This window comes from Ammospiza caudacuta, chromosome 6 (genome assembly GCF_027887145.1).
Source record: "Ammospiza caudacuta isolate bAmmCau1 chromosome 6, bAmmCau1.pri, whole genome shotgun sequence".
In the NCBI taxonomy this organism is placed as follows: domain Eukaryota; kingdom Metazoa; phylum Chordata; class Aves; order Passeriformes; family Passerellidae; genus Ammospiza; species Ammospiza caudacuta.
The window spans coordinates 15,521,325-15,665,503 of record NC_080598.1 but is presented as its reverse complement, the minus strand read 5'-3'; the positions used below and the strand labels follow the sequence as shown (position 1 = coordinate 15,665,503).

At 41.4% G+C, this 144,179-nt stretch overlaps 2 protein-coding genes across 10 annotated transcripts; one reads left to right on the top strand and one right to left on the bottom strand.

The window, feature by feature from the left end:
* The first annotated feature begins 36,701 nt into the window (after positions 1-36,701).
* On the top strand, positions 36,702-111,966 carry TUB (TUB bipartite transcription factor). Of its 7 annotated transcripts, XM_058806897.1 has the most exons (14): positions 36,702-36,931; positions 64,141-64,192; positions 65,521-65,683; positions 76,648-76,785; positions 85,138-85,305; positions 89,566-89,637; positions 90,554-90,675; positions 92,140-92,331; positions 92,907-93,019; positions 94,013-94,127; positions 98,870-98,968; positions 99,370-99,541; positions 99,956-100,081; positions 109,474-111,966. In XM_058806897.1, coding segments are annotated over exons 1-14 (1,572 nt in total). In that variant the 5' UTR covers positions 36,702-36,893; the 3' UTR covers positions 109,476-111,966. The 7 variants fall into 7 exon arrangements, with proteins under 7 accessions (XP_058662880.1, XP_058662879.1, XP_058662878.1 ...); XM_058806896.1 differs by lacking the exon at positions 109,474-111,966 and having other exon boundaries at positions 76,651-76,785; positions 99,956-106,221; XM_058806895.1 differs by lacking the exon at positions 109,474-111,966 and having other exon boundaries at positions 99,956-106,221.
* A 5,215-nt stretch (positions 111,967-117,181) lies between these two features.
* Positions 117,182-131,855, bottom strand: RIC3 (RIC3 acetylcholine receptor chaperone). 3 transcript variants are annotated; one of them, XM_058807131.1, is made up of 6 exons: positions 131,726-131,855; positions 125,872-126,095; positions 125,188-125,266; positions 123,637-123,730; positions 118,803-118,951; positions 117,182-117,689 (listed from the first exon to the last, which is right to left on the bottom strand). In XM_058807131.1, exons 1-6 carry the CDS (start codon positions 131,853-131,855, stop codon positions 117,202-117,204), a joined length of 1,164 nt encoding a protein of 387 aa, XP_058663114.1. In that variant the 3' UTR covers positions 117,182-117,201. The 3 variants fall into 3 exon arrangements, with proteins under 3 accessions (XP_058663114.1, XP_058663115.1, XP_058663116.1); XM_058807132.1 differs by having other exon boundaries at positions 118,803-118,948; XM_058807133.1 differs by lacking the exons at positions 123,637-123,730; positions 131,726-131,855 and having other exon boundaries at positions 118,803-118,948; positions 125,872-126,093.
* Between the last annotated feature and the right edge of the window lie 12,324 nt (positions 131,856-144,179).

Sequence of the window (144,179 nt, the reverse complement as noted above, 5' to 3'; positions counted from 1 at the left end):
GGCTTAGAGGGGTTCACAAGAACAGTCTAATAATAATATTTTTTTCCTCCCAGTATCCAATAATTTTTGCAATTTCTGTCTTGTAGAAATGCAGAACTCCCATAAAAACTGCTTTCCTACAGAACCAGGGGAAAAAAGCTTTCTTAATACAATGTACTGTGTTACATTTTAGAGCACTCATGATTTTTATTTCCTTTTCTGCCATTTATTGAAAATTCAGGAATGGGACAGTATTAGTTTGACAGGTATATTTCTCTGTATGGTGTCCTCCTAAGGCATGTAAAAGGCAAAGAATTTTCCAGAATGCTGGAGTAAAGTAATTACTTTTCATTGAAAATTCACTTTTATTTCTAATTATTGAGACCCTTCTGGTGTTTGTTTTCAGCTCATAATCTGAAGTCCAGAAGCCAGTCTATGTTTTTGCAGCTCCATCCCTAGGCCTTTGTTTATCACTAAGATGCAAGACTGGATAATGGCAGTTAAGAACCTTTATCAGAGGGGGGTGTACAGAAATTTCTGGGAGGCAGCTACACCCTAATGTGCTCAAAGACAAATTTCCCTTTGCTGTAAGAATGAAGGAAGATGCTTCAATAATCCCTGCTGTCAGCCCAGGCTCTAAAAGGGGACAAATATCGCCATCTTGAGGTTACTGCTCTGTATGGAATGGTCTGGAAAGGGTAGAAATACTCAGCTACAGCTAATTTAAAATAAAACACCTTATATTCTGCTTAAAAGGCTCTGATGGAACACAAAAATAAAGTTGCTGCAATAGAGAAAACCTGATTTCTCTGTTGCTCTTCCCTCTTTATATAAAGAAAAAAACATTGGTGAATAGCATTTGTCAGGCTGTCAGAATCCTATTGAAATAGTAAGTGTTCTTTTGTTAAATAAAAGGAAAAAAGCCCAAGTGATATATAAGACATATTTCTTAATTTTAGACAGCCTAACTACCACTTGTACCTTCATCTAAAAATGCTGCATTCATTTTTACAGGCAAAGAACCACAATAGGTTCAGGTTCTTAGCAATTGCTATCATGTAATTTTGTGTGTTTTGACTGTACAAGATGATTCTCTTTTGAGAATTGTAACTGTGTGTAAATCTACTATTCCTAGAGCCAAACACACACAAAAAATGATGATTCTACTTTTTATCACCCTGACACTGATCTATTACACACACATAGGGGTGGTTTGCTGAAGGCCTGAGCTGCCAGGACAGAGCAATGTAGTCTGAAATATATTCCCAATTCTTTCAGTTATTGATTTAAATGATCCAAGATCTAGGTGAGCAAATGGAAAACAAATGTTACACTCCAGCACTTAAATTGCTTGTAATTTCAGCACAATGTGTGTAGGGTTGAAGTCCAACAGGATTTCACAATACTTCAAAGGCAAGCTTGCAGTGCTTGCTTCCTGATGAAAGTAAAAGATCACCTGGGAGTGATTTTACAGCTCTTTCTTACGTTCTTGACCTGGTTGCTGGCTTTCTGATTAACTCTGAACCTGTTGCTGAGTGCCTGTGTTCGACCTTCTTTGCCCATAACAAAGATGATTTGCTGCCTGAAATGCATAAATGAGAGGAGATAGGCAGTATGTGCTGAATACAGAAACTGGTCAATTTTACAGTGGAATAGCTTCTCTCCTTCCCTGTGCTCTGCATTCCTCACAACTGATAACTACTGTGATTTTTAATTTTTTTTTTATATGGGGAATGGTTTCTTCAATATCCTATTTAGTGCAATCATTTCTGCTTGAAAAAGAAAGGAGGGGGTGGAGGAGGGAAGATACTACTCCAAATAGAAGCCCTGATTTCTGAAGGTTTAGGGCTGTTTCAGGTCACAGTAGAGGTCTGACTAGTCCACTAATTTTTTCTGACAGCCTCTAGGAGAAGATGCAAAGAGAACAGTGTGAGAAGCAGCCAAGAATATTTCACCACCCATTTTTTCCACTCAGGCTATCAAGTCTGCTGATGAAAGAGCAAAGCAGACGTATTCATGTATTTATATTCTCACACACAAGACTCTGGTTATAGAAATAGCTCAGCCATGCCAAGAATCAATGTCATGGCATGGAATTTAAAGAAAAACACTGGTGCTCTCTGGCAGGTGACTGTAAGTGTGAATGTCATCTTCAAACAAGCAGTGCTGGCTGGGCTGTGGCACCAGCTGGGTCTGGGATGCACTGGGAGCTCCCTGTGTGTTCTGGGTTAACCCAGCAGGCAGCTAAATGAAACAGCCACTCACAGTGCATAGGGGAGACAATCTGGGGAAAACAGGTACAACTTATGAGTTGAGATACAGTTTGATAGGACAGAAAAGGAAGGGAAAATAATAATAATAATAAATGAATGCATAAAGAAGTGATGCACGATGCAATTGCACATTGCCCACTGACCAATGCCCAGCCAGACCCTGAGCATCAGGCTGACAGCCCCTGTTCAACTGCCCTCAGATTTATTGTTCAGCCATATGCTGTGGAATATCCCTTTGGCCAGTTTGGGCCAGCTGTCCCAGCTGTGCCCCTTCCCATCTCCTTGTGTCCCCAGCTTCCTTGCTGGCAGAAGCTGAAAAGTCCTTGGCTTGGTGTAAGCTCTGTTTGGCAATGACTGAAACATCAGTGGTTATCAACATTATTCTCATCCTATACCCAAAAGGCAGCCTGTACCAGCTACTGGGAAGAAAATTAACCCACACAAAATCAGGACAGCATGGTTCATTCTGGAACTCTCTTTATCTCAAATTGTGTGAAGGGGAGCCCTGGAAGAGTTCAAAAGCTGCATGGATGTGGCACTTGGGGATATGGCTCAGTGCTGAGCACAGTGATGCTGGGTTAAGAGCTAGACTCAGTTTATCTTGGAGGCCTTTTCCATCCTCAGTGACTCTTTGATTTTTTTGTGAGTGCCTGGAAAGAGAATGGAGCAGCTTCTGAGTGAAGGCTCTTTCTTTTGAGCTTGCCATCCCAGATATGACCGAGTTTCTGTGGCTGTCTCAGGAGATGCACAGCCAAGATTAGAGCTGTGCCTGTGAAGGTGTGACTCAGTTCTCTCCTATAGCCCCTGCTTTTTTGCTCCTAGAAATCAGAGTGAAGCAGAACTGGCTCATGGTAATGAAATAACACAAATCTGTTGTAATGTGTACGAAACTAAACTAAAAGGATCAGCCCCATTGATTTCTGTGTTCCTGCTTTCTGTCCTGTCAGGGCAAACTCTGATCCCTCTACTGTTCTTGGATGTTGCTCTCTAGATGGCAAATAAACTGCTGGGTCTGAGAATTTATGTATCAACAGTAAGGATTCTTTGTTTAAACAAAGAAACAACCCTGAGTTTAAAAATTAATTTTAATGCTTTATTTTGTTCCTAGTTTTTTTAACACTTTAGAGGTCTTGGTTTTCAAGCTTTCCTCCATAAGCCTGGTGGCAGAATGCTTTATAGGAAAGTGGATCTTCTTAACCAGAAGCCCTTCTTTAAGGAAAAAGGTTAAACATCCTATGAATCTGGATGAATATGTTGTTGCCCAAGCTTGTAGTTTTTAAGAGCTTCCTCTTTTCCCTTTAAAGGAAATGACACATACTCCTCAGAACAACTCTGCTCTACTTAGAGCTGACTGTGCTCTTAGATGTGTTTGTCCATGTTCTTGGCTGTCCTGCTTGGAGACTGCAGGAGCTTAAGGGGCTGTGCTGAGGGTCAGAGGGATTGGCCCAAGGCTGTGCTCTGTTCCAGCCCTGCCTGCTGCCTGGGTCATGTCCTGTGCATGCTTGCTCCAGGCTCAGGGAGGAGCACTGAGGATGCACTAATGGTGCCCTGAGCAAAGCTGTGCTGCTCCTTGTTCTGAGACTCCTGCTCCAGCTTCCTGGCAAACCAGGTGGTGCAGAGCTCTGCCTTTGTGGTGAGATTTCCAGCCCAGAGGTGTTTTCCTCCTGAAGAAAGGTAGCTGGAATTCCAGCTCCTCCTGGCCCCCTGAGAGCATCAGCTGTGCACAGAGGGGGAGGGAGGGAGCTGAGTGTGCAGGGCTGTTGGAACTCGTTCCAAGCCACTCACTTTGCATTTTCTCCTTTTCTTGCCAAATTATAGATCAAAGTACAGGCCTGAATATGCATGTTAGGAGAGAGCACTCAGATAACTTTTCCTTAATTATGTTACAGCCCGTTACTGCATTAAGACATAATTGTCAATTTCATTAGAGTTAATTGTTGCAATTTTAATGTCACTATCAAAGTGAAGTATCCTGGCTGTAAGAAGCAGCACATCATCTTCTTTTGTGTAATGGCCTACGTGTTACTACAAGCCTGAGATCAAGACTTGGCCATATTTCTAAAAGACAGATTTGAATTTAACAACAAACTGTCTGGGGATGCTCTGAGTCTCTCCAGGCAGGAGGTCAGAACAGCTCTCCAGGGCCAACCTGTCTGATTGTGGTGAAGCTGAGATACCTGTGGTTCTTTTTGTGCTGCTGTTCTTTTTGTTTGTTTGTTTGTTTTTCCCTTTAAAGGGCAGCCGCTCAGCTGTGCTAATGTGTTATTAAGCAGTTAGACAAGCAGCTCCCAGATCTTTCCATGGATATTGAATTGCCAACTGGATATTGATACTGGATTTTGTGTTCCCAGAAGATGCCTTGGGGCTGCTTTGTTTTTGGATAGTACCTCATGGGAGCAGGAGATGCACTCCCTGAAGTGGCTTCCACCAAAAGCTGCCTCTGGCTCATTGTATGAAATATACAATAATTTGATACTTTGGATCAGTGCAAGATCAAAACCAAGCCATGGTAGAAATGAAAGCACATGTTATTTAGACAGGTCAGCTTATTATATTGTATAACCTTATAATTATTTGTAGCATTGTTGACCCTCTACAAAAGACAGAATAATTAGATGATATCTTTGTTAAGGAATAGTGTACTACTACTACTTCAGCTCCTGAACAGCAGGCAAAAGATGATAAATATGATTTAGAAGGTACTTAAAATTGTATAGCAAAGCTGCTCCTAGGGGTACCTATGATAAAATGGTCACTTAAGGCTAAAATTATTTTATCTCAATAAAGACCAGGATTTACTCTTTTAATGGCTTTTAGTGCCCATTTCCTTCTCAACTAGGCAAAGAGGCAGTATAGTGGGATGGAAAATCCATCCAACTGAAAGAATGAGCCCAGATGTTCCTGGGAAGGCGTAGGGAAGCTTGTGACTTATTTTCCTTTATTTTTTTCCTTGTTGACTACTTTGGGCATGCACTACTGAGGTGTTCCCCCTCTGGTGAGGTCCTGGGAAGGATGCCTGTGTGAGAGGGAAGGAGCAGGTGGCCCATCTGCATCCACAGAGCAGCATCTCCTGGGCTTTAGCGGGCACAGAGCCGGCAAGATTTCCTGCACCAATGTTTGCATCTCTGTCAATTTTGGATTTATTCAGGCACAGATTTTCCTTGAAATAACTAGTCTAAAGACAACAGCTAAACATAGAGAAAAACACAGAATATTGCCAAGGAAATGCAGTTCCTGTGGGTGGGATACCACTGGCTAACTGGCAAGCCTTCCTTCCTGCAGGCCTGGGTGCTTGCTGCATTGCTTCCTTCAAATCAAACCAAGTGCCAAACTAAGGTTGGGGATTTTTAATGTTGTTTCTTTCTCAAAAGGCTGAATTCAGAAAGCACAGCTTGGCAGAGGGAGGAGGTGGCCTTTCAGAAGGAGCCCTGGCTTGTAGCTAGCCAAACTCCTGATGTCTGGGCAGCCCCAGCAGTCAGTGAAGTGCAGCAGAGCGAGGCAGTGTCTTGAGCCCTGGCAGGGTGTCTCAAAAGCTCAGTGCAGTTATGGGAGGCCAAGTTGCCTCCTCTTGGGAAGTGAGGAACTCTGTGGGTGCCTTCTAGGTTAGGAATCAGCACTGCAGTAACAAATCACTTCTGTAATTGGCAGCAATCGCCCCAGACAGCCCTGCCCTAAGCACCCCCTGCAGCACCTATTTGCCTTCTGCAGTTCCCTCCCATCAGGGTGTCACTCAGCCCGAGTCTGCTCTGCCAGCAGCTACACCGTGCCTGGGGATGCCAGCACAAGGAACAAAGTGGCATTTTGAGAGAGATGTCATTTCTTTTTCAACACTGTAAAACATCCACACATCTGTCACAAACATGTCTTCCTTCCCAGCACTCTGGCATCTCTGCATCAGTCACACACAGAGTACAGCTCAGCACTTTATCAGCAATTAATCAAGTTAATTTTATTGTTCATATGCCAGTTTTACTTGGGAACTCCAGAACCACCTTCCTTTCACCCCTTTCCATCAGGCTGGGGCTTTTATTTTAAGCTTATCCTAGAGAAAAGAGCTGGAGAAAACACAAGTGGGGAAATAGTGCTGAAGCATCTCTGAAAGATCAAGCTGGCTTGCAGACAAACTGAATGTCCATGTCCTGAAGGCAATCTGCTGTCAGATCACAGAGTTGGAGGTAGAACTCTTGAAGCTCTGTGGAGCTGGTTGCTCTCCACATCCTTCCACAGGTCTTTTTTTTTTTTTTTGAAACTCAGCCTGGCGTGTTTGGTTTGTATTAGGAGATGCTGATCCCTCACAGGAGAAAAGTGACTTGTCTGGTGAGCTGTCACACCAGTAGCAAACCAAGCAATCTTCATCCTGTTCATTCTGGAAATCTTGTTGACCCTAGTTAAACACTAGTTACCCAGAGCAATTCCATTGTTATGGTACTTATGAATAACTTCACTTAAAAAGAGATAAAAAATACATGGTGCACACAGACACTGTCAAGATCATCAACTTACTGGTTTGCCCAGATGTTGCTGCCAATGTTTTCCATCCAACCCTTATGGCACCTTTAGAAATATTGAGAAAAATTTTATTTCCTTTGTTGGATATTTATATGTGTGCTTTGGCTACCTGTGTATGACTGCTGAGATAGAAATCAGCCATATCAATTCTGGAGAAAATTCATTCTCCTTCTGTCACAGTCACCTAGAATGCTGGTTTCTAGAAGTTGGATTGCACTTGTCATTCTGAGAGTGCTGCTATTTTGTCAACAAGATAAAGTGAAAACGGGGATTAGTGAAGCTCACACGTGGCTTATCAGATAATTCAGTGTATTCATGTTAGCTTCAGAGAACTATGGAGGATGAGACCAGGGACGTTTATGCCTTAAGCCTTTGCAAACTTGAGTTTCTTTGGAGCACTCATCCTGATTGGAGAGGAGAACTCATCTATGTACTGGTGGCTGTCTGTCATGGGCAATGTGTCTTTATTAAGCTTGCTAAGCAGACCAATAGGGCAGCTCCAAAGGCCTCAGGAAGTTACTTCTCCACTCTATCAGCTTTTGGACTCCATCTCATATGGAGGGACCCAATTCCTGCTCTTACAATTCCTGCCCTGAGACTGAGGTGTCAAACCTGATGGCAAACAGTGAGGTGGTTCTGTCACTCCTAAATCATGAAAACTTTTGGCTCTTGATGTTGGAAGAGAGATAACAAAGAGATTCAGCCCTATTTCTCTGATAAGAAGCGGGCATGTTCCATGCCCCAGAGATAGGAAGGAGATGCACCAACAGAAGGCAGATTTTTCTTGCTTTTTGTAGAGTCTGCTGCCTGAAAAAAAAACAAACAAACAGAATTGTTTGTATCTCTGAAAATCTTTTCCTGCCAGAGCAGCAGAGGACATGGAAACTGGCCAGAGAGTTCAGACCAGATTGCACTGAGTTTATTACTGGGACAATGGTCCATCTGGACTAAAGAGATGGGCAGGCTGTCTTCTTGGAGAAAAAAAAACACCTCAAAGGACCACTCCAAAACCCCTCGATCATTTTATCTCCACTATTTTAATTGGCATATCTAAGTGATGGCCAGAATGTGAAAATAGCATACTCAGAATTTGCTACTTTTGTAGTAAGAGATCTGTTGCCAAGCTGCCAGTCAAATCCTGTTAGCTCCAAAGAAAAGTGTGGAGACAGCTTTTCTGCAATTGAGGCTCCATTATATCCATCACCTGAATATGCTACCCAAACAATGCAGCATCCTTCAGATGTCCTGAATCCTTTTGCAGGTATATTTTGCTTTTGACTAAATCATCATAAAAAAATTCTAGTCGTCACTGCTAGGAAAACATAATTCTTTTTAACTTAGAGAAGAGGATGCAGCACTCTCACCATCTCAGAATATCTTTAGAGATATAGAAAATGGTTTATGCCAGGTTATTTACTGCACCATTTAATGAACTGTCTGAGGGAGAAATAGAAATATTGATTGTGGGGCTTGATGTTATGTAAGGGAGTACAGGTGGAAAGCTGATGGTTTGGGAGGGAGTAGTTATTTGTCAGGGGTCTGGAGTGCAAATATGTAGAAATTTCTGAATTAGGTCTCGCATCACATTGTTCTCATTGTACAGTGGTCAAGTGGACTGAGCCATTCTGGTGTTCTGAAATGTGATATAGGAGGAAATGACCTTCTACTCAGGACCCAAACACAGTTAATGCATGGCTGTGGTTAAATTCTTGTTGCAAATAAACCTGATGCTTGATCCCATTTGATTAAATACCATTCCCAGATTTAAATTCTTCTGAAGGATGATCACTCAGACTTCCTTCAATTTCCCCTTCCAGTTGGTCTGGAAGTAAAATGCTGCTTTTGAAAAATCTGTGTGATTTAGTTCCCTCATGTTAATTTAAAAACACTTAAAGAATGTTTTTTAATTTCGATTTTGGAGGGTGGACAGACTTAATTTGAGAACTTTAATTTACTCCTGCCTAAGCAGCTTGCTGGCTAATTCAAATGCTGAATGTACAATTTAATTCAGTAATGACTTCCCTCAGATGAGTGCTAAAGCATGTTATGTTTTAAAAGTCTTAATCTTTTAAAACATAACATGCCTTAAGCTTTTCTAATTTAACAATGAACAATCTATGTTTGAGGGTTACAATAACTTCATCTGGACTTCAGATGGGGATATGTGAGACAGGAAGGTTGTCACAAAGATATCTCTATCAATAGAAGAGAAGTGGGATTCCACCAAGCTAGGAGAAAAGAAGGTGTATTGTGGGAATAAAGAACTTTACACATTAGTTCAGAAAGCAGCACATGAGAAAGAAGACAGAATCTCCTCAGACAGTCTGGAACTGGAAGCACTGTGCTGGAGAAACAAGTTCAGGGATCAAGTGTGGTTATTAAGAAGTAAAGAAGATGATTTTGCTAATGTCAGTTCAAATTTGGTGACCAAAGCTAATGAGAATTCTAAAATTACTCGAAAAAAACAAAGAGAGAAAATGAGATAAAGTTTATAGTGCCCTGTTTCTGTTCTGTTACCCACTTTGCATAAACTGGAAAACAGCAGAAGTTTATTATTCTCTTGCATATTCTATTTATAAAGTCAGAAAATGTGGATAAAAGTCTTGGCTGAATTCAAAAGATCTATTTTCATTCCATTTCTGTGCATCTTTTCAAAGTTGTCTCTCTCTTTTCAAGTGCACTAAAAATTGTTTTCTATAAATATTTTTCATTGTTTCTGGTGGCAGCTGTTAGCATTTTCTCACACACAACCTTAACAAAGGAATCCCAAAGCAATCCTAAATAAGACAAGTTATTGCATGTGTGAGTAGAAAGTAGCTGTTAACACTAGTCTAGGTGAAGATGCTATAGTGATGGAGAGGTGATTAAAATCCAAACATCTTCTTTAGCTTGTGTCAAAAATTGTGTGGCCAGCAGGAGCAGGGCAGGGATTGTCCCCTGTGCTGGGCATGGTGAGGCTCAAGTGCTGTGTCCAGTCCTGGGCCCATCAGTTCAGAAGGACATTGAGGTGCTGGAGAAAGTCCAGAGAAGGGAAAATGGGAGCTGGTGAAGTGTCTGGAGCACAAGTCCTGTGAGAGCAGCTGAGGGAGCTGGGGGTGTTCAGCCTGGAGAGAAGGAGGCTCAGGGGTGACCTCCTCGCTCTCCACAGCTCCCCCCAGGTAGGGGGTGGTCAAGAATGAATGGCCTCAAGATGCACCAGGGGAGATTGTGGTTGGACACCAGGAGGAGTTTCTTCATGGAAAGAGTTGTTAAGCACTGGAATGGGCTGCTCAGGGCAGTGGTGAAGTCACCCTCCCTGGAGATGTTTAATAAACTACTGAAAGTGGCATTTGGTGCTGTGGTTTTGTTGACAGCTGGTGATTGTTCAGAGGTTGGACTTTATCACCTTGGAGGTGTTTTCCAACCCAAATGTTTCTGTGATTCTGTTTTTGAACACTGTGACTTGGCTTTAAACGCTGTGGTCAGTTTGAGTAGGCCCATGTTAAGAATTCTTTCAGTTTATTCTAACAATTAAGAAAACTTGGAGAGGTCTGGTTGGGCTGATTTAGATTGCAATGTAGTTAAAGCAGTCAGTGAAATAGCTGAATTCTTGTATGCCAGACCACAAACTCTGTAGACTGTCAGCACTGAAATACTAGGTTGGGAAATCCTTTTCTGGGACATTCTGATACAGTCCACTTGGAAAAAACCAAGCTATTTTTTTAATAATTTTCTTCATCTAAGACTATAACATGAAATGGTGCTGCATGGCAGGTCAGGAAAAAACCCTATCCCCATCTTTTTTACTTCATTTATAAAGCTCGAAGCAACATCTGAAAATGTAGACTGTAGATATTTGGAGAGTCAGACAAAAATAGGAACTTAGATTGGAAGTTATTATTTCTGATTCAACTTCTTTTTCTATAGATTATTGAAAAGGAAATGTGAAATGCATACTAATTTGCTATTCTTAGCTTTTATTTTTGAGTTTTGTTCTTGCATGCAATTGTTTTGAACAGACAAACTATAATCCTCCTCCTGAAAATTGTAACTGCAGAGAATTATAACACTTAGTTTTATCTCAAAGAATATCCAAAATTACAGATCAGTATCAGCTGAATTATAACCAAAGGTTGTAGACACTTATTTTCAGTATTGTAAATTGAGAAAATTAGCATCCTGAAAAAAAAGTTTAATTACCTTATCTATGGAGAAACATTTAAAAGAAGGTACGTGAGGAAAATCCCAGAAGGTTTCTGCTGAGAAACAAATCAGAACTAGTTATCATTAGAAACCAGTAATAGGCAGTAGCACTGTGTAGGAATAAAAGCAAAATTCACTTACAAAAGCCTGTGTCTGGCTTTTCAAGATGCCTGATGCTGTTTTCTTTCCTTTAGTATGCTATTTCCAAAATCTTCTAAGTCTTTGGAATTAAAGGCCATACTTTGGCTGATAGCCAGATTTTTCAAAATACTGCATGTTTCTGAAAGTATCAATATTATGTGGCCAGTGGCACTTTACCATAGGATTATCTAGATGAGGCTCTTGCCACTTTAAACTGAAAAAGCATGAGAACAGCTTGGTAAAGTGATTCCTGATTTATGTATGCATGTCAGCACTTCACAAGTACTAAAATACAGCATTTGCTGATCTGCATGCTGATGCCTGAGCTGGAAGATATCAATTTAACTGCCACTGCTTTATTGGCTGCTGGGTCAAGCTTCTCAATACGTTTTATAAAAGTGAAACTGTTTTATCAGTCTGCTCCTTTTTTTTATTCACCATATGGAAACTAATATGATTGTTCTCTTCAGCACAGTGTCACTGTGTGCATGAGCATTGCCTGAAACACCCCACACCTGAATTTTGCAGCTGACTTGGCTCATCTTTGTGTCTAAATTTGTGCCCTTAACCAGCAGTCCTGCTGTTCAGAGTCATGACTGGGCAGGTCACTACTCCAGCTGTGTGGGTATCTTGTCACAGGTTACTCAGAGCACAGAGTGAGGTTTTCTTGCTCTGTTGCTCCCTTTAGAACTCTGAATACTCCCCAAGGAGGTGCTTTGCAGCAGTTGTGCTGCACAAGGTTGGGTGTGTAATGCAAGGGAGCTCCTGTTTGCTGCTTTTCCAGAAGAAGCCTCCAGATTTAAGTACTCTGCTGATTTCATTCAAGCACTAGAAATGCTTTCATCTCTTTGGCATCCAGCCTGTTTTTCTCTGCTGTGCCACCTGATGGTGCTTCATCAGGCGAAGGGCTGAGCTGAAAGGATGTGAAGGAGGTGCAATTAAACTGTGCCACAAAAGAGTATGTTCACTGGGCTGAAACCAAGACAGAGATTTCAAAATAAAATATCACCTGGGAGCTGGGGTGTTGCAAGAGCTGGTATACCTTTATTTCTGAGGGAATGCACGGCATCGTGGTTGCCAAAATAGTTTGAGTTTCAAACTCCAGAGTTCAGCTGAGCAACTCACGTGGTTAGAGGCTTTAAAAATGTATGATAGAACAAACTCTACTGGGTGTTCCTTATTTAGAGCTAATTAGGCTACCTTGACCTGCAAAGAAATTAGACTAAGAGTTGCTGGGAACAGAGAAAGTATTTTTGTTTCAGTTTTTGTCCTGGAGGGACAGTTTTTGCATGACACCCTTCCATAACATTGATCTTGTTGAATATATTCTTTTTATCATGCATTTATCATTCTGATTTACTAATTAGATTACTGTAGCTCTAGAAGGTAATCAAGCTGCCTGATTATTCACTTTTTATAGCCACAGTAGAGTTTGAGAGGAAGAAACAAAACCCTCAAGCAATCTGTAAAATCTTCTGTGCAGTCCACTTTTTCTCCTGCTCCTATTCCTCTTTGCAATGCTGGCAGTGATAAATGGGGAGCAGAGAAATTAATGAAACTGGGTATTTTTGAGAGCTTGTTACTCTCTGTTACACCCATCTGGATTGCTTAGTGTGGCAAAAAATAAAAAATACTGGGCTTAAACTAGACAAGTTTCAAAAGTGGAATCATTTTACAGTCAATGAAAAAAATCGGAGTGCAATGCAAAGGAGAAATATTTGCTGACACATTTATAAAATGCAAAAAACCAACCCACTAGTAACAATGTTGGAGACTATACATACATTTGTAGTGATCTGTTCTCGTGGCTAGTTGACCCATCTTTAAAATATGAATAACTTTTTGGCTTGGCAGAAGATGTGAAAATATTTGGGTTTGTGTGTTTTGGGTTCATTGCTTTGGTTTTTTGTTTTGTTTGGGTTTTTTTCCCATTTGTCCTTGCTTGGCTTTGTTTTCCAAATTACACTGACAGAGGACAAATTCTCTACTTTGCTTCATTGTGTCTTTTCTAAGAAATCCTAATCCATTGTGGCACGGATTTGCCACAAATTTATATTTTTTTAGCTGTCTTTCACTATTTTTGGAGCGCATAACATCATAATGATAAACATTAAATTATTTTTTCTTAATCAAATTTTTAGAGACAGAGATCAGAAACAGGTTCTAGTGTTTTTAAAATCAAACATTTTTATTTTGCCATGAGGGCTTCCCTTCCAATATCTTTTCCAGTTTGCTGTGTGCTTTTGGAAACAGGAGAGCTAAGACTGAGCATGGTATTTGCAATATGGGTGCAACATATATGGGGTTATTGAGGTAATGGTGTTTGTACTTTCTAATCTATTTATTTTCTTTTAAATTCAAACCATCTACTGACTCCTTCTTTCACAAAGTTTCTTGGAGACTTCACTAATTTATAATCATAAATTGTTGGTGTAAGCAATGGATTATTTTTCCAAGTTGAATTCCTATTCTAGGGCTCTCATTCCTGGCTTTTGTGGGCTGTTCTGAAACCCAAGAGACTGCTACATCTTATCTTGTGCTCACCTGAGATTTATTCTGTGTCTAATGGATTTAAAAGCATGGCTATGAATTTATTTATTCCTGAAAGTGTTAGTTAATCCATAAAATTAGCATTACTTTACTTGAGTAACATAAAGTGACTGTTTTTAAGCAAAAAAAAATTAAGTATTTTTGTAACGCTAATGCAAGCAGCAGAAACTCCTAATGAGTTTTTCACAGGAAGGTAACTGACCAGGAATGAAATTCTTGGCTTGGTGAAGGAAACAGTGATGTTTCCATTGGTCTCTGGGATGTGTTCCCTGTGAGCTGCTGAGTAATTTCAAAATACTAAAAGGGTTTCTGAACTTTGTGGTTGTCAAATGTACCTTTTGAACAAGGAAAAGACAAAATGCCCAAATTTGTCTGTCTCCCCCATGGGCCCGTGGTGAGGGCACTGACAAAGCCCAAGTGAAGTGGTCACAGTGCTCCCCCCTCTCTGTAAACTCAGTTCCCAAAAACCCAATAGCTGAGCATTGTCAGACTGAGCCAAACTGCAGTGATGGGGTGATATTTATTTAGGGCAGCTCTTGGCACCCTGTCAATTTATATGTTCTCCTACTTAAGGATATGCTCTTCAGTAGAAAGCAGCTCATTAGAACACTATGGGGAAGATTTTGTGTTCTTCTTTGAAACATGTTGAACATTTTGAATAAAAGAGTAATTATAGTTGTTAGAGTCGGCAGAACAATGTGAAGTCATTTTACTCAGAATGATATGCAAGCACTTGTCAGCTTGCCATTCAGAGGAACCTCTTAAAATGCCACAGTAGTTACTTTCTAATTGCATAAATATTAAGTCACTGGAACACAATTAAAACAATCATATTCAGGGAAGGATTCTTGTATTTGGGTTTTGACCACAAAATCTGTGGCAGAAAATCTACATGTTTCTAGAAAAGCACTAAAATAACATTCTATTTAAGACAGATTTCTTTCTTAAATGGCTGTTAAAAAAAAAAAATCTCATGCCAATCACCCTCTCCAGTTCTGCTATAATATTGTACTGTCCATACTAGTGCTTGACAGTAACCTATTTTAAAAAGTGGGTAAAATAGAAAAGAAAATCCTTATGTCAATGCATCCATTGTAGGAATGTCCACAATGTGTAGGAAAAGCTGTAGTTTGTTCCAGTGGTTTGAGGGTTCTCTGTTTGCAGTTTGCCACCTGTGATGGATCCCTGCACCACACTGAGCCAGCATTGGGAAGCCCCAGGGTACTGAGCCATGTTGAATGCATTGTGCTATTAGATTCTAAAATGCTTAAGTACCAAAATCACTGCTGGCCCTCATTTTCACAAGTCAGGTATTTCTGTGTGGTATTATCCCACTGATTGCTGCTGAGGGCACATAATACAGGAGGATGGATTTTTAATCCCCATTATGTCTGTGTAAATCCAGCCAAAGTTTATTGAATTCAGTGGACTTCCTGGTGAGATTTTCTCTTGTACAACAGGGCAGAATTTGGGTTATGTTCTCATTTCCTGCAGGCTTCTGTGCTGCTCCATGCTGGCTGTAAAAAAGGCACTGCACCGCTCAGGTAGTGCATCCCAAAGGCAGAAGTGCTCCTTGACATTTGAGCTCCAGCTCATGGAGGTTTTGCTGCCTTTCTGCTCTCCAGTTTCTGCAGGCTGACTGCATTCATCAGGATGCTGTATTATAAAAATAGACTGGTTACTAACACATCCATAAGTCACTTCATTTAGGAACAATACATGGACTTTTTTGGTGGGGATTTTGGGTGATTGGATAGAATTGCATGAGAAAACCCCAGGGCTGTTTTGGTAGAGTATCAGCTTGGCTTTCAGCCAGACACTCCTGAGACTGGAGATGTAAGTAAAGCTGCTGAGCTCATTTTTCTGTGAAATATACTTGAGCTTGTTGGCTCTTAGAGGATGTTTGCCAAAGCCCACTACCTTTGGATGAACCCTTGCCAAACCCACCCTGTTCTCAGCTACACGACATCACGTGCAGTCTTTTCCCCAGTGAAAAAGGAAAATGTGCAGTTCAGACATCCAGAAACCTTTCAGCACACTGTCAAGGCACTGCTGTCATCAAAAGTTAAACCAGCTCCATATCCAGAGGGAATGTACCCTGAGAATGAGGTAGTTATTATGTTTAGTACAGTATTGTTTTTATCTTGAATGGTAGCACTGAGTTACTGGTCTGTATTTATGCCCAGGTGTGAGAGTACTTTTTGGGGGACAGGGTAATCTGTGGGTAGCACGGATAGGTTTGCATGCAGGTGTTAAATATTATTTCTTACAGCACACACACACCCCAATAAACGTTGACTGCAGGAATGAGGAGGTTCTTTGTGAAAACACGTTGAAAAACTGAAGAATGTCTTCCCATTAGAGAGCCTACAGCAAATTACCTGACACCCAGGCTGTTAATTAGGAGTCTGAAGCAAGGCACTATGTTTAAAATACTAGTCATGATATTACTAACCTATTTTTTCACACAAAAAGCTCGAGGATTTTTCCTATTCACTGAATAGATGAATGAAAAATCATGCAGTTTGAGGTTTACACTCATGCTTTTTTTTGCTGTTAATTAGAAAGCCACATCACACTTCAGGATAATTTTCATAAAATTCCCTGAAATTCAGCTTTAATGATTTAAAGTTCAACTAGGGCTTAGTTTAAATTTGTGCTTTTTGGGTCTCTGCAGGAATGTTGGGACTGATGGGAAGGGATATGAGAGCTCAATCACCAAAAGAAATAGAAAAAGTGGCTGTGGAAGCAAGAAAATTATTCACTAAAGAACAAAGCAGGGTCAACTTAGCAGGAAGGTCAGAAAAGTGCCCTTTGAGGGATTTGTTTGACAATGGCATGAAGACAAGTCCTTGTGAGGAATACTGAAACCTAAGTGTGGAATGTTTGTACAACACAGCAATTTCTTACATCAAAAGTGAAAATGGTGCTTTTATCTTGGGTGAATGTGTTTCGATTAATCAAATTTTTTCTTTACTTCACTGGCACAGTATCTTTCCACATGGTAAAACTTGACTGTGTTACACAAAACAGCAGGTGTGGCAGGGCATTGGGAATATTCAACTCTATAAAAGCAAGGAAGATCTATAGTTTTAAGCTTTATAAGAGTTCTATGGGGAAAACAGTGTGGCAAGTGTTTCTGGTTCTGGAAAGTATGTGAGACTCCACCATTTTATTTATTTTTTAAATGGAGAATGAAATAGGCAATCTCACAGGTGTAGTTTGTGATTGTATGTAGGGACAAAAAGTGTATCCTGCCACCAACAGTTCACCAACAGTGGTAGATTTATGTATTTAATGCATTGCTTTATCTGCCTCAGGGGAAAGAATATAATAAACCTCAAGAATATAATAAACCTCATGTCTTTAAAAAGAACATGCCTTTGTATTTAGCCCACAGACAATCCCCTGAGGTCTAACTTCATCAGAGGCTTTCAGCTGCTGGAACATTAATCAGGGCAGGAATGAACCCAGAGCAGAACATAAGCAAATGGGGAGAGTCTGAAATATTCAGGGTGTAGTTGGGAAAACAAGATCAATGCTGATGTCTGTGGCACTGTTAGCTTCCCTCAGTCTGTCTCTCTCTTTTTCATGTTTTTTGTTCTTATGGCTTCACTTTAGGTCAGAGAATTCTTTTAAAAAAAGAATCAAAACCTTGGCCAAGTTTATAAAGGCTTTATTTGAATTATTCCTTTAAACAAAATATTGTGCTTTAGATTATTAAGGTTCATGGCCATTCTTTCTTCTCTAGCCTGTGGAAAATTGTGCTGCCTACACTTATTGACCTGTCTGAAAGTGGCATCAGCTCTTTTGGGATCATGACAAGTAAATTCAGAAAGCCCTGAATAAAGATGAAATAGTCTGGTATTGAACATGATATTCCACATTGTATCTTTGCCACCAAGCTCCTTTTCCACTTGGTCTGAAGTGATAAAACTGTAATTTTGACAGAACACAGCTGGTGAATTGATTCCCAGTCCTAGCTGTGGATCCAAGGCACAGCATCACAGTGGGCCCTTGAGTCCCTGAACTGCAGCAGCAGCTGCTGCTAAAGGAGGCACAAATTCTTCTCCCTGAGCTTGTATGGACATTCCTTTCTGTAGTGCATTCAGTATTGCTGCTCCTCCTGCATATTTACAGCTTCCCTTAAATCCAGGTTACATAAAGCAGTGCGCACCTCATTAAATGCAGGAGAAACCAACCTGGTCCTGAGTGTGCAAAATGGGCACACAAGGAGTAAAAACTTGTTCAAGGTCAGTGTCAGCCTGTGGCAGAGCCAAGATGAGAATTCAGGTGTCCTGATGCACAGTGCAGTGCTTTTCCACTAGGATGCAACATCATTGCTGTGCAGATAATGCAGTGAGAAAATTAAAGAGAAAAGATGAATCACCTCTTTTTCAGCATTAGATGAATAGCAAGGTACTGCAACAAGGCAGTGAGGCAGTTGCCCATGCTTTAGGTGTGTGTGTTACTGCTGGTGCTTTTAAAATACAGAAGAGAAAGGGCCATGCAGACTTTTCTTGAAGCTTACATGAATATTTTATTTTAATGTCAAGTGCACGTTTTGATCTGTTACAATTCAGCATCCACTTGCTGATCTTGTCCTTCATACCTTCTCAAAGACTGATGGGAATACCTTTTACCACAGTATTGCAGTGGGATCACACTACCACAGTATTCCTGGATGATATTATGGGATCTCAATAAGAACATGGTCTTCCTTTCACTTTTTTTAAATAGAACAAAATTCAACAAGAGCAACTTTATAGCAGTGATGACATTTAGCCAACATTTTCTAGGCCTGTGTCCTCATCAACTTGACATGCCTCAATTTGAGCAGAAATTGCTCTTCATTAATGGGATTGTTTGAGGTTAACTAAGACAGACCAAAGTATTTGAAAATGACACTGTGGCAGCTGAGTCACCTGAGGATGTCTCTGTCTTTGACCATGTGTTTGTCACAAAGAGACACGTGAGGCCATGTTGTAGGTGCCCCTTATAGTTTTGAGTTTCAAAAGCTTGTGTCCTGAAATGGTCTATGACTCACCTGTATCTGCAATGCTTGCCCTTGTGACCAGAAGATTTTATTATTTTAATGTCCTTCTAAGAGAGCTGCCAGCAATTCTTCTTCAGAGTTTCTCATTTGTCCGAAATGCAGCTGTCTGCTTCCTTGCTGAAATCAGCAACTGTGCCTGTTGTGCTGTTACACGGACAGATTGCCTTTAAGCTGCCCCTTTGTTTTTTGAAGACCTTAATGGATATGCCACTTGGTTTTGTTTATTTTTCTTTGAGCCTTTTGCTTTGAGATTTGCCTTCTAGCGATGTCAGAAGAGTTAAGAACCTAAAGCTGTATTTTGTCTTCTGTAGCTTCTAGGAAATTCATTTCCCTTCAACACAAATGTTGCTGTATTCTCTCTGCTCTCTGCCTTACACTCTCCTGCATCTTTCCACACTGATGATTGCTGAATGTGCATCAAGTTTAAATGTAAAACTTGTGCTTTATTCACACTTCTCTTCGACAGGGAGGTGTTTTAAAAACAGTCATTACACTTCCTAATGGTAGAGTAGGCCAGAATAGTCCTTCAGGCCAAGAGTATGAAGTAACCAGAACTGTTAGTTTAGAAAATGGGCCATGAGAGTCAATTTTGACCCAAGTTTACAAGAGGCAGAGTGCAAATGTGTTACTAGATGTGGATGTTAGCCTCAGAACCTGGAACTTCTGGAATCATTCTAATCTTAGAACAATTTACTGTAATTTTAGAACGTGTAGCTCTTTAGGAGAAGCAAAGTTCTTCTGTAGTATTTTGGTTGACTGATTTGGTAACAATCTCAGGGCCTGGTTTAAAGGGGACTCCGAAATTCCTTATCCTAGAGCAGGCAAGAATTCGGATTCAATTGTCCTTGATTGTTCAGCAGCTGAGCAGGTGACAGGCGCAGTCATTACCACCTTTCAAGTTTTCTCACCATGTAACCATCTCAAGTGAGTACCAGAAGTGCCCACTGCCTTTCAGGCTGCCTTTGTCTCCTGCAGTTCCGCTCAGCTCCTGCAGGCTTCTCCTAGAGCTTGGAAGTGCCTCGGGCTTCCAGTACTGAGACTGTGCTATCGAGATAAGGAATGAGAGTAGAACAGCATTTGAACAGCCAAATGACTTCCAAGTTTAAAACAGGAGTGTTGAATGTCAAGATTGGCAACCCTTGGGAATTTGGAGGTGAACCTCTGACCTGCATTGCCTTTGGGGAGGCTGGCACCATCGCATTGGTTTTAACTAAAGCCTACCAGTCCAACGCCTGCCAGTGCCTGTGTTCTACAGAGCAGGAGCCCAGCTCACTTCTAATTAAAAATCAGGATTTAATCAGAGTGCAGATGAGCCAGAACAGTCTTCTTACTTCCTTTCTACCTTTAGTGCATTTCTCTTTCATTTACTCTCATGGGATCTGTTCAAAGGTGAAGCAGGTGGGTGGCAATCGTGGGATCCCAGATGTGCATTTTATTTGTAAATATTTCCCAGAGTTTTGTTTATTGCTTCATAGTTCTACTGCAGGAGTGCCTCCACTCGGTTTTCTCTTTAGGAAGGGGACAATCAAACTGCTTGGTGAACAGCTGAAGGATGCTTTCTTTGTCAGTGCAACTGTACCCACTGAGAGAACCAGAGCAGATTGAGAAGTGACCATATTTTGAACATGTTACCTATTTCTTTGAGCTGTGAGTAACCTCCTGAGGGGTGACACACTTACAAAAGTAGCTCTCCATCTTTTTTGCCACAAGCACTGTCTTGCTGAAAATAGAATCCTTAGGAAAAGCAGAAGACAGTGACTGCAACTGCTCGGAGCCGCCTCACGCCATCCACAGAAAATACAAAACCCACAATGTATGCTCAGCTGCTGGTACCAGCTGTCACATTCATTATAGTAATTGCTGCCATTAGTGTGCTATTAATATTTCTCTTACAAAATTGTTCAAGAAATCGAGTGAAAATGCAAAGTCTGCTCTGTCTGCAACCATTTGTGTTCTTTGTGGGTCAAATCTCACCAGCCACAACTCCTAGCAGTGCTGTCCTCCAAGGAAACAGTTCTTAGGAGGAACTTCATTTCCCTGAGTTGCTGGTGCAACTTTCATTTTGTGCTGCAGAAGAGAGGCAGCACAAAATGTACATTTGGGAGGGCACAGGGATAGCTGCTGCAGGATCTGCTTGTCTGTTGCAGCAAGGCTGTCACCTTGCAACAAGCAGCAGGGAGATTTCTGGGCCTGTTCTGCCTTTGGTGTAGCTTTTTACAACTTGAAGACCCTGGAGCTGGCAGCAAATGCAGCCTTTTACCAAAAGGGCCATAGGCAGGTCTGAATAGGTGGCTTAGCCTCCAGGCTGGAGAGCATGCCAAACCATCCTCAGATGTGGATCTGAGGTAATGTCAATCTGATCATTGTGAAGTACTCCTATTTAGCTCCTCAATATCAACATATTCCTAGTAGGGCTTTGTTGTGGATCAGGATTTGGCCCTTTTTTGGTGGGATTTTATCTTCCCTATCTCTGATCATTCTCATTTCTTTGGGGAAATTCTCATCTATGAAAGTGCCATTGAGTCAGCGCCTTTCAGCTCATGAGTGCTAGCACTTGACAAAAAGTAGCGGAAAAAAAAGTGTTCATTTCAATTTTCTTTTTTGATATGAAATATTACAATGGAGAAAATTGCTGACCTAAATGACATGTTCATCTGAACGATGAATGTAGCTGAGAAAAGACTAGTTAATTTTTCTAGTTCACTTCGCAAGAAAATGCAAAGTACTGGAGAAAGTTGCTATATTGGTGGTTTGTGGTCTGCGCCACTTTCCACTGCTGTGGAAAAAAAGATTTGATCAGAAGTATATTGGAGGTGAATATTAATTACTTTGAGATCAGTTAATGACTCAATTAGGTAATCAATAACTCAATCAGTAGTTAATGAATTGTCTGCTGTGGAATGCATGTGCTAATGCTGCATCCATGTGGCTATAACATGGCCAGTTCAGGGTGACTCTGCATTTGGGTGCACTTGTGCTCTCTTAAGCCTGTCCATTTACAGGGAAAATACTTCCAGCACTCCATGTTGTTCATAAAATGTGAAATGCTGAATTCTAAAAATAAAATCCAAGAGGCAGATCAAAACAGCCTCAGTTTATTGGGGAACAATAAAGTTTCCAAAGCCAGTGCTGCAGCATAGGAGAAGCATGGCACAGCTTAGGGATGCACGGGCTGCTTGGTGCAGCTGCCATTTTCACAGTGCTGCTTCCAAGCACTAAGAAGCAGTAAGTGTGATTTTATTTCTTTTAACTTCTAAGGATGATTGGAGCCTGCTTAAACAGTGTGGTTACTCCTGCACATATAGGTGTCCATCCTTTATTTGGCAGGGATACTGTGTCTCCAAGGCGTGTGAAAGTGCCATTCCCATGCTCTTTTCATTCTCTTCTCCTCTCTGCCTGGAGGGCAGAGGAAAGGAAAGGAGAGGAAAACTGGTTCTGGGAGTTACCTTCTTCATTATTCTGGATTTCCCCTCCATCCTCGCCCAGTCAGCTTGTTCACCCTCTGGGCTCAGTGAGAGGGAACTTGTTTGCCCATCAGATAACCCAACTCTCACAGGAATTTCATGCACCCTCAGAAGTGGAGGAAGGCTGTACTCAAAGAGACCTCTAATCTAGGACTAGACCTGAGTACATAATTTGTCCCAGCCAAAAAGCAATCACCTCAAGGAGAAGCAAAATATAAAATTTGATGGATTCGAAATGAAAGCAGTTTATTCCAGAAGTGTCATACATAGACCTGATTGAAGCAACAAGGTTTGAGGGAGACCCTGGTTGAGTTTTAGCAGCTCATCATTAGTACTGCATCTGTCATGTTTTATGATGACTCAGTATTACAGAAATAAGGGACCAAGCTCTCAGCTGATGTAAATCTTCACTGCTCACTCCAACTCAGTGAAGTTCTGCTGGTCCCTTTGGAAATCTGGAGTTTTATTTGCAGTTTTATTGTTATACACAGTATTTTCCCTGCTTGCAGAGGCTTTGCAGTATGTATTTCAACTAATATAGACAATGTTGATAAATTCATCTGAATGCAGAATCTTCTCTGCACATTAATAACATTAATTTAATCTCACCAAAGGAGTAGTACCTCACCTTGCATTGCTAATGCAATTAAAAATACTGAAGAGATCTTGGTACAGTATTAGCTGTTAGCACTGCAGTTCTTCCATCAAAAATGTAGCATGATGTTTATGCTGCTGCAGAAAATTCAGTTCTATTAATTCCCAAGTTACATCCTTTCCATGTGAGAATGCCCATCAATTTGTCTTTGATCATCAATTTGATGATTTCTGCTTCCTACTAATATTTATGTGCAGTGTCTTAGATCCGAGAAGTTGAACTGATCTGTTCATTTGCAAAATGACATTTGATGTGACCTCTGCTTCACTTCTGTCATTATATTTTCATCCCACTTCTTCCTACAGTTCGTTGATCTGAGCCAGGATTGTAGAGCTTGATTTTCAGGGCACTCTGCTTCTGAGATGAGAGGGGACAGGGACATTGTCAGTCACCCCTAGCTGGGAGTAAAAGGAGGAAAAACTCAGCAACATTCACAAATTTGGCCTAAAGGAGAAACCTGAACATGCAATGGTGTGCCCTGGCAGCCTGTCTTCAAATAGATCACGCTGTCTTAAATCCAAATCCTGTGTGCCAGCATCTTAGACAAAGAAATTGAAAAGCTTTAGGCTTTAAATCTGATTTAAATTTAAACCATAATTGATTTTTTTTCTCATTTTGATTTTTATGAACAGATGGACTATAGCTAGCAGTTGCCCTTGAGGAGTCTTTAAAAATGTAGTTCTGTGAACTGTTTCCCTGAAGATTGATACAGCTGCTATTTCTTCAGCTATCTCTGAATCATCCTCAATTACTATATGTCTTTATAAAATAATTATAGGTTTTATCCAGGAACTGAGCTTGGCTCTGTACTTTTCATAAAACACTTATGCAGAGTTGGTTAGCAAAAGAGATGATTTAACCCAAGTTTTCAATTGCTTAGCTTTGAATTTTATTCTCTTATTCAATGTTTTGCTATTATGTAGAAGCTATATTTTCTTGAAGCTGAAATGAAAAGGGTTTTGGCTCCTCTATCCATCTCTTTACACTTACTAATTTGTCTGTCAGAGTAAATCACATACAGAATGAACTTTGGAGAGTTATTAGTTCAGATGAAGTTATTCAGACTCAAACGAATAAATAAATTATGATCTTACCCTGCAATGTCTCTGCTCGTGCAAACGTCAGTCCACTCTTCCCCTTTCCCTCTTCATGTATAATAGGGAAATGCTTTGTAGAAAAAGATCAGCTGTAGGAAAATGCAAGCTGAGAATGAACACAATGAAAGTGCTTGGCATTAGCTGTGGATGACAAGGTGATGGAAGCTGGGGGGCAGCCATGTGAAAATGTTGTACAAAGGTGCAAACTCAGTTCACAATTTCATCTGGTCCTTGCCCCTCTGTACTTCCAGATACATCTTTGACAGTGTCCTGGGCAGTGACAGAGGGGAGGGCAGCAGGTGAAGCCTCTGACACAGTCAGATGTCCAGGCAAGACAGCTGCTCGCACATTAAGGCTGGCAGGCCTCTCTCCCTGCAGGCACCCTAGGACATTTGGGCTGGAAAGCATTTTGCTAAGAAAATGTTTTGTTCCCTCTGCACCTTCCAGTTTTTTGCTGCCCTTAAGGACATCTTTTACTCTTGGCAGAGATTGGGCTAAAGCACCAATCTTTCTTCTGGAGGAATTTGGGAGCCATATAGCTTCCATGAGCCTTTACAGAACGGCACAGTGGGGATTGTTCTTATTTCAAGGTGAGTTACAGATTATCAGAAGTGTTGTCAGTAAAGGAGATTTTCAGCTTAATAGAAGTTGTATCTCCATCTTTGTTTTCTGTATTATTTTGATGCACATAACCTGTAATTTACAGGCACTGTTAAGGAGGATTGCATGTGCTAATCTTTTGCCTGGAGGAATTTTCAGTGTGTATCTCACTGAAATGAAGAATGGAAGGAGTCTAATCCCTAGCTTGCTTTCAGTCCATTGTGCCCAGTGGCTGCTGCTGGAATTTTGCAGGGCTTCTTAATGGAAGTTGCCACTTCCATCTGTGTACAGATGTGTACAGAATAACCTCTGGATTCTGGTTTCCAGTATCTGCAGTCCATCAAGAGTGAGTGCTCAAAAGGGACATTAGTGATTTAGGCCTTCCTAAAAACCTCACAGAATTTACTTAAGTACAATGGCTTACAAGTTCATCTTAGCATAAGTGATCCAGTATATTTTCCATGTTTGCTTTTTGTTTGTTTATTTGTTTTGCACAGCTCCTCCTCCAGATAACGGCACTGCAAGGGTAGACAAACACATTTGGGGGCTGTCCTGCATCACACTTTGGCTGCCTTGTGTGTTTATGCTGTAAACATTGCACAAGGAAAGAGAGACCTAAGGGTGAGGTGCCTTGTTCAAAGTCACATAATCAGGTCCTGGATTCATTCAGCTGAAATTCAATCTCATATGCTCCTGCAATTAAATTGCAGTTTGCTGCCTCCTTTGATGCTTTACTTTGATGCCTGGAGTTCTCCTACTCTTCAGGGACTATAGGTGTTCATAACACTACCTTTGTTCATTAGTATTTTCTTTTAAATAAAAGGGAGATAGATTGCTTCAGAGATGCAGCTGATCACAAGATATGAAATGTAACTCGAGCACCTTTAGAAAGAAATATGTGATGTTGAAAACTTGGCATTTTTCAAGACAAATATATTGAATCAACTCTGCTCTTGAGATTGCAATTGAGACAGAGGCACATCTCCCTCTGTACCTGCTTAGAATTCATTTCATGTCAGTGGGGAATGAAAATAAGTTATGTTCAGGGCCTCAAACCATTGATTGGTAGGTGTTAAAAGAGCCCAGGCTTTCCATTTTAAGTTTGGTCAGAATGTGCCTGTGTCATGTAAGCAGGCAGGAGTACTCAATACCACTCAATATTTTTTACAGCTGCTGCTCTGCAGGAGTAAAGTACACTGATCTCAGGGTAGGAGATATATGCACAGAGGCACCCTCTGTTTTACTGACACCCTAAAATCTCACTGGTGGACAGAGAAGTTTTGTTAAACAGGATGCCAATATGAAAACCTAAAAAATTTCCAGTATTCTTTTTCTTATTTTCATAAGCCAAAGGTTTCATTTAGAGGAAAATCACATTTGCTGAATCTTCCAAATATTTGAATTCATTAACAATTTTCTCTAAATGTTCAGTGTTAATTGCAAAAAATTAAAAATTGTATAAGGGAAAGATGGCACTTACTGATATTAGGAGAACATGGGGTAATATATTTTGAGTTGGGGTTTTCCTCCTCTCAGAACCCCTACCCTGATCATGTCAGGCCAACCACAGGCTATATTTGCAAAAATAATTCCACCAATTCCAGTGGAAATTCTGGAAATGTCTATTTATTGGCAATTATTTCCTTACAAAACATAATTGTCATCTGAGTCTGCCCTACAGTGTCTTCTTTCAATGTTATAATGCATTTAGGTCAGTTGAAATGCCTGCACACGATGTGAGTAGCAAAGGGAAAGCCAGGAACTCTTCAAGTGTTTTTTGACAGCTGGGGCAAACAGCAGGGAAACACGTGGTACTCTGTGGGGCTGGGAACTTTCAGCAGAAGTTAGCACCAAAATATATTTTTTTACAAACTGTTTTGTTTTTAGATGACAATCTGAAGTGAAATCTGCTGTTCAGAAAAATATGCAGTATGTTTCCTTTCAAGGGCTGCTCATTTACTGTATGACTGGCACGTGCTGTGCAACAAAATTCATTGCCATAAAGCAGTAAGAAATCAGAAAATAAGAAAAGAAAATATCAATACCCATCAGCTGCTTCTGTCTAATTCAGGTGCCACATCCCTTTGCAAAAGTAATCTGTGACACTTTTCTAATTGAATTACTTACTCCAAGATCCTGTATGTGGTATTCTTGGAGACTTTTCATTGTTGTAGGGTTGTTGTGCATTTTTTTCCCCCCAGCCTGCTGATATATGGACCTTTTGTGTGTAGTTTCTGTATTTAGTCCATTAAATCCCACCCTGTCTTTTAGATCTGGGTCTCCTGTTTTCTGTGTTATTTTTATACAATTTCCCTCTCTGTCTTATTCTCTCCTTTTCCACAACAATTTGCCTATTACACCTTCATGAACTTTTTCAATGTTTTCTGGATTTGCTGAGTTTCTTTCTGTTTCTCCTTGATTTAACTTCCTCCACTGAGTCTTGCTTTTGCTTTAACATTTCTGTATACAGGAATGCTCTTCTTGTTGAGCTGGGTCTGGTAGAGAGTTAAATAGGAAAACAAGCCAAGAGGCACAGAAGAGAATTTCTCCAGGTCTGTGTGTCTCAATACATCTCTCTCACACTTGAGTACAATGCAGCACTGGCTGCAAACAGGCTGTTCCATTACCACTCTCCTCATGTAAAGGAAGACAGCATGGACAAGGATCAATAAATAGCAAATGTCAGAATGAGGAAACTGCTCAGCATTTCCTGAGGAAGAGGCTGTGCTTTGGGCACAGTGGGTTCTCAAGGACACTGTTAAATTTGCACTCCATGAGAGGGAGGAGAATCACACAGCAGGTATAGCAGATTACATGTGTGTGTATCTATCTATCTATCTATCTATCTATCTATCTATCTATCTATCTATCTATATATATATATATGAATGAATATATCAGGTATAGCCAGTGCCATCCACTACGTACAACTGCTTCATTATGGCTGCTAGAGGTACAACATGTACATACATTGTATGTATATAGAACACAGCTAAATATACTACTGCTTTCTGGGAAAGGGTCCATCAGTGGTTTTTGAACAGTTTCTTAGTAAATGCAGAAAATCTGGTGGCTTCTGTAATGCCTTCTTCCCCCCAGCTCTTTGCTATTCCTTCTTGTTCCTCTTCCAGTCCAAGCCTGCTGACATTCAGAGGTTAACTGTGCTGTGCAGAGACCAAGAAATCCCTTCCTAAAGACCTGAACCTCTGTCTTTCCTGAAGAATCTTAATTCTTTAGATCCAAGAAAACGGGAGAGAGCTGTGAAAGGAAGAAATGCAAACTGAGACACTCCTACACCAGTCATACAGGAATGGGAATGATGGGTGGTACCAGCAGGAAGGCAGTCAAGGGTTCTGATGTCCTGAGCTCTCATGCCCTTTACCTTTGTCCTCCTCTCCTCAGCTCTCTCACTAAATCCAGCCTTGTGGCTAAGCTTACATAATTATTATGTTTTTTTTTAAGTGAATACATCAGATCTTTTCCCAGTTCAGATCATCTCCCTGGTTTCTTATTCTCCATAGCATGTATCTGTGCATTCACTGAAGGAGAGTTGCATTGTTCTGAGAGTCTCCTTTTGATCTAGTCATAAATAATACATTTTGTGTGAAGCTGGAATCATCCCTGCTTTCAGGCAGGGATAATTTGTAACTTGTTGCACCTGAAGGGGGATTGAAGGGCATGGCTGCCATCGTTTTACCAATGTTATGACCCAGGCTGGAATAACAGTGTTTGGTGCAAGAGTGAATTAGGTACATGAGCACAGTAGGAAGGATGGAAGGAAAAATGCAGAATCCATGCAAGGAAAGTGTAGCAGGATTTGGCTTGGAAGAAGAACAGAGAACTGTTAAAGGAGGTGCAAAGAAATCCCAAAGAGTCAAAGTAGCAATTCCTGAGTCGGATATTAAATAAAATATCCATAAATATCTGTCCACAATAATTTTGGATAAAGTGGATGTTGTCTGAAAAGGTTCTGAGAGGCCAAAAAAAAGATTGGTTTATGGAAAGCAAAATTAAGAAATATATGTCACACATTCACCTCCTTGTATAATAATCTGCACGGGCTCAGATAATTTTGTATCCATGTAATCTTTTTCGGGTTTACTAGAAAGATATAAACTGTTTGCTTGACCTTTGGTTTTAATTCTAATCCCAAAATTACATGAGAAATGTTGCTTTAGGCTACCTTCTGCTATGGAGGAGAAGTCTCTTTGAAGAATATAATTTTTTAAAGTGGAAGTCTTATTTTAATGCATCTCTGGCCAAATGCTCTGGCATTCTCCAGTGGAAATGGGGGCTGCCCAGCAAAGAGCAGTTAAACTTTGACAGCCACACAGTTTATTTCAGTAAACACTGAAATAAAGCATTTTATAAAAACATGCTGAAACACAGAAAGAAAAGGGCTTTTTAGGCTGGACCACATTATTGAACACAGTGTCTCACATTTAGTTTCTGCTGAGCTATTTGGCTACTGCTTCAGTCATTTATCGAGGTAAAGTGAAAAACTGTGTGCTGAAATCAATAACATTAATAGCGTTTGCAAACAGAAATTCTCAGCCAGCAGTTTAAGTTAATTTAGTGTATCTGTGCATTTGAAATTATTACCAGTTCCATTAGATTTGTAATTTAGGGAAACACTGAGTAAGCAACGAGCTCTCATCCTGTCCTTGTTCTGGTGACCATGGAGGGCTCGGGAGGCGCCTGGCACGCGCTCCCCAAAAACTGATTTGCATGCACTGGGGATGGGCATTCTGGGGAATCAACTGATCATCCCCAGCCCATCCACAGGCTTTCTGTACAGCTGCAGCCAAACCAAATCATCCAGCTCTTGCCTCAGTGTGTCACCTCTAACGTGAATGTGGCATTTTATGGCGTTGCAAAGATGATGTAAAGCACTCATATTACAAATAGTGTCACTGATTGGCCAGAAGTGCAGATGATTGCAGTAAGCCAACTTAATAAGTTGCATAAATTCTGAAGGAAAATCAGGTTTTTCCATGGCAAGATCAAATATATTTAGCCCATTCTACTAGAAAGACTGCAGAAGGACAATAATTTAAATACTTATTTCTGGTCCTTTTGAGAAGTTTTACCAGCCAGATAATTTTAAAGACAGAAAATAAAAATAATAACTTGATAGTATTTAATCTTAAATATAATCTGAAGACTTTGAAGACTGTAGAATGTTTTCTCACTATAAAAACACTCAGCTATTCTAGAGCTGGTTTCCAATTTTCCACCTGCTTTGATTCCAAACAAAACCATTCAAATCTTTTTTCTTTGTACAGTGAATTCAACCTCATTTTAATTTGATTGCAGCTCTGTGCTAAAATGTAACGGAAGGTTAATTCTCTTAAAATCTGAGGCTTTTTTTTAAAAAAGAAACTGACTTCTTTGAGTAATCATGTTTGATGGAAGAAATCTAGAGGGTATAAAATGAGAAGGTCATTATCATGATGTTCCATCCAAACACCTATGGCAAAGCACTTCTGGTTCTGCTTACAAGTTCTGCTGGGAGCATTTCAATTTTCTGGCTCATTGTCAGGTGAAGTTAACAGCTTTTAAGGGCAGATAAGTCATATCTGAATTTGAACTATCTGTGAAATGGAAACATCCCAGAAATTAGGCAGGATTTTGTCTGCTTTTTTGTTTCACTCTCCCACAGCTAAATATGAACATTTAGAACTAAACTTTCAGCTGGGTAGACAGTTTTAGATGTATAATTTCAATGTTTGGGTGGGGGTTTTTTTTGGGTTTTTTTTTTTTTTTTTTAATAATAACTGGAAGTAATTCCTATGTATAATTTCACAGAATAGTTATGAAGGATGTGCTTAGCTTTAGGTTAATCTTGGGGTTTTGCAGTACTAAGTACAGATGCTTCCTCACCATGCTGCAAAGGGAGGAGTGTTTAATATGAAGAAACAGTCTGAGATGTATCCCTTTAGCAGGATAAATCATGCTACCATTTGCTAACAGCTTGCAAGAATTTCAGCATGGCTCTGCCAGTCTGAGTTGGAAGATCCTACTTTTGTCCTGGACAAGGACACCTCAGGGTCCTCTACACTTGGGACAAAGGGAGATGCAATATTTTCCCTCTTGCTGGCTGAGTGTAAAATAACCTCCAGAAATGAGATTCTTCCATTGCCATATATCCTGTGATTCCATGAAAACAAAACAAAAATTAATATGATTCTTGACTTTTGGAAGGCAGAAACCTACCCCAAATGACACAATTTTCATGGACAGTAAACCTGCATTTGGTTTCCTATGAATTTAGACCTGTCTTATAGGGAAGAGACATGTACTTTGGGCAGGAGGATTTTGTTAAAATACGTCTTTTTTGTTTGGTATTATAAGTGCCTTGATTGATATGTAAATAGTCTAAATGGTTCAGAAAAGTCCAAAGAGCATAAGTGCTAGAAATGAGAGCAAAATTACAGTGCAAAATTTGGTGTAATCATAAATAAAGGAAAAATAAACCTTTTAAAGCAAAACTTTAAAAATAGTATGCTGAAATGGCATAGAATTATCCAATTTTGTATTTAAGCACTGTCATAGAAAATTCATCCTTCATGAACAATCACTTTAGGTATCAGGATGTAAGAATTGTGTTAGAGGGCAGTCAAGCAGGGAGTCTGAAGGGAATATGAAACAGAATCCACTTCTAGTGGCCCCACTGGATTTAGGTAATTGTTCAATGGGACAACAATTCCAAAGATGACAGGAGCTTTGACGATGATGATACCAGATTCTCACTCAATGACTGCATGTACAGCACTGACATAGTTTGGTTCCCTCTCAGTAACAGGATTTTTTACTTACACTGGAAAACAAGAACACTGGATGTACCCAGTGCGAGGCTTTGAGAGAGATGTTGAGTGTGTTACAGGATGTGGTATCAGACTGAATTAAAACTTCTTTAGAAGGTGTTGAAAACAGGCCACCATTGTTGAAATCAGACCACCCACACAAGGACAGTGACATATGAGGTTTGATTTCTAGTGCTGGCAAAGGGAGCTTAACAGCTTTCCCTCCTCAAAAGTTAGCATTTTCTCATACTTTCCTATTCTATAGGAATGTGTAGATGTAGGTGTCAGCTTGATGTTTACAGTTAAAGAAACTGGTATTAGACAGGATCTCCTGGAGCTAGGCAAGCTCAAACTGAAGTGACTAAAGTGAAGAATTACCCTAGGTGGCAAGGGAACTCTGTTCTGTTATTGCAGAATAGATTTTATTTCAGGGTGTTACTGATAAGTATTTATACTTCACAGCCTCACAACAAAGAAGCAGGAATGAACTTATTGGAATGAGAATAGATGAAATACAATAAGAAAAGGTGAGCTTTTATGGAGAGATGGAGAAGATCAACCATGTAAACACTGGAATTAGTCTTTCATGTACCAATCTGCTTCCTCCCCAGAGTTTCATCTCCAAATTGTTCACCTTTACAAAAAAAATTTATTCTTACTATTATTATTATATTTGACATTAGGATATCAAAAATAATGTCTTTTTATTTTTTTCTTACTAGGGGAACAAGATCTAACCCGGGCTTCTTTTTGTTTAAGGCACAAATGACAGTGAACTTGGTGTAAGCCTCATCCAAAGACCACAACAACAGGCAGAATTACCTCTGTCATGTCTTTGGTATTACTGAAGTGTTTAAGGCCAAAATTACTACTTAGGGCTATGCTTTTTTTCATTTTTTGAGAGGATTTTCTTAGTTTTTGATTTGGGAAAATGTTAACACCCTTACTATCATCCCAAGGGTTTATTCTGTATTTGATTCAATGCATTTCAGGACTCATTGGTTGGGAAAAATTACACTGACCCTGATGAATATCAGCTTCACAAAACCTTCAGCTTTTGCATCTGGTCCTGGTTAGTTCCACAGTTTGATTTTCAAACAAGCAAACAAAATATCCTACATATTCTCACAACTAATCTGAGCTTTATACAGAAAAATCCATGAACATTTTTAGGAACTCTCAGTTTGTAAGGAGTACAGATAAATTTTATCTGGTGTGGTTTAACTTCAAATATGATCACTTGATACATTGGAATGGAAAAATCTAAACACAAGCACTTCTGTAGGCATGCCAGCACAAACACATCCTTCATTATTCCTTGTCAGTTGGAGCTTAAAATTAGAAAATTTCAAGCCAATAAATGAAAGCTCAGAATCTTTACACATTTATGCTAAATCTGTTCTGTTTGTGCTACTACAAGATTAAAAAGGCTGGATAGAAGTGTTTCTGCAGTGTGCTTGAGCTGACCCAGAGGCAGCAAACTGGCACCTCATGCCCTTTTAAGAGACCTCAAAAGTAAAGATTGTTTTAGTCTCTTATGTGTCTCTTGAAAGGGTTGGGAACTGTGAGTTAGGATGTGTGTTACACCCCAGCTCAAACTGAGGGCAGGTTACTGAGTTCATTAATAACACTTTCCCTTTGCTAAAATCAGCCTTTGTCCAGGTCAGCTGAAAAGGCAAACAAGGCAGGAATTTAATTCAATACATAACCTGAGTCTATTGTAGCAGCTCTGAGGGGTAGCGAACCTAAGGCACAGGACGTGCAGACCTTTCTCTCTGCAGCACACGAGCTCTGAACAGTGCCGTGCTCAGCAGTGCAGATGTAACAGTGGGCCTAGAAAGAAATACAAAAGACTATAGCTAGATAAAAACCACTCTATAAAAGATACTCTATGCTCTTTTTCAAATCAGTATATACATTTGCTACTTTTTTTAATGGGCTAAACAATAAAAAAAAAAATTATTTCCCCATCATGGGAAAAATAGACTTAAAAGAAATGAGTCTGTGCATTTAGGAAAGAGCTTACATCAGTTTCTTATTTTACTGCTTTTTTAGGTTCTCCAGGCTTCCTTTCAACAGTGTTTCTGCTTTGATGTCTTACTCCCTACCCAGATTGCCAGAAGGCTTTCTGTTGCAAATGCAGGTGTTTTCAACTGTTAGATACAGTTGTGTTGTATTAATCTTCACCTGGATATAAAAATGTATTAGTGGGACACTTATTTTACACAGAGGACAAAACAGGGATAATTGGAAAGATGGCAGGCTGTATATAGAGGAAGATGTTGCTTAGTGAGACATGTTTGGCAGTGGAGGAGACAGGTTTGCATCTGCCTTGCTGCTGTTTCATGTATCAGTCCTTGAACCTTTAAAGCACAGCTTTTCTAACAGGCTGCCTTGCCCATCAGGCTGGCATCTCAAACTAATTAAATATGGCTTTTGAGAAGTACAGCTCTATTCACAGAGAGCACCTAGAAATCATGGTATGTCAGGGTTATTTGTTACATGCTGGTGCTTTTTCCTGGTTTTAGTGCTTGGTGAAGACCTGTGTGTGTGAGGCCAGGACTTCCTTGAGCTGCTGGGAATTACCAGAGATGCCAGTGATTGGATCTGCATGTCAAGGGCAATCTTGAGGCTTGTTACACAGTAAAATGAACACCTCAGTCCTGCTCCTGACAAGGATTTCTCTGTAACACTTGCCCTGCCATTCAGAGATAGCTCTGTGTGCCACACAGACAAAGCAGAGGGACATCCAGAGAAGGCTGGCGAGTCGTGACCCTGCTCAGAGTTGGAGAAGTGCAATAACCTGCTCATAACATCGTCAGCTGCAGAGGATTGGTATTCACCTTTCACTCCTCTCAGCTTCTTCAGAAATGGAGGCAGAATTTTTCACTCATTGCTGGTGAGAAAGAACCAAACCTGGACAGTGAAACCATATAAAATATATTTACCAGAGATGGTAAAGGGATGAAGGAGAATAAGGTGGGGAAGGATGAGGAAAAGGGCTGGGGGCATAAGTAAACCATTCAAAAGCAGATAAAATGCCAGAAAACTGTTTTCCCTTTCTTCCCATAAAATATTTCTTATCTTTTTTCTCCTCTGCCAGCTTTCCCTGGATGGACATTATGCTTGGTGCATGTCCATCTTTCAGGGCACCCTGGCAGTCTCATTTTGAGCACCTGGTAGCTCTTTATGCTTTGTATCTGTGAATCCAAACATGATCTTGGGCTGTTCAATGGGCAGTAAGGCACTTTCATGTTTTGTATCACTCCAAAGTTCAGAGGCATCTTTTTGATGTGCGTGCATTTGCTCATCTACCAACCTTTACACTTGCGGCTTTTTGAAAATAGATATTCTAATCATCAGTCCTGAGAACTTTTGTCTCTGAACACAGGGAGCTCTTCTTTTGTCTTTCATCTCTTCCGAAGAAGCCTCAGTGCTTAAAAAGCAGGCAGCTTAGCACCAGGAGCTGGGAGTCTCTCCTCAGCCGCCTCCTCATGCTAATAGCACTGCCAGGTGGTGATGAAGCTGTTGTTTCACAGCTCCAGGTTGTGCCTGACTGCAATGGAGAGAGGGAGGTCTGTCAAATCCAAAGCAGCACATTTTATTTGTATGGATAGGAGAGAATTCTTCCTTAAAAGCAGATCTTGTTTGGACTTCTGGAACAGGTTGAAATTCTGGTTTCTGGATTTAAAATAGCCTCTGACAGCTCATGAGAGTGAGGAACATGGTAACGTTTGTGTTGCCAGCTAAGCATGCCATCTTCTGTTGACTCTGCTGGCTTCCTGGCCCTGGCCATTATCTTTGGTAGTGCATCCAACCCTAGAGTTGAGTGAAAAAGTATCTCCTTCAATCTGTTTCTAATTTTCCAAGCTATAATAGTCTCCTTGCTTTTTATGCTATAAACCCAAAATGAGGGTTCTTTTTCTGGTCAACTCTACCATTTCACGTACCTCTAAACTCCCCATCTCTATTTTCTTAGATGAAGCTTTTCTTTTTTCTTTTTTTTTTTTTTTTTTTTTACTCTCTGCTCAGATGAGCATCTTTCCAGAGCCTTAATCATTCATCTTTCCTTTTAATTCTACAGTCCTTGTGATGGGATAACCTGTACTGTAACCTTCTTCCAGATGAGTTCACACATCAGGCAGAAGAGCAGTGTTGCAATTTGGGTATGGCTTAGCAGGTCAGAGCTTCACATGTTTGTCACTAAGGTGCCCCTTATTATCTAAGCCTTTCCAAGGTACAGTGAGTGCCACATTTAACTCTTTGGTTGTTTATTTCCCAACACCTGTTTTGGGAGAAAAGATGACTTCAGTTAACTTGTAAGTTGTCTTTAAATATCTCCCCCATATGCAGTACAAACGTTACCTACAATAGAAATTGTGAGATACTAGGGTCCAGACTGGCATTATTCAAAACAAATAGAGTTAGTATTTTTCATTAATCCTTATTTTTCACTAATTTTTTTGCTCAGGTCATGTTTCTTCCATGCAATCAGTAACTGTTTCTATAAGCTTATAATCTGACACGGGATTTACATGGTTTAAAAGGGTTTACTTCTGCTGTGGCTGTAGTGCTGGAGCAGAGCTGGTCTTGCTGTGCAGAAAGGATGGGGTGGCCTGTACTACACCCATCCGTGTAGCAAAAGGTGGGTTCCTCAGGGCGCTGGGACTGTGCTCTGCTCCCGCCAGCCTCAGCTTCCCACCATGGTTTTCCTAGGAGAGCTGCCGGCACTCTCAGCCGTGCCAGGGCCAGCAGGGGCGGCTGCGACCACCAGATCCCAAAAGCTCTCATCACCGCAAGGCATCCGCCCGCTGTTGGCAAACCGAAACCACGGATTCTGCCTTAAGGGCCGCGGTAAGCTCTTACTGACAGCCCCCAGGCCGTGCTTCCCCGACCATTTTGGGCTGAGTTGCTGCAGTTCATGCATTTTGGCGGTGGGCCGGGCTGAGAGGAGCCTGCGCGCCGGCTGCGCTCTCCTCGCACCTCTCCACGCCCGGGTCAGCCGAGAGCCGCCCGGCCAGCGCCCGACTCATGGCTCGGTCTCTGCCGCTGCCAGGGCTCGCCGTGCCGAGCCGAGCGCAGCCCGTGCCCGTTCCCCGCGGCGGCGCGGCTGACGGGGCAGGGGCGGGCCCGGCGCGGAGGGCGGCTCGGCTCGGCTCGGGGCGGCAGCGGGTCCCGCCTCGCCCGGGCGATGCCTGAGCGCGGCGGCGGCGGCGGCAGCGGGGGGGCGGGCGGGTAGCGGCAGCGGGGACGCGGCGCTGCTGCCCTGCCTTTCCCTGCCCGCCGCTGGCCCTTCCCCCGCCCCTCCCCGCTCCGGTGCGCGACTCAGCCGCCGCTCCGGGCAGGGAGGAAGGGCTGGGAGCCGCCTCCCGCTGCCCCCGGCCGCCCCCTCCCCATGCAGCCCGGCCCGCCGCTGGGAGCCCTCCCCGGGGGGATGTTTCTGCGGCCGCTGCCGGGATAACCGGCGCGCCGCCCGCCCCCGCCCCGGACGGAGGATGCTGCCCGCGCCGTGGCGGGTTCCGACTCGGGCAGCAGCGGCCGCGTCCGCCTCCTCGGCTCCGGGCAGCGTCGCCGGGGAGAGATGAGTTCGCGGCACCAGGCGGACTGGATCCCTTACAGGTAGGGGGAGACCCCGGCGGGTGGGACGGAGGTACCGGGGCTGCCCCTGGGCAGGAGCCGCTGCCCCTCGGGGGTCCCCGCCGGAGCCGCGGCTCGGTGCTCGGTCGCGGGGCCGGGGCGGCCGGACCCTCCCGGGGCGCGGCGGGGCGGCGGTGGGTCCCGCCGGGGGGAGCGGATCGCGGGCCGGCCCGGGCGGGCGCTCCCCGGAGGGGCACCCGGTCCCGCCTCCCAACTTCGGGCCGGTGCCGCTGCGCGAAGTTCGGGGGCTGCTCTCGAGGCGAGCTGTCAGCCCCGCGGGGAGCGGGCGGAGCGCGGAGCTGTCCTGCCCTGCGGCCCCGGCGGGCGGGCGGAGCGCTGCGCCCTCGGTGGCGGCTGCCGCCCTCGGGCTCGGCCGCGCTGCCCCCGGCGGCGGCGGCGGCTCCGGGAGCGCGGCTGCGGGCGGGCGATGCGCGGGGCGGCCGCGGCCGGCGGTGCCGCCATGGCGGGGAGCGGGATCGCCATGGCAGCGCCCGGCCCGCCGCTGCCATTGGCTCCGCCGTTGCCATAAGCTACGGGAGCCGCGGCACGGGAGCCCCGTGCGTCAGCGGAGCGGCCCCGGTGCGCGGAGCCCCCTGCACCGCCAGCACCCCAGCCAGGGCGTGCAGCGGGAGCACCCGCGGCTGGAACGAGGGAATACTTGGTGTCAGACTTGCCGGACCGAGGGGAAACCGAGCCAAATATTTGTAATAGACCCCTTTCCGAGCCTGCTATCCAGAGTACATTAACATTGTGGGCTAGTTTGTTTGTTTTTATTTATAGTTTTTGTTAAAGTGTCTTTTTCAAGCTGAATTTTTACAGACGGAAATCACGCGGCGTTTGACAAGGCGCTCTGAAAACGACAGAAAGCATGTTTGTTTCATTTGTTTGGTTGTAAGTGAAACAAGGTAGATACAGTAACAAAGGAAACGAGGACAGAGGCTTATGGTGCGGCAGGGGAGGTTTAGGTTGGACACGAGGAAAAAGTTCTTCGCTAAAAGGATGATTGGGTATTGGAATGAGCTGCCCGGGGCGGGGGTGGTGGAATCACGGTCCCTGGAGGTGTTTAAGGAACGACTGGATGTGGCACTCAGTGCCGTGGTCTGGTTAACACGGTAGTATTCAGTCATAGGTTGAACTCGATGATTTCAGCGGTCTTTTCCAACCTAGTTGATTCTGTGATAAACCTTTTATTTTTGTTGTCGGTAGAGAATAATGAAATTAAAAATATGTACAGAGTGCGTTTTTAAAGAAATACAGCTGCTTGAGCAGGTTAGTTTAGTTTGCCACATTCTCAATGACAGTGTTTGTAGCAGAGGTATGCCTGCCACAACAAATGCAACGTGAGCACAAATGCATCACTCCTTAATACAGAGGGGAAAAAAAACCCCAAGACAGCTGCGCAAGTGAAAATCTGCTATTTTGGTATGTGCACATCATAGTTCAAATCAGTAGAAGAATTAGAAAGAAAGAAACATGATTACAATGAATCTGAGAATATTGCCACTCTCTCAGCAATAGCACTTTCAGCCTATGCGTTTTGAAAAGATGTAAGGAATTGGCAATAAGGCTTCAAAAATGACTAGTGGATGCATTCTGATGCAATTTGAAGCCTTGTAATGAGGACAGAAATACCAGAGGAACAGCTGTTCATGGCTCATCCCAGCAGCAGTGGAAGAGTTTTTCTGTTCTCTCACTGTACACAAGGCTCTGCAGAGGCCAATGCCAAAACTTTGCTGAGGGGTTTTATAGCAGTGGCCCCAAAGAAGGAAATAAAACATCTCTACTTCTGCTCAGTGCAGCACAAACAGAGGGAGGCAAAGCAGCAAATCTCAGATAAATACAGATTTAATGATACTCATATCTTTTCTAATATGATGTTATTCTTGAACGTTAATGATGTGTTTATGGTCAGAAACTGCTGAAGACTGCTTAAAACCAAATGGCAACCAAACCACGGTTCTGCTCTGAAGTGTCTTTATTTAGGCTTCTAGCAGTGTTCTCTCAAGAAGCTGACTTATTTTTCAGTCTTCAGAGGTAATTCTTCATGTAGAGGTATATTGTTGCAAATCTTATTGGACTTGAGTGTGTAAAGCATCCTCCAGGATCCCCTAAACATGCTTGCCTGGGAAGCAGTGATTTGTGAATGCATATGTGACTGAATTTACACATGAAAGCACTGTGTGAGTAAATTAGGTCAAAGTACCATTTCGAGGGAGGGAAATATGCAAGGAGGAGGAGAGACCTGATGTGCACCCCTTGGAACAGATCATCTTCTCTCTGGGAGCAAAATGCCCCGTGCTTATCTGCCCTCTTGCTTCACATTCCTGTTACTGTGGTGAGTTCAGTGGTTGCTGACTCTCAGAGCCTCGAGGAAGGTTCAGCACCTTCTTTGTGGTCTGGGTGGCATGTGACAGCCAAGGGTGTCACTGCTGCTCGTGTGGGGGACAGAGCACGCTGAAGTCTGTAAAGATGTGTCCTTCTAGCAGTGGAACATATGTGCAGCTATATACCTGAATTAACTCAAGCAGAGAAGGATTGTATTTCTGCTAGTAAAATGTCATAATTTTCCTTTGAAGTGAAATGAGCCAGAGGGAGTCAGTTCCACGTGTACAATTAAGTAAGCAATCCACCTGCATGTCCACAACTCACAAATTTACACTTCCCCTTTTAAGGTGCTGAGAACATTTTGAGTGAGTTAACAAAAAACAGTAATAGTAGGCAATTTTTTCAGTGTCAGTGCTAGCTCGTGCTGAGATCAATAAAAGGTTTGTGAGTTTGTGATTTCAGTGTTTTGCCCTTATCTATTTTCATCCTCTCTTAAGTATTCTGCTTTTGACATACTGATAGTCATAAGATGAGATTTCAGTTCGCTAACATTATGAAAAATAGTTAGGAAGCTGTTTTTAAAAAGTAAATATATTGCATTTATTTTTATGGAACACATCATAGAAATTTAAGCACATGATTAAGCACTTACTGAAGCTACACATCAGGTACAATGAGCTAGGAATTCTTTAAATTGTACTCATTTTTAACAATGTCTCTGCTCTTTTATTATAAAGAGTCAAAATAGTTTAGACGCAATTAAAAAAATAATCATTTGCAGTCCATGTAGCTGCCCCCAGCCCAAAAGTGGTTTGCAATGGAAGTTAAGAGTAAGATGTAGCTTCTTGAAGAATTATGTTCTCAAGCACAGTAGTGTTTTCCTTTGGTATCCTTCAGCAGTTTCCAGTAGAAAATACAATGCAGAAGTGTCTGGGAATCATTACAAATTCACAGGAGTTCCGGTTTTTTATTCAAAAGTATGTTTTTGTTTCATATCTTTTTCTTGAACTCATTTTTAATTTATAGCATTTCTTAAATATAACATACTCATTTTTATTTTATGCTGGTGTGTCTTGAATAAGTGAAGACATTCCTCATACTATAAAACTGCAGTCAAATAAAACTGCTGCTAGGTAGGATGAAAGTATCAGTAAACTCAGTTACAGTAAGGCCTCTGTCTCTATTATTTATTCTTATGTTTTCAGCTGCTTCTTTAACAATAAATCTTGATCCTGTAACTATAAAAGCAGCATTTACACAACCAGCTAAACTGTTCCATGAGAAATATCTGAACACCACCAGCTGAACAGCCCAATCCACACAGGAATCAATTTAATACAAGTCCCCAGGGTTCTCTGTGAAGTGTCTGTGTGATGCTTGGTTTGTGTGGATCAACCTGCCATGGCCAGAGGGGACCCCATGAACTGTGCCCTGGGGGGGCTGGCACTTGGCACTGAGGGCACTGAAGGCACTGAAGAGAGCAGATCACACAGCCTGCATTTGCAGTGGCATGATATGTCTTGATATGTGCATGATGGTGGTAATAATGCACATTATTTTTGTTTGTGACAGGATTTATTATGCTCAATTTTTGTAGCTTTCATGAATTTGCTCTGAAGTTTTAAGGCTGTGCTTAGATATTGCAGCTATAAACAGTCACAAGTTATTTACTTGCACAGGGGAGGATTACAGTTGGAAGAAAATTGTGGAGCACAGCTGGGTTGTAAATTCATGAATCATCACAATTAGGGCAGATAAGAAGATTTCTGAAAGTGTGATGTGTAAACAAGTCCTGGAACAAGAAGTGCCTTGAACACCAAGGTATCCCACACTTGTTTCTGAGCATGTTGTTGAGGCAGTGGGATGTTAGAAACCCTGAAGTTTTGGCATTGTGAAGGCAGCAGTGCAGTGGAGGCTCACCTTGCTGCAAGGTGCATCTGTGACTGAGAGCATCCCACTGCAGGCAGGCTCTCTCCCAGCCTCCTGCCGTGGGGAATGGCATGGATAATTCACAAGAGCTGCTTTTTTAAGGAAAAGAGTTCAAAGACTGTGTCTGTCCTCTTCTCTGAAACAGGCTGTCTTGTCTCAGGCTATTCAGTGTATAAAATTAGCTTGGTCATGTGCTTTTAAAACATTTGCGTTAGAGCTCTCCTTTAATGGAACTCTGTGCTCTTGCATGGAGTGCTCCTGCAGAGATCAAAGGTGGTTTGCCCAGCATCAGTGTGAGGGAGATGGCAGAGGCAATTGCTACCCCGAAGCTGGTAGCCTAAATCAACCAGGCAGAAAGGAGAGGTGAGGAAAATAAGTATCCCAGACCCTGGATGTTGGGGGGTGTTGGTTTAAATGGAAATGGGACAAGGCTTAAGGGAGATGAGCTGCAGAGCCGGGTGTGAAACCTCGCTGTGTTGTGCTCTGCAGTGTGCCAGAGATGGATTTAGAAAGGGGCTGAAGGGGCCTTGCCACCCCTTGCATGGGCATTATGACAGTGAGTGATGCACCAGTTGTCCCTGAGCTCTGCCACCCCCCACCACCTTTGTGGTCTCAGCAGCCAGATTGAGATGAAAACTGATTTTTTCACAGGCCAGTGGGTTTCTGGTAGCAACAATCATTTGCAGGTTCCTGGCAGTGACAATCATTTACAAGCCATCTGTGCCAGATTTGGATCACAGCCGGGAAGTGGATATGAAATGTAATGTCTCTCCTCTTGCACCTCCCTGAGTTGGACAGTTTTGATTCTCATGCCTGAGGGTGTTTGGACATTCCCCGGAGTGGCATCTATTTAGACATGCAAGCAGCAGTTTTTCTGGAAGGTGGTACTTTTTATTTAGTAACCAAAAATTGCCATTCTAGAGAGCTGGATTCTTTTCACACTTCCTCCTCATTTTTCTTCCACTCACACTAATGACTTATTTTCTAATTCATGCTTTTCTGTTCTTTCAACTGATGAACAGATTTCTTTTTGCCATTTTTCCCTACATCAAGCTCTTCTTGCCTCTTTTTCTGTTCTCTTCTCTTTCCTACTTCAAGATTATTCACAAAAATAGAATTCTGTCTTGCCAGCTGTATGGTGCCTGCAGAAGATACCCTTCTCTGTAAACATTTGCTATTTAATTTTTATTTTATTGTTTGTAGCTTTTAAAGAAATCCATCCCAACTTCTCATTGTGTTACTTAAGTACTTAGTACATCTGTGAATTTTAAAAGCTGAAATTATTTATTTTGCAGATTATTGAGAATTAATTTCAGTGTTTGCAGTGGTGTATTCAAAGATTAATGTCTTAAGCATGGATATTAAAATTGGTGTTTATTTTGTATCTCACTTACTGTTGAACATTTTGTTCCTGTAGTATGTGAAGGCCAGTCACTGGGACTAGGAATGCCCTTCTTGGTGACAGGTCTGTGTCATGCACAGGGGGTGGCAGGGATGGAAGAACTGTTTTCCCACAGTTTTGCAATCTCTTTTATCTTGATGTAATGTCAGGGTGATGATGATACCAGCAAGTTCTGAACATTCTCAGCTGGGAATGTAACACCTCTTTGGGCCCTGCTGTCATTTACATAATGCTAATAATATGCAGGTATACAGCAAGGCAGCATTCAGGCTGGAAAATTTTCTGTTTAGGAGGCAGGCACAAGAGAGGGGCACAGAATGCAAATGGAAAGCTCAGGGGTTTTTGTTGCTTTCATTTTTGAAGCAAGCATATGATCATTATCTTCTTTGGACTATCTGTTCTTAAGAAAATGGGAAGTTAGGGGATATTGACTTAGAGAAGGAAATGTGCTCTCAGGGAAGGGTGTATTGAGTGTACAAAGGCAACAGTGGGAGAAGGTGGAAAGACTGGAATAATTATTTTGGATGAGTACACATCATAGAAGATGAAACTTTTTTTCCTGACATAGTTATTTTATGCCAGGTTGTTTCATCTACCACTTGATGGCAATGTAATTTTTGTAGTTTATGTAGCTTTTGTAGCTTTGTGACACTTTAAAAGCTCAGTTTGCTCCATAATTAAATTACTTTTTAGACGGTTTTGTATTTTATTCTTTTATGTTAATAAGAAGTGAAATGATATCTTTCCCTTCCCTTTCAGTGATTACAGCAGAAGTATGTTTCATACTTTTGTATTGCTAATAACTTGAGGGATTACATATTTATATATTTTTTATCCCTAAAGAGAAATGGTGACCCAGTTGAAAACACTTCCTCCTTCAGGGTAATGCAGTAGGCCCTAGAGAGCAGAGGACAGTAACTGCTTCTGCCAGGACAAGAACTCTGCAGCTTTGGGTGCTGATTTGGTGCACTGAGACCAGCATCCTTCTCCCTGAAAGCAGGGATGCTGTAGAGACTGAGGCTGCCCTCTGCCATCCGTGCAGTTGTGTGGTTGCTTGCAGGGAGCTGTCACAAAGAGGTGGCACCAGAGCCTTTCTAGTGACTTTAAAGGAGGTTGGATTGGTGCCATCCCCTTCTCTGAGCTCAAGTTTTAGCTGAGCAAATAAGGGCAAGCAGTGTGTAATGCATGAATATGCCAGTGTGCTTGTGAGTGACACACTTATCTTTGTTTCTGACAAAGCAAGTGCCCCAGTCATTCTTTCGTGAAGTTGAGTTCTAGCTTGGATTCTCAGATGTTTATGAAAATTAAGTCTTGAATTGCAAATTTCAGTGGAAACCTCGTGATCCCTGTTGTGATGCATGTTAACACAAGCCTGTGAGTATCATAATTCATGATTATTGTAACTCATTTGACACAGGTAATGAAACCACAGCATGAAGTTTTTAATGGTAATTTCAATTCCAATCACAGTTCTAACTACCGGCAGATGAGATATTACAAGATGAAGAAATTCCTTGATTAGCTGCAAATGATGACTAAGATGGAAATTGTATTTGCAAGTGAAATACAAGTACATTGGTATTTGATCTACAGTTAGGAAAGGGATCTGAAGAGTTCTGTCTTTCAAATTTGGTATCAGTTGGAAAGCAAAATGAAGTTAAAGGCTAGGTATTTGCATTAGTTATTCCTGTTCCACAGCAAGAAGCATAAGGAAAACAGGTCTGGTTTTTTTCAGAGCAGGTTGTTGCTAGCCCATATTACTACAGCAGCATTTTCACTTGGCTGCAGTGACAGCAGCAAAATCAAATTACATTGCATCATGTAGCAATGCTCACTTCTGAAAATTTGAGGAAATTATTGAATGCACTGTGGAAATTAAAGAGTAGATAACTTGTCCAGACAATGACTGTTCAGATCAGGTTGAGTGGAAACCGAAAGACTAAGACACATACTGTACCCTGGAATTCATCCCACTATTTTTGGCAGATATAAATCCCAATACTCAAGCCAGGAGTGTGAATTTCCATTAAACAGTGTTTTGCAAACCTAGGGATTGCTTCAAGTTTTCTGTGCTGAAACTTAAGCTCAGTTGTATGGGTGAATAATGCCTCTTTTGGGACACTGCATCTGTAGAGCAATGTTAAATTACTTTAAAGGTGCCTCTACACACCATTGAGTCAGACCTTGATAATTGATTCTTCCAGGTTACTGAATCTTAAATCACTCCACTGGCTATTGCTGCAGATTTAAAAAGTAAAGTGTAAGGTTTTAGAGAAACTTTCAGTGCTTGCCCTAGAATAACATTGACATTGTTTTATTGTCTGTTCTTAAGGCAGAGCTCATGAGCCTCTGTGTGTGGCATGCTGTTACATCTCTGCAATCATAAAATCATTTGGTCAGAAAAGATCTCCAAGATCATCAAGTCCAATCATTTACCCCACATTGCCAAGTCCACCACTAACCCATGTCCCCAAGGGACACACCCACACAGCTTTTAAATACCTCCAGGGATGGTGACACCACCACTTCCCTGGACAGCCTGTTCCAATGCTTGACAGATGTTTCAGTGAAGAAATTTTTCCTCATATCCCATCTAAATCTGACCTGGCACAACTTTGAGGCTGTTTTCTCTCATCCTGTTGCTAATTACTTGGGAGAAGGTGCCAACCCTCACCTGGCTACAGCCTCCGTTCAGGTAATTGTGGAGAGCAGTAAGGTCCCCCCGAGCCTCTTCCAGGCTGAACACCCTCAGCTCCCTCAACTGCTCCTCACAGGACCTGTGCTCCAGACCCCTCCCCACCTTTTCTGCCCCTCTCTGGACTTGCTCCAGCACCTCAATGTCCTTCCCAAACTGAGGGGCCCAGAACAGGACACAGCACTTGAGGTGTGGCCTCACCATGCCCAGCACAGGGGACAATCCCTGCCCTGCTCCTGCTGGGCACACCATTGCTGATCCAGGCCAGGATGCCACTGGCTGCCTTGGCCACTTGGCTCACGTTCAGCCTGTGTTGCAGCACCCCCAGGTCCTTTTGCACTGCGCAGTTTTCCGGCCACTCCTCCCCCACCCGCAGCACTGCCTGGGGTTGTTGTGGCCCAGGGAGAGGATCTGGCACTTGGCCTTGCTGAACCTCCTGCAGCTGCCCTCAGCCCATCGATCCAGCCTGTCCACATCCCTCTGCTGAGCCTTCATCCCTCCCACCCAGCTTGGTGTCACCTGTGAACTGACTGAGGGAGCCCTCAATCCCCTTTGCCAGATCACTGGTAATGGGCCACATCAGAAATGCACGAGTGATTCACTCCTTCCAGCAATGGCGCAGTTCAGTCTGGCAGGAGCTGGGGACTGCCACATTGAAATTGTTTCCAGTACATGTGTTAGATTGTTCACAGCTAGGAGTTGTTTACAGCTGGGAATCTGCCACAGCACAGTTCACAATGGGCATAAACCTTTTAATGTAGAATTCATTATCTGATCTGAAATAAGAATATTAATTTTTGGCTATTAAAAGGGGACCAGCCACCTATGAGCCACCTAATCTAGGCTTTGGCTTTTCAGAACACTAGGATAATTCTTGGATCTACCAGATATATTAATTAAGAAATACTTTATTAATACCCAGAGAAACTTGGCTATGGTATCAGAACAAAAAGATTATGACATTGCTAGAAGTCTGAGGAATCCTGGAAGATGCCTTTGAAATGTTGCTTATTTCAAATAATGATATACTGTAGTATTCTGGCAGTATTGATGCAGCTTGAAAAATTCTTAATTGCCTCCTTGGAGCTTGAATGTCATTCTCAGATTTTGAAGATCAAGAAAAACCAGCACAGGAGAAATTTAATTGAAATTAAAAGTCCTTCCTAACTTCCTTCCTTCCTTTCCTCTGTCCTTCCTTTCCACCCTTTTTCCTTCCTGTTATTGTTCCTGAGCACCTACTGGTTTTTATTAATTTAATGGTTTTTGCCTTAGGATTTGCAAGATGTAGGTTGTTCTGAGTAGTGTTGGAAGGAAAAAAGTTCTCCTATCCTGTGCACCTTGAGTCAGAGTATTCTGTTGGAAAAAATGTGAAGGTATCTTTGCATAAGATGGAAAGTGAGATAAGCAAGTTCAGGTGTTCAAGTCTCTGCTCTTCGTTTCATTCTTTAGAAAGGTATTTCTAATACCTCAGATGAGGGTCTGGATTTTCAGGTCATTTGTTGGTGTGTGCTGGGCCTGTCTCCCCAAAATTTTGGTCTGAAACTGTGGAGGTCATTAACTTTATAAATTAGCATTCTTTTACAAAGACTTCTGGTAAAAGAATCCAGTGGACTCTAGACTTAGAAGAAAATATTTTAAAGCTTAGGAAATTAATTTTCCTTACAATAGCTGTAGTTTCTGAAAGCTGTCCTTTCATTGATATGGTATCAAATAGTGTAAGCTATAACCAAATTGAAGGAGATAGGAAGGCAACTGGGAGCTCACTGGGAATGACTATCATGTTTATTGCTTGTTGTATTCTGTTAAAATAGAAAGGTTATGAAACAGGAGGTTTTAAAGCCACACAGAATAGCTGTATTTTATCTTTAGGCCTTTCAAAGGATGGGATAATGTGAACCTGTCTATTGCTGGATTTTCAGGAATGCTCAGATTCTGTTGAAAATACTTAATGTGGTGGAATGAGAAGGGAGGAGGAGAAGGACTATTGTGCTACCTATTCAAAATGAGAAACAGCATGTAACAGTGTAGTTTTTATGTGTTCTTTGGCAAAAACAACTAATTTTCTTCTGAAAAAGCTTATTCTGAAAAAAAAATAAAATGTAAGATACATTAGAGGCACAGAGATTTTCACTGCATTGTGTGATGGACTGTAAATATGCCCAGTTGACATTGTGAAGCATCCTCCAAGTCAGTGTCTGTGTGTTGGGGTGAAAATTCAGCCCAAAGGGTTTTAGTTTACAGCCAGCTCTGCAATATTGCATTTGCTGTGGTCTTGGATGAACAATGCCAAACATGAGCACATATTGCAATGAAGAGTGAACAGAAGGTTATTGTTCTGTATGGTTTTCTTTTCACTTTGTACTTGATGACATCTGTCTTGTTGCTAATTTTTCATGACATGGCTATGATACTGTTTCTGTTTTTTATTTTCATGCCATTAGAATAGGTCTATAACTAACAGTGATCAAATCATTATTAATAAATCCCTGAGTTATTTACTTTGGGAAGTGAAGGCATCTGTTTTCTTTTTACACCATTGAATGCCTGCCTCTGTTTCCTAGTGATACTCAATACTTAAGAACACTTGTTTTCCTTGTTTCTGTGGTTCTTTCCTTTTTTGTGTGTGTCCTCTGTACCTGGCTGATGTTGATTTTGGGAGAGCAGTTGATGTGCTGCTGGGAGAGTGCCTGGACATAGTGTGGCTTGTGCTAAATTTGTCAGTCAGTGGCAGTATTTTGTATAATCTTCCAGCTCTTCTTAAATTAAATCTTTTAATAATCACAAAGCAGATAAATATTTGAGCAGGATTCCAAGTCCCTGCTGCCATCCAAGAGCTGTCAGCAGCAGTCTTTCTGAAGTAGATTCCAAACTCGGGAGGAGGTCCTTCTGTCACCAGGTGGGAGAGGGGAGAGCAGAAGAGTTTCCTGGACAGCAGCCTGGTTTGCCAGCACACAGAGCTTCAGAAGGGTGGGTGAGCAGTCTCTGGTCACTGCTGTGGGCTGGCAGTCTGGACAGACACCCTGTGCACTCCCCAGTGTGACACCAGTGAAGATAAAAGAGTGTGCACTGGTAGTGTGCAACGCCATCCCACAATGGTAAACACATTTGGAGGCTCTCATACAGGAAGCTGTTCCTGTCTTATAAATTTCTAGCTTGCTTGTGCCAGCCAGCTTTCTTTCTGTAATTCTGCTGAATCTCCTCACCTTGTTCCAGTTTTGGTAGGTCCTGAGTGAGCAAGAAAATGGAGCCCTCTGAGTCTGACAGAATGAAGCTGAGTGACATTCTGTGGATGCTCCTTCAGGCTGAAATGGCTCACCTCGTATCCTGCAATAAACACAAACTCATGGGTTGTGCACTGAAGGATTAGAGCTATGAAAAATGTGCAAATAACAGTGATCACATGCTGCATCAATTAGACCTTCTGTGCAGTGGGCAATTAGTGTTTCATAAAGAAAGCAGAAGCTACACAGTCATATGTATTTATCAGAGAGGAGAAGAAAACATCTGCTGGTGTATGTTTTGATTAGACCCAAAGGGGAATCTCAGCTTCACTCCTTTTTAATGGTCCAATAGCTAAAATCATTCTTTCTGCCTTACTTAAATGCATTTGGAAATAGCTTCCCAGAGTGCCTGAAGTGGTTTAATTACATCTGACATGGTTAGAAGAGGTCTCCAGCTTTGTGTGACTGAGCTTCCTCTAGCTGAGAGGATGCGTGCTCGCTGATTACACCTTTGGTTGTCTCCTTTGCCTGGCTTGCTCCTGGTGATTTACAGCGTGGCTGTGGCTCAAGAGCTCAGTGGGACAGGTCCCTTGGTGTGCTGGATGCCCCTTGGCACTGTGCTGGAGTGCACTGCCAGGCTTGTGTCTCACTGCCTCGTGTCCTGCTTGGTGTGGAACTCCGTGAGAACTTGCAAAGACAGAAATGTATTACCCCTGTGTGACTGATAGGGACCCTGCACATACAGAAATGTGGGTTTTCCAGGATGAAAACTCAGCAGCAAGGTTGGGGAAGGAATTATATTTGCTTTATCTTCCACCCTTCCTTCCCCCAAATATGATTCTCTTTTTTATTTCACTTTTATTGCTCTTTGTCAAATCCAAAGTGGGACGTGAGAGCTATGCATTAAAAAAATGAGCCCAGTCAATTTTCTTCACAATATGTTGATGGTGGAAGGAATCTTCTTATATATATCTGTAAGAAATGGCTCTAGGATCCATATGAAGACTAGGATCCCTGCATTTTAGAAAGCAGAATTCCTATAGGTGTCCTTTATAATGTTCCCTATGTGGATTCTCATTGCTCAAGTCATATTATGGAGCTGAGCCCCAAAACGTTCTCTTACAGAGAGACTGTTTAAAGCCTTTGCCTCTATCCAGCCACCAGCTTCATTATGAAATATGTTGCATTTAGAAATATTAACAGTCTTTCATTTTAGTTGAAATTAATCAGCTGAAGAAATTATTATAGGTATTATGAATGCATAAATCTTTCTTCATTGCAAAACCAGGCAGGACCCCCTCATTATATGAATTGTCAGTGAAGGAATTTGAAGTTTGAGTACTCTGGTCTAGTTTTATTTTACACGACCCACAGAAATGAGAATTCTTCCTGAAACTTCCAGAGGTTCCCTGCCTTCTACAAAATGTGACATTAACATAGGTGTTTCATGAGAGATAGATAACTTTAATCCTTCTCTGAGAAAGACCCAAATATTTTAAATTTAATTTTAGTTGTATGGTATGATCTGCTTCCTGTTCTAGGAAATCAGCAACCAAGCTGATAATCACATATTTCTGTTCACATTTTACCCTTTTAAACTGAAAATATTTCATAGGAGGGAAGTAGCAGGCTTACAGGTGTGTCCAGAGACAAGGCTGCACATCAGTCCCCAGTGGAGATTCCTTTTGCTGTAGTTGTTGCTAACAGGCATTCTACCAGGTGAAGTGGAATAATTAAAATGGCAACTTCAGCCAGGTATTAAAAAGATGAAAAAGGTGGTGGAAGCCCTTTCCTGTAATGGTTTGCTATGGATGCCGCAGCACCTGGACAGCTCTTTGTTCAATGAGAATGTGTTACATCTCATTCTGCCAGCCTTTGCTTTGCAAGTTAAACACAAGACAGCCTCCTGGCAAGTAGGCTTGTATGTTTTTGCTGTGCCTTTCATATCCACAAAAGGTGTTGGTAAACTTTTCAGTGCAGTTTGTCAACACAACCTTTCTTTAGCAGTTAATCTGATCTACTTCAGCTGTGATCTGCTTAGTTACGTTTTTAAATGGCACACGGGAGCAAATTAGATTAGGCTTGTTTTCTTTGTTGAAAAATGGAAAGTACAAAATCCAAGACCTGCAATATCTTGAATTACCTCAGGACCTGTTTCTGTCACGCTTAAACAAATCTGCTACAAGAGCATGGCTGCATCAGTGGTAGCTCTCTAAAGCTGTGCTGGTTTAGAAATCAGAAATTGAAGTGCATTTAAACAGATTTGTTTTTTATTTTATGATCAAAACATTTGGGCTAGGAAACAATTTGTACTTTTTCTGAATACATGAAGAGTGGCATTTGTTAAATTCTACATTCTGGTTATTCTTTCTATCTTGAAGCTTTTTTATTAAGTTGCAACCACATAGGAGGCAATCATTGTCACAATATAATTGCATATTGGAGATTTGTGTAAGCTCCATACCTTGAATCCACAAGTTGGAGTTCAAAGTGATACTATAGTTCATCTTCCTTTAAAAAAAAAGGAAGGGAATAACACAAAATCACCCCCAAAAGTATCCAAACCCAGTGATACCCAATTATGCTCAAACATTTGAATTATGTTTTAAAGAGGAGAATTTGTCTGTTCTATGCAGTGTGAGAGTCAGTTGGTTTTTCCTATGTTATTTCTTATCCCTGTCTTTGTGTGGGTTGATAACATGCCTGAATCTTAGAGAAAGAAGAAGAAAAAGACAAGGAAAACAGATTTTGTGTTAATTGGTAAGTGAACTGCAGTATCTGTATCTAGCATGAAAGCAGCCATTGGAATTGCAGATTTGGCTACCCATTTTGTTTCTAGGAGCTGACAAATGTACAATTTGCAATCCTATGTAATTATGAGCTGATTCTAGAGTACTGTAATTTCTACCAGTATCTAGAAGTATATAATTTGAGCATAAAGTTTTGGTAGAGAATGTGCAGGGATTAGTGACACAACCTTAATGAGAATTACACAGCTTAATTCCTTGGATATGATGCTGGTATTGTGTCCTTTATTTATTTTGAGAGGTCATGTTAAACTGAAAATCTGTAGCAGTACATGAACAGCAAAGGATACTTATGGCTTTGTGTGAGATCAGTTTATAGAACATGGTACCCCTTTTGCTTAGCCACTGGCACGTGGTGAGGGAAAAAATGGGTGCTTAACTTAAGTAAAAACAGTTTAAAAAATAGTAGATTGAATAGATGCTGAAGTATTTTTGATCTAGTTCTTTTGGATATTTTGTTACAGTCACAAATGACAGCTGCTTGCCAGTTTAAGAAAAACAAATACTTGGAACTGACACAGCTTTTTAAATCTAATTATTTTATGTGTGCTTTGTTTCAAAGACTAGGTTATTCTTTTTGCATGTAATATATTTGTGCAAATCTTAGGAGTTTTCAAAACAACAATAAAAAGCATCTTAGTGTCTTCTTTGTTTTTTTTTTTTTTATTCCTCCTTGGTTACTGTTTGATGGCACTGTGAATATTTGACAAGCAGTTTAGAAAGCAAAGATAAAAATGAATGATTGATTGCCATTTATTCTGGTGTTTAACATTCTGTGTGCTATAAGTTTTATTGTGCAAACACTTAGCCATTTGAGCAGGTCTAGATGGCAATATTTATGTCCAGCATTAATAAGTTATGTTAGTTCAGGATCAGAACCCTAAAAATTAGGTGGTGTGCATATATCAGACCCTATTTTCAGTCAGATTCAAATGAAGTGAAAATGATTTTCCAGAGTCTGAAATGCCTTGCCTGAGGGACTGACTTTGCTCTCAAGCTGTACCACACAGACTGTTCATGTGACAGCCTTTTAAAGCCCAGAACAATAATTTGAAAAAGGTGGTTGCAGTTAGAAATATGAATTAGTTGGGTCATGATCATTAGCTGTTAATTTTTCAGTAATTTGGTAACTGTATCAGCTATAAGCTGCATACGGCAGAGGAGGTTTTCAGGTGGAGACCCAAGATTTTTGGGGACACAGATTCCATGTTCTCTGAAGCTGTGAGTCTGGATGCTAGCTTGACTCCTCTGCCACAGCCTTTCTCATAATTCTCAATTCTTGCTGGCAGCACACATTTTTGCATTTTGTATACATCTCATAGAGCAAAATTGTATGTCCTGAAAGGAATTGCTCTATCAATTAACTGCCCAACGCTGAAAGAATCCAGATGTGAGTCATACCAGTTAATGATGATAATTTTCCAGACTGTATTAAAAAAAAAAGTAGTAGTTTTCCAGTTTTTCTTTTATGTGTATATATATACACACACACATATATCTATGCAGATATAGTTAAACATGAGGAAATAATGTTTCGTCTGGTTCCTGTTGAGACATCAAGCTGGATAGAGCAGATGATGTATCACTTTTCTCAAGTTATCTCACTTCTTAATAATGAAATGCTTTTAAAATATTTTTCCATTTATACATCACTGTAGCAAGGCATTTCACTTAGCTTTTTGCAACACCACACAATGTACTATGAAGTGTTTTCACTTAGCTTTTTGTAGCACCACACAATGTACTGTGAAGTGTTGAGAGAATAATCCTGAGTAATTATTAGACTAAGTGATAATTTCATTGGAGGCAGTTAAAGAGAACCAGATGAAGATGATTGTCAGATGTAACAAAAATTGTCACAGAGTAGTCAAAAAGAAGTATAGTTGGGATTTTGATAATTCATAATGAAAATGGAACTAAAAATGCCGCAACAACATATACCTGACCTGTTTTAAATTTCACTAATTTATTTTAAATACTTAAAGCTGATGTGCTAAGCTAGGTGTATAAATTCAAATCAGTGAGCATAGTTAATGTTTATGAAAAACAAAGATGATTGAATTTTGTGCAATGTACATATCTTAGTATGCTACAAAAAGAGGTGTGTTGCATAAGAATACTGAGACTGTTACTTGATGTGACACTTCCAAGTACTTGTAAATGTAGTGAGATCATTTTGCCATTAAAAGGGCTATTTTCTTCAATTTGAAACAGAAAAGGCATGCCAGTATATGTGGAGTTAAAGTATAGCCGCAGTAAGTAAATATGGGTTGAATGGGATAAGTTAGGTTTTTCCCTGAATGCATCAAAAAGTAAGAAGTTTTTTTTTTCCTATTACAACCTATGGCATGTGATTCTGTATAGTATCATCCCATGTTATGTTGTTTCCCCTCCTGTTTATTTTCTCTCTGCAGTTGTTTTTACTAGAGAAAGCAAACTCCCTTGGCTGGGAGTTACACACAGATGTGGAGAAAAATATTTAATGTAACAAAAGGAAAGAAAAGCTGAAATGTGTTCAATGATGTTGGAAGGGGCCTTTAAAGGACACATTGGAAAACAGAGCTAGAAAATTGGCTTTCCCTGTACACAAACAAGGTGGGTTCACAGCTGCAGCAAACTCTGACTGTGTTGTAAAGTTTTTCTGCTGCTTCTTGGGTCTTGAGACTAGATTCTATTTACCACACTTGGTTGCACACAGAAGCAAAGGAAAGGGATTAGCTCAGTTTTGAAATGGAGAACAATGCTCTTCAGGTTGTTTACTCACAGGATCATCTTCACAGAAGGAACTGATAAATTGGAAGATTAAATATGTAACTTGTTTTGAAATTATCTTTGAATGCCATAGACATCACCAGAACTGAATACTTATGTCTCACTAAAGGGGAGGAAAATCACCATCCCAGCCTTATTATTACTATGGTTTTCTAAGATTTATTAAAATCTGAGAAAGAGTCTCTTTCTGTGCAGGCACTGTGTATGCACACTGTGAAAATAATCCTCTGTCTTCAGGAGTTCATAATTAAAAATCCCAGCCTGGAGGGATTTATACATATGCATCTTTATGCATGTGAAGTTAGTGGCACCATTCTCATGAGATTCAATTCATGGTTTTGGGGATTCAGGGCCCAGGAATAAGGATCAGGCTGTATGGAATACCTCATCTGCATAGAGTGCTGTTAGAAGCAATGACTTCGTTTTCATTGTAGGGAACAAAATAGAGGCCAAATGGTGTTTGCTACTTTTGACAGCCATCAACATCTTGCCAGTCTTGAAATCCCTATCCATGTACTTAGGCACCAGGATCTGAGAAACTCATTTTCTTCTGAAAATACTGTCCAGAATTGTCAATATTTGCTACTAGTGTAGATGGTAATACAGAGAAAGAACTCAAACCAAAATGAAAAATCTGCTTTCCTCAGTTCCAGCAAAAGAGTACTAGGTTGGATTATAAAGATAGTATGTGTGGGGGGGAAAGTGACAAAATATTTTGTTTCACGGTTAGTATTTATCATGAAATGACATGTCTTCCCTTAGAAACTGTATTCCATAGAAACTGTAAAACCACCTGTAAAAAGGAAAAGGGAGCTTAGCTGTTTCAGTTCACTAGCATCTATCAGAGTTACAATTCTTGCTGAATTTTTGTTCAGTTTTGATTGTTAGAGCAGCAAAGGTAAGCTAGGTAATCTCTTTCACCTTCATGTTTTCAATAAGTGGATAGCTTAATTTTACTATTGCTTTAAAAACTCAGTAAATACAACTCCATCTTTTTCCTAAACACATGCACAGGCAGTAGCACCCGTTAATACTTTGCTGCATTAGTGAATTACCTCAAATCTAATCCATTTCAGCAGCAGCATGTTTGATCTATATATCCATGCCTGTGTTTGCATGCCTGCTGCAGGGAGAAGCCTCACTGAACACCTGCCGCAGTGACCCTGTCGTTGGCATCAGTGTTTTGTTTGTTAAACACTTCACCATTAGGCTATTATTTTAAAGGCCAGCATTGTTTCTAGGTTAATTACTGTACCTGTGAGGCTTCATTCTTGCTTCACAAAGGTGTTTCCAAGAGGGGTTAAGGCTTGTTTGTTACTCTCCTTTTACAGGTGTCTTGGAAGGTTGGACTGTGATGTACAATAGGCTCAGTGGCTGCCAACTGGACAGAGCCATGTTTCATAGAACAGGTAGAGGACAGGGAGGGAAGGGAGCCAGAAGTTATCCTGTGCAGGTTTTCTCTTCATCACAGTGGCTCACAGTGTTTTCCACATCAAAAAAGCAGAGATCTGATCTGGGTGACACCTTTTACCTGGTCAGCAGTAATGGGATGGGAGAATCATTGTGGTCCAGGCAGGGAAATCTTGTTCTGCAGTGTATGTATGTGTAAGTGCTGTCTCCTTATCCAGACAATACTTTACCCTAGTTTCTGCTTATTTAATGTACTGTTTGTTGTGGTTGGGTGCTTTGTACATTAAGGGGTTTGGTTTGTTTGTGCATATATTTTACTGTTCTAACAGCTGAGATTGGCTGGGTTTGGGTACTGAGAGAGAAACCTGGCTGCTCGGGCTGGATCTTTCCAGTGCTGGCAGCGATGTGTTTTCGATAAAGGCACTTCCTGAAAGTCATGTCATTTGTCATCTGGATCCATCTGCATTGCAGGTACTGTATCTCCAGGTCACAGTGGGGTTTTTTTTTCTTTCACAATTTGCTTCTGTGCAGGTACTTCTCGTCAAACTACTTTAAATACAATTTTAGCATAGATCACCCAAAGGCTATTGTGTTTTACTGCTCCATCATTCATGTTTATTAAATTCACCTGTCTCTTTTGGGACATAGATTCCTTCTCTTACGTTTTGTTCAGAGTTTGTGTGTGTTGAGGAAGGGTGAGAAATAACCCAGCTCTTGCAGTAGGTGATATTTTCATTACCTGCATTTTACTGCCATATGCTATCTTGTTCAGTTCTGTGTAATTGCAGAGAATGAGTCTGTACAAATATTAGTTCAACTGATCTTTCCAGGGCAGTAGTGGCAGCCCTGTAGTTCAGTTATTTAAAACATGCAATGTGCTGTAGGGAATAGTTTTGCTTTTCATCTCACTAGATCTTTTCCTGGCTGCTTATCATCCTCACTGAAAGCTGTCAGCCCAGGCATTTCAGGTCCTAAACTGTAGTTTCTTTTCTTTCTGTGACTGCATTTTTATTCTGATTTTACTCAAAGCTGGATCTCATTACTTCAAAGCATATCTGAAATATCTGCAGAACTCCTGTTTTTCTCTTCAGCACTGAGAGTCTGTTGGGTCATTTGCTCAGTGAATGGTCAGTGTTAGTTTTAATATATCCTGTAATACATCTGCATCTAAAAATGTATTTTACCTGACTCTGACCCAGCTGCAGGACCTTGCTCTTGGCCTTGTTTAACTTCATGAGGTTCATACAGCCCTACCTCTCCAGCCTGTCAGAGTCCCTCAGGATGGCATCCCTTCCCTCCAGCGTGTCACACACCACACAGCTTGGTGGTGTTGGCAGATTTACTGAAGGTGTCCTTGATCCCACTGTCCATGTCAGAACAGCTGCACTAGTCCCAGTACTGACCCTGGGAATGTCCCTGCAGGCTGGTCTCCACCTGGACACCAAACCATTGACCATGACTCTTTGACATTCACCACGAGTGTGACCATCAAGCCAGTTCCTCATCCATGAGGGCTTTATCTGTTAAATCCATGCCACTGCAGTTTAGAGACAAGGGTGTTGTGCAAGACTGTGTCAAATGCTTTGCAAAAGCTCAGGAAGATGATGTCTGTGTCTCTTCCCTCATCCACCAGTGCTGCAGCCCTGTCACAGCTGGCCACCAGATATTTCAGGCATGATCTGCCCTTGCTGTTGCTATGTTTGCTGTCACCAACCATCTCCTCATTTTCCATGTGCCTGAGTTCCATAGGACCTTCCCTGGACTGCCACATCTCAAGTATGATGTGTGGTGGTTTAGCTACTCCTTCTGACAATTCTCTCAGGACTGAGGATGCATCTCATCTGGTGCTGTGGACTCCTGCACCTCTAGCTGCCTGAGGTGGTCTCAAACCTGGCTTTATCCTGTGGAGAGCAGTTCTTCATTCCCCTGGCCCCTGCATTTCCCTTCTGCACTCAGCCTCTGTGCCTGGAGCACTTGCTGGTGAAGTCTGAGTCAAAGAAGTCTCTGAGTACCTCAGCCCTCTCCATGTCCCAGGTAACCAGGTCTCCCATTTCCTTCTGGAGAGGGCACATGTTTTCCCTCATCTTCTTTACTCAGCAGTGTACTTACAGAAGCTTGTGTTGCTGTCCTTGACATCTCTGGCCAGATTTAATTCTATCAGGGCTTTAGCTTTCCCAACCTGATCTCTGGCAATTGTGTGGCCATGCTGAGGATTTGGCTGGAGTTAATCTTAACAATATCTACATGGAATTAAGGAAAAAAAATATGAACGTGTTCCTGTTGTTACATTTGCTCTCAGTTAATCTGCAGCACTGTTGCCAGACATAATGAGTGTCATAAATCTTAATGTACAAAGGACATTTAGATAAACCTTACTGGAGCAAATAGTACCAACAACCTTTCAGGAAGGTCTCATTAATTTGCTGATTTTTAAACTAGTTTGACATCCAGGATTTGAGAAGAAAATAATGCGTTTGGTTCTGTAATTATTTGTGTAACTGCAAATGCAGTCTGCTATCAGCCATCTGCCCTGCAGGCATTACTTTCAGTGCCATTTGGATCATCAGCACAGTGTATGATCCTCTGCATCTTCTGTTGTGTGGCTGGCTTGGTGCTGATACTTCTTTCACAAATCTGTTTCATGTTTCTGCCTTTTTTTCCTTATCCTTTTCCTTATTATTTTCAGTCTTTTTAGGGGTCTTCTGCACAGGCAGAAGAGGTGATGCCGTACTCCTGGACTGGCATGCTTTTATTTATTATGTGAGAGTCACAGTGAAATACTTTATTCCTCTGAAGCTTTGCCTAAAGAAATGCAATTTCCATTACTCCAGGAGTTCCTGGTATCTGTAGTTTCCTGGTCAGTTCAGTGGTGACTGAGAGGTGGCCTGTAAGGGTAGGTTGTTGCCCTCTCTACCCTCTGAATGTGGCATAGGAGGAATCCAAGTACTGTTGTTGCTGATCTTTGCAGTAGAAGGGCAAAATAATATTCAATGTCCTTGGGTTGCTCCTCAATATCCAGACTTCTGCTGGTTTAGGTGACCCAGCAAAGCAGTCACTCATTTTACTGTAAAGAGAGGGCTGCAGGTTTTACTGTAAATCAGATGACTGAACAGCTGCTTTAGGGTCAGAAAGCCTTGATGATTCCTAGCATGAGGAGAGCCCTTTCAGAGTGCTTTATCTCATTTGTAAGTCTTTGATTAGCCTATGTGCCTGATACAATAATGTTCTCCCAAGTGGCTTCTGGTGTGCTCAGTTTGTGGGCCAGCAGATCTTGTTTTATGTGGGGTCTTGCAGGTGTGGGGATTTGCAGGTATTGACATTTCTGCTGACTTCACTGCTTGGGAGTTGGTTGAATTTCCCTTGTTTGAAGACCCTAAATGTGTGCCATTCCCCCCAGAGCATGAGTTCAGCCTGCAGGTCCCTAACCCCATTAATGGCATTTACAGCAGCATTTCATCAGTGCTGCAGGAAAGCTCATTCTTAAGGACTTAACAGTAACATTATTGAGAGCAGTTGGGCTTTATGGAACTGCAGAGACTTTACAGAGATTAAGAGAAGTGTAATTGGGTGAATATGACAGATGGTATCCAGTCAGATAAGTGCTACCTCTTTACAGGAATTTTATTTCCTGTTTTTGGAGACTGTAATATTCAAATGGCACATTACACCCATTCTTGTTCTTTTGAGTGTGTTGTGCTCTTAAGGATCCCATAACCTTTTTGTCTTGACACAGCAACATAGCAGCTTTCTTCACAGCAGGAGTGCATGGAAAAGATCTGAGTGATCTTGAATATTAGTCTGGTATGGTGTATTTTTTTTCTTTCTATCTGGTTTGATCATCTATTGTTTTTTGAATTGAAGTTCACAATATGGCAGAAAAAACTCAAGATGAAAATACCCCTTCTAATTTTCCATTTGCTTCTGGTTCAGTGTTCTAAATGGGAGGAAAAATTTCTTATCCAGTTCTTCATCTTTTATAATGTGGACTGTTTGTTTCAGGAATTTTCTCTGCTTATGTATATTCATTTTGCTTGTGCAAAGGTCCCTGATTTCACACAGAGTTTTTGGGTGCTGCTGTTCATAATAGATTATAAAGCAACAAAAAGAGGAAGTACAAGGGTGACACTTCTCAAACAGTGTGTTAAAGTTTAGTGTTAGTATGAGTCTGCTTGTTTGACCAGCTGCATGTTTTGGTGCTGGACTGTAAAGATGTGCTAGGTGAGATTTTGGACCTTTGTCCTGGTAAAAAAAGTTATTTTCATGAAAAATGTTCCTTAATGAAACAGTGTGTCAGGAAGGAACAAAAGCATTGCCTTGTTCATCAGGCAGAAGCAATAGAGCTGCTTTACTGTGGCAGACTTTTTCTTTAAAAAAACCCCTTAAATAAAAGCAGTGACTACATGCATTTTGGACATTCTAATTAGAAACATTTCTTCTTAATTGTTTTTTCTTGCAATGGCTTCATGAAATACAAGCAGTTTGCATTTTCAAAGAGCAAAGGCGAAGTACTTGCTGTGAAAATAGTTATTTGAATTAAGTCTTCTCAGATTTTACTTTAACTGAAATGATCTCATGTGGAATTACAGTAAAAATTGAGCAAGATATTGACTTACAGAATCTTCTGCCTTCATCTCATCTCAGTGAAGTGTGGAGCTTTCTGTAATCATGAAGTTCCATCCTTAAAACCTGATTGGTCTTGGGTTTTTCATGAAATTTTTTTTAAGGAACAGACATTATTAAAAACTTAGAATACTAAAATCCGTTCACATGTTTTCATCTTTGTTATGACATGCAGTACTTTAGTAAGCCTGGCTTACTATAAATTGAATTCAGTGTTGAAACTGTTTCTGCAAAATAGATTTTGTGTCTTAAAAGGGTGGTATGAAAAAATTATACTTTGACTAAAATGTGATTTTACTTTAATGTTTTTCCCTTTAAAAAACAGGAGTTGAGATGTTTGACTCAAATGCCTTTATTGAAATTTTAAAATAATGCTATCTAAAATAATACTTAAATCTCTGTGGGCCTTGGTCCAAGCAACTGATAGGAATCTTTACAATAGGCTTGACTTCATAAACCCAGCACTAGTAACTTCTAAATGGGTGGACTGTTCAAGTTCTGTATAGATGGATGTTTTTTTCCTGAATCTGCTTGGAAATATATCCAAGCTCTGAATTGTCAGCTGAATTTGGACTAGACTATTACTGCAGAGCTGAAAGGCTGTTTGCAATATTATGTATAGTGTAAAATTGCTTTTTGTTTTAAGTGGGTCAGAGCTATAGCCAAGATACCAGGCAGATGCATGATCCTTGATCTAATAGGAGCAAAAATTAATCTTACTGGATCTTCAGGATACTTCAGTGTGCTGAGCAGATTGCTAATATGTATGCATGCTCTTCAATAATTCAATTTTCATGAATTATAAAGTTATATTTCTCTATTAAATCTGACTGAGTTTCATGCTGCTCCTGGGATTTTCTAGCATCACATCAAACATGTAGGCAGAATTGTTCTAACAGCCTCTCTCCCTCTCTCTCTGAGATTATTTCCTGCCACCTTTCAGTCACAGTTTTTCTGCTGCACTGGGCCTTTAGTTTCTGACCATCCCAGTTATTTGAACCAGAGTGCAATGAAAAGACTGGGCAGGACAGGCTGGGTCCTCACCATGTGTACAACCTTTCCAGAGGGATGAGCAATTGATTCCTGCTCTTTTGAGGAAGGGCAAAGGCTGTGCTTCTGCTCACACTCTTTTGTGTTTTCCAAAGAAATAAAAGGCAGAAATCCAGAGCTGGATTTCAGCTCTTGGACCCTGGAGCATCCGAGAGAATGCCAGGTGCTATGATGAGATGATCTGCTAAATCTTTCTGCAAGGACTCAGTGAAGTGTGAGAAAAAGGGTCAGTGGCACTTACACACTTCATCTCAGAGTCCTCTGCAGATGTTTTTCAAGGGAGCCAGAGCGAGGGCCTGATGGAATTGCTATGGAAACAGAGCTTATATTATTTATTTACTTACTTACTTACTTATTTATGCATGCATGTATTTAAACCCTGACTTCCCTTAATGGCATATCTTGGAAGGCACCCAGTTTCAGGAGACTTTGTTCATTGGAAATTGGGGAATGTGAAATGTTGGCTGCTGGTCAGCAGCTCCAAGGTCCAGCAGTTCTGCAGAGAACTCTGACAAAGTGCAGTCTGAAAGTGGAGTGCTCTGTTGTTGTAGCAGAATATATAGGCTAAATTGAACCCTTTTTGTATTTGGAGTTGCATAAGTGTTGTTGGACATGAAGAAAGGACAGAATGCAGCTTTGCAGTGATACTGGAACTGAGTAACTGTTAAAATAGATAGAGTTGGTGGTATTAATGCCTTTTTTAACATTATTCTGTGAAGGATTCAGAAGAGTGGTGGGGGCAAGGCATTCTTATACCAGTCCAGCATCCTTGGTGTCAGTGAAGAAAGCTGGAATTCAGTTTTGTTTGTTGAATGTTAAATGCGAGGCTTGTCTTTTATGCATGCCTAAAAAAGGTTGTGGAAAACTACTCAGAACTTTATTAAATATGAAGTGGATAAGGACAGAGCTGGAAGCTCCAGATGACATTGTCATCTGGTTTTCAAGGTATGATGCTCTCAGTCTCAGCTTTGATTGCATATATTCAGAAGCTTTAAGAAAAAAAAGTCTTGCAGTAAGAAGGACAATGTGGAGAGGTGTTTTAGCATTGCAACATCCATAGTTTTTGGATGGAGTTTTATATTTTTTTGGCAGTCCTCTGGTGTATCTGATAGCTGCTTTGCATTCCTGGAACGCTGAATGCAAATCTGTTTGGTGTTATTTAAACTGCCATGTTTACCATGCTACAGCTGGGCATTAAGAGACATACAGGAGCTGTGCCTGAACCTGAATTTGCCTTGTTGTGGCTTCCCATGCAGGCACAGGATATTTTCCTGCCCCCATATTCCCTGCCGTGTGTCATGCCAGGACATGGATGCTGGGATGGTGTATGCATTACTGCCTCTGCAGTTCTAGGGGTCTCTGTTAGCATCACTGCATGGTTTTGGCTTTTTCTCAGGCATTGTCTGAAATGAGGAGGATTTGTTCAGGCCATTGAGCCTGAAACTTTACACTTAGGCATCTTTTACTCAATTTTTTGGCTGAAAATCTCCGTTAGGGTAGTTCTGCTTTCTGGCAGCCCAGCTAATACTGCTGCAGCCATAGTGAAACACTCTTCTGCAAACCTGATATTGTATACCATGGAGGAATGTGTGTCTTCCTTTTATAACTTCTGCAATTTATAAAATGAAGTATGCTTGGTGTAAAGCAGAACATTGTTATGACTGAGGGTTTTTTTTCTTTAATCTTTTTTGTGGAGTATGGGCAATGCATTACTTCTACAGGAGATGGTAATTTCATACCTGAGGTACTTGAATAGCACAGTTTCAATCTGTGGAACATCAGCCTTTTGTAGCATATAACCTAATAAAAATTGTAAAAGGCTGATTCCACCAGAAATGCTTAATTATAGGTCTTTGATAATGCTGGCATTGGAAAGGGGGCATTATGCATGCCTTTATTAGCTGTTCTAACTCTACTAGTGTTACTGTCTTTTAAAGACTGTGAATTAATACATGAGATTCACATTTTAATGCAATTTCCATTGCAGTACTGTTGGTTTGTATGTAGGTCAGAATCCAGGTTTGTTTGTCCTGGATCTTTTTTTTTGCTCTTTTTGATTGTTAAGAGTGAGATAAGAGAAGGGGCTAACATTTTATAAAAGTGTATTGTAGGAGAAAATTAATTTTCCTTGTAAGAGGCTATTGTTTTTGTTCTATAACACTATTTTCCCTGTAGATGACCTATTACTGTTTAAAAGATTCAATTATCTATGTTCAGTGTTTAACTATAGTGTCCTTACAATAGAGACCTTTGTTCTCCAGAAAAATAAAGCCTAGTCAGTAGTTTGCTAAAGTACTTTGCAAAAATAGCTTTTTGATTTCAATGCCAGTCTTTAATATCTAATTAATGAAAGTGATTGAATTCACAGGAGCATTCAGTGCTCCCAACAAGCAACAATTAGCAGAGAGAAATATGGCACTGAGCAATGCTGTTCATCTTGCCTACCTCTAAATGTTGAAGTGTGTGGCACTAAGTGTGACTTCTGAGGAATAAATATCCAGGAATATTCAGGAATATATTATGGTTTTCAGTGTGCAAAAGATTAGGTGGTTAATTTTCCTACCATAATTTTAAATACTGCTGAGTTGCTAAGCAGTTCACTTACACTCCTCCCTTTTTCTAGGCTTTATATGCAGTTTTTCAATTTCAGTGCTCTATGCATTGATGTTTTGCAGGAGAAGAGAGTGGAAAAGAAACCAAGTTGTAGACCGTGGATTTTTGCATTTCTTTCTGAGCTGCCTGATTATATATTTTTGTTGAAGTTTGTGTGAGCCAGAGTTTTGCAATTTTTTGTGGACTGCATTTAAATCCTCTGAAGCCAAGTTTTTTCCAGTTAAGGCAGAGTTATCCATACACTTTTTTATATGGATAACTCCTGTGAGAGTTTCCTCCACTGTGTGCTGTTAGGTGTTGTTTTGAGTGACAAATTTGTTCCAATTATGTACTCTTTGTCTTTGCAGTGTTCTGGATGATGAGGGGAGCAGCCTGCGTCAGCAGAAGCTTGACAGACAGGTAAGATTTTGGAGGAGGACTTTGCTCCTTAAAATCTGAATCCTGGAGTAATGAAAACACTGATAATTGATAGAAAATGGCATCCTTTGATTGGGAGATGCAGAAGAGAGATCTGTGGAGGCTGAAGTTAACAAGTCTAACTTTCATTAAAATTTGTCTTCTGACTGTGGTTTGAGTGATTTCCACTGCCTTGGACTTGTTTTAAGCTATTGTACAATGTATTTATTACCCCCTCTATGGAGCAGTCACACCAGCCAACAGAGGTTAACCACAAAGTTTTTATTCAGTGAATTTAGCTCTTGTGGCTGTAACCTAGTGGCCCTGTGTGCTATGTTGCCTATTTTCTGACTGCATTCCTACATGTGCAAGGGAGTCAGAACATGAAATTTGAGGGAATTGTGTCATCACATTTTAATGGGAGTTGAGGTTTCTGATTTTTTTTGATTTCTGTGGTCCCCTTCTCAAAAAATGCTGTCATTTTTATAGTTACACCTTGTGAGTAATTTTATCCTTTTCTATTGCCACTATTTCATCAGCTTGCGTGTCTAACAGCATCTCATTTTCAAATTCAAGTACTATTTATGCCATAATCCTGTGCTTAATTCTGATTATGGTGGAGTCATGTTGAGGTGTTAACACAACTTAGGGAGCTGAAAGAGTTCACTCTCCATTTTTATTCCTCAGTTTTATTGCATCTCCTTTCTAGAAACTAAAGTATCACTGTACAGAAGCAAGGAAAAGGTAAGGTAATAGATAAGTAAAATTAACAGTTTAGTTCTCTGAGGTTGTGGAAGAGGGCTCAAATTAGGTCCCCATGGTGCCACTGGATGCCAAAGGTTTTGGTTTTCACCAGGTCTAGCTGAGAAATTTAAGTATTTAATTAAAGTTCATCTATTATAGCTGTTAAATTAGGCTTGTGTCCAGTATTATCACTTGATTCTAGTTTGCAATTACCTGCTTTTAATTTACAGAAACTGAAATTGGCATCTCTGCCTCGTGCCCTTGCTTACCCTCCCATTGCTTCACAGCCAGTATTCTCACACTGTTGTTTTCCCAAGGGTTATTTCCAAGCAAGCTCTGACAGCTGGTGGGCTGCTCAGAAAGATGTATTTTAATTATTTGCTGTTTTCAGCAGAAGGTGTTTCAGCAGTGGGCTGGTTGTGGTGGTTTTTTGGAAAGGTTTCCTGTAACCCGACGTCCCAATCTCCTGCCTGCCAAATGCCGCCGCTGTAGAGCCGGGGAAGGGGTAAAGCTGACCATGGTTTTCCAGGGTAGGATGCTGCTGTTTGGAGGGCAGTAACAGATGCCTTTCTCTGTCTTTTCTCCAGAGAGCACTGCTGGAACAGAAGCAGAAAAAGAAGCGCCAGGAGCCACTGATGGTTCAGTCCAACGTGGACAGCCGGGCGAGGACGCGCAGGACGAAACATTCGGAGGAGCAGGCCCCGCTGGTTGAATCCTATCTCAACAGCAACAGCAGCACCATATATCATGGTACAGAATGCCACCTCCTGCAGCTGTATTTGCTCAGAGTCCTGGTGTGGTGCTCATTTTATGCTCAGGAGAACAAAAGCTCTTGTTTTGCATGTTTCAGTAAATCATTGATATCCTTCTCTTGTGTTTGGGGATAAAACCGTCAGAATTTGCAATTGTAGCCTAACAGGAGGGAGCAAGGTACCTAGCTGCCATTTCAGTGCTGAACTGGGAAAGAGACAGCTTGTCCCTTCTGCCATGGCTATTTAAGTGTCTTCAGCCTTGGTTCCTAAGTAGAGCTGATGGGTTCCACTCTGAATGTTCCTCTGCGTGTAATTTTGCTTAAACCTAACAGAGGTAATGACAAATGTGAAACCTATTAACTAAGTTCAGCTAGGACTGAATGTAGTAATTTTAAAGATTCTGTGTTTCTCCAAAGTCCATTAAAACAGGTAGAGAAGAACATTTCAAACTCGTACAATGTCTCCATTTTCTCATTAAATATTACAGGATCCAGTAGGAATAGAGTCACTTAAGGCATCACACCCATAGGGGAAAAAAATTGTCATTTCTTTTCAAAGACATTAATAATCAGAAATAAATCCTAAGGAAACCAGGCATTATTTAGTTCTGTCCTCATATTGCCCATGCTTTTTGGCCCTCTAAAATGGTATGTACGTACTTTTCCTCAGGATTTCCTAAGGGGCAGCTTGGGTGATCCTTGTCAAAAATTTGACTCTTGTAGATATCATTCCAGGTTGGTAACACCTCCCAGATCTATAGAGAGCAGTAATTTTCCAGTTTTCTTGTTTTGCAGATCATTAAGTTGAATGTAATTCATAGGGGAATTTATAAGCTTCAATAGCAAAAGGCTTCCTTCCCTGACTATTGATGAGTTTGTGGGACAGAAGCTGAATCAGTATCTACTGATATTGATTGGGAATGCAGCTGGCAGATTTCTGGCTGGCAATGGTGTTAGGTGGGAGAGTACTTTGGTTTTGGGGTTTACACATTAAATCTTAATATGCTTTTGTGAATCTAACTCTGTTAAAAGAACCAATAACAACCAGTATCCTACTCTTATACAAACAAAAATTTAACCCAGCATTCAGTTCAAATTTCTGTCAGTTTTACTCACGTGCTGGACATTTTGTCTCCCTGTTGTTTGTTTTCACTTGCTGGTTTTGTTTTCCATAAAAACAAGGTGGGTATTTAGTATACAATAACAAATTCTGCTCTGAGAAGTGCAGGTTTCAGAGTCTTTCCTCCTGGTTAGCAATTGGTGGAATTTTTTAGCTGATTACAGCTACAGAATTTACTGTTAGAATCTGGAAATTATATTGTTTAAATGTTGAGATTTTGGTAATAATGGGCCTTTTAAATCTTTTTTCTGTAAGCAAATAGGATACCATAAGTGGTTTCAGATGGAGAATTATTTTTTCAACTTAGTATTATTTTAATTATTTTTTTCTATTAAATAGTAACATTTCTCTTTACTGCCTGTTTCTCAGGGTCTGGGATGTAATTTTTAAAGATTAAACTGAATGGCTTTCCAGTCTAATTCAAAATATTTGATTTAGCACAAACATTTAGTGTGTTTATTTTTTAATCAGACAAAATAGAAATTTTCTCTTTTTCCTCTTACACTCAAGAGTTTATCAAAGGTAAAAGCTATTCTGAGAAATAATATAGCAGAGAGATAGTGCTGTTTACTAAACCCCTTATATTGCCAGTTGATCAAGGTTTTAATTTTCACAAATCTGAGAAAAAGATATTATCATCACATAATTGCTAACAAATTTCATATATGTACTAACTGAGCTAAATTGTACACCAATTTGCACCAGAGTGGATTTCCTCAGTATATGAGTGAGATTAACTGTGCTCTTAAGGTAAAAGTGACCCTTCCTGTCATATTATACCACACCATTCACTGGAATACTTAGATTTTTTTCTCCCTAAATGAGTTTGTTCTAAATTTGTCTCTCAAACCCTTTTAATATTTCACAAGGTTTCAGAGAAGCAAAGAAATATAATGTTTCTCATATTCAACATGACATTTGTTAATCCCTTGGGACAGCTCTCCTCGCAATAAACCATGCAGTTTGCCAGAGCCAGCTTAAAAGAATTTAATTACCTAGTAGGGTGTTTTATGGCCTTGTAAAATCCTTTGTTAGGCACGTTGCTTTTGAAAATATTACAAGAACTTTCGAAGTGTCCTTTTTTGGTGTGGCCTTCTCTGGGAATGTGCTTAATGTCTCCAATTCCCCAATTTGCAGGGAACATTTTGGGGTTTGATGACCATTTTTAACTGTGGCATTGAGCTTCAGGGCTGGCAGGTTTTTTTTCCCCCTTCAATGAAAACATTTGTATGTGGCAGTGTCGGATGCATGAGACAGCTGGGCTGTTTCTAAAGAACTATTCTGCGCTTTTCCGTTCATTTGTGGCTGTTATGGGCATGCTGATTCCAAACTGAGAATGGCTCTTTGATGGGACTTGATGCTCTACTGAATGAACTACAATGCTTGGATGAGCATGTTTGTGAAATCAATTCCTGTGCTAGCAAATGCTACAGAAAGAACACTTCTTTCCACCTATCATCCTGCTCCACTCTCTCTTTTAGCTTGCACTGGTTCTGTGTAGCACAAAAGTACTTGTTGATTTCAACAAATAATTGGGTGCCTGTGTGGATATATCTCTATGGTACTTTGAGCAAAGTAGGTCAGAGATAGCATCTCAGCAATTCTCAGATGCTGGGAAATTCTCCTTCATACACTGCCACTGCTTATTCTGATGCCATTAACTGTGCTGGGAAATTCTCCTTCATGCGCTGCCATTGCTTATTCTGATGCCATTATCTGTGCTGCAATGGTTCCCTCATGGGCAACTCTACTCTGCAGTAAAAACTCTTTTAATTCCAGAATAATTATCAGAGGTTGGAGTAGAAAGTCAGTAATTCTTGTTCTGGAATAGAGCATCAGCCTGGTGAGCTACTTGTGGATAGAGTAGAACACCTTATTTTGCTAGTTAAGCTAACTGTGGATTGCCAGAAATGCCATAATTTTTTTTTCTTAGATGACTTAAAGGCAGAGAAATGACACATTGGTAGAACAAAATGGTATTTATGTTCCCTGCCAAGGGTTGCCAGCAATTCCTCTGGGTACCATGAGTCTTTTAAGGAGATGTGTGCTCTTCCAGTGAAGAGGTGGCTCTGCAGAATTCACCATGCACGAGTCTCCACACAGAACGTTTCTTCTCATCTGTCCCATGTTTCACATACAGATAAAAGTCTTCAGCTACTGTACCTTGTAAATGACTTGAATATAGCGTATATTTTTAAACCTTTTTGTTGTTGGCATAATGCCTAATTAACTAATAACAACAAAAGTTACCTGCAAGAACTGAGATGAATTAGGCTGAAAAGACCACCATGATATAAAATCTCCCTGGCACTCAGGTCTATGAGGGATTGGTTTGAGCTGGAGTCCCGGCCAGTGCTAACACAGCCATCAGCACCTGCAGGTCAGGTAGGTAGGGTTAGGCCCCTCATTTGTCTGCCTGCCATTTCAAGCAGTAGGTATCCTTCCACTGACTTCCATGATGTTGTTCTATGGCTCTATTTACAATAAACCTTCTCTCTCTCAGTACCAGATGCAGCTCAATTGCTATTTCATCATTATAAACAGCCACGTAAGAACCAATAACAACTTTTTGTATTGCTAATAAATTTAAATTCTAAATAAAAGACAACAAAGGCATTCATTCACCAGAAGAAATTTAATCCTTCTTTGTAGGAGAGATCACTTACATTGTCTTCTCCTCATGTGTTCTGGTTTATTTTCAATTCAGTGTCCTTCATAAGGACATATTGCTTCATGTTTGCTTAAAGTTTTTTTTAAAATTTTATTTGCTGTTCTGAAATATGTCACAGTTACATCTACTTTCTTGTTTTCATGTATTTCTACTCAATTTTGTGAAGTTTGTTGAAAACCTGAACAAACATTTTAGCCTGATTTGACATTGCAAAATTCTGCTACAAATACAGTTCTTTTCAATCTGGATTGCAAATACTGAGCATTCCTGGAGCCAAATAGCATGCAGAGATACACTAATTACTGCAACAATTTAATTACATTATTTAATTACATTTAATGCAAATGCTGAAAGCCCATTTTTACAGAGATTTTACTTCTGTGAAAATGGTGAATTTCCACTGGGGAGTGATTTTTCTTTTCACAGCACCGAGGAAGGCAGAGATTTGAATGAGTGCCAGATATGCTTTCATTAATATTGCCACACTTTGTTGCAGCTGTGGTGTTTTTATATAAGACTTGAAATTAAAAATGTTTTCAATTAGATACTCTCAGAGTAATTTCCATTGCAACTTCCAATTTAGATTAACCATGTGTAAAAAGGCAGAATGACTTTTTTCCTTTTTTCCTCTGGCATTTGGCAGCACATCTAGGTGTAATGGCTGTGTGGTGTGTTAAACAGACCTTTGATGACAATTCATAGCTTTGGTTGTTAAATTTGACGTGTCATTCTGCTATTTACCATGCATGATGAGAGTGAGTTTTTTGATGAGCATCCTTAGCTGTCAGCTTTAAAAGATGACATCAGTTAAGTATTAATTTAAAAAATCATATATTTGCCTGTTCATCAGAAGAGTGCCTCTCCATCCCTGTTTTCCACTGACCTTGGAATGAGCAGGTATTAGTTTATTTTTTGAAGATAGCAAGGAATGTTCTTTGCAAAGGGCTGTTAATATTGAGAGATCAGGCAGCACTCCAAACATCATGTGGGCTAAACACTTAACTTCCAATAAGCAGATATTCTGAAATCTTTATTTCAGCTGCAGTCTCTTCACCTTAATCTTTAAAGCATCTGTTTGATTTGTCAGCAGTCCTTACTGCACCAGTGCACTTCCAAAATAAACAAACTAACCCAGCAGCAAGGAGCAGAGGGCAGCGGGTAGCAAGTGTTCCACAGGTCTTTTTGTGGTTTTTGGTATTGAATTCTTTGAGAGGAAAGTTTAGAGGAAATGGCCTGAGAAACTCCCTTGTCTTTCCTTTGATGTCCCACTTGTAGTGTATTTACTTTCAGTTACTAGTGGATATTTAGCTGTTTTCTGTCCTGGGCAGCATCTCAGGAGCCAGGAGGGGGGGTGCCCCCAGCACAGGAAATGCCCTGGCAGGCAGAGCCCCATCCCAAAGGCTGCAGACAGGGCAGGCAGAGCTGCCAGCAGCATTCCCTGCAGCCCCAGACATGGCAAGGGATGAACCAGGGCCAGGGCCCTGCAGGGCACCAGGCAGGGTGGGAAAGAGATGCTGCAGTGCACACATCTCCGTGGGGCAGGCGAGCTGCCTGCAGTGCCAGGATGCTCCCAGGAGTCAGGCTGGGAAGCAGCACCTCCAGCACAGCCCTGGGCTCAGCTGGGGCAAAGCCCATGGGCAGGGTGTGGGTGGAACCCCCCAGGGAGGCTGGTCAGGGCAATTGAAGCCTAGTCCTGCCCTCAGGGCTCCAGTATCACAAAGTAATTATGTAATTTATCACTGTCTTTCATCTTCCTGGCATGGGTTTTCCATAGATCATTTTAGCTTTCCTCATTAGTTGTCTGCTTTCCCAAAGTCTGGTTCATTGCTATCAACTCTCCATTTCACATGCTGCCTTTGCCTTCCCCGTCCCCAGGATTAGGCAGCAGGTATGTGGGGGGTTAGAAGAATCTTTTATTTAATTCCTTCCCTTGTTCTCTCTGAGGAACTCTTAGACCAATGAGCTTTTAATAATGTCCTTAAGCAGCACCAAGTTCCCAAGTACATTGATTCCTTTATTGGAGCACTAAAAAACCCATCCCATTGCACTTCTGAGCATTTTCAGCTTTGCAGCATCAGCCTGGTCATCACATCACTGTTGGAGGCATAAACTGCAAGGAGCCTTAGGGAATTTGCTGTCAATACGGTTTTGGGAATCTGGAATCTGACTGTAAGTTACTAGCTGAAGGAGTAATGCCTTTGATTGTAAGCATTTTGAGGCAGGAGTCAAATCTTTGCATGTGATTAACCAGTAACTAACACACCAAAGTCCTTGTCCTTATTCAGATTCTTGTATTTAACTATTTGTGTGGTCTAGGTAAAACTAATAGAAATATTTAATAGCACTGTAAATGGGTTTGCCCATCTTCAGAATATTTCTGATAGACTCCAGTGTCTTTTAAATTATTGTAGAAATTCTTGACCAGTGCAGAATCTAGGTTGATTAAATAAACTAAGAATGAGCAACAGCCCAAATAAGCAGCTAGAATGACCAAGGCTAGAACTTCACAAAGAAAAGCAACAAGCCATTCTTACAGTGAAACACAAGAGCTTCTCAGGCAACAATAAGAAAAAGACATCTAATTCCCACTGAGTTGTTAAGGTACACCCTGACTGAACTGTAGTTCATCTTTCTTTGCATGGTACTTGTTCTGGGTTTCACTTTTATTGTTGAGACAATGTTGGTAAATAGAATGAATATTTGCCTTATACTTGCCTTACATACCTCATTGTCTGGTTCAGTCTCTTTCTACTTAAAGTGTTTTCCAGACAGTCTGCACAATTTTAGAATTTTTTCTTTTTGTGATTTTTCATTTACTTCATTCTTTGCATAATGTACTGTTCAAAAGCACCCTTTTTTTTAGCACATGGCATTTTTATGTGATAGAGATTGGTAAGTTATGATTCATAGATTTTCTTTTCCTTCTCTAAGATCATAAGAGTGTACAAGCACTCATATCAAGAAATATGGTCATACAAATGGCAAAAAGAAATCTGCATTTTCATTCATGCTGCTTTGAAACTCATTTCCTGTGTGAACTTCTCATCATGAAGGCCAGATGGAAAGACAAGACATGTTTTACATTTTCATCCACTCATATAAATATGTGTGGGTAATTTACAGAGTTGAAAAAGAACTTGGGTTGTCTCACATGTTTACTCACATGCTTACAAACTGCATCCTTTTATCTGGCTGTGCATTGTAGCTTTATCCCTGTAACCTGGAGTGTTGTCTATCACAGAACTGGTTCATGGAAAGGTTTCTTTTTTCCCTTTATTCTGAATTAGGACATTGGTGCTGCAAGGCAAAGCTGGGACACTGCCCTTGTCAGCCTTGACAAAGCCCTTCCATACTCACCTGTATTATGTTAACAGACTGTTTGCTGTTTGTTCCTCTTTCTTTTCATCTCAGATCCTGAATTAATATTGCACTGTGCTCCCTTCTGTCTCCTGAAAAATACTTTTTTAATACTCTGTTGAGGTTAGTAGTCAGTACTTAATTTAATGAACATGGATGAATAATACTGAAATTAAAGTCACATAGTTGTTTTATTTGTAAGCATGGCATTTATCTCAAAACCATTTCTTTTACAATTTACTAAGTTCAAACTAGAGTTAAATACCAGGTCTGAGAGTCCAGTGGATTTTTCTGTTTGGAATGCTGACTCACTACAGTACTTGCTCCTCCATTTTTTTCTTGTCTGAATGCAAATTCTATTACAAACAAATAATTCTTATGGAAAAGGAAAATCTCTGGGTTTTTAAGTGAAGATGTTAATAATCTGGGGTGGGCATATGAAGTATCAGGATAGATTTTCAAATCTAGTTTCCTACTGTTTAAGATAACATCAGTAGGGATTTTTAAAGCTGCCTAAATGGGTAGCTGTACTGAAATTAAAGCATTTTTGAGTGACAGTCTCTGAAATTTCATCCCCATATAGCTGCATTTAATTTATCCTCTGGTGCCGCCTATCACTGTTTTTAACTTTTTGATGTCCAGCAAACGATGTAATCATATGGTTGTATCAATGACTATTATTTAGGGAGCCAGTTTATCTCCTTTTCCTTATTCAGGCTTTCTTGCAGGGAGCTGTAAATTGGTTTATGGGCTATCTAGAGCCAGTGGAGAACATAGGCTAGAGTTAACCTGAAGGTTTCCATCCTGCTGAGAAGGGAAATTGTTGTCAGTCTGTTAGATAATGATCCAAAGATGCAGCAGAGGGCAGAGGGGAGGACATCTGATCCCCTGACGACGTGGCTGTGGATAAACACTGCTCTCTGACTTGCTTCATCTCCACAAAGGCAGCCTGGAAGGAATGCTGCTTGGAGAAGTTCAAAGCTGCACATGCTAATGACCAGCTGCAGAGTGAGTACACAGCCCTTGGAAATGGTCCTTCTTCCAGCTCTCCCGGGCAGGAGAGAGCACTGGAGACAGAAAACAGGATTTTTCACTTTGCTCCCCATCCAAGGCTGCTGGACCAGCTGAGCAGGGGAGGCTCACAGAGCTGTCCCTTTGGGTTTGCAGGCTGCAAGGATCCAAATCCTGGCTGGCCTGTTGACAGGAGCTGGCCTAAATGCAAGGCTGTGCCCTGAACTTAATTTATACAGAAAGCAAACTTTGGTATCTTCACTTTTGGTATCTGCAGACAACACCAGAAAACACATGAGTGAGTGGGTGAGCCTTGCCGAGGTCTGCTATTTGCCAAATAGCTAAAAGCTAAGAATGAGGTGGTTTTGTGGTGGGGATGGCATGCTGGGATTAAATTTGGATTTATTATAGAGGTAGTACTTTAAATGTAATGGTAATGCTCAGAAATGTATCCTTTGGAAACAGGACATTCTGTGCCAATTCCTTTCATGAACCCCTCACAGTATCATTACCTTTATGATTTGAATCTTACTTTGCAGCCTCCATTACTTGTATCTGAAAGACCCATTTACCACATACAGCAGCCAAGGTCTCAGAATGGCTCCTGGGCTGAAATCCTGCTCTCTGCCTCACAGAGTAAAGCAATGGAAATATTCTTTTCTCTGTCCTTTGGAGCTCCCTCACTGAGCTTACAATCAGATGCCTCTTGCTTGAAGTTTTGAAGCAAAAGTAACTCAAAAAACATCATGGCTTTACTGGTAAAATGAAAGAATGGCTGGCAAGGTAGAGAAGATAAGTCATGAACTTTGCAATTAATAATGTCAGAAAACTTCATCCTTTTCTAATTGATAATTGCTTTGGACCAAGTAAATGGTGCTTCTTTTGAGTGAATGAATACATCCAGATTTAAAATGATTTAGAGAACTGCCTGGCCATTTAATATAGGTCATTTGTAAAGTACTGAATTTAATTATAACATGGATTACCATCTTCCAAACAATTAAAAGAACACAGCTTAGTTTTTAGAGAGAGACTGAGGTAAAAATATAGCAAAAATGCTGGGTTGGCAAATCACCCCTATTTAAAGACTGTGGGGAGCTGACTCTGGTTCCCTGCACAGTCTGAGGCTGCCATGCCCATGGCGGTAGGACCCAGTGTACTGTGTCTTTTATGTGCCATTTCCCCTGTGCACTCACTCCTTTGATTTTGCCCTACTCATTTCCACTGCTCCTTTCCACTCAGCAGAGGGATTGCAGTCCTCTGATTAGTGTTGGACAAAGGCAGACATGAAAAATTGGGTGGTGACAGGCTGTTTCTTTGGACTTCAAGTCTCTCCTGTAATAATTTAATGTATATTCTCTGTGGAAGGGAGCCCTTCCTCTGCACAATGAGAGAAGGAGCGTGTGTTTGAGTGCCTCAGGTGCCTGCTGTGAATGCAATGCTACTCATAACAGATTGCTGTGCTGGGGAGGGTAGCAGCGGGTTTGGGAGCTGCAGTCTACACAGACATGACTAAATCTGTTTCATCTTTCTCCTCTGAGAATCTCCCTGGTGTTTCTATTTCTATTCCTGCGCTTGAAAGATTTGCTGAAGAGGAAAGTTGCTTCACAGACCAGAAGCTTAGGGAGAATTTTCCCCTTCAGAGAGAGAAAAGTGTCAGTCCACATGTCATTGAGAATCATTTAGTCTTTGGGGAGTTTAAGAAGTTTGTCTGGATATTTAAAAAGTAATTTTAGGGGAACCAGTTCTTTCCCATAATGGTCCTTAGTGGACTTTTTTAATCCTTTTAAAGAAAGTATTTTAGTTTGGGGGAAAAAAAAAAGGGTGGGAAGCCCATGTGCCAGGGAGAGAAACTATGGCCACCACATAAAGCCAATGGGCTTAGCACTTACCAGTGACCAGCAGCCACCCCCAAAAACTCTTGGTGCCCACTTAAAGTATGGGGTGTGAGGTTTGTGAAGTTTCTTTATGCATTTCAGGAAGGCAATTGTGATATTTATCTAACTTCAAGGTTTGGTCTAGCCAGGGAAAAGAGTTATGGTGTGTGTTGCTTTCAGAGACTCAAATATTACCCTCAAAGTGTGTCATGCTTTTAGGAAAATGATAAAGCCTCTTTTTACTTTGAAAACAAGGAGCACTGCATGAATTATGGTGACACAATTTATGCCATGCATGTTTTGTAGAGAGTCCTTCCAAGGAGTTAATTAATTTGTGTATGCTACAAAGTAGGAAGAGTTTTTAAATTCAGCTTGTGTATAGTTTCACCATAAAATGCATGGCCAATCTACTCATCATGCTGTGTTGCAGGACTGTGAAAGATGTGCTTTGAAAGTAACCTTCAGATGATTCCTTGTTTAGAGAGTTAGGATGTAGCTTTAAGCATGGATGCTACAAAGTCAAAATAAAATTTTTCTGCCTTCATGCTGCAACTGTTGACGATCATTCTGGCAGAGCTTTACTGTGAGGAAAAATGCTTCCTACAATAGCTCAGTAACACAATAGTATTCTGATGTCACTTTTGGACTGGAAGTTAGGAGTTGATATATTATTGTGAGCATGAAAAATGTAAGGGAATATATCTCAGCTAACTTAACACTTTCAGATTTTTACTGTAGCTTTGCAAATTCTGGTTTACTTGGCTCTCCTCACTGCATGAATTGTCTGAAATACCAAACTCTGCTATGTTTGCTTTCTCTTTTATGCCTTTGCAAAGTTCTCAATTCATTCTCTTGTCTCTCTCTCTCTGTTTCTCTCTTCTCTCTCTGTTTATTTTCTTTCTTGCTGGGGTACCTGAATCTCTGAAGCAGTACAGGAGGCTGAACAGGAAGATGTAAAGGTGGTAGTGGACGCCCAAGCTCCGAAACCAACTAAAAAAGCCAAGGCAGCAGCTGCGAGCTGTCAGAGTAGCAGCACCAGAAAGGAGAAAAAAGGGAAGCACAAAGGTTAGCTGCATGCAGCTGCATGTCAGATGTTAAATTCTTTATTTTGCTGTCCATTCTCTCTCTTGTTTTTTGCATGATTTATTTGAAAATCTGAAAATTGTCTAAAAATAATTTAATGACATTTTTCTGAGGTTGGAAAGTGTATGTGACTTGGTCGTGTCTGGGCACGTACAGCCTTGGAGTCAAAAAATTTGTAAATGGACTCTTTTCCAGAGGAGAGTGTTCAAACTGCAGAGGAGGAAGAAAGTTCTGAAGGAAAGATGATGGTGTTTTCCTGCAGTGGTAAAAAGAAGAGAATCATCTTATAAGAGTGTGCTTTTTTAGATGAGCTGAAACTAATCTTGTTTGGAGAAGCAGCCTTAAATTGCAGCTGCTTCTGTCCAGACTCTGAGTGAGGTTTAAACTATACAAATTAGAGGTTAAGGGGACATTTTGAAAATCACTTCAACAAAACTGCGATAACATCCTCAAAGGGATTTTTCGAGTTATTGCTTCAGTGTTACTTTGTCCCACCTGGCTGAAAATGGGAGGTGTTGGTGTGAAAAATTTTCTGCAATGACTTTGTGTACGATGAGGTAGACGAAAAAAATGCACGATTGGTAATGACAAAAGGGTAGGTAGAAATGACATTGCCACTCTTAGATTTACAATTTGAGCTAGGTACAAGAAGTAATGAACTACTTTATTGGTAATTAAATATATATATATGTGTGTTTACACACACAGAAAAAGAGAGGCTGTTGTACCACATACAGTTACTTTTTATGTGGTACTGAATGACTAATGAAATGAAATAATTATCCAATAAATTGCAGTTCTTGAATAAGGCCACTGTAACACTGTGCTGCCTGGGCTGTTCTGTATTCCTGTCTTGTGCATGTCCAACAGTTTCTCCACTGTTGCTTCAGTGAGAAAGTAGTGTATATCCTTGACAAGTCTCTGTAAAGATAGCAGTGACTAATAAGGTTAATTATTGAGGTCAATGTATTGGGGCTTATCTGTAGGGATTTTGCAGGACTTGAGCCTACCTTAGTCAAATCCTTTGCGTATTGCAGCTTAATTCTTGAGATCTGAATCTTCAACATCTCTCTATAGCTCTGACTGCAAGGGAAGCTCCAGGTTATACAGGCTTTAGAGCCTGGCCCTGAGCTAAAGGCTGTTCATGTATTTGAGAAAAGATGCTGTGTGTCAAAGGTAAAATTAACTCAGTGTAAAAATTATTGGCAAAATAAATGAACAGAAAGCGAACGTTTCCCAGTTTAATGTAAAAAGTAATGACATTCCAACGTGGTAATACAAGTGCCAAGTTTTATTTTGAGGTACATCTTGCTGAAGAGTAAAAATTCTTTTGCTGGTTTAAAAGAAAACCTGAAAGGGAGCATTATGTGAGCCAATACTTAAATCATGGTTATGGCATAGCCTTGAGGCTCTGTTTTATCTCATATAATACCTCTTTTGACATACCTGTGTCTGTACTGTGTTCAGAACTGAAGATATTGTGCTGCACAGTTCTTTTATTATCCCACAGCAGGTAACACCTAGTATTTTTCTCACATGCCAGTTATAATTTAACTCATCTTCTGAAAAGTCCCCCAAGCAGGCAAACGTTAGCCTATGTTAATAAAAGCAAGTTGTGTCAGTGAAAGTGAAGTCACTTTGTGGAGACTGAGAACTTTGGCATGCTGACTCTGCTCCTTGTGTTGGGAACTAATATTTTTAGCCCTACAAACCTCAGCCTCTGCTGCAATTCTTACTGGTCATCCTGCTCTGCTATGGGAGCTTTCCCCTGGCCTTCAATATTTGCCCATCAGTTCCAAGTTTTCAGGGAGTGGAGGTGTTATTCATCAATTATATGTCAATTATAGCAGAGAAAATGCTGAGTATCTCCTCTCCTGAAGTTCATGTTTATGATAGGAAGCAAATAAAAGCCAGACAAAGTACATTCAGAGCTTACACATAGCCCCTCATCCACCTCATCTACTTTTTCTGTACGCTGGGATTTAGCTGTTCATTCATGTATAATTTTACCCTTGGAATAATATCTGGTTTACCTTTGACAGTATTGTAAACTTGGGAGGATTATGGCTGGATTTCCAGTTTTCCATCCTTATCAAAGGTGCAAAATATTTTTTTGTTGGATGTAAAAGTAAAACCAAATGTATCCTTAAAATTCCAGAGGGATTTTGCTGATAAATCCACTACAGACATAGCTAATTTTGAATTTAGGAATGAAGAAAATGCAAGTGGTTACAGAACCCTATAGTAGAACTTGTATTAATTTTCAGTTACTTTTAAAAATAGATGTGAATATTAAGGAAAGATTTTTTATAACAGTGTTGAATGGATTTGCTAATAACATCAGATCTAACTATAAAAATGGATGAAGGGGAAGTGGTTTTATGCCATGTTTTAGCACAAGGGATTTTGTTGGGGGGAGTTCATTGGTAATTAGAGTAAATCTTGGGAAATTTTAGATTGTGCTTTTAGCTTTGCCATCACTTCAGGTTTGTCTCCACTCTGAGTGTAACCTTTGTATGTCCTGTAAATGAGCAGGATGAATGCTGAGGGGTAAGTGCACTTAACCTGCTAAAATAGCATTTTAAAGGTTTTTGTTAGTATTTAGCTATAGTGGACCTTCCCTTTATAAGCATAGCCCAGCTCTTTGTGTTTTAAGAAAAAACAGCACTTAGAGCAGATCCTATGAATAAGAAGCTAATTCAGAGCAAAAATTGTTGAATTATACATGAGTAGCTGTTGAAGCTGTAGTGTAATGAGTGCACTCTGGGTTTAGATGTGTAATGCTTTTTTAAGTGGCTTGAAGAGTGATGAAGCTGTGATCAGAACAATGTGCTGAAGACAAACGTGAGAGAAATATCAGGTTTAATGAGGTTACACTGGCAGAGGAAAAGGAATGTAGCTAACTGCTCATGTCAGTGCACTTTGTAATTCTCTGATGGGTAACATGGTATTCAGCAATTTTTTCTAAATCTGTGATTATTACTGGTATTTCTTAATGGCAGTATGCAGTGTGCACTGTGCCTATTTTTAAAAAGAACCATAATTTTTGTGGGACAGAGCCTGGAACTGCAGTAAATTGATGACATTTTGTAGTAGCTTAGCTCATTAAACTGGTATTTCTGAAAGCTTCAGTCTCACAGTTTATTGCTTAGCAAAATATTCAGTATTGGAAAAAAAAACCCCCAGATGTAACAAATGCAATGTAAAATTGTTGTCTTTCAAATGGAGATGATGGATCAAATTCTGGTTTGATTTGTGGCAGATTGGGGTAATTCAGGATAACAGTGAACCCAGTGTACAGCATCACTGGGTGGTTCAACAGAAAAATCATGCAAATTAGTGAAAATATTTGCAGCAGGAACCTATGAAAAGTATGCACCCTACATAAATTACAAAACCAGAGCATGTGTAGCTATCAAAGATCTTGATGAGTCTTTAAAAAAGGAGATTCATGAAAGTATTACAGGTACATAGTGGTGTCATTGCCTTGTTTGGAAAGCTTTACAAAGGAGTTAATAAATATATAGGATAAAGTGAATTTTTTGGCTGTGTGCAGTGAATGGGGCAAATCAGGAAGAAAAAATGGAACTTTAAAAAATCCCAGAAAAGCATAAGAAACCAGGAGTCAATACAAAGTGAAATCTGATATGAAAATTCAGGAATCATTCAGTGAAAAGTTATTGGTGGTTGGTTGGGTTTGGTTTTTCTTCCCAAAACTCTTGCACTTAGACTATGTGAGTACATTCTAGGAAAATTCTAGGAGATTCTGCTCTGAACTGCCATAGACAACATAAATGAAGATTTCTTTCTCATCAGTGAGACCAGAAACTGGATGTGTTTAAAATACCAAAATAAACAATAATTTCACAGAAATTTTACCTTCAATGTAAGTGGTACATTGTGTATTTCCTGCTGACTTTCTGGGAGCCGGGAAGCTGAGGAGCAGCTCTGACACACAGAGCTTTTCCTGCCAGGGTGGCTATTCCATGTTTTGATTTGGTTGGCTTCTCCCATGTTTCCTCTCTCTTTTTCACGCCTGTCTGAGTGTTTTGATTTGTGCATCCTGTCCCCTTTTCCTATGTAACAAGCAGCTACATTAACACTGGCTGGCTCAGAAAGCAGCAGCAGTTGTTGGGAAGGAGCATCATTTCTCACTGTAGCACTTCCTTTCTGATGGGAGAGGGAAGTTCATGTAAAGTAGATTTATCTCAGCTTCCCTGGGCACTAAATAAAAAGGGTAGGAAGAAAAACAAGTGAATTCCTGTAATTTCTAGATCTGACAAACCTTTCAGGTTGTGCTTTGGCAACACATAAATTTAATTGTGAAGAAGTAATTTTGACCTCCTAAGGGTAAAGATTTATGAATGTATAGTTCCTGGTTACTGTTTCAGTTTGCATCAAAGTAAGTATGGCACTTAGTGCTCAAGTATTTGCTTTTATTGTCCTGATTTGGTGCAAGCAATAGTCCAGTGGAGGTTTGGACTAAATCACCTCTAGACATCTTTCAAAAAAGAATTTCTATTTACTCCCTTTCCCTCTGAACAAACCCCTTTGTAATTTTGCAGTTGCTTGAACCCCTGTCAGTGGATGGACAGCCCCTAGGAGAACAGGAATATAATGGGAAGTGGCTTAGAAAGTAATGACAGCAGGGTTTGCTTTAAGCCAGGTTCTCTAAAGGATGAAAACTATTTGTTCTGGTGTCAGATCTCCCTGGGATTCCCTGTCCTTGACCTCAGAGCAGGCCATCCTTAGAAGGGCTGTGCTGCCATCCCCCAGCTGGAGGGAGAGCTGCTCTGCAGAGGTCTTAGATAGCATTTGCACCCACACCATTGGGTGTTACCCACGTGGATGTGACTCCTTTGTCAGAGCAGTAACTGAGCTCAGGAAATGTGTGTTCTCTTCCAGAGGCCTCTGCCTGACCTTGGTCAGTTCTCCAGGTCTGATCTGCAAAGGGCAGATCATTTTATTAATCATACTCTTAGTCTGTGAGCTTCATCCATCAAACTTGTGCCTTAAACGCTCTATGAAATGAGAACAAGAACTTCCCTGTCCTGCAGCTCCTCATTTTTAAAGCAGTGACAGAATTACTTGTTTTCTATGCTATGTTCCTTCCCTGATACATAATCATTTTTCCATCCAGGAGTTTAGATTACCAGCTTTTAACAGATTGGTGCTGTCTATTATAAATATTGTCTAGAAGATTTAGGTCTAAGAGAACACAGGCATTGATGAATAGTAGTTTGCAGGCTATAAATGCCGGCGATGCTCTTTTATTGATGCTTTTCTTTTTTCCCCAGTATTGCTTTGTTTTCATTTCTGGTACCTCTGGTTTTCATCTGAGACATGATCATACTAAAGTGTACCAAAAGGCCTTTTCTGAAGGGACTGGTATTCTGAGGGTTGTTCCAATCTTCTTTCCTCTCTGCCCTCCTTCACATTTGCCTCTAAAAAATTCCCCTTTTGTCTTAGCAGGTATTCAAGGCCGTCTCTGTCAGACTTTTATCTCTACCTGATTTTAGGGAAGCACTGTAAAAAAGTGCTGACCATAGCAATAAAAACTCTTTTGGCACAACCCACTCAGCTTCTTTGCCTCTTTTGGCCATGTCCTTAAGCACAGAAACTACAGATGAGTGGTTTGTTTTATTACACAGAGAACAAATCTTCTAGGGAGTGGATGAAAAGCAGTCAGTGAGGCAAAGAGGGGGAGAGATGCCCCTGGAATATCATGGTTACACAAGCTTGGAGGTGTTTTCAGATGTTTTCAGACTTTTGGTAGGTGGTGGCAAAGCTGCCTTTTGAGCCATGGCTTACAAAGATGCACTTATACCTCATGATATAGAAAAATGTGTATGTATGCCTCCATTTAATTTTACACATGCATGTGTAGCTACAAAGATTATGCACACACACAAGTATTAACTAGCTAAAGCTGCATTTGCACCTACAGTGTTCTAATGCAGCAGAGGCTTTTTTTTCCTCTTTTTTTCTTTTTTTTTTAAGAAAAAAGAATGTCTTGCTACATATTTCATTTCCTTAAATGTGCTCACCAGTGGAACCATTCCTAATGCTTAATAACACACTCTACCAGTGATGCACTCTTCAGAACACTGAAATTGATTTTTCTTCTCTAAAACTGTAACCTGCCAGTGCAGCCTTTGTCCTGACTCCTAATAATACACGATGTTCCTGACAGCATGGGATGTGAGTGCAGATGTTCTGCAGGCCCTGGGGAAAAAGCAGCCTCAGTGCAATCTCCAGTGCTGCTCAAGGCATTTCATTTGCTGCAGATCAATGTCTGCTTTGAAGAGGAATAATTAAGGTGTTTTGTTCCTTCTCAAAAGCGCTCTCAAAAATAGGTTTGTATCATCCAGTGCTTAATAAGGGGCTAGGTATGATATGCATGAAGCATCTTCTTAAACTCATGCATGCTTAACACTTTTGAAATTCAGAGTATTGAGGTAGGGACCTATCTTTAGGCAGCAACTGTAATGATAATGGTTAATATTGTAAAGCTGTTAAAAATACCACAGAGGATCTGAGGAGCTACCTGTCTGTTCTAGAGCACTTTTGCAGTGGTGCTTCTCCTAGGGTAAATTTTAAGAAAAAATGCAGTTCCTTCACTGCCATATTCTACCTGCAGCACAGAAGATGATACTGTTTATTCTGTATCATGCAGAACTACTTCTGAAATTGTCATCCTAGCAAGGTCACAGAGACATTTCCATGGATTTTATCTAGCCCTTCAAGGTTGGATGGACAGATTATTTATTTGCTGTTAGTCGTTGTTGTTAGCTTTGCTGCAAGTAAATCAGAATTTGTAGGCTTGGTGCAGAAATTGCCAGGGTCTGTGTAATGCAGATGAAGTAATAACTCCTTGTGGTCTTGAACTCTGTGGGTTTAACACCTCTGCAGTGTCAGACTGCATCTCTGTCAGACTGTTGGGTGGTTGCACAGCCAGTGCTGTTCCTGGGCATATGAACCACTCTTCTTCCCACTTGTGCTTCGTATTGCAGTGGCAGTGACAGCAGATATTGCAAAGTACAGTTCAGCATGCTAAATGTATAATCCAGCTGTCTTTTAATGCAACTTGACAGCTGCTGGCAAAGCAGGATGAAATGGTATTCTTGGAGATTTCTGCTACAGATCACAGTCAAAAAAAAAAAAAAATCCCAGTCCCTGCAGCTCCTTCTCAGGGTTTATTCAGCTCTGTTTGGTGTGAGAAGCACCACATTCCTTTACTGAATTAGCTTTTTGTAGTGCTTGCTGACTCTCCACAATGTTGCTTGCTTATTAACAAAAATTTCACAACAGCAGCAGTATACAGCTCATGCTGTTTATTATATCTATGAAATGAAAATATCTATATCATGAAAATATTACCATTTTTATAGATACAGAAGTGCATTTTTATATGGCTGATTTAGTAACATATTCCAGTTCTGTGTCTTCACTGAGAGCTGAAGTACATTTGTAGTCTGATGTTTTACCTTGCTGTCCTGAAGAAATAAAATGAAGTTGGTTTGTGGTAAGAGCAACCCCCCTTCTTGTTTTCTTTTTCTCTCTTTGGAGGTGATTTACAGCCATAAGGAGGTAAATAAGTTCTTTCTGGCTGTGGTCAGGAGTCACAGGATCACAGCATGGGAGGCTGGAGGCACCTCTGGGCACTGTGTGGTCCCTCATCCCTGCTCTCAGCAGGTTGCTCAGGACCTGGTGCCTGGTTGGGATTTAAGCATCTCAAGAGGATGGAGGTTCCAGGGAATATGTAATATCTTCCTTATGGTTTTGCTTTGATGCATTAACTGTATGGCAATTTTGCTAACTCAAGAGGTGTATTTAGGCTTGTTAACATGCTGCCCCTCTGTTGGATACACTGCCAGATCTACTTTTTTTTTTTTTTTAAGCTTTAAAGTATTTCATGACAGCAGTGGTGTTTATATAGGGATACGGCATAACCCAGGGCTCAGGTTCATCTGTTTCTGGATCCCTTGTGTGGCATTATTAAAATTTTATCTGTTTTCTTTGTCAGTTTTCTCTAGTGTGTTTCTTTTCTGCTTAGTTTTCAGTGTTTCTGGTGCATGGGGCAGGTGTGCTTTGGGGTGAGGAGGGCACCAGTGAAATCCTGATCCTCTCCTGGGGATTCTCCAGTGCAGTATGTGGGAAGTAAAGTGTTTGCCTTGGAGGCTAGTTTAGTCTTGTTTAAGTCTAGAAATATTATTGAATGTGAACATCCAATTTGTGGCTCCTAGAAAAGCTGCTGGTTTTGTGAGTGAGAAATTCTCTTTGCAGTAACTTCTGGACACAAAGACAACTAAGGCTTTTGCTGCTGTCTCACAGGGATTGATGGCCCAGCTGCTTTTCAAGATGATGTTCAGAAGATAGGAAGTCAAGTGCAGATTCTCACTGTTGGACAGTCTAGCCATGATGAAGATGATGGTGACAAAGTGGCTACTGGCCAACCACAGCAAAGCAAGCAAGATCTTAGAACAGCAATGCAGAAGAAAGGTAAGTAGCTAAAGCTTCCTTCATGTTCTCACTGCTTGCTTGATGGCCATTGACTCAATTTCCTATTCTCACTGTCAGCCCTAGCCTAAGCACAGTTTGTTAGTTCTGGATGTGTTCTCCTCAGAGCCTGTTAGGTTCTGTTCTGTTTCCTTAAAAAATACAAAACCCCAAACCTAAAAAAATATAAAACAATGAAGCTCTCTCTTGTCCCAGGGAACAAGAGCTCTGCAGGCTCTCAGGGATGACTTCCCCATCTGCAGTGCAGTGCCATTGTTAAGGTACCAGGCAGATGCCAATGCTTACATCCATCTGTTCACAGTTTTATACTGCACAACTCTGGAAATCACTTACTTGATGGTTAAAAACCAGCATGAAATAGCAAAATTCAAGCTAGAATATTAATTTCAGTGGTGCAGTCAGTTACACACTGTTCATGTTTTTGTAGTGTTAGTTCAGGGATGCAGAGGTGAAAAGTACACCACATTCTGCAGCATTTCCCATGCAGAGTCCTCAAATGTTCTGGAATTTCTTTTTCTTTTTCCAGAGGCATGCATGCTTTGGGAGATAGACTGTGTATGTACACATTCATGCATCTGCCTCTTCCTTCCTGCACTGTTATCTCCCCTTAGACACCAACCGTAGGAAGGAAAAAATAAAAATCCCCAAACCCTCACAAAGCCTTTTCTGAAGACATTTGCTTTGGAGTTGTTCTTCTTCAGTGTACAGCTTTTGAAGCAAAGATGGCTCAAGCCAAGAGTGCTCTGATGCTTTAAGAATAACCTCTTTGTGTATAAAGAGCAAAATGTAAGTGCAAACTTGACTCGTGTAGAATGGACTATTCATACCTAAATGCTGCCTCTTGTCTGCAGAGCAGTTCTCACTAGGATTCATTTTTTCTGGGACGTTACCCTGCAGATGTGAGCAGCTCCAACTGAAATGGGCAGATTTTCTCCAAGTGTGGTATTTCCTGGGCATTTGAGTCGCAGGGGTGTTGGGCATGACTAACAAGTTCTGATCTGTGTGGTGATTGTGTTGCCTTAGACCATGGCTCAGAATATTTAATCATCAGGCACACTACTAAACTAAAGCTGATTGACTTAAAAAGTACCCACAGACTTTGTAAATTAGGTCACAGCACTCAGATTTTTACTCTGGGGGACACTTCTCATTTTGATGGCTTTTTGCCAGGTTATCATATATTTTTATTCTCCCTAAATTTGTGTTTATTTTTAATAGAAGCAGAGAGTGGAAATTTTTTTGTTTGCATTACTTCTGTATATTCTCAAATAGATGATACAATCTTTTTTACCTGGTCTGAGTGTACTCCTCTCAGAACACACACTGCCAAGAGTGAACCACTAGTGTGTTTCAAGTTGAGGAGAGAAGGACACTTTTATTTAAATGTAAATACTGAGGTTCATTCATTTATATTAACAGCAGAGCTATGCTGGGTGAGACACAAAGACAGGTATTAAAATAATGCCAGCAGCATCTCTGTAAGTTATTTTTATTATGTGTGTATTGTTTGCTGCTTGATACCAGCAGAGGATGCTTGTTTTGAGAAAGTTTTGAGTATCCCACCATTCATGTGTTACTTTATACAGAGATAAAGCTCTTCATGTGGCTTCCCACTGCCACTTCACTGCTTGTGGCGTGTCCTTATGGCATGTCACCTGAAAAGTGTTCAGAGTTGCTGTCTCCCATCAGGGCTTCTCTTGCATGGAACAGGAGCAGAAGGAGAAGTGCACAAAGATAAGGCACTGCAGAAAGGGACCTGGGGCCCCTTGTCCATGACAAGTTGAACAGGAGCCAGCAGTGCCCTGGCAGCCAGGAGGGACAGCCCTGTCCTGGGGCCATCAGGCACAGCATGGCCAGCCAGGCAAGGGAGGGGATTGTCCTGCTGTGCTCTGAGCTGGGACAGCCTCACCTCCATGTCTGGGGGCAGTTCTGGGTGCCACAGCATAGAAAAAACATTGAACTGTCAGAGAGTGTCCAGAGGAGGCCATGAGGATGGTGAATGTCTGGAGGGGGAACCGTATGAGGAATGGCTGAGGGCACATGGGCTGTTCAGCCGGGAGAAGAGGACACTGAGGAGAGGCCTCATTGTGAGCTTCAACATCCTCATGAGGTGTAGAGGAGGGGCAGGCACTGATCTCTTCTCTGTGGTGACAGTGACAGGACCTGAGAGAATGGCCTGAAGTTGTGTCAGAGGAAGTTTGGGTTGGATATCAGGAAAAGGTTCTTCACCCGGAGGGTGCTTGGGCACTGGGAACAGCTCCCCAGGGCAGTGCTCACAGCACCAAGCCCAACAGAGTTCCAGAAGCATTTGGACAGTTCTCTGGGACACATGGTGTGACTCAGGGTGTCCTGTGCAGGGCCAGGAGTTGGACTCCATGATCCTGGAGGTTCTGTTCCAACTTCGCTTATTCTGTGATTCTGTGAAATGCTAACTGGTCTCGTGGCAAAAGCTGAGTCCCACTGGATTTGCATAGCCCCAGTTTGTGCCTGTTCTGCTCTTTGGCACTGACCTGGTGGAGAGAAACTTCTCTTAGCACGTGTCTCTCCTTCCCCAGTGAGTCAACCTCTGTAACAAGACAAGAGGTTATAGGCTACTGAGTGTGAAAAGAATATGCCACTTGCAAGAAAATGCCAAATGTTTTATTTGATTTCTCCATCTGTTGGAAATTGCCATCCTAGAATAATTTTCCTCCTGTAGGAAATATTCATCCTTTTAATTTCCAAAGTGTTAATCTGTAGTGTTCCTCCCTGGCAAATGAGTCACTAGGACAGAGTCAGACTTCCATAAGTTTTAACGCTGAATAACTAACTTGTAGTCCTCACACTTATCAGTTTCCAATATGTCTCTGTAAAGGGCATGGAATGAGCAATTGGTTCTTCTTTGCCACCTGAAGTTTTGAGATTTAGGGAGGGGATCAGTTTCATTTCTGGATTCCAGAACAGGAGCTCCCTGAAGCATTTTTCCCTGCAGGTTGTGAGCGCAGATGTTTCTAAGGCTGGCACAGAATTTTCCCCACTAAAGTATTGGTGGTGAAATAGTGAGCACAGGTGTGGAAATAAACCGGTTCTGTCTGTGGATATGAATTATGGCTTTATTGTGCAGCTGCCAGCTGAGGAGATGGACTGTGTCCATTACCCATGCATAGAGCCTAGAACATGATTGTCCTTATTAAGAAATAATGCTTGTGATTAATGAGGGTGTGATTAATAATGAATGAATTCTACAGGCTTTGAAAATATCTGTTGACCTGTGAACTCAGGCCTCCCTTGCATAACCAGGTCCTATTGAAAGGTTTTGCTGTCGTGCTCTGTGGTGTATGTCAGCACTGGGGGAGCTGAAGAAGGGGATAATGAGAGCTTCACAGGGCAGCTGAATGCAATGCAAGCGTTGCTTATGCTCCTGGTTTACTTTTATATCCTCACTCTTATTACTTTGATGGTGTTTCACCCTCCAGTGTGCATCTGGATATTCTAAAGGGATATGCACTGAAGTTACTGGAAGCAGCAATAAAAACAAAAAGTATTTTAATACCTTTTTTGCTGTCTTTTTCTTCATCTGTTCCAAAATTTGAACTGAAGAAAACCATTACTGAGTCTATGTCTGCTGTTTATATTTCTGTACATCAGTTTGGTTTCCTGTCTGCTTGTTACAGACCAAGTTAATATTTTAGAAGACTAAACTACAATAAAATAAAATCTTTATGCATATCCCTGGAGCTCCCAGAAAAGCAGTTCAGAGAGCCTGATTTCATCTTTTGATGATGAGGACGCAGTAGGCACAGGGACTGAAGCAGAATTTAGGCCATCTGAATATGAATCTGAATACTTCTTACAATGTTACTGACTCAATATTGTGTAGAATCTGTGTGTATCACTTATGTCAGTCAAGTTTGAGGGTTTTTATTTTGCTGGAGTTCCAAAGTAGGCCCAAGCCCCACCATGCAGTGCACATCACGCACAGAAGCACAACTGCTCAGCATGAATGGCGTTTGCTGAAGCCTCAGCTCTGTGACCCAGGGCTTTTTCACTTTATTCAAGGTACTGAAAGCGAAGATCACAGCGGGCATAAGCAGGTAGAAGGTGAATTTGATGGTGCAGTGCAGAAATTGTGAATCCAAGCAGCAGCTTTGTGGCCCTGTCCCAGAAGCCTTTAGCCCTGTGTGGAGTCCTCTTGCCAGGTTACGCTTGTTCACTCAATGAAGGGTTTGCAGAATCAAACCCTTGGATTTTTTCCTTTCCCAGATCCCCATGCAAATACATCCTGGTCCTCTTCCACCTCCCAATCCAGTCTTGTCGCCCTGGATCATGTTCCTGGTGAGTACAGAAGGAAAAAGTTAATTATGTCCATGCTGCTTGCCTCTGGAAATCTGCATTTCATTTATCCTTCTAAATCGGACTTACCCATATTGGGAGTTCTGGACCAAGTGATGTTTTTTTGGTTTTTTTAAAGGATAGAATATAGCCTGTAATATATGGAATTTAGAGAGCTTGAACTTGGATATGGGGTGGCTTCATCTGCATGATACTCTTTGAAAAACTAGGCCTGGCAAATGTCCCACCATTGATGCTTTTTGCTGCTAAGTTCTATTTGATGTTCAAAGTTGTGTTTCCCTTTGAAATGTCTGAGGTTTTGAATTCCTGTAAAGTCAAATTTTCAAGTGCTGTAAGGCAGTTCCTTTGGCCTGGGCTGATACTATTCTTTACATGAAATAAGATGCAGGAGAATATTCCTTGATGTGAATGTTTCTTCTTGGTCTGGTCTAAGATGTGCTCTTCAGCAGATCACACAGCTAAAAGTGTGCTGTGAAAGGACTTGTATTTTAATTGTGAGGGTCTCCAAGTGGCTCTGCCAGGTTGTCCTCTCAGCTCCAATTTCAGCTTTATGATTTTGTGTTGTGTTTGAAGTACTTGATTGGATGCAGATGATCTGAATTTAGTTCTGGATCTAAATATCTATCTGGAGATATTTGCTCCTGTATCACTGGGTAACTTGATCCTGTCTGTGGAATGATGTTTCCTGTCTCTTTTACTTGAATGTTTGGGCTTCTCAGGAGAGCTGCTGTCTGACCCATGTGTTCATGCTCTGCCTCACACAGTGAACCCCTCTCACACACCCCCTCACTCACCTGTGAGCCTCAGGGTGCAGCAGCCTGATAAGTGGTGTTTTACAGCAGGTATGGGCAGCTTTAAGCTATCACTGTTTCATATAAGTGTGCTGTTTTCTCCTCAGGCATTTCAAGTAGCATGAATTTTGATGAGGAAGAAGATGAGGAGGATGAAGACAGCTCCAGTTCTTCACAGTTAAACAGTAACACCCGGCCTGGTTCTGCCACGAGCAAGAAATCCAATAAGGTAAGGGGAGAGTGCTGAAGAAGGAGTGTGCAAGCTGCTATGAGCTGCACAATTTCAGGCTGCACTCAGGACAGGCCTGACTCTCTTGTTCTGTGTTTAATATGCACTAGAGTCTCTCCAAGGTGATTTACTGTGATACCTCTCAGGCTTTGCAAGAGCAAGCAATGAAAATAATGACTTGGAGAAAAGAATGGCAAATATTGCCTGAACTTGAATGAAGAGAGAGGGAAACAGTAAATATTTACCTTTCTACCTCCTGCAGGTGCTCAGAAGGATCTTTTGTTTCCATTGACTTTTTCTGGGCATTTTCCCACCCTGTTCTCTCTGCTATATAAAATAAGACTTTAGCTGGTTCAAATATTCTAAATCACAAGCTCTTCCTAAACCACTTGATGATGTCCTGCTCTTTTATATACTGCACTGACTTCCCATCTTTGTTAGATCTCTCTGGAGCTTAAATTCTTGCTCCCTATCCCCTTCCTTCCTTCCTTCCTTCCTTCCTTCCTTCCTTCCTTCCTTCCTTCCTTCCTTCCTTCCTTCCTTCCTTCCTTCCTTCCTTCCTTCCTTCCTTCCTTCCTTCCTTCCTTCCTTCCTTCCTTCCTTCCTTCCTTCCTTCCTTCCTTCCTTCCTTCCTTCCTTCCTTCCTTCCTTCCTTCCTTCCTTCCTTCCTTCCTTCCTTCCTTCCTTCCTTCCTTCCTTCCTTCCTTCCTTCCTTCCTTCCTTCCTTCCTTCCTTCCTTCCTTCCTTCCTTCCTTCCTTCCTTCCTTCCTTCCTTCCTTCCTTCCTTCCTTCCTTCCTTCCTTCCTTCCTTCCTTCCTTCCTTCCTTCCTTCCTTCCTTCCTTCCTTCCTTCCTTCCTTCCTTCCTTCCTTCCTTCCTTCCTTCCTTCCTTCCTTCCTTCCTTCCTTCCTTCCTTCCTTCCTTCCTTCCTTCCTTCCTTCCTTCCTTCCTTCCTTCCTTCCTTCCTTCCTTCCTTCCTTCCTTCCTTCCTTCCTTCCTTCCTTCCTTCCTTCCTTCCTTCCTTCCTTCCTTCCTTCCTTCCTCCCTCCCTCCCTCCCTCCCTCCCTCCCTCCCTCCCTCCCTCCCTCCCTCCCTCCCTCCCTCCCTCCCTCCCTCCCTCCCTCCCTCCCTCCCTCCCTCCCTCCCTCCCTTCTTTCCTTTCCTTTCCTTTCCTTTCCTTTCCTTTCCTTCCCTCCTTCCCCTCCCTCCTGTCATTTCTGACAGAAGGCATGGGATGGGAAGGTGTGAGCCAGGGTTTGCTCTGCAAGCCCTGTACAGAATTCTGTCTGTGCAGCCACCCTGTTCTGCTCCACCACGTGGGTCTCTACACAGAGCACCAGCAAGACAATATGACCCTTGGTTTCACTTTTTAAAAGTGCACCTTCTATCAAATGCTGTTCCTTTGTGCTTATAACCTTGTTGTGAATGGAAATTAAAAAGCCCTGAATTTTGCTTGTTGTTTTAGGAAGCAGCCTCAGCCCCCAGTCCTTCCACAAATGAGCCTCTCATAGATGTGGATGACCTGGAGGAGTTTGCTGTCAGACCTGCCCCACAGGGGGTCACTGTCAAGTGCAGGATCACAAGAGACAAGAAGGGAATGGACCGAGGGATGTACCCTACTTATTACCTCCACTTGGAAAGGGAGCATGGTAAAAAGGTCATAACATAACTTGAATGGCATACCAGTTGCATCTGAATATTAAAAAACAAAATTAATAAAAATCTGGAGAAGTCTTACAAATAAAATGTAATCTTATATTTTGAATACATTTTTGCTTTCTCTAGATTGACCCTACAGGCTTTCCAAAGCCAAACAACATTACCACTTTCTTCCACTGCCTTTCTTCATATGTGTAATTATTGGCGTTAAATAATCCATGCATGGCACCTTTATGTGACTGCCAGCAGTTGGGGCTCTCTGCATTCTGTGGCCTGAAAAACATCTACTTTCAATTCAGCTGGAAGAGCCAGAGCAAACTAGAATGAAACATTTAATAAAATAGATCAGATTTAATTATTTAAACCATAAATAATGGAATGAGTGGTTGAGAAGTCATTTTCCCTTACCAGATTTTTTTCCCCTGGTTTTGCTAAATCCCAGGAGATGATCTTCTACTTCGCTAGTGATGCTTGAAGACAGAAAAATTGCTTATGGTTTGCTTCTATCCAAGCAGGAAGTGGTGTGTGCTAACCCCTTTAGCAATCTAGAATGTGTTTTTTTGCATTGCTTAGGTGTTTCTGTTGGCTGGAAGGAAACGAAAGAAGAGTAAAACCTCTAATTACCTCATCTCTATAGACCCAACTGACCTGTCTCGGGGTGGAGAGAGTTTTATTGGAAAACTGAGGTAAACACTGACAAGTCTAGGATATAAAAATAAAGATAATTTCTTTATATAATGCAAAGTTCATTTGATATTAAGAAGCCTGTAATTTACTATGTCTTCTTAGTTAGAGGCTTGACTACATCATGTGATCATGGTCTTAAAGATCACCAGTATCCAAGGCATGTTTTCAAAAATTTCACAAGTACTTACAGGATCACATTTTATTAAAAGTCAGCAGGACTGAAGCTCTTAAGTGCTCAAAGACCAAATTCTCAAGGGTGTACCGGCACAACTTATCTTAATGGGATTTTCAGAAGTGCATGAGTACGTTGTGTCTAGCCTCTATTGATATAAATACTTTGGAATGCACTGTTACACAGTCTGAAAATCCCTTTGGTTTTGCCTGTTCCTCAAGATCCAAATTAGTTATTTACAGGTAGTGGAATTATTCAGAACCACGTGTTCCTTTTTTGTCTTTCCCCACGTTGTACAGCCAGTCTGCTGTTGATCCCTCCATGGAGCCTCTGGGTGTGTGTTCACATCATCTGTGCCTGCACTGTATTTAGCACTCCTTCCCATTGCAATAGGAAAGATTTGATCTCACTAATGGCTTTATAAAAGTCACTCCCTGTATTCTTACAGAGTTTGGTAGTCAGGTAAGAAAGCAGATGGGTTTTTAGCTAATAAGAATATTTTAAAAACCAAGCAGACCCACAAAATAACCCCACCCAAGTGTTTCCTTACAGCTTTCTTGTATTTCCTAGTTTGCAAGATGTTATCAGAAATCTCCAGCATGAAGATAAGGGACCTTTAGTATACATTTCTCTACTGTGCCTTTACATTTTTGTCATTTTGGCCTTTAATCCAGGAATTGCCATGTAGCTGGGATTAGAAATAACAACTCTCTGTACCCAATATTTGCCTTTCTTCTGTGGCCACAGTGCAGTAAAGGATAGATGTCTTGGGCAGCATTGTTGACAAATGGTGATTGGATTTTCCATTTTTTTTTGGTAGATCAAATCTTATGGGAACTAAGTTTACAGTTTATGACAATGGAGTAAATCCAATGAAAACAACATCCAGCCTGGAGGCGAGTACCCTGCGTCAGGAGCTAGCTGCTATTTGTTATGTAAGTACTGCTCACAGGCACGGCGTGCAGGAGGGGCAGCTCACTTTCTGAAGCAGCACACTGAATTTCCTTCTCACTTATGATTATGTAAATCAGCATTCAGAGTTTGATGTAACCAGGCAGCTGATCTCCACCAGAGAAACCGGGAGGCTCAGTGCAAAGCAGAGGTGAAAAGTGTTGTACACTGAATGGGGTTGCCCAGTTCTCACCTTTGGTGAGAAGGGGATGTTGGAGCTCTTACATAACCCTCTGGAAAGGGTAGGATCACAGCCTGCTGGTACCACCTGAGGGAACCTCCTGAACTGGAAAGAACTGTGCACATGGCATTACTGCTGTACAGTATGATTGTTTGTTATGGTGTTTTGGAGGAGGCCTCCCTGATCCAAACCATTGGTAGCTGACAGCTAGGCCTGCAGCAGCTGAGATTGGGATAAAAAGTCTTAAAACTCCTTTTTACCAGGAAAACCTCAAGTAAAATCCAAAATTTGATTGAATGAGAGAAGCCAGGCTCTTACAGGGGAGTAAGTAGCATTTGTCAGGAGCAATGCAGACAATCAAGACTTGAAACACAGTTGCTGGATGAATAACCTTTTTGGAGAGAGTATTCTTTCTGTCCAGAAATATTTGGGCCCAAGAAACCCTTCCAGTGAAAACTGGTATGTTGGCTGCTACAGAAAGTTTTCTGGTTTCACAAATCAACAGCTTAGATAAAAATATCCAAGAATGACTTTTCTGAAGAGTTCCTGCCCAGATCTAATCAAGGATGCCTGGAAATCTGTAAGGCTGAGGTCCACCACATACCCCATGTATGCACAGAATGTGTTCTCAGAAGGGTGAGCTTTGGGCTGTGGGGAGCAATGCATCTGGAAGATTTCCATGAGCAAGGAAGCTGAGAGCCATCCCTTCCTTGCAAAGTGCTGGGAGCTCTGAAGGAGGGCAGTATTAGCTGCCAGCACATTCTCTTCCTGCTGCTTAGGATGCAGTTTTAATGTGGCAGATGAGCAGATACATATCCATCCCTTCCTGTTGGATTTGAAATTCTGAGAATTTCCAAAAATTCAGCTTGCAGGATTTGAAATGAGACTCCAGGGTTTGAGGTCACTTTGAAGGTCTCAGTAGAAGCCTAGCAGAACATACATGTTTAATAAAGGTAGTTTTACTGGTTTATATAGGATGGCATTCCCTGGAGCCAGGCAACTAATTTGGTGCAAACTGGAAAGGCAAAAAGAAAACCAAAGCCAATTTAAAAAAAGTTACATATTGAGAAGTGTAGGCATTGCTTAAGTCAACAACAAACAATACTTGAATGATGAACAATACCAAATAAAAAGCTGTTGTGGTCAGCAGAGGTAATTAGAAGTGTTGGAAAGAACCAAACCATAGCCACTGTTTGGAGAATGGGGCTGAGATAAGCTGCTTTTGTATGTCTGTAATCAGCAGTTTGAAACGGGTACATTTGTATAAGAAAATTACTTGTTCCATTGATGCTTTGGTACTAATGGAGAAAGGCAGCAGGCTTGCAGGTGTGCTGTGGCCGGAGGACAAAAGGAAATTTGAATTGTATTTCATTTCAAACTAGCCAGGTTTGCTGAAGTGAGATTATTGTTCCTGGCTGCAGCAGGACCAGAGCAGAGAGTGCCAGGAAGAGCAGAGCTGAAACACCCTTGTCCTAAGGCAGTCTTTTAATTCCTGCCCTGAGATTTCCCCTGCAGCAAAAGCTACAAAAACAATACTTTGAAAGCTCCACTATGCCTCTCACTGTCCCTCAGCTCGTCTGAGCAAGTACCTATGTGGAGATCAAGCTGTACCCAACTTACTGAGCATGACCTGCTTAATCATCTCAGCAGGTGTAATTTATATAGGCAGAAAGTGGTGCTCCATCTGTGCCTGACTGTGGGATAAATGTGGTGAGGGCTTTCTTTGGGAGCTCACCTTAAGATGCGTTTGAAGCCACAGGAACAGAGCTGGGCAAGGTCAGAGTTTCTTTGGGTGCTGTTGACCACTTATACTCCCCTTGTGTTGGCAGCCCAGCCTATTAATAAACCTGCAGCAGCACCTAATGGCTGATTGCAGAATCGTTGGCAAAATTTATCCAGGAGCAGTGAGGAGCAGCTGTGCCACTGGTAGCAGGGTTTTCTGTGAGGATTTTCAGGATTTTCTGATCCATAGGATCTCTCAGTTCACTTTGTGTAAGATTCCAGGCAGTGAGCTCAGCTGATAGATGCTCTGAGGTGTTGTTCAGGTTTCAGTACAGCAGCAAGACTCTGTGTTCCTACTCAGGCCTCAATCACTTGCATTGTGCTCCTCCAGTGTTGTGAGTTGAGCCTTCCTTGAAATGATAATTTCTACAGAAAATATTAAGGACAGGGCACAGCTGTGTGAAACAAGCCCGGGAAGGGAAATGGCTGCAAGAAATTGGGGGTGATAAAATTATAAAATCATGAATCTCCTGGGAGCTGCTATTCTAGAATATCCCTATTCACCTTGCTGCTTTTATCACAGCAGCTATTGCCACTAAAGCAACGTGCTTACATAATTATTTGAAAGTATGCAGTATTCTAGAGGCAGCCCTGGGGAGAGGCTCTTGCCGCCCAGTTTATTGTGAGGCTGACTGGATGGGCTAAGGCAGGGAGTGCAGCAATCCTGGGCTAAGTCCTGAGCTGATCAAAATCATTGGTGTCCTGGTTGAGTCAATAGGCTCAACCTATTTGTTGAGCAATATTTGTGTTCCTGTGTAAGCCAAGACTGTCAGTGGCATTAAAATGGCGTGAAATCAGAATTTGGTTTGTGTTCCTCTAATAATAGCCTTTGTAGTCTGAAATTTCCACACACAAAAGAGTGGAGGAGGGAAATAAAAGAGAAGCAGGGAGTGAGGCAGGAGGTGAGGTAATTTTAATCATTTTCCTCACATATTCCATGTTTATATAATTTCAGTTTGGCACTGTGAGTTTAGCAAAAGGGTAGCATTTGCCAGTACAGTGTGTGATAATTGGTGATGGTGGTAATGTGCAACTAGTAACCATTCTCTTATCATGTGCCAGAGGTACCAATTTCAGTGTTTCTGAGTAAACCCAAAGAATATAGTTCTGTTTTTTTCCTCTGCTTGTTGGGAGGGAAGTGATTCAGCACTATTATTTAATTTTACCTCCAACAATGTCTTCAACCAGTCAGCATCTAAATTAATTATGTGTAGCAGAACTGCAGCTTGAGGAGAAGAAAAGCTTGTAAGGCATAGCAGAGAAGCCCAAAATTGTCAGTACTTAGTGGAAAATAAGCATAAGCATGAATCTTTTTTTAGAACTTGTCCTCTGCTGAGCTGAGTCTCTCCTACTTATAAAATCTGCTGGCAGTCATATCAGTTTTCATCTTGCCATGATGCAGAACCAACTGAACTGATAACACGTTTTACTCTGCCAAAGGAGGGGACATAAATGATTCAGAACAGAGGCAGAATCTTCCCATTATTGTGTAGTTAGGAAGATACATGGATATGCCTGGATTGCTTCAGGAGCATGCAGTAAAATAATCCAGTAGTATTTCTCTTGCATGCATGCAAATCTTTAATGAGTTGTGGAGAATCTCCAGATGATTTGCTGGAACAGGCAAAGTTATTTCAAAAGTCTGATGATGGCAAAGCTGCAGGTATTTTAGGTGGGTATTTTTAGATGTTTCCAGTGGGTTGAGATGCATGGATTTTTGCTTGCAAAAGTAGAGGTGTTTTAATAAGTTTAGTGTTCCATGAAATCAGGACATTTTAATTAAAAATGCAAAAGCAGAGACAGCTGAATTTGTCACTTTTAAATGTCCCAGGGGTAAAGCCACAGCAGCTGCAGCCTTGGGGTGTCTGGTTCTTGGCATCCTGTGGTATGTTGTTGGGAACATTGGGAATGTTCTTCCTGAGATTCCTTAGTGCATCTCTAAAGCCCTTCATTTCAGTTTGGCAGATGGAGAAAAAAATACATGTGACTGAAAAAAGCAATCACAAAACATGAGGAGATGGACTTCAAGGGGTCACTGTTTCATTCACTGGGTTAATGCTAAAATCAGGTTTTACTGGAAAATATTGCTCTTTACTTTTCCTGGTTCTCTTGAGAAAAGCTGGTCAGGAAAGCATCGGATCACTTTTAATGGAAGAATTTGTATTTCCTGTGGGTTTATTTTTGCTGCCCATGTGGTTTCTTTACTTTCCCTGTCTTCATAGCTAGAAAATTTGCCTTCATGCTAATGTGTTTGGTTTTTTTACTGTGGTCATCTCTAAGCAAACTTTGAAAACCACAGCACTGCTATCAGATGTTCTGACTAGCATTTTGTTTGCTTTTGTGCTGGCTCTGGAATAAATGGAGCTGATCCCATATATTTAACTTTGTCTCACATCAAAATGTGTGACTGCATTTTATGATTTTTAAATTGAAACTACTTTATTTTGGGATCTAGCAGTAGCCAAGCAATCTGGTTAATTCATATCCTTTCTTAACAAAGGGATTTAAAAAAAAATTATATTAAGGTTGCTGGCAGCCAGTGTTAGGAGTGTTTTTGGAAAGCTCTCTATTTCCATTTTTCCTGTTGTCAGAGCTTCTAAGACAAAGCTAGAGTGTTTGGCAGTGCCAGTGAAGGTGGGAGTTTCAAGATGTTTTTTGAGTTGACTAACAAACAAGTTCCCTGGGCTGACACAGTGTCTCTCTGCTGAAAAAAACAACTTTAAAAATAAAGAGCATGATGAAATCTTTTCTAAACATTTTCAGGAAACAAATGTCCTGGGGTTTAAAGGACCTCGTAAAATGAGCGTGATCATACCAGGAATGAATATGGATCATGAAAGAGTTTCCATCAGACCACGAAATGTAAGTCTTACCAGCAGCCAGCACTAAAAATTACTTGAATTCTTTTTGAGGTAGAATTGGGGTTTTTTATTTGCACTTCTGAAGGTCCAGAAGTTAATCAAACAGTATTCAAACAACTGCAGAATAATGGGATGTGAGACTGCTTTTGTGACTCACAAAAGCTCTACAAATAAAGTATGTTGATAACAAAAGGTACAACTAACATTTATCAAACTGTGGAAAGAACTCAAATACACATTTGCATTTAGATCCTCACAGCTCTCAGTTTCATTCATTGAAGTTGTTTTGAGGGTCGAGGGTTTAGTCTTTGGGCCAGGATTGATGAATTTTTTCTTCCCTGTTAATGTATTTTTTGCCACATGAGCGTGTTAAGCTGAAGCGTGTATCTGTGGTGTGTGCAGGAACATGAGACTCTTCTTGCAAGGTGGCAGAACAAAAACACAGAGAGTGTCATTGAGCTGCACAACAAAACCCCAGTCTGGAATGATGACACCCAGTCCTATGTTCTGAATTTCCACGGTCGAGTCACCCAGGCCTCGGTGAAGAACTTCCAAATTATCCACGATAATGATCGTAAGTAGAGCTCTCTGCCTTTCAGTGTAGGAGCAGCACTGTGTGCACAGTCTGGGAGGGATTCTGCCCTCACAGCTGTCATCTGAGCAGGTTTAATTGAGATCTGTGTAAGAGGCTTCAACAGTCTATACAGAAGCCATCATCTCCCTGTTCTTGCAGAAAGCACTTTTTATATGTGTCTTTTTTTTTGACACTAACAAGTCTTGCAACCCTTTATCACTCAAGCTGTCCCTGCTTCTCGCTCTGCTATCAGCACACCCACTTGCATGAATAAGTGCTGTGAAGTTTGATGAGTGAGCATGTTTGGGTGGTATTTCGTTGCTCTGGGACAGAGGGTAGGGTTGGATGCCTATTTATTTAGTGAGGGCTGCAAACAGCAGTAAAGCCTTTTGCCTTTCCTGACCTTTCTGGCAGCTGACTACATCGTGATGCAGTTTGGCCGCGTGGCTGAGGACGTGTTCACCATGGACTACAACTACCCAATGTGTGCACTACAAGCCTTTTCCATTGCCCTTTCCAGTTTTGACAGCAAGCTGGCTTGTGAGTAAAGGGGCGTGGGTGAGCATCCTCTCGAAGGAAGCAGTTTGCCATATGATTCCCAATTCCTGCTGGTGTCGCTTATGGTCCATACTAAAAAGGTCAGGGAAAAATACAGTTGTGGAGGACCACTCTGTTGCTGAAGAGAAAGTTAAAGGAATCTTCTAAAAATTCAGGACATTCAGGAAATTGTATTTTCCTTTTTTTTTCTTTCCTGTCATATTTTTCTGGAAGTGACATCAAATTTTTGTAAATAGGAGTTGTCTCTCACGTCTCTGGCTGTGTTATGGATGTGTGCCATGATATACTGTACCGTGGCTCCAGTAGCACCATGACAGTGGTGTCTTTTTTAAAAATCCAGAAAGGGAGTGAGCACTCCAAAAGTTTCTTTTTACATTTAAGAATCATTCCAAGGCTGCAATCGTACCTCAAGGTTGCATTCCTGCATCAACTAATCAGAGCTTCACATCATCCAGCACAAGAGAAAGATGAGGAAAAAAAAGATGCACCTTTTTTTTTTTTTTTTTGATTGTGCAAGGATCTCATGTAGTATAAAGCCTGAAGGTTAAAACCTCTACTGGACTGAACTTGATGCATTGCTATTGTACATGTAGTAGGGCATGATGAATTTTAATTGCAGTAGGAGGAAATGGAGAAGTGGAAAGCACAAAATAATGTTGCACAAGTCACTTGAATTCTACGCTGTCATTATGTTTTAACATCTACATGCTTTTTAATTTGTTTCAAATGGAAATGTATTTGCAGTACAGAAAGGGAAAAGGAAAACATCTCGATGCCAAGAAAGCATAACTTATGTTGAATTTGGCATTTCATGGGCTGGGAATTTATATCCTTGTATTGCTGTGGTAATTCAAACACATATTTTGTATGAAGTGATATAAACAATTGGATAAAGGCACTCTGCAGAGAGTCTTATTATTTTGAACAGGCTGTGTAAAGCTGAGGAAGGTAAATGGAAATATTTTATTAAATTTGTCTGGCCTTTTGAGCTTTTACGATTTGTTGATCGCATTTTTTGAACTTTGAGCAACAACCACTTTTCATATTTATTTCCCCTTGTAAGAATGCTTGAAATCGATTGAAACTGTGTGTGTTGTTCTCTGATGTAAACGTGCCAGCTACTGAGCTAAATCCTTCTAGGCAAATCTAGTGTATGCTGCATACAAATGAGAGACTGGCAGGACACAGAATAGCTTAAAATAGTGCAGATTTTGCATCTCCATTTTTCTGATCTATCTGGAATAAACAAACAAATACCATTTCAAAACAAAACACAAGCAAAGAACAAGCCATGGTTATCTTCTCTCCTGAGCATTTCAAAAGGCAGGAGCTGCAGCTCTTGAAAGCACATTGTAAAAATAATGGTCTTGCTGCCATTTTCTGTGCCATGTTGTCCAGAGTGGCACACAGAGTAATAGAATTTATATGTTCACCAGAAGGGTGTGGAAATGTGAGTGAAGTAGTAGCTTTGTTTTATACTACATGTATTCAGGCCCTCCTTTTTATTCCTTATAAACTCTTGCACTGCACAACCAGAGATTATGTAAAGCTGCAGCAGTAAAAATGAGATCAAATCTGATTGTCTCATAGTTGACAGGCCCTTTTTGACTGCAGGGGACAGGCCATAAAGCTCTCCTTAAGGTCGTGCCATTTGGACAGTGTCATTTCAACTAACAAAAGAAATATGCTCTCTTCACCTTTGCCTTCAACTCTCCTTCCCAGTATACAGACAAAGGAATTTCAGATAAGAGATGAAAATAAATAATTACCAGCATTTTTTCTAATCTTTTAAACAATCTATGGGAAGAAAGTCCCATAGTGTTTTGTTGATAGACTCAGCATGTCGAATATTCTCTTTAATTAACAGGAAGCTCTCTTTCTTTTTCCCCTCATCTTTTTGCAAGGAGCTTTTCCATGCAATGGTATAAAATGGAAAGACACCTTTTGTTTGAGAGAAAGGAGCATCAGTTCCCTCCATGAATGATCCAAGTGCTGAGTCATGAGCTGCAGGGTGATGCTTTGGCTTTGCACATGAGTGCTTTGTTTGTAGCTGGTGGTTTCCCACAGTTTCACATCCCCATCTGTCATCCCACTTTGGATTTAACAGAGAAGGCCCTTAGGCCTTTGCTTACCTCATCTCAGCCTTTAAAAACCAGCTCCAGTGACCACCAGAATTTTTTGTTTGGGCTACTGCAAAGCCAGTCAGGGATTCCCAGTGCTGTTATTTAGGTGTGATGTGATCTGAAGAACTCTGCAGCACGGGATTGGCTGAATCTGCATGGCTGGAATTCTGTGCCTTGCCAGTCACACTTTAGAGCCTGAGAAAGTGGCACCTGACACAGTTTTCTGCCTCTGTCCCTGCACAAGACTGTGTCAAAGGAGCTGAGTGTCTCGTGGTGCAAACACACAATCTGCTGGCTGTAGTGTTGGAGCTGCTTTGGGAAGGGTTATTTTTAACCCAGATCATAACAATGGTCTGACTCACACCATGACCCCCCAGGGAATTGGCACGAAAGGAAACTCATGTGCACTGAAGTCCTGCACAAGGGTGAGAATGAGGGGCTGGGGAAAGGCTGCAAGTTCAGCTTCTTGGGACAGTTCTGCTGCCAGCACATTGTGTAACTTCACTCTCACTGCATGTTCTTCCCAGCCAGGTATTTTTTTTTAACCTGTAACCATGCCAGGAGGAAAGTGGTGACTCAAATTCCCATCATCTTAACAGAGTCTGACAGGGCCATCAGCCAACGAGCTGCTGAGGGAAAAGCTCCCCACAATAAATGGAGGTCACTAGAGGGGGATGTTAACCTGGGACTAGGAATGAGGAACTCTCATTAAATCTGGTTCAGTTGGAATAGGATTTGCTCCTAATGCCCTTTGCCCAAACCCTAATTCCTCAATATTGGTGAGCATGGTACTGGGTTTGATCCACTTGGCCTTCACCATCTGCTCTGGAAGCAGTTTCAGCCATTAATTTTGAATCTATAGAATTTCTGATGGACAATTTTTGCTGGATATTTTTTTGTAAAGGTCACATGCAAGGTGATGCCACAAGCTTTCCAGCTCATCTCTAAATTTTGTCCTCTTAACTTGGAAAAGTCAAACCAAGTTCTGTCATACCTGAAATTACATTTTCCTCACAAAGTTACATTTTCTTCCCCATCAGTAATAAAATCTTGGCACTAGTGAGTATTTTCAGAGACAGATGCACACTGAAGTAACCAAGGAGTAATTAGTGGTGCACTCCTGTTAGTAACTTCTGCTGGGCCTGCATTCAGTGTGCAGCAGGGCATAACCTTGTTTATTCAGTGTGACAAAGAGTAGAATGGCCCCGAGCTGTGTATTTCCTTCACACAGTCTTAGTGAATGTTTGGATATGGTAGATTTAGTGTTATTTAAAATCCCAATATTGATGATTTTTTGCATCTGCTGTTGATTTTGGCAGAGTTGTAAACAAACTCCTTGCCTGAATTGCTTATGGGCAAATGCTGCATGCTTTAATGAGAGTTCTTAATCTAACTTGTCACTCTGTTTACATCAAACAGTTTCTTCCTGGCCCTTTATCTAATTTTCTTCATCTCTGATGTTCTGTTCCTTCTCATTCTCTTTACAATTCCTTTATCTGCTCTTCAAGGATGTGCAGCTCAGAAGTGTTTGACAATATTGCTCAGTGATCTCTCCAGAGATGAATAATGCCTTTGGTGCTCATTCAGTGATGCTCCTACAATAGAAGCCTTATCAGAGGGGTGAATTTGGCCCTTTGGCTTTTCAGTAGAGTAAATTAACACATTAAAAGGTAGCAGATAAAAAAGCTTGCCTAAAATATAATCAGAATTTTTCTCAGTAAACATTCAGTTTCCAAAGCATTGGTTGCAAATCAATGAGCAGAGCTGTCCACAAGCCTCAAGGCAGGCTGTTACATTCCCTTTGTAGTGCTGCCTTATTTTTCCTTTTTTTTTTTTTTCAAAAGGTTGGAAGTGATTTTGTGAGCTGAATTGTGTTGGTGGCCTAAAATAGTTTATTTTTTAGAAGCTAGGCTTCTCTCTGTTCCTTCTGTAGGATAATATATGGCACATAAATCAGTAATGTCATAGGCTCTTGTTACAAATTCTGCAGTTAAGAAATCAGTGAGAATGGTTTTGTAATAATTACTGGGCAAATCTGTTGCTATTCAAGTTGCCTTACAATAGTGCTGGAGTTCCCAGCTGGCTGTCCTCATGAGGTCCTAGCACTGAAGGGGCTGGAGTGAAAAGGGCTCTGTAATAAAATCTGGTGGCTGCACAATTGAAAAATAACATTGTGGAGTCAAATGACACCAGAGCTTTATCAGTCATGGGGAACCAAGGCCATCAATTCAAACTTTCTGAGGTTTTGCTCCCTTGTGGTGAACAAAGGAGGGGCTTTAAACAAGCAGAGACATCAGTGAGTTCTCTAAAAGTATTGGGCATTAGACCTACTTTTCTGCTGTTAAAATCTTACCCCTGCCTGGGTGGTGCCCTTTAAAAGAAATCGGAAAATCAATCCAGTCCTTACTATGGAAAATCATTCTCAGTTCTTGTGTCATAGCTTTTAACAAATTTTATTATTAATTAATTTGTGATTTCACATAAGGATAAAACAAGGATGGGGAAAGAAGAGTTTTTGCCCTGAAGGGATGATGAGTCTAGACCAATATCAGATTATTTTGTCTTTGTTTATTGCAGTAGGACAAGACATGGGGTTGCCTGGTGTTCTGGGCAGAGGAGGTTTCTCCTAATGTATTGCAGGTGTCAGAGAGAAGATTTTGGGTTTGATCCTGTGACACTCCAACCATTTGCCCCATACTATCCCATTGCTCTCCTAAACAATCATTTGTGAGATTTTTTTTCCTGCTTTTACAGAAGCCTGTGCTCACCAATCAGATATCTTTGCTTGGCAATTAAGGACAGCACAGCAGTCACCTTTATTAGAATTATGGGCTGATGACTCAGATTTCTCAAAAGGCCTCCTTTTGATTACTAGAATAAAGTAGTTTTATAAATCTTGCAGTAGAGGTAATCTAACTGTAGGTGCAGGCTTCTCTTGTATGTGCTACTTAATGAAATCAGGTTCCTGTTGTTCCTCATGTACAAAAAGTACCTTCCAGGGTTCTGTTCTGTAAGTGTTTGAAATTAATTATGTAGTTATTCTTCAGTTCTTTTTGTTGCTCGCCAAGGAACTAAGAAAAGAATTTGCACAACTATCTCACTGCTTTGGTGTTTTGCTATGAACTATAGCTCAGTAGCTGATACTCACAAATGCCTGTATATTGGATGAAAATGCATTAAAACTTATTTTGTATGTTGTATTTTATTTAACTGCCTATCCATTTTCAATTCCCCTTTTTCAGTAAGGGTATGTTTATCTGTACCTTTACTGAGAAGATTTGAATTGAGTGGCTTTCCTGAAACTCTTTAATGGAACCACCACTCTGGTTTGCTGAAAGGCTCTAGGAAGAGGACACTGTTCAAAAAATTATGTGTACATTTTTGAGAAGAAACCTTCCCTATTGGATTATAAAATAACACTGGAAGCTTATCATGTTTTTATTTAAGTCTGCAGTGGCAGTTTGAAAATTACTCTGACAAAAGCTTGGTAAGCACATGGACTGTGCTTACAAAGTCCTGCTTGAGAGTCAGAACCTCACAAGTACCTGGAATACTCATGATCTATTCTGTGCTTGGGTACAGGCAAAAAAAAGTCCTGAAGAGTCAAAATCTGTGTTAAAGTCAACACAGTCTTCTAGGCTGACAGCACAGGCCTGGGGATTGGGTCACCTGGGCTTCTACCCCAACAGAGTGTCTGACTTTGTGCAAATCTTGGAACCTCTTTGTGCCTCAGTTCCACTGAGTTGAATGGAACTCCTGGGTTTTGGCCTGGCTGTGTCCATCTCTGTTCTGCTGGGAGGATTTCCAGGAGTGCTTTGAGGCTGCTGGGTGACAGGTGGTGTTGCCATGCTCAGAACTCAATTTAATGCTCCCTGAACCAAAATATGAAATTTTCTGCTGCCTGTGTAGAAGCCACGTGACTAACCAATCTCTTAGGATCAAATCTTGACACTGTTGAATTCCTGTCAATGATTTAAGTGAGGCTTCAATTTTTTTTACCTTGTGTTATTTTTGGTCCCTAAAAGTGCAGAAAAAACCAGTAAGGACAAACCATTTGATACACTATTCCTTCTTGACAGTGTGTGTTGTTGGTTGTGTTTTACTTCCCAGCATCTGTTGTTTTAAAACTATTATTCCTGAGCACATTACAGAGATTCACTTAATGCAATCACCTATTTATGCTTTTGTGTAGGAAACTGAGACACTTGGCAGTTGTGCTGCAAATTGCCTTTTTGTATTTTTGTTTGCTTTTTTCCTTTCCCTTGGATGTGACTCAGTTGTTCAGAAGTATTGTTACTGCCCACTTTGACTCTGTCATGCACATCTGATTTAAAAACAATGAGCCTCATGATTTCTGACTGCCTTTATACTCAGCTGGGATGTTTACAGTGTTTCTCACATTTCACCCTGCATCTGTGGCTTCTCACTGAGGCTGTCCCAATTGGCACAATGCCATTAGAAGTGTCAGTAATTTATGAAGTGTAAGAGTAATTCTCAAAGTAACAGAATGTAGTTTATAAACATTTTTATAAATTTTAACATTAAAATCTAGCTAGGTTTAATGCCTACAGTTTGGATGAAATTGCAAGGAGATTATTTGTTTAAAATTTTCTTTCCTTAAGCTTGGTTTGCAGCTTGAGCTGGCATTTAGGAGATATAGGAAGCTTTAGGAAGCTTCTGATCCTGCAGCTCCATGCAGATTGCCAGACTGTGACTGCAGCAAGCTGCCAGTGTGATGAGGACACACTAAGTGATGAGAATTCCAAAGTCCTGGCAAGAGTGCACTTCTTAATTCTCTCAGGCACTCTTGGACATCATGTAGGAATAATGTACCTTTCCTATATTGACTTACTTACCAAATAACAGCAGGAATATTTTCACTCCCTTTGAATTTTTTTTTTTTTTTTTAAGGCCTAGTATCTAGGTAAGTGTAATCTTAACATTTAGTCTTGATGTGCTGGAAAATTACATCATGAGATCACTTATTCTGCCAGTGCAGAAAATCTCACTGGTACAAAACCAGATTGTGTTGGGTGGGCTTTGGCCACTGCTCATGGAATCAGAAAGGTTGGAAAAGATCTCCAAGGTGATCAAGTCCAGCCTTTGATGTTCAGTGTTCAGACGAGTTTATGAGCCCTGGCAGCTCATAGCAGGAGGGCTTCATTCCAGTCTGGGTCAGCAGAAGATAACCCAGTATTACCATCCTGTTCTCTCCCCTAGGGAGAATCTCCCAGCCTTCTAGAAGTAGAACTTTGTTGATCCTGATGTGTCTTTAAATATTACAGCATTTTTTAGCTATTTTAAAACTGTTTTCAAAGATGTGGTTTAAGCTCAAATAAAATAGTCTTTCAAGTAGTTAGAGGTGTACCAAGTGGGCTTGGTTGAGAGGCAGCTGCTTTCCCAGCAATCTCCTCAGCTGTTGTATGAGCAGAGCTTGATAGTCCTGCTGGAAAATGCATAACATAGCTATTATATTATATATCTATCTATCTATCTATCTATCTCAGCATATTATATAATAATATGCTTTCCTTGGGTTTTGCCCAATGATGCTGCTGGTTTGTGCACCACGACATTTCTTTCTGAAGGGCAGAATTTCCAGTACTAAATACAAATAGAAACCTGTTTTCTGGTAAAGGCTCTGCCTCATTTCCTGCTGCCTTACATGTGGTTTGGTATTTGTTACTAAAAATATAAACTTTCCATCCAAGAAAAAAAACAGGATTTCTAGACAAAATCACTGACACTTAGTGCTGTATGCCTGGATTGGCAGAAGACTTTTTTTGCCAACCAGAAATGTTATTATTCCTTACTGTTCCAGCTGTTGCCATGGGTGAGCACTAGGAGACAGAGGGTCTCCATTTTAATCTTCATTCTGAAGACTAAACTGTTTCACTCTAGAATTACTGGAAAATCAAACCATGTTAATTACAGAGTTTTCATCAGGCAATTAATTTGCACTGAAATTGAGTTTTATGCTGACTAATTTATGAGAATGACCTCAAATAAACATGGGAACACTGAGCAAATGTCAGGAACTGACAAGTTGCTCAGCAAAATATTTAAATCAAGTCCACTGAGTTTTCCTAAGTAAAAAATCCCCAAAACAAATGAGGCTCTATTTCATTCCTAATTGTATTTAGTTGGAGATTCAGTGTTTTGTAATGTGGGCTGAAGAGAAATTCTGTGTACTGTTAATTCTAACTTCTGCTTTAAAGTAGGGCTGCAGCAGTGATGTGTACTCTTACAAGATTTCTAACAGTGTCACCTTAAAAAGCTGATTGTGGAATATAGCTCTAACTGAAGCATTTTCAAGAGTTACTGAGTCCAGTGATACTATCACAAGGTTTTTGTTGGTTTTCTTTTCTTTCCAAAAATACCCCTAACCTGTTTTCAAAAGCACCATTTATTCTGTCTTTTGGACTACATTGCACAAGTCCATGGGGTTGAATTCCTATTTGGTATCACTTCAAACACTTTCTTGCAGGTGGTAGATGCTTTTCAGCTTCTTGGTAATCTGTGTTACTGGAATTCCTTCTTTTGCTTTAAGTTCCCTGATTTATTTTTTTTTTCCCACCCCATCTATAACCTTCTCTTCTTTCAAACATGTGGAGGTTTTTCCATATGGGGACACTCCAGAGCACTAAGTCAGTGAAAGTTCTATAAAGTCAATATCTGTGAATTAAAGTGTGTTAAATCCCTGTGTATATGTTCTCATTTTGAAGTAGGGTGGCCTTCAATGCTGGTTGCATGATCTTCCACCTGGGTATTCATCAAGTTGGGCAGTTCAAGGTCGTTGGGGAATTTTAAAATGCTGAACAGGTTTCAGACCAAGCCCTGGTGAACATGTGAAGGGATTCACCCCTCTGCACTCTCAGGGTGGCTCTTAGGACTTACTGTACCACATCTTTTGGCTTCTTGAACTGTACCTCAAAGCTCAGCACCTGCACAGTAGAGGCCACATTTCCCAAGCCCTGTTTTCCTACTGCAGCAGTTTTTAGCACTCTCTGATTTATTGCCACCTGTATGATGAATTTAGGCTTCCTGACAACAGTGTGCTTTCTGCTTGGGATTTTGTGGCTGCCAGGATGCTTTACTAGTGTAGCAGAGCTTGACTCTGGGAGTGTGATGTAAATGATGCCTGTAGAACTAGGTTTATTTTCAGTGCCCATCAGAGGGTACACTTGTTTCTCAGAAAATAATCTTCCTTTCTCTTTTTCCTTCTTCATTTCTGTCTGCCTGGATCTGGAGGATGAGAGCCCCTCTTAGCATTCATGCAAGCCCTGTCAGAAAAGCACACAGAGCGGGTCTCTCACGGAGCCATGCAGCTCTCACAGCTCGCTGTCACCCTGCCCTGTCACACTGCATGTCTGTCCCCGTGTGCTGTCCCCTACCCTGTGTGTCTGTCACCAGCCTGAGGACACGGCTGCAGAGACGTGCATGGAAGCTTAGCAGAGAAAATGCTGAACCGAAGCCATTAAATCACAGCTCTCCCAATCCTGAAGAAAGAGCTCCTCCTGAAGGCAAAAACTGGGACCTGAGGCTCTTTCAGTCACTTGAACTCTCCTTGTGTTCACATTGCATTTCAGAAGAGAACACCTTTCTGTTATATTTGCACTATTTTGAGCCCTAAGCCCAGAAAAAGGCAGCACAGAATCCAAGGAGTGCAGTTGCAGAGAAGCAAAGCAAAGTGCAAACGAGCTCCATGTGCAGATGGAGGGAGTCCAGCATGCAGGCTGGGCAGGGGGATGGCAGGAAGATTATTTTCTGCCAGAGGATGGATGGGCACACTGATTGGCACTGCTTGGAGGGAGTCATGGGTTTCAGTGTTCAGTGATAGACTGATGGTCACTGCTTATGTTGTGTAGTATTGGTAAGAGCTCCATACTGTTTGTTTCTCATCTAAACTGCTCGATTTCTGTACAGATTTCTTCATGATGTCATTTTCACCTATTTATATCCATGTCCTAACCCCAAGCCTGCTGGTGTAACCAATGTTTCTTTCTAATTTCTGTTGTGTCTCCATAATGCCACACTTGTGTGTCCCTGCCAGAGTCCTCATGTCTTCTTGTCTTTGTTTAAATGTGGGCTTAACTGGATCACAAAAATTGGACATTACTGGCATGAACACTTCAGGAAATTGGATTTGGAAGGGAGGCCAAAGTTTGCTCTTACATACATCCCATGAAGACCTGTTGACACACAAAGGGGGGATCTAGAATATCTGTTGGTGAAAAATGTTCACCTTTTCCATTAAATGTGCTGCCAAATTCCCTGATGTCAAATGCTGCACAGAGCATTTAGAAGAACAAAACCTTGCCCATGATTTAAGGGTGGAACTGAACCTGCACAAGAACTAGCAAATCACAGGGAGTTTCCCTAAGAAACAAAGTCTACAAGGAACAAACCTCTTACAGTGGCTTACTGAAAACCATCTATGAAAAATAGAAATATTGGAGCTTTAACAATTTTTTATTATCTTAAGAGTGTAAACATCTTTTCTGCTGATTGGAAATAAGTTTATTTCAAATTAAAATCCTGTGCTCAGTGACAGGAAAATCAGGTCCTCTATGCAAAGTATAAAGGGGACATCCATACATGCCCAGCAGGATTGTAAGTTTCAAGTGTGGGATGGGTTTAGTTTATGACTTTCCCAACATTTTCTAGGTTTAGATGTGCAAACATTTGTGCACACACACATAAATGTGGATACAGCCTTAAGAAAACTCCGTTGGTGGTATCTTCCTTCCCCTCTGTTCACAGTGACAGCACAAACCATGTTATTAATTTGCCTTGGGGTTAATCATTGCAAAATATCTCTAAAAGAGTCACTTATTTGAAACCTCTTCTAAAATAATTTTGAGCAAGTGATTTTTTTCTGCTAAAAAGATTACAAAAAGTTGTTTTCTCTCATCCTTTCCATGTGAGTGTCTGTTACAGAGAACCATCTGCTTTTCCTTTGAGCAGACTTTTCAGCAGGATTCATCCACACTGTGAGCCAGTCTCTACCCCATGATCACAAGACTGGGGCTTTTGTTTCTCCTTTTTGAACAAATTCTTACACTCAAGAGCAGGGAAACAAAACAAAAAAATGACTGTGGAGGGTGTTTGCAATTTGTTGCACCTCTGGAAGTATCTCAGACAGTACATACTCTAGAGGTGGTTCATTTCTGAGAGTTCCTAGTAGCCACTGAGCTGATTTGGCACTTTCCAACACTGTCTTCATCCAACTAAAGACAGTCTGAAAGATCCAGTGTTTGGGAGCAGCTGTAGAAATACTCATTTTAGAATATGTTGAGATTATATCTGCCTGTAAAGAAAAATAACCTTTGTTTCTGACTTGTTTACTTAAACTTCAAGAAGTAGAAAATGTGCTACATGAATGTTTCTGTCCCTAGAAAATGATGAAGCAGATTAATTATTTTTATTTAATTTTTTTTTAAATTCCCACAGTAAACATTTTCTGATTCATCTCTTTGCCTTTCTTAAATAAACCGATATTATACAGTAGAATTTGAATATGTCATGGTCTGTATTTTCTTTACATTATATGGGGTTTTAAAGAATGGAATATATCAAATTTGACAAAAAATGACCTAATCATGACAACTAACATTTAACCAGACACGTTTTCTCACCATAGCTGTAACATGTCAGGCATGTTTGCACACTGCCTCGGCGTGTTTTGAGTAGCCAGGCATCTCCCCTTTTGTTCAGACTTTAGAGAGTTTTAGATAAACCTGCAAGAATGGGCTTTTGCAAATTATTTTTTTTTAAAGAAACTCTTTGGTATTCTGGAGTAAATGTATTTATTTACCAGTATGTAAGTGACTGATTTTAGTGTTTGTGAATACAGAACACTGTGCAGAAATATGAAACTTAGTTTGTTTGAAACAACAATGTCTTTCCCTACCCAAGGTCAGAAACACCTCAATAAATTACTTCCACTGGATATGGAGTTATTTAACATAAGGAGTTTCCAGTGCCATTTAAACTGTATTTTTACAACTTCCTCTGTCAGGAACAATATAATTTGAGTAATCTTGCACTTGGGCAGGTGTTTGATACCAGCAGAGAGGAGGAGTGGTCTGTGAGCACTATCTAAGCCATCCCAGGAAGATCACTGAGGAAATGGAGGGGTGTCTGTTTGCTTTTAGGATCTATGCCCCCCAAAAAACTGATGAAGTTCCAAAGCTGAGAAAAATCACTTGAGCAGACCAACCTTTCCAGCTGTGTTTGGGATGCTCAGTCTGTCTGATCTTGCATTCATTTGCTTTGAAATACATGGTCAGTATAAAACCATTGATATATAGATGATTTTCTAACTCTTACCTGGTTTTTCTTCCTCAGTGTTTGTAATATGTGAGGTTAGAAACATAGGATTTTATTATTTTTTATTAGAATATGCAAGTAAATATTATTTAAATAGAAGATTATTGCACTAGATTGATCTGTGTTCTCAAAGGTAAGCGTAGTTTTCTTATTCTTCGCTGGGAAATCAAAAATCCAAGATATGGACACTAATTGCTAATGAAAAGAGTTAGGTCATAAACTTCTAAGATATTTGTTTTCCAAATACTATTTGATAAATAATCCTCTTTAGAGTATTTTTGGGGCCGGCAGGGATCTTACTTTTTGCTTTATCCTGATCCCATGGATTGCCTGAAACAATGTGTAATGATTCTCAGATATGTAGGGAAAAGCCCATTTGTGAGTTTTAAAATCTAGTTTTATCATAATATTTTGTTTTAACAACACATGTGCTATTTGTTTTAGCTTTAACAAAAAGTACAGCCATTTCATTTGCCAGGTGGGAAACATCACATGTGCTTTTATAGAGCCTGACTGCTTCCAGTGGGCATTCACCTGGGCTTCTGTGACTTTTTCTCAATTTCCTAGCTTTGCTGATGTTCTGACCTATGATTTTGATTTATTTCATCAAAGTTCTCTGAGAATCCTCATTAGCTAAGCTCTCCTTCAAATTATGAGTGTTCTCTAGTAGAAGTGAGCAGGTTGGAGACACATTTGATGGTCCTTTTCTAAAATGCTCCTCTAAACAGACATTTCTGTTCAGAGGGGGCAAAGCTGAGGCAAAGGGTGGAAAGGAAATATTATTCAAACAGTAGGAATCCCAGTTTGAAGGCTGCTGGTGAGCTGCTACAGGAGGCAAGGTTGGCTACGTTCAGAGAGCACTTACTGGTCCCTGGGGAGGGGCTGCCAAGGCCATTGACACCTCAGGGATGAGCTCTTGAGGCTCTCTGGCACCTTGCTGCAAAGAAACAGGAATCCTTTAGCTCTGTCACAGGTGTTAGAAGCAGCCCTAACAGCTCCTCATGTGTAAGGGATTAAAGCCCTTGCAAGGCACATGTGAAAGGGGAGTTCAGTTCCTTTTTTTTCCCCATGTAAAAGGAGGGTTCAATCCTTCTTAGTGCTTGAAACGATGGGAAATTGGCATTGAAAAGGGGAATCCCTTTGCTGAGGTTTTGCAAACCTGGGAGAAAATGTCTGGTACAGCATAATTATTCTAGGAGCACACAATAACACTGTGCCAAGGAAACTGTGAAACTCCCATCTGGAGAATGATGGTCGTCACGAGGAGCTCCTGATCAACACAGATCCACTTTCCTGTGGTGATGGCAGCTGGTGAGCCAGACCCATAATTTAGGGGCACAGACACTCTGGGGGCTGGGCTGATGGGGTGGCATGAAACGGGGCTGGGTGGTGACTCTGTGGGGCACAGGCCCTTCCCGTGGGCTGCCCCAGCTGTGGTGGGTGGCATTGCCATGGGCACTCCCCCCACACCCCATCCCAGCACTGATGTGAGCAGTTCTGTGGGAGCAGCCCCAGGCTGGCACCCACCTTGATGGGCACCCAGCATCTGGCTTGGAGCTGGTGCAGAGCAGGGGAATCCAATTTATTTCATTAAAAAACAGTGTCCCAGAGGCCCATGGTGGGTGTGCAGATGCAGTGGGATGCCTGCTCTGTGTTCCTGTCTGCCTCAGAATGTCACAGCTCTGGTGACACCCAGGGAGCACTTACCAGTCTGGGACAAGCCAGGGAAAGGGTGTCAGCCTCATGCTGGGCTGTGTGCCTGTATCCACAGCAGAGCTCCAGCACATCTCCTACCTTTTCCTTGGGAGTACTGGGGAATGATGTAAGGGCTTGGCTGAACACTGGAGTGAGGCTGACACTAGACCAGGTTGGTGAAAGCCCCCGCCAACGTGACCTAGAATGTTGACAAGGATGGGGCATCCACACTTTCACTGGGCACCTGCTTCCCCACCACCCCACCCTCGTGACCAGAGGCAGCTCCCTCAGCCTCCCCTTGTGTGCTGTGGGACTCCTCACCATCTCCAAGGCCTGGGCTGGGCCTGTACCCTACACACCAGTACCTTTCCAGGGCTGTGGAGACCAAGAGGGGACAGAAGAACCCATAGGCACTCACCAAATCCCAAAAAAGAGAGGAAGAAAGAAATTTTCCTGTTATTTTTTTGGTTTATTGGTTTGGTTTTTTAAAATTTATTATTTCCCAACATCGAAAAGAACTTCCTATGAAGCAGCTAGAAGGGACCTCCATGTGAAGGCCAACACTTCTTCCTGACATCTGTTGCTTCTCCAAAGAAACAGCTGTCTATGTTCTTGGCTTGGTCTGCTAATATTCTTCATGCAAGGCTGACTTCACTCATCCATCAGGGATTGTTGTTGCCCTCAGACTGAAGAAACCCCACCTCCAGACCCCAGGAACCTCAGTGGCCCTCTTGGGGATAACTCCTGTCACCCCAGCACAGTAGCCTGGTGAAAGCCAAGTCAATTCATGTCTTTCCCTGAGGAGCTCCAGGAAGGGTTGGGTAGGGGAGGAGAATGAAGGGCTCATATAATGCATAGTAATCAACAAATGAGGGTTGATGCCAGGACATGAATAGGTGAGCTAGTAGGACAGGCCCTGTGTGGAGGCTGGGACTCTGTAATATTCCCTAGCATGTTTGCAAAGAAGAAATTCTTAGGGCTCCATGCTTTCATTATGATAACTTTACTCTTTAAAAAAATTGTCTCAAACTGTTGATGTCATAGCCTAAAAACCTCAGGATGTCAGCTGGCACCAGCAAAGCAGGACGTGGGCATGGAACTGGAAAGTTTCCAAAAAACACCTCCTACTTAAGGGGTCGTGGGAGCAGAGGTGCTGTCACCGAAGTACCAAATAAGGAGGAAGGACAGGATTTTCATCCTTGTCTTGTTGCTTATTTTTCAGTCAGGCAGGTGCGGACTTTGAGCCGCCAGAACTCCTGGAGGCAGGCGCTGCGCGTCGTTCTTCGCGCGTTGGCAACGGCTCTCATGGTGCAAGGGCTGATGCTCCTCCTTCTCCTCCCCCTCCTCCTCCTGCACCGTCGATTGTTGCCATTTTTCAGGCCCAGGGAAAGCGAGTCCCCCTTTGGGTGCTGCCGGCCGTGTCTCTGTGCTGTCCCTCGCAGGGGTGGGCCCGGCTCACTGCTCCAGCGGCTCCCCGGCAGGCCGCTGTCCCTGGGCCGCACCCCGTCCCCTCCTGGGCACAGAGCCAAGCTCTGCATGGCCATCACCAGGGAACTGAGGGCGCTGGCACTCATGGCAGAGGGCGGATTTTGTTCCTCCTCTTCCTCCTCTTCCACAGCCTCCTCCTGGCACATGCCTTCCTCTTCAGCCATCATTGTAAGTCCCTTACAAAGCTGGTCTGCCACCCGCCTCGCTCCTCTGGCTTTTCATTCTTCCAGACATTCATCAAGGGCCACTCAGAGCTGGGTGGATGGGGTGGATCTGCTGCAGAGGGCCCTGCTTCTGTAGTGCCAGAGCACTCAGGGGACAGGTGACATCACAAACAGCCTCTGTGACTGGGCCATGGGTGTGGTGTGGGTTGGGTTATGGTGGGCCTGAAAAGTGCCCAGGTATGGGAGAAGCAGGTCAGGAGAGCTGAGGGAACCTTTCCTGGAGCCCATCCCACCTGCCATGCTGCTTGTGCAAGAAAAGCTGTCCCTTGGGCACAGGGGCCTCCTGCCACCTCTCCTCAGGAGCCCTTGTCTCCAGCACCCTCCTCACCCCATACTTGGAGCAGCCTCAACATGACCCTGGCAACAGCATTCCAAGAGCAGGAAAACCCCACAGGTTTCTAGGAAGAAGGAAAAGCCTACCTGCTACCTTCAGTCTGAGGGTCCCCCTCATGCTGTTCTCTCCTTTACAGACAAACCTTAACACTGCTTTTTTGGTTTTAATCTCTAGGGATGTTTTTAGTGCTCTCACACATTGTGGTCCACTTCCTGCAATCATCTGGGAATTTCATCACAGCTAAGGCAAAGTTAAAGCACAACTCACAGAGCTTCAGTCTTGCTCACACAAATAACACAACATGGATTAGGCTACTGTTCCAACAACATGGAATAAATGGGAAAGGTGCTGTGGAGTAGCAGAGGAGCTTGGTGGACAGCAGTTTGTCAAGAGTAGAGAGCAATGACAAAGTTGAGAGAGTCATGCGTGTGACTATGATCTGCTCTGCTGAACAGTTAACACTGAGCTAAGAGAAAGAAGGCATATTTTGTCCTTCAGCATCCCAGTAAACTCATGTATATATAAAGATTTGATCAACTCTCCTAACTGGTATCACACAGATGGTTTTGGAAAAGTCAGAAGAGACATTTGATTAACTCTGGGATGACAAAGGGCAAAACCCAAGACAACTCCTTCAGAATTGAAAAGGAGGGAGTCACAAATATCTGCTCCAAAATACAAGGCTTCAAAAATCAAGGGCAAAGCACTGTTGGCAGCATCATGGTAACCCATGATGAGTGCATGAAAGAGGGCATTGGCTTCCAGTTCAGGCAGATGATGTGACTGGTACCATGAGAATGCAATTAGGTACAAGGAGATGAACACAGAGAAGTCCTCAGTGGGAACAAAAGCCACATGGATGACAGTTCATGACCTCCACCTTTACTATCCTGATGGTTGTCCCTATCAATCAAGTACTTTGGTGTTGCGCTTTCTCAGTGTGCCTGTCTGCTCTGAATCACTGGGCTTTTGCTTTTCCAATGCAGCATTTTCATTTTCTGACTCCACAGACAGGTCCTCTTGGCTTGTCTCCTCTACTTCACTGCAGCTCTCAGAGTGGAATCCAGCATTCTCTGCTATGACAGCAGGATCATCATCACAGCAGCAGCAGCACTCCCCAGTGCTCTGGCTGGGAGGAAGGTCACTCTTCTCCTCCTCAGCGAGAGTTACATCATTCTTTTTCTGCATTAAATCCTGACCATCCATTCCTGTGGTGAGATCACTTAGCAGGGTTTCATCATAGGGATACTCCTCATCTTCCATGCCCTCCATTCTTTCTGCCAGCTCTTCTGGAGAGGGCTGGCTCAGGTCAGGGTAATCTACAAGGATTGTGTCTGGCTTGCGCTTGAAGCAATCAGAATTATCATACACAGGATAGGTCTCTTCTGGATAACCTTAGGAATAAAGGGATATGCAGCTTGGAGTATTACAGCATTTAAAAGGAGTCCTGACCTCAGTGGTGGATGCAAAGTTGGCCAGGACAGTTGTTTTTCCTACTGCCAGTGCAAGTGTCAGCTCTTTAATGCCATGTACACATCACACTATGAAATCCATGGCAAGAGTGTGCAAAGTGTGTCTTCTTGGGAGATGATAAAAAAAAATTCACTTACTTTTAGGGAGCCAGGATATCAACCCTGACTTTCAGGAGTGAAACCTGAGTTTTGCCGGAAGCTGTGGGGGCTAACAGGTAAAAATGGTGTGTCTTAGATCTTTGAATGGATTCTTCTTTTTTTTCTGCTTACAGATTGGCTGATGCATGGTTTGAACACATGCTATAAGCAGCATTACTGAGAAAGTTGAAAAAACAGATATATCAATGACTTTGTGCATTTCATTTTAGAAATAATATCATAAACTTGGCTTTATGAGCAGAGCTCAAGGCCACTGTTTATGCTTTATGTTTTGAATAATTTTTGAAGCTTTTTAAAAAGCAAGAAATTAAGTCTACATTTAAAATTATGATACAGAGCGGCTCAACTAAGATGTCTTGAAAACACATTTATGTAGCAGGTAAACACCAAGGAATAGAAAGGACATTAAAATAAAAAGTTTTTAAAAGACTTCTTGGAGTTGACTTATACAACATTGGAGCTAACAAAGAGTGACTAATCAAAAGTAAAAACTGTAAGTTATCTAAAACATGCAGATCTGATTTCCAAGGGTCTTATGATTGTCATGAAATCCAGCTCAGCACAGAAAAGGAAAGATATAAACCTAGAGCAGCCAAGCCCCAGCAGCAGATGGAATATATGTGAATATTCATATGCCACTTTGGGCAGCACATAGTGCAGTGTTTACACTAAAAGAAATGTTGGATACCTCAAAATCTAATTTTTTCTGTTATGGTTGGGGACAAAAAAGCCAAGCAACCTCTTGCAAAGTTTTGAACACTGGCTTCTGGAAAAGGAAGGCTAAAGTTAACCAAAATTGGAAAAGTATAATATTACTGTGAGTAATATTTATCCAATTTTTTTGTAAGGGTAGTGGTAAGAAAGGCTCTCGCTTACCTTCCCAATCCGCCATGTAAGGAGCTTCCTCAGCTTCCTTCTCAGGAGAGATGTCATCTATGAATTTTCCTTCTTTCATAACTCTAGTAATTTCTCTGAGTTGTTGAAGTAACATTTTTTCCTGGTCTGTTGTAACATTTTGAGTCCTGCTAGAAAATATTAGACATCAGAATTTAGTCCACTGTTATTGCAAGTTATGAGAAGAGGTTGAACCCAACTGAGCCAGTAGCACAGTCTGATGAAACCTATTGAGGACTGTGATCCTTCCTCACCATCAGCATGTGCTCAGCTGGGTATAGTTTATCCCTTTATCCAAAAAGCTTCCAATGTAAACAGGTAAAGGAAGGCAGGTAAAGCCAATGTGAGAGCAAGATAAAAGTGACACACAAAAAAGAGTTATGATACAAAAGACATTACAGAAATTTCTTGCCTGTAAAAGTGTGTTAGGTAAGAATTAGGGTGCAGTGCCTTGTATTAAATATTTTAAGGAAATTAAATTCTGAATCAGTGCTACATGTGTAGCTTGTGAGGCTGATCAAAATTTCTCAGAGTGATTAGTCTCAAGACTCTAAAATCTCTCATTATGACCATTAAATGTGCAAGTTGGACAGATCATCATGTCATTATAGAAAGTCAACAATGCAGCCTGGTGGGGAGGTGGGGGGCAGAAACAGGAAGGAAGATTTAAGAATGGAAAGAAGGTATTACAAAAGTGTCACTTGCCCTTTAGAATTACAGGGACTGAGATTTTTATCAGATGGAAAGCAAACTTTTGACTGGTTCTCCACTGCTGGATCTAGTAATTATTACTGCTTAGGTAATACAACTACTACTGTAACAAAAATGCCTCCAACAGATAAGATCATGTAGTCCTTACATGTTATTTTCTCTGCAAAGAAACAAGGCTTCTAAAAATCTTATGGACAGAAGGGTGGTATTTGGAGGGGGTGCTCTGCAGTCTGCTAACTCAGTAGGCCAGAATGAGAAAGGCACTGGCTGCCACCAGGGGTGAAAATGGTTCTGACCACTGGTGCTTGTTTCATCTTGAGTTTAAAATTATAATATCTTCAAGTTTAAGTAATTCTTGAGCAGTAATGCCAGTTCAAGGCACTCCTCTGGAGCTCTTTTGGATCTGTGTAGGAGTAAGGAGCTGCTGCCTCCAGTTACTTGTAAGGGTGGTCCTTGGCATGCACAGAATGCTGAACTGCAGGTGGGATGTGAGGTCAGACAGATGATCTCTGGTGATCCCTCGTCTGGAGAGCAGACAGACAGACAGACAGATAATCTCCAAAAGCAGATTCACTGAGTAGGCTGCTCAGTGAAGCATAGGGAAAAGATGGGAAGAGAGGAGCTGGAGGCAGATTTTGGCTTTAGGTCATATAAGCCTCATTTTAGTTATCAGAATTCTAATAAACTTGCCATGTCCTTCTTCAGGTTTTCCTCTTACCAGCTGCTGGGAGTGGAGCAGCACTCCAAGAGGTACTTTGTGCCACTCTGCCTAAATGGGAATGATGGTGACACAATGGCTACTCCACTAAGGGCAGCAAAGTCACACTGGTTCAAAGTAAGATTAGCATCCTGCTGCTGGTTGGTGTGATGATGGTGGAAGTGCTGATCCTGGGCTAGATATTGTACACAGCTGTAACTGAACTTAACTCAGGAGCTGGTTTGATCAGCACCTACCTAGATTAAACTGCTTCCCTGAGATCACTTTTCTGCATTTACACCAAGGAGCACTTTGCCCCACAGTTTGAAAAGCTGATATCCCAACACTATACATAGGTTACACTGATTTGCCCCAGGCAGTGATCCACAAACAACTGAATGTGTGAGACAGCACCTTCCCAAAAGCCTGGCTTATGCAGATGTGGAATCTGAGATGTGAATTAAGAGGTCCTCAAAAAGAAGTGTTTTCACAAGCCTTTGACAAAGCAAAGCTGTGACCGAATTGCTGAACTAATCCTCCTTTAACAGACAAAACGGTACCAAATTTGAATATATATCACTTGGCTGAAGACAGAGAGGCCTATCTCTTTAGCACATTGGGCAGATAAGCTGGCTCAGATAACAGGATCAGTCAATGCAGCTGCATCACTGTGGCATTTCATACAGGAAAATTCCCAATATGTGGGATACCCTCATTAGAAAACACTCCTGTCTTATTGCAACACAAGGGCTCTGTATTTCAGAGTATTCCTCCTCCAAATTCCTTGCTTAAAAGGCAGATTTCCCTGCAGAGAGGGAGAAACTAAAGCCCATGTGTTATTTTGACTTCATTTAAGGCCTCTGGGAAGACTTACTGTAGGTTGCTGGCAGTGTGTAAGACATCTGGCTGCCTGCACATGGGAGATTTACCAGGCTATAATGCACTTAGGAATACTCAGAGGATAACAGATGCAGAAGGTTTACAGTTCAAGAAAAGGTCATTATTTTTCCTGTCTGTATTTGTAGCTCCAACACAAGTATTATTTTTCATAATGGCAATATTTACACTTTGTAGAGTCCCAAAGAGCTCACTAACAGGTAAAGTAAAGACTTCTTATTCTTACTGTGAGATTAAAACATTTCCTAAAGAGCCATAATGATTGCAGAGAAAATAATCTAAATAATCTAAAATGGCATCTCAGACATGTTAACTGGTATTTTTTTTTAGCTTCATGATCTTAAGGTAATCACTATCAGAATGCAGCTACATCCCAAAAAATGGCAAATGGCACCCCACAGAGCCTCTCACTCTTCCATCACCTTTACTCAGTTTATCATAACAAAGAAGTTTTTCCAGTAGACAGCCTGGTAAACAAGACTTTAAAAACAGGTAGGGGATCTGCATTATTTCTCTTACCTAACTATCAGAAACAGAAATTTTTGGTTACATTGTTGAGGACCTGGCCAGGCAGTTCTTCTTTTCTCTTGCTTTCCTTACCTTGCTTCTCATTTTTCTTACAACATGCTAGGCCTTATTAAAAGTACCTGTACTTGTACTTTTTGATAGTTTTGCATTTCTGGAAGGTTGTTTCTCTACTTAACAGTGTAGTAATTCCAACTGGTTTGCTGATTTGGAAGGAAGTCCCCTCAGTTGGTTTGGAGGTTGGTCTTCAACTCATTCAAAAAAAAAAGGAAATCCAAGTTTCTGGCTGCTGCTTTCTACAACACAGGCTGGCTGTTGCTTTGCCATACCTGGTGTAAAGGGCCATGGTCTCACCTGGGGTCTTTCAGCATTAGTTGAAGCTTGATACCAATTATTTCTGTCTCTGACTTTTCTGTGTAAGGGTTTCTGTTTAACTGCAGATCAATAGATAAAGCTCAAGTCATTTTTACTCTCTTATTCTTTCCTTTTTATTTAAATCCATCAATATCCAGATTGAAAAGCCTAGCTCAGTACTCTAACTACACTTTCTAACCATAGGTTTTATTTTAATATTTATCCAATATTAGTGAAATTAATGAGTAGATTAAGAAAGCTTCAGAGTGTTTGAAAACATCTATTTGCTCCATCAAGAGGTGCCTTTCCCCTTGTCTTCAAGGAGGTAACATACAAAATTCTTCATTAAATTCAGATTCTCATTTCCCCTGAGACCTTTAGACCCATCTATATAAATAGTCTGGTTGAACAAAGAAGGGAAGTTCTACTAAATAGAGGCTTTGGGCCAATAACACAGAGTAGAACAAAAACTGGATCAGACCCTAAACCGATTTTCTCAGCAAAAAAAAGATTCCATCCTGAGAATCAGCACAATATCTGGGCAGTTCCTAAGCCTATTTCTGTCAGCTTAGAGGAACGTGTAGAGCATTGTGTCAGCTCTCCAGCACGGGGATGAGTGGCAGTCAAAGCAGGATCCTTCTGTTCCACTGACAAAACCAGGGCACTTTAGGGGCTCTCCCCCTGGGACCTGGCTGAACATGGGCAGGTTGGGCACCTTGTCTGCCTGAGACTGCACAGGGCACAGCCCAAAGTGGGCAGAACTGCACTCAAAGACAAGTGGTTTGAGCCACAAATGAACAAAATGTGCATGTTCAGCACAGAATTCCTACAGGATGGGTTAAAACAGGCCTTGGTTGATCCAGACAAAGTTAACATGATTTACAACCAGAACAGTTCTCATTTTTTGCAAACCTCACCTTCATAGTTATGGTATTTCAGTTTTTACACTGCAGTTAAGCAGTGTCCTATTGATCTATTCTTTTTACTCCTTATGAAAAACATAGACTTGTTTCCAGTGTTTCTTTGTAACATAGACTGGTGATATCAGATTTGTAGGAAACATTAATAAACATAATAAAATTTTGAATGCTGATTTTACAACCCTTTGTCTTTCATATTTAGAAGCAAATGCATGAATTTAGAGTGGAACTAAGTTATGTAATCAGATTATTATACAATTCTGCCTTAAAGAAAAATGTTATGGTTATTCTAAAAGGAATTTACATAGATTATAACAGCATTTCAATTCAGGAAAATAATCCATAGAACTGGAAAAGAATAATTCAGGATATTATTTTGGTCACATAAAACAGGCTGGTTTATGTACTTTAAATGTAGATGGTTTATCTTCTTTTTACATATATCTGTTATTTTCTTCCACACACTGTACAAAGGGGGGAGATAAGGATAATTGCTTTTCTAGTTAAGGAAATGAAGTTGGAAGAAATTATTTATTTTATATATAGATACTGAAAAGAGAAAAACTGCAGAACAAGAATTGGGATGTGTAAAATCAAACTTCTATAATTTGAAGTAGCAACAAAAATGCTATTTTAATATAGATAATGAAAGAAAGTTGAATTTCCAATCAGAGTGGAACCTCTCCTTAAAATACTCTAATTTGAAACACACCTGTCATACGTAGGTCCTACTCTGTTAATTAATTTTTCCATTGCTTCTTCTGTCTCTCTCAGTCTTTCCTGGAGTTGAGTGAGCTCATAGTCAGCTGTAAAACAAAACAAAAAAAATCCCTAGGAGTCTTGAAAATGTATCCCTGTCCCATTATCACAGGTAGCAAATGCTGTACCAAACCAAACTGCCTTTTAGGAAACTAAAACAGCTTAGAAAGTTCTACCTACCCTTCCTGGCCTAAGAAGGTGAAGAATATTACCAATATTACAGCCATTTAAGCAGCACAAAGGCACAATGGAACTTTAACATAGTAGGAATGGAGAAATCCATCAACAAACATCCTGCTTTTACAAAGACCTCTATCCTGCACAGGTTGCCATGACTTAATGCAACACTGATGTAATTATTTTGCATGTCTGAGACTTTAAAAGAAGAGGAAGGGGAATTGGCAGAGAGAAAGGAAGTTACTTCCTCCAAGTCACTATGTAAGTGGTGACTCAGTCTTCAGGTTCCTAATCCAGTGACCTGTCCCCTGCTCTGCCACAGCTTGCCATGAATGCTTTAGGAATATAAATGAAGAGCTCTAGAAAAAAGGCAGAATAATTTTCACCATTGGTTCTTTGGGATATAATGATGTCAAAGTAAACTTACTGCAAAGTTACTTTCTCTCACCAAGCATCAGAGAAAAAAAATATAATTACCACTGCTAATATATTGCCCAAAATTGCCAGGCACAATCTACAGCACTAAGTACATTAGGTATTCCAAATATGTGCATTAATGTCAAGAAAATTACAGCTATGTTAAGAGAATTGCCTTCCTGCTACCACTTTCTATAAAGCCTTAAGTACTTTTCTTTTTTATTACAGTTTACCCAGCTAAACACAACACATTTAAATGCTGTAATGATAACTACTCTTCCAATCCTCAGTAGTAAACTTATTAATTTATCTATTAAGTGCCTATAAATACTTGAATCTATCTCACCAATGTTTAGGAAAAATCAAATTAACATTTCAGAATACTGCTTGCTCTCTTTATTGCATGCATGAAAACTCTGCATTGCAAAAAAGGGACAAATTAGGGAAGCGCCTGATGATGGCTAAGAATTCACCAATTAAAAAAAATTAAACTAGCTTTCATGGTATCTTTCTATGCTCTTACTAGACTGTTAGGGATTATACAATAATTATAGCTGGACATCCTATTATCCATTTTTAATCATTAGTGACACAGCTTTTCAGCAAATCTGTGCAGTTAATTCAGCAAACCTCATGAAAAGCCATTTCTTCCAGAGGGGCTTGGGATCAGGCTGCTATCACAGCCTCATGGGCTGAATGGGATTAGAAAGTGACAGTGCAGTAATTCTTTTGAACTCTTGCTCATTCCAACACAGAATATCCTGGCTTGGTTTTGGATTTGTTTTTTTTTTGGGGGGGGGGGGGGGGTGGGAGGGAATATCAGCTTTATAGTGCACCCAGAATTTGAAGAGCCCTGCTGGACCATTACAGAGTCAACAGCTACACAGCTCCAGCTCAGAGCCATACTCACTGATTTTCCTCTTCATGTTCCCAGGTGTAGCAGGGGGGCATTTCCGCTCTGCAGGAGTAGTTCTTCCCTTGGAAGCCAGCTGATGAGGACAAGAACATGGCCCTTCTATGAGTCACAACAATAGCAACAGACAAGCCCCAGAGGGAATGGAAAAAAATACAAAAAACTGAAATAGGCCAGAAGGCAGCCAGGGAAAAGCACACCCACCAGCAAAACCATTGAATATGCCTGGAAGATTTTGCCAGCTGAAAATTCCTATCAGACTCTTGGAACAAATAACAACATGTGACATATAAAGTACATATAACATGTAGCCACATATAACAGGGAAAATAATACTACATGTATATTCAAAATTTATCTAACATTACTCTAGATGTGCACATTTTCCAGGAGGAAAAAAAAATCCTTTTTTTTTTAAAGAAATTTTTCTTTTTTTTAAAATAGAAATTTTAAGAAGTCAGAGACCAATGCAGGATCAGAGAAATCCTTCCCTGCATTCTTAGTTACAGTCTTTGCAATAGCAAAACCCACAGAATACTCCAATCTTTTGACCACCAGGCAAAGGTCCAGCATAAGCATTTTTCTGAGCACAGCTGAAATGGAACAAGGTGCTGAAATGAGTGTATAAATTTTTTTCCCAAGTTTTTTATTTCCCCGACTTTTCAATTTATGTTGCCTCACCTTAAATAAAATGTACAGAATATATAAGAAGATGCCAAATCCATATATAGGGATAATCTGTCCCACAAGGCCTCTTCCACTTCCACCAGTGCTTCCACTGCCACCTCCACCTGCCTTGGCCTTGGCAACTGCTTCAGTGAGGTGAGACCTTGGGAAATGAGGGACAGCTCGGCCGTCGGGAGTGCCGTGGGAATGCATCCTCGGGGGAAAGCGACCGAGCTTCCCTGCAAAAAACCACACTATGGTCATTTCCCTTCTCTTCCTTTCCACCCTTTTACACATAGCATAAACCTGCTGCAGGTGCAAGTGACCTATTTTCTCTGCTTGTTAATTCACCAGCACAGAAGAATAAGTAACTTGTTAAGTAAGTCTGTAATCTCAGCCCTCAGTCTCTTGTGATGTGCAGTGCTGGGAGTTAGGTTTTACTTAAAGCCATTTACTCATAGCAATTTTTCTCCTACACAAATAGGAGTAGAATCACACAATTAAAATCTCCTGATTTTAAGCAAAGAAAGAGCTGGCAGGGCAATTAACAAAGCAGGAATTTTAATAGGTATATTCTTGTCCAAATACCCAACAGATCAGCATCTCCAGCAGGAAAAAATGCTAGGTTCCTACTTCTTTCTCTCTTCATGATCCCCACACAACATATCAGTTTTCCACTGTGAGCCTGATCTTTCAATACTGCCTAAAGGCATTTAATGTATAAATGTATTAATGTCCAAACCATTATCCACCTAACACCCTGACACATGACTGCAGTGTTTGCTCAGCATAGATTTTTTGTTATTGCCATAAGAAATAGTATTTTACCTGATTTTACCAAGCGAGTAATGAAAGATTAAGAAAAGTGGTTTTACCTCAAGCTGTTCTCCTTAAAAAGGTCTAAGGTAAAGCAGTGTGAGACAGGAGATTGAATATAGCCTGGGACGTATTATCTTTGGCATTTTAGAGGGAAATGAATTTAGAAGTTTCTAACCTTTCTAGGCAGAGCTAATTTAACACAAGACAGGAGAGCAAGCATAAATGGATGTACAGATGCCAGAGTAAGACTGCAGAGAGCCTGAAATGGTGCTGCAAATGATTTCATGCAACTGAAGGGCACAAGAACCTCAATAAATTTAACCTCATGCATTATTCTATTTTCTTGCTGCCATCAATTCAACAGTTTTGCTGTGAAATTCACTATTTTACTCCTCTGCGTAGTTGATATCCTGCTTTCCAGCCTGGATGTGCACCTGCACTCCCTTCCACTGACTGGTGTTGGGCTGAGTTACTCTGCCACGGGATCTGGTGGTAGGAGGGGTGGATGGAAGCAAGGATGGGGATGGCCAGGCTGGGCTGCAGCTCAGTCCCTGATCCCAGCTGGAAAACTCCCCCTCCCTGGCACACATGGCCTGGACACTGCTGCCTGGTGCTGGGACAGGCTGCCTGTGCTTGCAGAAAGAAAATGAAAAGCAGGTTTGAAGTGGTGCTGCTAATAACTGACTTTACTTCTGCGAGTATGCAGCTGCAAGTGCTTTTATGAGACACAAGAGAAAAATTTAATTAACATTTGGTCTTGCTAGGAAACACCATCACAGGCAGCTAAATTCCTGAGCACAGAAAATTGCAATAAACACTTACTAGGAAGTGGTATCAATAATTCATGAAGTTCCACTATTAAAAAATATTTTTCTTGTAGATGATAGCACACATTCCATGAGTTCTTTAGTGTAACTGCCAGGGTACCCTACCACTGACCAAAGCCACCCTCAGATTAGCTTAATTTCGAGGAAGCTGTTATCAGGCACTTAAATTTTAGTGAATTATTCAAAGTCTGTGATGGAAAGCACAGCATCTTATTTACAAGAAAGTCCCCCTGCTCCAGCAGCAATGCCCTGCAGCAGTAGGTCACTGTGGAAACAAGTGTGATGTCGTGCAGAGAGCAGCAGCACCAAGGTGGGGATGAAGCAGCAGGGTAGGTAAACACTTATAAAATATCTTATACTTATGTAAATATTGTTTATTTTTTAAAAAGAGAAATATTAAGAAAGCAGAAAATAATTGACAGAGGTGAAACTGTATTTACAGCGGATAGTTTTCTAAATTATCCACAAGGCCTCATTTGTGCTTTAAAAGATTCAATTCAATTCAATATATTCAGGCCAAGAGGACAGACATTAGACATTTCATTATTAAGATAATTTTAAAAGGGAATTTCATGACTCCTATTTCTAAACCTACCCTATTGATTTTACACTTCTATAATTATTTCCTTAATAAACAAATACTATCTTCCATAGTTTTTTACTGTGAAGAACCCATGCAAATTACTCAGGAAATTGAGGGCACAAGCAACTTGAAAGCAGCATATGCACAAGGCTCTTGAATGCACAGTCTATAAATGGTAAATGGAACAATTTGGGTGCACTGTGACCTGAACAAGATTCCACACTTCCAGGGATGAAACACACCACTTTCAAATGGAGACAATAGCATGTAGGAACAATAACATCACAAAAATCAAGTGACACCTGATGAGCACAGAGGGCATGTCTTGTGTCCTTGTTTGCTGCCCTACCCAGCTGCCAGTGGGGCTGGTGTGTAGTTCAACAGGACATTTTCCTGTTCTGGGAATGCTGTCGGACCACCCTGGGTAGCTTTGAAGGGTGCCAAAGTGCTGCTCTGCTTCTGAAATATTTCTCAACTCCCCTGTGACAGCCTGAGCAGACTGTGGTAACTCCCACCAAGCACACCCCACCTGGCTTTGCAATCTTTTAACCTAGGACTTTTCCTACACATTTAATAATCTTGTCAGCTTTGATGCTTCAAATCAACTTTGCAAACCAGCTACAGGGCAAGCAGAGCATGTTTTGTTTTGTTTAACCCAGTCCCCTCTGGAGCTTGAAGTCCAAAAATGAAATGATACCCTAGAAACATTTGTGGTGTTTAAAAATCTGTAGTTTCTGAATGTAGTCCTTAATGGCATTTTCACATGAGAATGACTGTGGGGTTTTTAATTTTGTAACAATATTAACAGCTGAAAAGAAGCAAATCTTAAGAATGGTATTTACAACACAATGAATACAGCAACCAACCAGATGATGATACTCAGATCATTTAAGCATCTTTTTTTCCAGGAAAGCTGTTATGTGTTCTACTTAATGGGTTTTAGGAATTGCTGCTGAGCTCAACTCAACTATTTATAATTTATTTAGACTTATGTCACTGTACTATTCAGCAACTCTTAGTGTAGGTAATATGTGTCTCTGCCACATCATTTTCTTTGGGCAGGCAACTGATGTGTGCATTGCACAAATTCAGGTTGAGCAGAGGGGTTACCTGAACTGTCATATATTGTTTTTATAAAGCTGATGCCACTTGATTGTTTGCAAGAAAGCAGAGCCTGCTGCTCTCAGGGAGTTGTAAGGTTTATCTGAAACTCCCAACTCAGAGAGTGGCTTTGCAAAATGTGTGGCATTTATTTATGAACACTAGACTTAAAATGTACTTTTAAAACTGCTAGTAGGTCTCCCTTTTGCTCCTCTTTAACAAAAGATAAACATTCCAATGCCTGTCTAGGAATGTAATACAAACACATTTGTATTACTTACTTAAAGAACTACATAAGTTCTTTAAGTAAGCTGTTATATATGTGAAATTATTACTGTGGAAAAGGACAACATTCCTATCTGGGCGATATTAACTTCCATAGTCCAATGCTCACCATTTTCCTAAAAGAGACCTCTGAAAATGACTTTATTAGAGAAAGTTCCATTCCCATGCCTAAAGCCTGTTTTGATAAAAAGCCTTCTGGTAACATTGAGTTCTAACAAACAGTACTAAATTTTAAGCATGTTTTATTCAGAGACATTTTGCCCCCAAGACTACCAGAAGCACTTTATTAACTTCAAGAATGACATGATTACCTCAAGCCCCTGAAACTCCTGCAGTTATGAGTGCACTGAGGAGGACAACTAATGACAGAGATATGAATTGAGTGGTTCAATCAAGATTTATTCTTCCAATAAAAAAATAACTTCAGGTGAAATACAATTTGGTCTGCAGAGCAGGTGTAATGAAATCCTTGCCATCAAGTTGAAAACACGGGCTATAAACTCTCATCTGAAACCGACCAGCTGAGGTGAGTTATTGCACCCTCAGCCAAAGGCAGGTGCTGGGCTGCACCAGGCACACACAAACCTGTGCTGTCCTGTGATCTCTGCAGCAATGATGGGGAGTATTTATAATATTGAGGATGCAGAGAGTATTTATGTTACCTAATTTAATCATTTAACTGCAGCTGCAGGTGGCTAAGCCACCCCATCACAGCACTGCTCAGAAACAGCTGTGCTAGAGTAGGTACAAACATCATTCATTCAACACATGGAACTGAAAATAACTGGGGGGCACTGAAAATCATTGGAGGGCACTGAAAGTTTGTTGTCAGGATTTTTAAAGCTATTTTCTGTCAGATCAACCTGCAGCCAAAGGAAAGAGCACCACAACATTTACTGACAACTGCTTGACTGCAGTGCTGTGGGAAAATGGAGTGTCAAATTCCATCATCTGGTACCACTGTGGGATCTGTTGGAAGATGTATAGGGGCAGAAGTCAATGGGGAGCCAGGTTCCACCTCCCAGAGCATCTGCTCCCACCCCTGCTTCAGGCAGGTGACTGCACAGTCCTCACCTGGGCTGGCTGCTGGGCCTTTATGGGTTTTCCATCCTGCAATGGAGCTACACACCTGCAGATCTACAATGATGACCAACCTACTTTCAAGTTCTCAAAAATCAAAAATAAACATGGTAACCGTGAAAGGGCTGTTGTGGCATGGAAATCCTGTATTTGGCTTCAAGGTAACCCTGTTTTAGCAGTAACTTCAGCCTGAAGGTCCTTAGAAAACCCTGAAATGGAAAACTAAATAAAATCCATGTCACTGATGAGTACAGACATGGAAGAACCAGGCTGTTGGAAGGATGCAGAAGGCACTCAGTGAACGTGAGTCCCTGTGGGACAGCACCCTGAAGAACTGTAAGTGCTCTGTGCTCCCACCAGCCTCATCTCTGGCTTGTGGGCAGCCCTGGGCATAACTCCTCTGCCAAGACCAGAGGTTATGGTACCAGCTTCTCTTGTGAAGTGCCTTGAGCAAAAATAACCTCTACAGTACAAGGCAATGGGCATGAAAAGGAAGGGAGATGTTTGTACGAGCCCATTCCTTGAGAACTTAAAGGGAGGACATGCAGAGTGGGAGGGCAGGCACGGGGACACAGCCTGGGGGGCACATGGACAGGACTGAAATAATGACCCTAAACAATGCATCACACGGCCACAGCATTGCGAGGATGTGGTGCATGAAAACTAAAGTTTAAAATGCTGGCGTAGGAAACTGAACAATGAAGACGATTCAAATGAATTTTTATTTCATATGCAACAACAAAAGCATTCCATACACAAAATAACAAAATAATGAAGGGATGTATTGCAATGAAAAAAAAAAAAAAAAACCAAACGGAAAAAGTGGAATGAAGATGTCACTTTTCGGGAAGCTTTAATACCCCGCACAGAAATAAAACGGTATTTAGAAGTTTCTAAACTACTTAGAAAAACAAGAAAGTAAATCACAGCGGTAACCACGAGTGACTCCTCCGGCACTGCACGCGTCGCTAAGGGATGAGCACGGGGGAGAGACGCACCAAGAGGGAACCACGCTACGTTTCCAGTGCGGGCGGCGGAGCTCCCTGCGGGCAGCCCCGGCCCCTCACGGAGCCCCCACAGCCCGCCCGCCCCGGGCTCACCCCCAGCGGGACCGCGGCGTCCCGGCCGGGGACTGGAGGACAAGGAGGGGCGGCGGCGAGGAGCGGCCTCTTACCCTCGGGCGGCGCGGCGCCGGGCTCCTGCCTGCCGCCGGCCCGGGGCAGGAGGGTGCGCGGCAGGAGCAGGGAGACGCAGAGCACCAGGCAGGACACGGCGGCCACCCGGCAGCACGTCCAGGCCGCCATGGCGGAGCGCGGCGCAGGCGCGCGCAGGCGCCGCGCGGGAGCCTGAGGGGAGCGCGGGGGGAGCGCGGGAGAAGGCGCTGGAAACGTGTGGGGATGGCAGGGAATGGGCTGGGATGGGCTGCGGCCCTGGAACGGTGTGGGGATTGCAGGGAATGGGCTGGGCTGTGGCCTCGAAGGACCCCCTGAGCCTCGGAGAGCGGCGGAGGGAACACGGAGCTTCTCTTCTTGTCCAGTGCCTGAAGGGAGCCTGCAGGAAGGATGGAGAGGGGTCTTCTACGTGTAGTGACAGGACCCAGGGGGAATGGCTTCAAACTGAAAGAGAGTAGGCTTAGATTAGATATGAAAGATGCACGATGTCTTTAAAAACAACTTGATGGGTGTTAATGTCTTTAAGACTCGTTTCAATGTCTCCACTGACTTTGGACAGCGGGTTTGTTGCAGTGCAGACTCGACAGCAAGGGACGGCACAAGCCTCAACTTCAAAACTTTGGGGTAAAACAGTACGGCCAAGGTGGGATATGTGGGAGGCGGTTCAGGAAGGCTGTGCCTTCCTAGTACCTCAGCCAGTGGGAAAAGGAAGAGGGGAACATGCAGCCAGGAATTGGGATAAAAGGCCGATCCTTCCAAAATGGAGAGGAGGAAAACCCTGCAGGTGTGCCCCAGTGGATTGTCTCCCATTATTCAAATAAAGCTATCTAATTCTCAGATTCTAGGACAAAAACCTCTGGTGTTTGTGCATTTTCCTCGAAACAAATGCTATGCTCTCAAGTAACCCCACCAGGGACTCAAATGACCTCAAGAAACCCCAACTGACCTCAAGAAACCCCGGATTCCGGACAAGGCCAGGAGTGGAGTCGGCAAAAAGAAAAACCCCATCTGGATTCCAGCTGGAGTCCGGAATGGAGTCGGAAAATTGGAAAATCCGGACTGGATTCCAGTCAGAGTCCAGATTATGGCCAGAGTCTGGAATGGAGTCGGCAAAATGGAACGCCTGGACTGGATTCCAACCAGATTCTGGAATGGAGGCAGCAAATTGGAAAACCTGGACTGGATTCCAGCCAGGGTCGAGAATAAAGTGGGCCTTAAAAGGAAAACCCGGACCGGATTATGTCCAGAGTCTGGAATGGAGTCGACAAAAAGGAAAACCTGGTTCAGATTCCGGCCAGGGTCCAGAATGGAGTTGGCAAGAAGGAAAACCCATTCCAGACTCTGGCCAGGGTCTGGAGTCAGCAAGAGTTTTGTTTGTTGTTTTTTTCCCCAGGGTGTTTATAGCATCATGGTCTTCAAGATCTCTTCCAACCGAGACTGCTCTGTGATTGTTCCTTACCTCCCATAACCATTTCCCAGGCTCTGGTCCTTGCTTGCTTGTAGCACTTGGAACTTTCTGGGGGGAAAAAAAAAGATCTCCACTGTGCCCTGTTTTTCCCTGCTCTGCAGTGTCACAGCTGGTCTCTGATGGAGGCAGTGATGGGGTAGGTGGGCACAGGGTGCACAAGGCTTGGAGCATCCATGGGAGCATGGTTCTCATTCTCCCTGGTCTGACATGAGGCCAGGACCTTTCCTGTGGCAGGACTGCTGCAGTTAGGGCAGCCAGGCTGCAAGGGCAAGAAGGCAGTTTGGGTAAAAGCACTGCTTGAGGCCATGGCTAACCTGGATTCTCCTTGTGCATTTGTTTCCTTCCTTCGTGCATATGGGACAGATGTAGAAAAGTTCAGACCATATTTAAACTTAAATCAATTTACTTCAACTATCTTAAACAACAAAAATCAGAAATGTGCATATATGTTCAAAAGAGGGTGTGAAATATACCTCTCGTCAGTGCATTTGTTTAGGGTGCTGCTGTGCAAAGTCATCCTGAAACCAGCTCCCTATTGCACTAACAATAAAAGATCAAAGAGGGAAGTTCAGTGTTTGTACTTGTTCATTTTCACCGACTTAAGCAAAAAACTGTCAGTCATGTCAAATTAAATTATATGGTTTTGTATTTCCATTATATTTATATTACACTGTATTACTGCAGTTGAATTAGACTATTTTCCATGGGGTCTGGGCTGTGACTACTGAATTTAACTCACTTTACGCAAGAGCTACCCTTAATTAGACTTGAGCTGAGAGCAGAATTGCTTTGACTAACGCTGCAGACCACTATGGCAGCAGAATACCACAGGCTCTTAAATTACTTCAAAAGAGATATGAGCAGCTGGAACTGGATGGACAATTCCAGAAATCCTTCTTAGTGAGCACCTTCACTGTGGGAAGACAGCAGTCCTTGGTCAGCCCTTACAAACCAGCCTGGCTGGACTGTGTCCTTTCTGCACCTTCACCCATCCCTCATTCACCAGGTTTCAGGCTTCCCACAGCAGAATTGCTGGGAGTCCCTGCACTGTTCCTGGAAATGGGAATTGTGGGAGCTGTTGTTTTGGTGTCCATGCCTCTTTCCTAAACTTGTCGGCAACTCCTGATGCCTCCAGAGGCCAAGTCAACAAGTGAGGGCACCAAAAGAAGCGTTGCCTTGATCAGAAATGTGTCATCAGTTCACTAACAACAAATAATTCCCTCATTCCATCATGAAAAATACGTTGTTGTTCTCTAGCAGTTTACAATATTCAGAAACAACGCTTATGTAGCAAAATACCCTTCAGCCAGTAAAATAGATATTCAGCAGGTACCAACAGAAATTTCCAAAAAATTATTTTTAACTTCTGGACAGGAATGTTAGAAAGTAATTTAATTTTATTCCTATTTATTTAACCCTCTTGTTTTCCCACCTACCTGTCTCTCTGCTATGACATGCTTACTGACTTTTCCAGTTTCTCCTTATTATGGGACAAAGCTTGAGAGGCAATTTAGCCAGTATGAATCAGAGGTGGGGTTTTTTTCCTTATTTTTATGCTTTTTCCTAAAGGATGTTCTTGGGCTATTTTATTTTGCAAGACAGCTCAAAACCCAGCAAATGAGAGTGGGATTTGTGGAAATTGTAAACGTTCATGCTGCTATCCTGGCTGGCAATATCAGCAATAAAGCAACCATCCCTTTGCACAAGTATTTGTAACTTATTTTAAAATTTTACCTTTTGTGGAGGAAGGGTCATCTTCAGAAGGCAGAACATTTTCCACATGTGTAGGTAAGGATCTACATGAGCCATAGGAAAACCAAACTTTGGATTGGTATTGAATAAAGCAATATTCAACTGTTCTGAAAAATAGGAAAGCATGAATGCTCAAGAATGATGGCTGATAATTCAGTGAAGAGAAAATTAATGTGAAAGAACTTGAATGAATTATTTAAAACCTGTCTTTTTATATTTTCTTTTTTTTTTTGGTCTGCTCATTCTTGACTGGCCACGTATAAATTGCTATAAAAATGAACAATCTCTGATATAAATGTAAATCAGGAAGAAATTTCTTAACTTAATCAAACTAACAAATGACTCAAGAGCTTCCTCATTTGTCTAGGTTTTGTCAGAAGCTGTGCTACCACAGTTCCTCACCTAAATTAGGGGCATGCCTATGTGCACGCTGCAAGCATTCTCACTGCGGAGTATCTTAGTAGTTGAGAGCCAAACGCTGCAGTAGTAGGCAAATGCTAACACCAGTGAGAAGCTGGGGAGCTTGTTTTGTGAGGAAGAATGTAATTCCTTGGCAATTCCCAGAGCTGTTGATTAGCTGCAGAGCAGGCAGAAATCGCTGGCTGGGCTGTGGAGGCAGAGCTCTCTGGGAAGGTCTCAGTGGTCTGCAGCAGGAACTTTGTGCACAGCACAGGAGCTGGCACAGCAGCAAAAATGGGTCACGTCCTCCGTGCCTCTGGGGGCAGCCTGCAACAAGGATGTGGTTTCTTGTCTTCTGTGCGTGAGCAAACCAATCTGGCGCCTCTTCAAGTCTTCCTCTTGCTGAGAGCTGGAGGATTTGCCCCTAAATGAGCAGTGTGGACTGGCAGCCCCTAAATGAGCAGTGTGGACTCAGTGTTCAGGTAGATCCGGCAGCAGATGGCATTGCTTGCACAGTGTGGTCAAGAACACATCCTGGCACCTTTCTTGGTGTTACTGATCAATGCTCTGATGAATTCTGTGGCCATTCTGTCACAAAAAAAAAAAAAAAAAAAAAAAAAAAAAAAAAAAAGAAGAATAAAAAAAGCATTCTGCTCCAATTAATTAAACAAACTGATATGAATTCCGTGCTAAAATCGCACTTTGCATATCCATAATCTCTGCACTACATTTTATGTATACTTTACCCTTGGGTAAAAATTTGTGAGCATATAAATGCTTTCTCATATAATCTTACTAAAGCACGCTCTTCCCAATAAATATTCATACCACTGCCAAAACATTTGCAAGCTTTCCCCAAAGGTGAAATATGTGTAATGTACTTTGCCTTCTGGGTATAAATATTATCCAATACATTTTGGTTAATATGAATACACTAATTATTCTTGTAACCCTTTTTAAAAGGGTCATCCTCATGATGTGAATTTTTTAAAAATGTAATTACAGTAATTGGATACTTAATCTAATTAAAATTGGCTTTATCTTTAATGGGAATTTTTCTAAAGAGGCAGAATGACAATTGACTTTCTGATAATCACTGTTTTCTTTCAGCTGGAGGATGCATTTAGTACAGTAGGAACCAGAGAACATGGCCTTTTTACCACATGCCAACCACCTTTAGGGCCAGTTAAACTACAATTTTGTCCATTACCAGAGAAAACTTCCACTTTTCTTAGAAATAAAAGTTCTCAATGATTTCATTGTGGCTCAGGTAGAGATAATTTAGGGAGTGTTTATGGTGCTGATTATGATGCAAGGTGTGCCTTAGAGAAGATGTTGTACAGGGGAAGGTGCCAGCTTCCCAAAGCCTGGCTCTGTTCAGGTATGTAGGCACAGTCATGCACAATGAGCTCCTCTGTCTTTGGGAGGTGCACCTGCATGGACCCCAGCACGCTTGGGGTGCATGTAAATTCTCACTGACATCAGCAGAACTCCAGACAATTTGGATCTCTTTATAATTCAGATCAACATTTCTAAAGTGCTCTCTTACAGGCACTTTCCATGCAGAGTGACAGGCAGGACTGCCACTGTTCAAAGGGGGAAAATTATTTTGAGTCCACACTTGCATCTTTTACTGTGGGAACCAAGCAGAACAAGTTAGGAGCTGTATAGGAAAAAGTGGGTTCATGTTGCTGCCTTCAGACACCTGTGACATAAACATTTATGTCTGCTATAAAGCTGCTGCACCTTTCAGGGCCTTTACTGGAAGCCAGGCAAGAGAGAAAGGCCTTCAAGGAAAATCAATCAACTGTTTTGTGGGCTCAGCTTGCCAGTGGTGTGTTCATATAACTAAAGACAGACATACATTTCATAGAGGAGTAAATCATAATCATCTACATCTACAAAGTATTTTCTAAAGAAAGATTAGGAAAAAAAAGATAGATTACATAGAATGGGCCAAATCATGACCTAGTGCAAGGAGACACCCCTGATTCTGATATACCTGTATTTGACTGTCCTCAGTGTCTGCTGGGGGATGATCTGATTGCCAGAAGAGCCTTTTGGGTTTTGTCCCTGCAGCCTGGTCTGTGCCACAGTGAGACCAGACCCCCTGCAGGATGGCTGTGGCAGTTCTGACAGGAAATCTGTGCCCGTGTCTGTAAATGCTCTCTGTGCCTCTCCCACGGGCCCGGCTGCTGTGCCTGGGGAGTCACCTGGAGCTCACGGACCAGAAGCAAACCAGCATCACATTTCCGCAGGAAGCTGTTCTGTGTGCCCAGACATTTTCCTTAGGAAGCTGTTCTGTGTGCCCAGAGAGCTCCTGCTGATCTCAGCCCTATTGCAGCCCCCTTGGGCAGGCAATCAGCTAATGAGCAGAGAGAGAAGGTTGTAATACTCTGCCACTTTTTGGGTCAGGGTGAATAAATATGTGTCTACTTCTGCTGAGCATGTAAGGTAGCAGTGACTGCAGAGCTGCTGAAGGAAAAGAGTGTGGAGGTGATGCTATGATTGAAACACTGTGTTTCAGCAACAACCTGTACCTGGAACACATGATAGCAAGGAGACTTCTAAGAGAACTACGTATGTACTGTGAAAGAATCATAAGTTTTGGAGTGAAATTAGCACTGATTAAAAGAAGCATTTCAATTTAAAAACAGGTACCAGGAAAAGTTGATCATAAAATGAGTGCATAAGTTCAAAACAGCATCAGATGTACCAAGGAAGCCTCAAGTTTTATCTCAGAACTGCAAGTAGGCTCAAAGGCTTAGTTTTCGGCTTATGAAAAACATTTGCCATATGCCAAAATGTTGATGCTGAAAATACTGAAAAGCATGTCATTCCTCATCAGTTTGTTTTATCAAAGTGATATCTTTGTGCAAGCTGGACATTGGATAAAGAAATAAGGATATTATCAGCTAGCCTTCACTAAGCTTGAAGATTCCATGTTGAAGTTGAACATGGAGGCAATATTGAACTTTCCAGTGCACCTTTAGTGGCAAAACCCCAGTGCCCTGGCAGGTAAGTGGCCCTGTACCTGAGACACACAGACATGGTGGTGTGGGGACGTTCTGCTGCTGTTACAGAAAGTGCATTTTTAGGCCTGGCAGTCCTGCAAAAATGCTGTGGGAGGGGAGGACAGGGAGCATTTTGGTGGCCAGCAGTGTGAACTGCCGTTTTTCCAGACCTGAAGAACCTTCTGGTTGGTGCTTTTGTTTTGAGGCCATTATTAGCTACTCAGTACAAAAGAGCTGAAAGCACAACAACTCACTAGAAAAATCTGAGCTCTTCAGAAATAAATTTTTGGAGTGCCATAAGAATTCCTGTCCCTATTTCCAAGGCCAGTTCAAGCTACACTTGCAGTAGCTTGTGGCTGAGGAATCTTGGCAGATGCCCATCTGAATACTTAGAAAAACAGAAGCAATGTGGATTCACAATCTGTCTTGGGTAAGATCTCTGCTCTACTGATGTGGTCTCCAGATAGGCTTATTGTGAAACTAATATCAAACACTGCTCTAAGCATGAGAGAAAGTTATTGCTGGCTGAAGGGAATAGATGTGTCCAGGGAGGGAAAAGAGTCTGTTGTCTCTCTTCTCTTTGCAGACATGCAAATGTTCCTCATCTATCAGTGGTGCAGTTGCAGGAAGAGACTGCCAAGTAACCAACGTGACATCCATTTATCCTACAAAACCACAGGAAAAGTTTTCTTGCCTAAAAGAAAACTGCTCATGTCTAAGCAAAAGTCTATGACAAAGTGTGATGTAAAAGTCTTGCAGAGGAGATCAGCTGTTTCTAATAAAAGGAAGGCCAGACATGACTTTTGCTTTGACCATAGTCAAAAAAGTGGTTGCCACTTTCCAAAATCCTGCTATCCACAGGATTATTTAAGAAAGCAATTGAACACTATGCACAGCGAGAAATGAGCAGACTGGGTAGGCTGAGTGCTAGCAACTTCCTTTACAGCAGCTTTGATATCCTACATGCATCACAGGCAGAAAAAACCATATCAGAACCCACAGGACTAGTGAAAGGCTGTGCAATTTTTGGATGTCTCTGAGGTCAGCATCCCTGCAGCACACAGAGTGTGGTGGGAGCAGGAGCTGTGCAGCTGGAGCTGTGTGTGGCTGGCTGACAGAGCAGCCTATGTACCTGTATTCCAGCACTGTGGAGAAGGGAATGAGCCCTGCTGGGTGTGGGTAATAAAACATGAATAGTTCCCACATGGCTTCTGCCCAGCAGAGAGACAGCAATTGGAAGTAAAATTTGAGTAAAAAAAAAATCCACTTGGTTTTGATTGAAAATATGAAAATATCCTGAAAACAAGGCATGGAAAACCATAACATTTGAATAAGAAAACTAACCCAGCACCTAGACACATGGGAAGTGTGCTTGGAGGTGGGGGAAATCTTTCAGCACAGCCAGAACCACTGCTTAGTAAGTTGGTTCAATGCTTACTATCACAGGGTGGCTCAGAAAAGGCCAGGAAAGCAGACACAAATCTACAATGCCGTTTCCTTTCAGATGAAAGCTGCAATAGAAACTTCTTTACTGCTAAAATCCTGTGGGCAGAAAGCAGCTGTTCCTGGGTAACTGAGTGCTGGGGGCATTAATAAAGGATTAATCCTGCAAAATTCCTTGGTGGATGACCCATTTTGTGTTTAGGGTTATGTTTTGTAAAGAAACACCAAACTGCTGGAGCACTTGGTCATTCCCACCATCTCTTTTTGCTAGGAATAGGCCACAACACTCCACACACCACATCCATTCTTGCTCGTCAGCAAAATCCTCTGATAACAAAGAGCCATGCAGCCATTTCTGCACCAAAACCAGGCATCCCAGCAACACCTAAAGCCTCCAATTTAAGAGCTTGTTGGTTTTTGTACTTAACCTCTCTCTTGCTCTTGAAAAGTTTCTTTCAAGGTGAAAAATTTGGGAGAACCATTTCAGTTTTTCCAGGAGATGGCAGTGCCACTACAGAAAATAGCTGAGTGGTTGAGCTGCTAAGGTGACTGTTCTGTAATTTGCCAGTTTAAAACTCATATATAACAAGTTTTGATTTTTTTTCAAAAGTAGATGATCAGATAATTATACTTCAATGACTGTCAAAAGCAATAATGATAGCACTCATTACAAGTTTAAAGTGTGTCTGAATTCCCAAGGGCTCACAACAAGCATTAATTCATCTGAATGGAAACAGGAGACATAATTGGGCAGTAACTCATTTCTATCACATATAGTATATGCTATAATTAATTTTCACCTCACGTTTTCACGCTGGATGTTGAACTGGCCTCCTTACACCCATCTCCTCTGGCTGGGGCAAGTGCAGGTGTTGCAGGAGTTGCAGCATCAGGTGCGTAGGCAGCAAACTCTGGGTTCAATCTGAGGAAATGCGATAGCACATCTGGCAGCACCCGGCAAATCTGAAGTAAAAAGCAGGTGAATAAATGTATTGAAAATTAATAAGGAACAGAGCACTGCACCAGATGCAGTGGTATGCTAAGTACATTGCTAAATAGACTGCAATATGCTAACCAAACTGTCTAAAATATATTCTTGCTTTCATGAACTCTGTGAGCTTATGCCTTTAATTTTCAGGTTGAGCTTGATTTCTGATTATTTTTGTCACATCATATTTCAAGGATTTTGTATTATGATTACCTGTGATTTACTAAAAATAACAGATCAATGAAAAGATGCAGAACTTACTGTGCTTCTCTTTCCATTCATTTATTATATTTTTCATAAGTCTTTCATTACAAAAAAAAGGCCTCTATTCACACTAGAAAGGCTACCTACCAGTTCAGTGAGAAGAAGGCAAGCAAAGAGTTATTCTACACCCTGCTAACATATTCATATAAAACTCATCCAATTTTGCTAAGACCTTTTGTGGAGAATCAAAAGTTAGCTAAGATTGTATTGTAATTCCTCTTTCCTGACCTGAAAGTCACACAGCTGGATTCAAGTAGGCCAGAAATATGTGCTTTATAGAAGCACCTTGTGGCTGGGGCCTTTTTTGAAGCTCTGAAAGTTGATGCTGCTGACCCTGCCCCCCGTACCAACGACCGAGTCTTCAGTAGGACCTCATGGCAGAAGACAATTTCTCACAACTGTCAGGTAGCTGGCAGAAGGAAAGATGCTCCTTGTTTCATCCATGTCAGCCCCTACATTTCCCTTGTAGCAGGGCAAGAGTTGCACACTGCTCATTAGACCCCAGAGATTCCGCTTCTGTGGGACACATCGAAATTTAAATACCCTGGAGGAAAATAATTTGCTGCTTGATCCAACAGCACCTTTTGAAGTCGGTGTAAAAATGTTCATTAGCGTCAATGAGATTCAGATTAGATCCCTGTTTCATAGTCAGCAGTAATATAACATAATTGGCTGCTCAACATCATATTTTGCAAATCATAGGAATTCGTGGAAAGCCATGTCAACAGCAGTCTCATTTGTTAGAGCAGCAGCAGCAGCAGCACATCCAAGCTTTTTACAGCCTGACAGGCACAAATGTTCTATCATTTGCATCCCTCTCAGGTGGTGCTGAACTAGGTCCCAACCTGTATGGGAGCACCACTTCACTGGGGGGTGCTGGTAGGAAGGACTGGTAATTTGTGATAATGGACATAACTAAGATACAAGAAGAAAATTAAGGCATGGCATAGTAACATTTTATATGCGTAAATTTTAGATCTCGTTGTTAATGATGGTGGTGAAGTAATGATGGTAGTGGTACTTAGCATTACATACATGACAAAAACATCAGGAAACTAATGTACATGGCAGCTAATCTCTCCATTATTTATGCCTTTTAATTTACTGCTTGGTCTTTACAAAAATAAACCCCACATAAATAAGGTATTTAAATGATGATTTTTCAAATATAGCATTCCACTTATTAAACTCTACATCAGATGAGTAGGACAGGATGACACTAAGAGCTAATCAAACAGGAGCTCAGGTCCTACAGCTGATAACTCTCATGTTAGGGAAAAGGAAATTATCACTCATCCTGATTTCTGACCAAGCAATGCTTCCACCAACCTCATGAAGATCATGGCATGACTCTGCACTGGTGGGCAAAAGTATGGCTGGGCAGGGCTTGAAAACTGCCCTTTGGTAGAGCCACCTTGATTTATATCCACTCAGGATTTAATTCAGCTCTTTCAATGCAGCATTTAGCACAAGCAATGCCAGCACAGGTGTCACAGACCGTGTTATTCAGAGGTGTTACTCTACATGTGAACAACAATGAACACCAAACAGGCCAGGTCATTGTGGAGTGTGGGGCACCAAAACCAGCAGAAGGAGCACAGCAGGTTGCTGTCACATATGAGAAACAGCCAAGTGTGTCAGAGGTAAGACATTTCTCATGCACAAACCTGATAGCATGCAAATGTCTGTAAAACTCCAGCCAGATCCTAGAAGAACATAACCCCCCAAAAAAACCTGATGGAGCTGGAAGCAAACTAGGTGAATAAGACTGAGAGCATGTTCATAGTCATCTGTTGTCAGCAAGGTAATTTTCAGGAGTAAAACCCTATGCCTTTGAAGGCACATGCACCTCCCACACAAGCTTAAATGCAACTTGTTCTGGGGTGTGATTCAATGCCATCCTTCTAATGCCAGAAATACATGTGCAGCCCAACTCCATGCAGCACATCTGTCCCTCTGCAGCCCCAGGTAGGGTTAGTCACCAAAGGACAGGCAGATCAAAGAGCAGAACATTTACCAGGCTCTCAAGGGACTTGTTATTTCTGGGACAGTTACTCTCCATGCATCTTTACTGAAGTCATTCAATCTCTCTTGTCTTTAATTTCTGCTTGGTTGGAATCTTCCAATTGCTACCAGGACTTCCGCTGTAGTCCCCATTTTATGTTTAAAGCTCAGTTGAAGCTTCTGGGCACACCACTATTGCTACTACTGACAGATGGCTCGCACAAGTGAGGAAAAGAAGAATGCTGTGAGTATGGCTTGGTTTACAAAGTCCCATTCTCAGAAACTGAAGAAACACCCTCAAAGAGAGTCACTGGGCCTACAAACACACCAGGATGAAGGAAGTTTTAAGGGCTTGGCAAAGAGGGTAGAAGTGATAGGTTGTGAATTTTCAGCAATTGGTTGAGAAAACATTCAAGTTTAAATAATCTCTGGATGTGCAGCTGTGGGGACAGCTAATACAGAGTTCCCATTAAAAATCTCTCAAGAGATCTTGCAAGATTAAATAAAATTAGCCCAAAGGCCCAAATTCTGTCTGCAAATCAGGCATCATGAACTGAAATGAAAGAGCCCCTGAAGTGCACAAGGCCAGCCCAGCCACATGGGCTGGCACTCACCCCACGGGTGTCTCCCTGCCTGGCTCCTCACCAGCACCTCTTGCCTCTCCTCCCTGCTCCCTTCAGCCCTGCTCCCTGCCACTCTCACAGCCCCCTCTGAAGCTCATGGCTCTGCTGACACACACAGTCACACATTGAAAAGTGCCTGGAGAAAGGGCAGTTGGTTGATCCCACAAGGACCAAGGCTGGATGTGCCTGATACAAGTGCCACTGAAAACCTGGAGGGCCTGGCACCTGCCTTTGGGGTTTGTGAGGGGCTGTTGGGCTGGTACTGCGGCTCACACAGCCGTGACAAATGATGACAGCATGGAAAAATATAGGGAAAATAAAACCAAGAAAGTGAAAAAATCCCAGAGTTATTAATGGGTGTGAGCTGATGGTGCAGGTTTGCCTTTTCCCCATTACACCCTTAGGCTGTGCAGCAGACTATGACATTGTTGCCTGTGATACAACTCTGGCAGCAAGGCTCTTCTGATGGCAGACAGATCTCTGGTGGAACTGCTGCTGAGC

Bases quoted from the DNA above. Each gene is read 5' to 3' on its own strand.
- TUB (XM_058806895.1), top strand. From the start codon at position 36,894: ATGAGTTCGCGGCACCAGGCGGACTGGATCCCTTACAG. The intron at 90,676-92,139 runs GTAAGGGGAGAG...TTGTTGTTTTAG, and splicing joins CGAGCAAGAAATCCAATAAG to GAAGCAGCCTCAGCCCCCAG. The intron at 94,128-98,869 runs GTAAGTACTGCT...AAACATTTTCAG, and splicing joins AGCTAGCTGCTATTTGTTAT to GAAACAAATGTCCTGGGGTT.
- RIC3 (XM_058807131.1), bottom strand. From the start codon at position 131,855: ATGGCGGCCTGGACGTGCTGCCGGGTGGCCGCCGTGTCCTGCCTGGTG. The intron at 126,096-131,725 runs GTAAGAGGCCGC...GGTTTTTTGCAG, and splicing joins CGGCGCCGCGCCGCCCGAGG to GGAAGCTCGGTCGCTTTCCC. The intron at 125,267-125,871 runs GTGAGGCAACAT...TGTCCTCATCAG, and splicing joins TTCTGTACATTTTATTTAAG to CTGGCTTCCAAGGGAAGAAC.